Source organism: Phragmites australis, chromosome 16, assembly GCF_958298935.1.
Source record: "Phragmites australis chromosome 16, lpPhrAust1.1, whole genome shotgun sequence".
Classification (NCBI taxonomy): Eukaryota; Viridiplantae; Streptophyta; class Magnoliopsida; order Poales; family Poaceae; genus Phragmites; species Phragmites australis.
This window is the reverse complement of record NC_084936.1, coordinates 28,293,008-28,410,159: the sequence shown is the minus strand read 5'-3', so window position 1 is coordinate 28,410,159 and position 117,152 is coordinate 28,293,008. Positions and strand designations below refer to the sequence as shown.

Here is a 117,152-nt window from a genome sequence, read left to right as displayed (position 1 = left end):
GAGACTCCGGGTGGCACTCAGTCGCCACACAGAAAAAGACTCGGAAACTTGCCGGACTCTCCGGGTTCTCCAGATACCGGAGTATCCGGTGAACACCGGAGACTCCGGTCCTTTTTTATCAAAAGAATAAATATTAACCGAGACTCTCTGGCGGAGTCTCCCTCGGAGACTCCGGTAAAAATATTTTTTCCTATCGGAGTATCCGGTGAACACCGGAGACTCCGGTCTTTTTCAACAGAAATAAATGCTTAACCGAGACTCTCTGCCGGAGTCTACATCGGAGACTCCGGACTAAAAACACCAACTACCGGAGTATCCGGTGAACACCGGAGACTCCGGACAATGAAAATAATTGTTGATTTGATCCGAATGAGAAATGATTCAAATTAAAATCTTGAGATTGAAAAGGTCACTAGATAAATACCACGAATCTCAAGTTTCAATTTAAACCAAAAGTGGATCAATTAATGGATTCTTGCAAAAATGAGAGCTTTACATTAGCTTGACATACCACATAGATGCTAGATAAACAATAATATCAATTCTAAATGGTATTGCTCAAATGTTCACAACTTATGGGTATTTAAGATGCATAAAGCATAATACTCCCCCATAATGTGATAATCCATTAATATCTCCAAAAGAGAGCCAAATAGAATTCAATAAGATGAATAAGATCAAATAAGGCTCCAAAACCACAATCAACACATGAAAGTGCAATGCATCATACACATACTAGTTATATGACTAACACATACTAGTTGGCAGGAAAAGCTAGATGCACTAGAAACAAATTCATAGCACACTTAGCAAGCAATCAAGATATGTATAAATATGAAACGAGTAAGCATGGCAAGATTGCACTAAAGTCTACACATGCTAGCATAAGCATAAGCTCTAAACAAGCATAGATACATAACCTACACATGCAAAGAGCTAGAAACGTCCACAAAAAGTGTAGAACAATAAATCTAACACAATGAACAAGAATATGAATTTAAGACATTGTGATAGAGAATTACCTTCATAGAGTGACATTGGGTAATAACAAATATAATTCCATAAAACTTGACTCTTTAATCAATTAGATAAATCTTCAAATAATTAGCCAAGTCTCCAATACCCTCTATTTTACCAAGAGACTAAACACAAATTTTACTTAAAGAAATATTAGTCTCAAAGCACAAAACATAGGATGAGCTCCCCATATATATGTGCATCCAAGTACTTGAATTACTTGTAATATGCACTTAGTTCATTCAAGAATCTAGAGGAGTTTACCCTATATTTTGAGTTAAGGCACAGGAATTTACAATGGAAATACTTGTGCTAAGAATGAACTTACAACCATGAGATCATGTAAATTAAGTTCATCTTCCATAGCCATCACAAAGTATCCATTACCTACAATATTAACAAGATCTTGCTCTACTAAAGAGCCGTTAAAAGCATCATATTACACAAAGTATAAATTTTTGCTCAAAATTTACCTAGCCACGTTAAAAGCAACCTATCTAAGAAGGTAAATTACAAGAATATAAGTGCGGAAATGTAAATAAGGTAGAGAGAGCAAACTTGGTATAAGGATGTTTATCCTGTGATATCGATGGCACGAATATCACCCTTAATACACGTTGGAGCTCCATAAAGGATATTGTCGGAGGGTTAACTCCTGTCGCAGGGATCCTGAGGGACCTCTTTTTAGAGATTCGGCCGGGGGGATGATCCTGAATATGTTCGCCGGAGAAATAAATGGGTATGAATGCGATGGCCGGTGGGGTGGAATGATCTAATGCGGAGCGGAGTAAATGCGCTGGTGTTTAGACAGGTTCGGGCCGCACGGAGGCGTAACACCCTACTCCTGTATGGATACTATAAATGCCTTGAGAATATCCCTCAAGGATGTTGCTGGTTACAAGAATGTTTATCTATCTTAGAGCCTATGGCTCCTTGTTCTTCGGTCTGCGTGTATCTGCTGGCTTTGGGTGCTCTCGATCTTCTCTTCTCTTCGCTACTTCAAAAACTTTTTTGCTTGTGGGCGATTGATTTTACTTCAGAGCCTCTCTAAAACTCTAAGAAACCTCTCTTTTTGTCCGTGCTACAGGCGGCTTTAAATACCCGCCGGCAGTAGCGTGACCCGAACGGGAGGGGGGCATGAGTTCCAAGATACCATAAATGGAAAGGGCGTCATCATAGCCTCTGTGCGAAGTGACCGGGGGTGGAAAATACGCCCCACGCCCGGTCATCCGTCGCCATAAATGCACTGGCAACAGGCGCCGTGGAGAGGGCCCACCGGGCAGCCGCGGAGCGGCCCGGGGTGCCCGCCCTGTCTTGTTCTCTTGCCACAGCAGCGCGGCAGACGGAACGCATTGGCCCTTACGATGTTATCCCTAGACGGGCCGGATAGCACGGGATGGGACCCGTGCATTCAATGACCACACGCCATTCTGCCAGAATGTGGCAGGAACTGACACCAAGCGTGGCGGGAGTAGTTGGGGGTGACAGGCCACGCACGCTCTTTAAATGCGCCTTGGGCCTTTGACTGGCTGACACCTCATCAGTGGGCCCCTCGGGGGCCACTGTCAGGGGGCTCTCTGAGTCGTCGGGGAACCGAGTGCTCGGGGGTCACTGTTCACCTCCCCAAGCACTCTCTCCTGAGAATGCCCTTTCCTAATCCTCGGAGAACCGAGTGCTCGGGGGCACTGTTCACCTCCCCGAGCACTCTTTCCCAGGCACGCTTGTACGGATCCTGGGGGGCCCGAGTGCTCGGGGGCTGCTGCATGCAGCCCCGAGCACTCTCTCCCGGAACTTCCTTCAGTGGGTCCTCGGGATACTTAGGTGCCCAGGGGGCCACTGCTCGCGGCCTCGGACACATTTCTCCTGGTACTTAGCTTTCCTGATCGTCGGGGGACTCGGGTGCTCGGGGGCCACCGTATACCTCCTTGAGCACTTTCTTCCCGACACTTAGACTTCGCAGATCATCGGGAAACTTAGGTACTCAGGGATCACTGACTGTGGCCCCGAGCGCCCTCTCCTGGGACTTAATCTTTTTTACCTCGCGGAGGAGACTCCGCGGGATGGTGCCACGTGGCGGATTGCTGGCCTAGCCTCGGGATTCGGGGACCCCCGGTTCCTTATTTACCGACAGATATGCTCCTGGTTAGTACTCGGTCACGGCTCTTGAGCCATCAAGTCACAAAGATAAGGCCTCCACCCGAATGAGTCACCAAGCTACAAAGGCAAGGTCACACCACTAGCCTCTCTTCTGGCCCCTTGCCGCCGTGATCACTTCAGAGCTTGAGCCACCAAGGTAAATATCTCTGCATCCCCATACACGTGTCTTGTCGTCGCTTTACATCAAATCATAGGGTCAACAAGCTTGAGCCACAAAGACCTAAGATGCCGACGAGTCACCAAGACTCCAAGACACTAACGTACTACTCGGTATAAGTTATGATCACTCATTGATTCCTTCTTCAAGATGCAGCACCTAACTATAACTCACTCTAGGCCTATAAGCACTAAACACTTTTTAATCTTGTCCTTAATTGTATTAGATAATCACTTTAAGCACTTTAGTGGTTTGGATGTCTTCTCAAGTGTGTATGAGCTTCCTCTAGACTCTAGCAGCAAGCCACACCTTTAAATGACTAAGTGGAGTAGTATTTATAGCTTCAAATCCGCGCACTAGCTGTTAACCCAACAGCTTGGAAAAGTTGTTAACACCGGATGATCGGGTGATAATAATAGTACTAACACCAGATCATCCGGTTAGTACACTCTCACAAACTAATCGTTGGAACCTCACTCAAGCCTCTGTGAACACTAGACACTACGGTGTATACTTCATCTTCATCACCGGACTATCCGGTGTGTTATACTGAGTCATTCAAACCTTTCTTTCTTCTCTATATAAATTGCTCCTGTGAAAGCATCTGGTGCACATTACTTCATTACCGAACATTGGATGCCTTGAACTTCGTTCTGTCTCTTTGCATTGTTCATTGTCCGGTGTATTTTCTGGTGTAGCCTTGCTTCATCATTGGACCTTTCGGCGTGTTAATCTTCAATCTTCCGCAGCTGCAACCTTCTCTGGTGGAAATGCTCTGGTGTGTATCTTCCTCTGATCACCGAACTATCCGGTAGGTTATTCCATTCTGCCTTCTAGATAGAAATACTCTAGTGTTGTCATGCTTTGATCAATGATCTATCTGATGAGGCTTAGCCTTTATTCTTCAGCACGACACCTTTCTTGGGAAGAAATGCTCCGGTGAGCACACTTGCTAATCATCGGACCTTCCGATGAGGTCTTCGGGCCTCTCCCCCCCCCCCCTTTGTCAAATATGCTCCGGTGAGCTCAACATCAACAGCACTGGACAATTCGGTGAGACAAATCTTCTTGAGACTTCTCCAATTCAGTCCAAATTTATCCCAGCTGCGGTGGCTTCTTCATGTATTGTATCCATGAGACCTACTAATATATATTTTTTGACAAACATGTTAGTCTCATTGATTATATTTTCATTAATCACCAAAGTCACAATCATGATCTAATAGGGTAATTTTCGCTACAGTACATATAAATAACTTGACTCTAAGGATTATGCATTTGGATGAATTAGCAAGGATCGGTCATTAGGTTAAGTAAATTTCATATGCAAAAGCAATTTTGATACAAATATGTGAGCATTTATTTTTAACCACACGTACATTTCTACCACATAATCCTTAACACGAACCTATATGTAACTGGAACTATCATAAATATATCCGTGACAGAATCATCTAAACCAATCCCAACATACCATACCATATCATCCCACATTCGTGACTATGATTGCTGCAAATGGACAGAAGCATACTCATGACCGAGAGAGTGACAATTCAAATTGTTCTTACACCCTGCAGGGGTACATCTTTACCCACATGACTCCAGGATCATTTAGCTTGCATGACCACATAGGCCCACACAAGTGATACTTGTGTCAACCTTTCTCGTACCCGGAACTACCCACTTGTATACGCCCTTATGGCATCAGGGTTACCACGAACGTGTCCCGGACACCTCTGGCTCCCCGCCACATTGCTTCTCCTTTTTCTTTTCTCTTACACGTCATAGGACCACGAGGTAAGTGTCAGCACAGTATATGATAACCGGCTTATCTTACTATTAGATTGACATCTGGTTAGTACAGAAAGTACTTGAGGCAACTGCAACAACGATCGACTCTTAAATGATGCAAGCAGTCTATAACATCCGGATTCCTCTCCTAACCTACCCCTAGCACCGCCCACATCTCGCCTCATCTCACAACTTATCCACCCCAACATCATTATCATTGTGAACCAGAAGGAAACCCTAAGCTCGCGAGCAATGGTTGAACTACCATTCGACTTCTACCGAGGATCTATGCATTGCTAAGCATTTCGGTTAACCTTTAAAGTTAGACATCAACATTATCATACCCAGGTTATGAGGATAAGAATCAACAACAATATCAAGGTTAAGGTAATGCATCAACATAGGTTTTACCCATATCACTTGACTCTAGAACGCTAATCATGCAAACATACATAAAGCATAATTTATCATATTAGACACAATCGATCTAAAGTAGTGGGTTGAGTATGCTTAGATGCTTGCCTTGCTGCTCCGGTACTTGTCTGACGCTACCTACACAGCACTCACAGAACTCCGGTGGTCCGGTGTCGCCTTCAACCACTTGGATCGTCGATGTGACATTCTCTAAACGAATCAAGAATGTATCGCATAAACAAGTGAGCGATGGAAAAGTGTGCATCTGATGCATGCACGAATAATAATAAAGTGTCGTATTTTAAAAACATTTTCAAAGGAATGCTAAACAATCCGGGTTAAAAAAAAGGTTTGAACTTCGGATAAAACAACCTAAGTGCATAAAGCTTAGAGCTATTGGTGATCAGGCCAACAGTATAGTGGCGGTCAGATCGTTGGCGTGCAGAGTGATTAGGGCCTTAGCGATCAGACCGACGGTATGATGGTGGTCAGACCGACAACAGGCAGTCAAACCGGCTCTAGTAGTGGTTTGACTCCTAACTATTGAGTTTCGTTGTGGTTTTGAACTAACTTACCGGTGGTCAGACTGTGAGACTCTACTGACACCAGTTTGCGAGGCCACCGACGAAGGCTCCGGTGAAATCTTTGACTACAAAGGGTACCAAAATACTCCACAAGACCAGGAAAATATTTTCTATGATTTTTTGGACAGCATGCACGGTCCAAACACATGAAACTCCGTGGATGATATCTAGATCTAGGTTTAACTTGAGTTTCTCGATTCATATCAAAATGACGAGCGACTAGAGCTAGGAAACGATGGAAAAAGGCATGAGAATGTTTGCCTCAGCGTAGGGAGACTTCCTATCAGGTTGGTTCATCTCAGGGAAGCTCCGGTTTGTGGATCAAGCCTCGAGGTGGTTGCTAAGCTTGAGATGAAGAAGCCGAGGGAAAATCGTCTCCGACGATGGAGAAGAGTGGGAAGAACTCAGGGAAGCCTTCGGGAAGCTCGAGGAAGTCCCCACCATTGATCTTCAATTGCCGGGGGCGTCCTCTCCTTCTCTCTCTAAGGTTTGAGTGAGGGAGAGGGAATGAGGGAGAAAAGAGAAAAGAGAGAGCGAGAGAGAGTGATCGACTCACTTAAGTCGAGCCTCTGAGCTCTAGCGATCAGACCGCGGAAGCTACCAGTCAGACCATGGAAAACCCACGTGGCTGCCCCTAGCGGTCAGACTGCTGGGGATCCTGGTTAGACCGCAGAAACGAACTTTTTCTTTTTTCTTCTTTTTTCTGTTCTTCTTCTTCTCTAAAGTATTTAGGAGTTTTCTAAAGAGCTCTAAACCATCTCCTAAGTACTTTTGAAACATGTTTGAAACTTAATTTAATAAATAAACACATAGAAATAATTGCCATGATGATTATGCATGCTTAATTATGTGATTAACATTTTGGGATGTGACAGTGGGCCCCAAATCTTGCAGCGCAGACGACTTCCATGGTTCTGAGCAAGGTCCCTTCCGGATAAGGCGGCAATCCCTCCCCTCTCATTGGTTGTTTTAGGTTAGGTTTGGGAAGAATCAGCTATGAACAAAAAGGAACGATTAGACTAAGAACTAACTGTTGTGTGCCCTTCTTTTTTCGTATTCGATAGGATTAATCTCGATGTTGCGTTTAGCTCGTGTGTTCAGATTGGTTCGTTCACAACCAAGTTGGATGACGGCTCCTGTGTTGTTGTGCCGCGCAAATATGACGAATGGGTTTTGAACTATCGTTGTTGTGGCTTGGAGACTTTGAAAAATGACTTGGCAGCAAGGGTGAAGTGAGGAAGCTACCAACAGCTTGTGGTGTGGAGATATGACAAGAGCACTAGTGAGAAAAGTCAGTTGGTGGACAATACATCACTGTCACTTGCATTATCTGAGAGGTGGAGTGAGAGGAGGTTATTTTTGTTTGTTGATGTGGAGAACGAACCTGGTTAGCAAGTGTTACAGAACTTGTCATGAGTAATTTGGTGATAGAGAATGTAATTGTGCCAATAGATTCAAGTAATGAGCCATGCAGCACATGCAATGTCCCAAGTGATGTTACTCAGACTGTTGTTCCACGTATTATTGATTAGGATAGTTTGGAGATAGCTCCAATTGTAGAAGATCATATAGGTGTTGCAATGCTAGTGATGGATGAAGATGCAATGCATGTATTTGTTAGACTTAGAGCAGAGGATGAGAGAGTAGAGAAAGCTAGGCTTGCAGCTGAAAAGGAGAAGGAAACAACTCCTGCTCCTCCGCCTACTCCTGTTCCTGCTCCTACTCCTACTATGGTGGATATGGCCCTTAAAGATGTAAAGATACCAGCCAATGATATGATTCCTGACGAGGCTACTATATTTTATGATAGAGAAGACCCTCTAATGACAGTTGGAAGCACATATACAACTATGGATGAATTCAGATCAGTAGTGAGGCAACATACTATAAAGGGGCAATTTGAGTTGGGAACACATAAATCTAATATAGATAGGTTCAGGGGTTTTTGCATAGCTGAGGGTTGTCCATGTGCTATTGTGGCAAGTTTGATGCATGGTGGAAAGTATAGTAGGGTACTAACTGCTAACTGTGCATGTTTATGTAACTTGTGAACTTTGTATTACTAACCAATATCTCTCACCATGGCATGTTACTTTGAATAGACGGGGCCATGATTGTGCATCAGCTGGGTGAGTGAAGACCAAGATGGCAACCTATCACTGGATAACAGGGAAGGCAATCCCCTTACTAAAAAAGGATCCAAACATAGGTATAAAGAAACTGAAATAAGAGTTGGAGGATAAGTATAATGTCACACTAGGCTATTCAACATTGTGGAATGGTAGGGAGAAGGCTGTTGAGCAGATATTTGGGCCATGAGAAGAAAGTTTTGGCTACCTATACATGTTCAAGGCAGAGGTTAAGCTCAGAATGTTTGGAAGTGTTGTAGAGATAGATGTAATTAAGGAAGAAGATGGTGTTTATTTCCATAGAATTTTTTGTTGCTTCAAGTCAAGCATTAATGGTTTTCTAAATGGTTGTAGACCATACTTGAGCATAGATTCCACAACTCTTAATGGCAGATGGAATGGACATCTAGCTTCAGCTACGACACTAGATGAACATAACTGGATGTATCCAGTTGCATTTGGATTTTTTGGTGCCGAGACAACTGACAATTAAACTTGGTTTATGGAACAGCTACATAAGGCAATAAGCAATCCGTCATACTTAGCTATCAGCTTTGATGCTTGCAAAGGTTTAGAGAATGATGTGAAGAAGGTGTACCCATAGCAGAGCATATGACTGTTTTTGGCACTTAATGCAGAATTTCATAAAGAGGTGGAAAGGGACAACATTTTGAAACATGTATCTAGCAGCCATGACTTCCATTCAAGAAAGGTTTGACCACTATATGCAAAAAATTTTGTTGCAAATTTAGAAGTTAAACCTTGGTTGAAAAATCATCGTAATCTGCTTTGGATGAGATGCAAATTCTCAAAAGAAATAAAGTGTGACTACATTACTAACAATCTTGCAGGGTGTTGTAACAAATGGGTAAAGGATATTAAGGATCTTCCAATTACTGAGTTTGCAGACACGCTGAGGTCAAAGACAATGGAACTCTATGCAAAGAGGAGGAAGATAGGTGAGAGACTTGAAGGTGATATGCTCCCTATTGCAAATCATCAACTCAATGCAATGATTAGGTGCTTGGGATACTTGAAGGTTAGAGAAGATGGTAGGGATCAAGCAGAGGTCATTGAAATAACTGCTGACCTTGAGATTATTAGGCATGCAGTGCATCTTAAGAACCATACATGCACCTACATAGATTGACAAGTTTCTAGGAAATGATGCCCACATGCACTGGCACTAATAATAACATGTAGAAACCCTAAGATGGATAAATATCTACATCTTTACTATTCACTGTACAAATATAGGTTAGCATATGTAGGTGTTATTTAACCATTAACAGACAGGTCTCAATGGGCCAATGTAGAACTCAATTTTAAGTTGTTGCCACCTCTAGTAAAGAGATCAGTAGGGAAAAAAGGAAAAACAGGATACCTGAGTGTTTGGAGAAAGGAAAGGGCAAGCCCAGGACCAAAGGGAAGTGGCAAGTGCAGTGTAAGAGATGTTTAGCTTTGGGCCATAGACAGACATCCTCGAAGTGCCCTTTCAATAGAACAAAGAAAAGGTTCTCTCCATATCGTATTCTTGTATATTGTTCATTTCCACCTGAACTACAACTTGCTTGTTTTCCATTTGCAGAAATAATCCTGCCAAGTAAGGAAGACTACTTGGTTCAACCATGGATGCTGCTGGTACTAGCACACCCAAAAGGCAAAAAGGTGGCCAACCAAAATGATTCAAGCACTACTAGGCCTATCACAAGAAGGTAAGAAAACCCTTCTTCATTGTTTGCTTTTGTTGATCTCACCTGCAAATTAACATGTCATCTTTTTATTCAAGACAATTGGCATTGAGCATGGTCGGAGGAAAGGCACAAGTTAGGAGATGGCAACCCCTCTAAAGGCAACAAAATCCCCAACTAAGAGAGATGCTAGGAAGATGAGTCCACGAAAAGGGAAAAAAATGAATGCTCTTATGTAATCTCTAGTGAACAATGAAACTAGATGTTATTTTTAATCATAATGTATCAGGAAATTGTATCCACCTGGTTGGTGTTGTCATATTTTGTAAACATGTGTGTTCATTTAGCTTTGAGAACATGTAGTTAGTGATGAGCTGGATACTTACATTTGGTCATTTACAGGATGCTATTTTGAGAACATATATGGTTACCTTGATCATTCCTCAAACTAAGTCAAGGTACATGCTGTTGTTTTTTCATAGATTTCAGAAATAAGATATATCTCTTGGCACAAAACAACAATATAGACAAAAATTCTTAGTTTTCATTGCATAATTGCTGCAAATTGAGAGCCACATTACATTCCACCATAATACTATAATCATTCTAAAGTCTACTTCACAAGAAGCACAACAATACAAGAAAAATCAACAGAGCTTTCCCCCATCCATACATCTAACCAACCATAGCTTCGACACCTTTCACATGATGTGCTCTGTTCCTCATGGCAAGCAAATCCTTCTTCACTTCTTTCGATTCTATCTTCAAGCTATTGTTTGCTTCCAGGATCTCAGGAACGACATCTCCAATTGAGGTCAAGTCTATGACCAACTCTCCAATCAAGCCAAGATATTTCTCGTACTCTGGTTGAAACATGAAAAATTTGCAGCAATTTAATACCTACATATGCAATTGAAAGGAAATGTCAGAAATTGAACAAAAAGAAAAACACTTGATTCGCATGAATAACAAACACTCCTTGCTAGTTACGGGGGCATTTGAAATTTTCTTTCCGGAGTAGTAGTGGTCAACTGGATCATCTTCTCTATCTTGCAATCTGGGCATTGGATTAACGACAACATGGTTGACGCTAGCTGCGACATCGACAACGACCTACAGCTGGACCTCTTACTGCACGTTGCAGATGACTGGGACATCTCAGCTTCATGGATTCCTGCACGACTTGCCTCGTGACGTGAGCCCGACAGCGAAAGCAATTTGGTGGCCACAGGGAGCTATGGGTCAACACTCACCTTGGACCAACGACAAAGGCGATTTGGCGGCCACATGGAGCTGTGGGTTGGCACTCACCTTGAACTAGCGATATGGAACCTCAAACAGAGGTGAGCTTTGGGGGAGATCCTGGCGGTGCAAACCCTCCATGTGCGTTCGTCGCTTACTCGGCGCAGACCCGTCGTGGGTGCCCGTCGCCCCTCCCGTGACGAACCCTAACTTCTCGCTCAACTCGGTCTGGTCGGGTAAAAGAATACTCACACCATTCAATCAAGTCCATCCATCTAACCGAATATGAGAGGGGCAAAAGAGTCAATTTAGGTGACAAATAAAAATGAAATAACGTAAAAGAAAAAAAAATAGAGAGAAAAGCATGAATTGGAACAAGAGTGGCAAACTTTGTGAGGTGTGTGTGGATCGGGGGGCAAATGTTGTGAGGCGTGGTTATTGAGGGGCTAAAACTGAAATCTCTCCATCCAAAGGAAGACCCCCACGGCGTTTGGCTGCTGAGACGCGCACACAAGCCTACCCCTATTTGCCCTCCGCCCCGAGCCGCCTACCCCCCCCCCCCCCCCCCGCCCGCCCGCCTCGCCGGAACCCTAGCCCTCCGCCCGATCTCCCGATCGCCCGGTTCGGCGGCCATCCCGCGGCGCGATGGACTCCGACGTCGAGACGTCCGCCGCGAGCGACGAGGAGATGGTAGACGGAGAGAACTACTACGACTACTACAGCGACATGGGCGAGGGCGACGACGACGGGATCGGCGGAGATAGCGACGGGGAGCTGGCGGCCGGCGACTATGAGGGCCTCGAGGCCGAGGGGAGCGACGAGGTGGTGCCCAGGCGCGAGCAGGTGAGGCGATGTTTGGAGGCGGATGGGGGCAGCGCTTACTAGGGTGTTTCGGTTTCACCGGAATCCTTAGGGTCTGAGGTGGGATGGGTTCGAGTAGGCTAAAAAAACTGGCGTGTTCATGCGCTTGAGACAGCGGTGAGCTGAGGCTTTTGGTGATCTCTTCTGATACTGACGCGCCGGTACGGTAACTGGCTAGATCGGCTCATAAGAATGATGTGTTAGACGTTGTACGTCGAACTGTCAATGCTCTGCCGCCTTTTGTTAGAATTGGTGGTCTGCTGCAAATTGATATTGGTGCCTTAGCATGTGGGGATCACGCTTGGGAACATCCAACAGTCATAGCAAAGTTTTGATCCATGTAGTATTATAGTTACTTCAGGTGCTTGATTATAGGTTGCCAATTTGGTACCTTTCAGTTTCAAAGGGAAACGGCAGACAATTAGTCACTTATCATGGTTTCCAATATCATGGTAGCATGGCAGAAAAGTAGTTATTTTCTTTCTATGATTTGCATGCTAGCATTGTGTTATGCTGTTTTTATCTTGTGTTGCTTTGCTCTTCTGCCCGTAATCTTGTTTCACGGGATATCCTTGAGTTTCTCTGAAAGAGGGCTTGTGTTTGCTATGAACAGAGGTTCATTGTTTTAAACGAAAAAGATATATCTGAACGTCAAGAGGAAGATATAAGCAAGGTGACTGCAGTGTTATCAATTACAAGGGAAGAGGCATGTGTTCTCCTTCATCACTATAAATGGTGAGTTTGTTATCTGATCCTTTTTCTGAAGGCAGTAGACTTAGCATTTGTAATGGCATTTATCCACATTATTATGTCGTATTCTAATAGACAAGCAACTCAAATCAGATGCTACTCTATTTATATATCGTCTAACAGAGCATAACACAGCAGTAGGCCGTTTCTTACTTTTAACCACTCCTCAAGATGCTGGCTGCCCCTTCTATTTAGTGTTGAAAATACCTATATGAAGCTTTAGATAGAATCTGTAAATGTTCCCTCAAAATATTGTCACAAGAATGAGCATAAGATATATCATATGCTAATCATGGATTCATGGTAGTAACTTCCCTGTTTTGCATAGGCTTGCATCTTCTATACACAAGACATCAAAACTGAAAACTGCTTTCTTTGCAATGTGCATTCCATTATTTGAATCTACCAATTTCCCGTGTTTTTATTTGCTGGTATTCACAAAAGGCTATGCACACTTTTATGTACATGGACATTTTCAGAATGTTAATAATATAAAAAACTGGGCTAGATGCAATACACGAACAGTTTTCTTATTGCCTGATGGTTGAAATGTCTTGAGTTTGATGCTGCGGAACTAATGCCATACATTTGTGTTCTATTTCATGGTGCAGGGACATCAGCAAGTTGAATGATGAATGGTTTGTCGATGAAGAAAAAGTCCGCCATATTGTTGGCTTACTTTTGATTGGAAGTTATTTTCCTAAATCCAGGAAGGCAAGTATTATTTATTCATATTTTCCTATGTTGTTTCATCATATCAGTAGGTCAGATCTGATCGAACCTTTGGCTCTGGCACTTGTTCGTCATTTATTAATCTCTAACATTTGTTGTGGTTGCAGCTAACTTGTGGGATATGTTTTGAAGGGTATTCTTCTGATATGATGAGTTCCACTGGTTGTGCTCATTTTTATTGCAATGAATGTTGGGAAGGTCTCTCTCTCTCTCTCTCTCTCTCTCTCTCTCTCTCTCTCTCTCTCTCTCTCTCTCTCTCTATGCTTGCATGGTTCAGGTTCCACTGTCTGACTGTAATTGCTCATGAATGGCCCCCTATCACAGTCTATTCCCTTTTTACAAGTTCCAGTTTTTTCTACAGCTGGTGCAGGTAGTTAAGTATGCATTTGTTTGTGCATAACATACATATTGCAGCATAATTTCATGTTTTACCTTGGCTACCCGCAGACTTGTTTTGTTATCAATCGATTGTGAGGACCAATGATAATGGGTTTGGGGTATTGTACATTTTCCTATATTCTACATATGGTAGAATGATTGTGGCTGAAATTGTCTAGTTTTATTTATTATCTAAAAACCTGAAGGTATTTTAAATTATTTTCTGTTTATTTTTGTTATGTTCACCATAGAACTACATTAGGCACAGCTGGATAATTTTTGTAATTTCAATTTGAAATTCCATAAATAACACTCAAGTTCTTCAGCTGCATCGTTATATGTTAGTCTTGCTTCTGCTGGCATTGCTCCATTTCCCCCTCTTTGCAACCCCCTTACGTATAACACATGCACAAAAAAGTGGGAAATTTCTGATGGCTCATATTTTGCAGGCTATATTAGCGCTGCAATAAGTGGTGGTCCAGGATGTTTGTCATTGCGATGCCCTGATCCGTCATGTGGTGCTATGGTTCTTCAAGGAATGATTAATAAATTAGCTAAAGATGAGGAGAAAGAAAAATATGCACGATTTGTCTTACGTGCATATGTTGAAGATACCAATAAGGTAATTTGTTTGAACAAGCTGACTGATTTCCCCCATTCCACAATTGTTTGGGCCTGGTTTTTGCTTATACTTGTTCTTTTTTTGTGTGACTCGTCATTTCCTGCAGACTAAATGGTGTCCAGCTCCTGACTGTACATGTGCAGTGGAGTTTCTTGGTGACAAGAACTATGATGTCTCGTGCAATTGCAAGTTCAGCTTTTGTTGGAATGTATGATGGTTCCATCTCCTAACTAATGACTTGATGCTATTGTTTTATGAGTCCCAGTGATCATATATGTGAGGTCTCATCAGTATTCTGTCCCGATGTTTGCAGTGTACAGAGGAAGCTCATCGACCATTGAATTGTGAGACTGTTTCTAAGTGGGTATTAAAGAATAGTGCAGAATCTGAAAACATGAACTGGTATGTTGCAGGCACATCATTTAGTATTTGATGTGTCTTTCCCCTTTTAATTCAGAGTTCAGATAGGATGTGTAGATAAGGAGCTCTTCAATTTTGTTTCGAGCATGCAGCCTATTTCAGTTTTCTACTTTCTGATTATTTATTTTGTAACGTACCACGTTTCAGTTCCGACTGAGCATGAAGATCGGTAGTTCCTTGATTTTGTTTGGAGAAATATGACCTATTATATGTATACCAGGATCATGCTTTTTAGACACCATCTTTCTGTGTGATTTGAGGTGACCTAGAAGTGGGTGGAGACAAGGGGCAATATTACTATAGAACTATGAACATTAGGATTTCTTCGACGAGAAAGGGCCTGCTACTTTGTGTCCAATATTTCACAACAAACTGTGGTATCTTATGTGTGGTCAACAATGAATAATATCCAACCAGTTTTAGGATAGCTAATTTGCTTTGAAGTGGATTCTGAATACTTGGGATTGATTCAATTTTCATCAATTCGTCTCCCTTTTTTGAAAAATTTATTAGGCACAAGCACACTAGTCTCTGGTCAGCTGAACTTGGCAATGATGATATAGTTTATATTCACATATGTCGTAGAATAGTGTACCAATTATGTTTAGCCGATAATTGTGCTGTAGTTTTTTTATTATTTATGTGACATCAAGTTGCATGAGATCATTTATCGTGTTATATATGATCCTTTTCAGGATACTTGCTAATTCCAAGCCCTGTCCAAAATGCAAACGGCCAATAGAGAAAAACCAGGGATGCATGCATATGACTTGCACCCCTCCTTGCAAATTCGAGTTCTGCTGGTATAGTCCACTCCCGTTGCTTGAAAGGTTTACAGTACACATGGCATGTTTTAATTTCTTTTATTTGATGTTCTCTGAACATTTTAGGTTATGTCTGAGTGCATGGTCAGAACATGGAGAGAGAACCGGCGGCTTTTATGCTTGCAATCGATATGAATCAGCAAAGAAGGAGGGAGTTGTATGTTTTCTATTTATACTATGCATCTGTACTATATTGAATAGAGATCCTTTCGAAGATCTCTAGTGTACTAATAATATTATTGTTGTTGCTGCTGCTGCTGCTGCAGTTGGATTCAATACTCTAGTTTGCTTGCTGGAGTACAGCAGCATGCCTTATTTTTCATGCTATTATATTTTTTCTGTGGTGCTGATTACTTTGTATCATTCCAAGGATTTCTTTTTCTCAACTTAAATTACTTCTGTTGCAGTATGACGAGACTGAAGCAAGGAGGGACAGGGCTAAAAACTCACTTGAGAGATACATGCATTATTATGAGCGCTGGGCATCCAATCAGACAGTATGTTTGAGATAGCTAAGTTTGATGTACATTGGTTTATCTGTTTCTGTAACTGTCAAAAATACATTGTTTGTTTTTATGCGCATAAGTTACCCCGATGTTCTAACCTTATCCTTTACTCGGCCGTGCTATTACTCTATCGTGTCAGCCATACTTAGGAGAATATCATTCAGCAGTATTGTGTTGGCCATGCTTAGAAGAATAATGACTTAACCGAACACATTCTCTGTCAAATGTAGCCCATCCAGGTATAACTTTATTTGAGATCCATGAATATATTGAGGGCACAAAATTTATCACTATTGTCCGAGTCAAAACAAACGTGTTACCTTTTAATGTGTATGCATATTGTATGATCAGTTCACGACTATCAAAATGCTAAGGCAGCCAAAGATATACTTCTATACCTGATGCACATAGTTCTCCATATCTTGTGCATGCTTATACTGAATCTTCAGATGCTTTTATATTGCATAGTGTATATTTGAAAATTGAAACTCTCAACTGTTGTTTCTATTCTGATGTAGTGATGTTTGCCTTTGTTGACAGTCTAGGCAGAAGGCACAAGCGGATCTGCATAAAGCGGAAAAGGAACAAGTAAGATATTATGGCCTTGATGGCACCTAATTTAGTGTGTGAAGGGTTGAGATATCGCCTAGGAGGGGGGGGGGGTTTGAATAGGCGTTCCTATAAATTAATACTTCGCAGCGGATTAAATTCAACCGGAAGTTCCGAGCTCAACCCGGATTTTCCGGCTACAGAGCACGAATTCGAAATTCAAGTACGCCTAAGCAAATCTAATTGATTCTAAGTGTTACCACATGTTTAAAATGATGTATCGAGACCTTTCCACCATTCATCTGCAGCCACAAACTCTCAACCACGTATATTGGGACAAATCGCCCAAAAGTCAATACGCATAAGAACTAATACAAGTAAGCAAAGGAGACACAAATTTGTTTCTTGAAGTTCAGATCCCTCCTAAGAGTTTCTTACGTTTCTGTTGAGGAGCTCCAAAGAGTCGAGTCTTTTTCAACCCTTTTCTTCACTAAGCGACCACCAAGATCAAGCTTGGGCTTACTCAATGTCTACTTCCCTTGCTGAGGTGAGGAAGAGCCTTCACAAATGATCTTGCGGTACACCACAAGCTTGAGTGCTCACAAGCAACACCTGGCCGTCTAGGAGCTCAAAACTCTAAAAGTAACAAACGTGAGATCGATCGGCTTGATGAAGAACTCAAGTGCTCAATTCGTAAAACCTTTGCTCTTCTAGTGGCTTGGTGAGGATATCGGCTAGTTGTTTTTTAGTTCTAACATAGTGAATATCGCCACCCCCTTTGTTTGAGTGAATATCGTCACCCCCTTTGTTTGAGTGGTCTCTCAAGAAGTGATATCGGATATCAATATGTTTGGTTCTTAAGTATTGCACGAGATTGTTGGCTATTTTTATGGCACTCATTGTCACATATGAGTGGAACTTTGGTCATGTTGTGGCATAATCTCTTAAGGTTTGTCTCATCCAAAGTACTTGAGCACAATAAACACCCGCTGCAACATACTCAATCTCGGCGGTGGATATTGCTACAGAGTTTTGTTTCTTTGAGGACCAAGAGATCAAGGAACTACTCAAGAATTGGCAAATCCCTGATGTACTATTCTTATCCACTTTACAACCGGCTTAATCGGAATATGAATAGCCAATTTACTCAAATTTGGAACCTTTAGGATATTATAAGCCAAGGTAATAGGTGTGAATTAAATATCTAAAAATTCTTTTACCGGCCATTAGATGACACTCTTTAGGAGCGGTTTGAAATCTTGCGCACATGCACGCAATAAGCATAATATCAGGTCTAGATGCATAAAGGTAAATTAAAGATCTAATCATGGAGCGATATACCTTATGATCCACAGTTTTGCCTTTTTCGTTGAGATCGAGATATCCATAGGCTTGTCATTCATGTCAAACTTCCTGAGTATATCTTTGATGTACTTTGTTTGACATATGAATGCTTCTTCTTTAAGTTGTTTGATTTGAAATCCTAGTAAAAACTTTAACTCCTTCATCATTGATATCTCAAAACATCTTGATCATAATTCTATTGAGATCTTCACAAAAAGATTGATTAGTATAACCAAATATAATGTCATCGACATATATTTGACAAACAAATAAATCATTGTCAGTTCTTTTAGTGAATTGTAGTATCAGTTTTGCCTATCTTAAAATCCTTTTTATAAGAAAATCCCAAACATTCATACTATACTCTAGGTGTTTGCTTAAGATCATAGAACGTCTTATGAAATTTGCTCACGTGGTTAGGGAACTTGTGATCTTAAAATCTAGGTGTTTGCTACTAATTCAGAGATTGGGCAATTGAGAAATGCATTCTTCACATCCATTTGATACAATTTGAAATCACAGTGTGTAACATAGGCAAGTAATATACGAATTGACTCAAGCTTAGCTATAGTAGCATAAGTATCGCCAAATTCAAACCTTCTATTTGAGTGAAGCTTTGATCAACCAACAATGCCTTGTTTCTTGCCATAATCTTATTCTCATCATGCTTGTTACGAAATACCCATTTGGTGCCCATCGCATTTTGAGTGGATCTTTCCACCAAAGACTAGATTTCATTCTGTTTGAAGTTGTTGAATTCTTCTTGTATGGTTATCAGTCAATTCGGATCTCCTAGTGCGTCTTCTACATTGAAAGGTTCTAAAGAGGAAACAAAAGAGTAATATTCACAAAAAATTACAATTTTTGAACGAGCGGTTACTTCCTTTTGTATATCACCAAGAGTATTGCCTATATCATTAAGAATATTGTTAACCGGGTGATATCTTTAGACGTTTGATGTACTCTTAGATGTGACACTTGAGATTGTGTTTGAATGTCTTCCACTTTATCATCATTAAAGAAATTGTTCGAGTCACCATGGGCTCGATCTTGACCTTGATCTTGATCTTGAGTTGATGTAGGTGGCTTCACTTGAGTTGATGAACTTAGATGATCTTGATTGCTTTCAGTCATAACTCTTGGGACTCTTGAGGTTTGATTTCACCAATTATCATTTTCTTTATCGTCAAATTTGGAATTTCTTCATCACCTAAAATATTAGGATCAACTTGCTCTATTTGAGGGCCGTTAATTTCATTAAATATCACATCACGCGCTATTTCAACACAACTGATGGTTTGATTGAAAACATGGTATGTATAGCATTTGATCCATATCCAAGCATAAAACCTCATCAACCATAGGTGTAAATTTAGAACTTTTGACCTTATTTAGAATAAAGCACTTACTATTAAAAACTCTAAAGTATGACATATTTGACTTGTTATCGGTTAGAAGCTCGTATACGGTCTTCTTCAAAATCCTGTGGAGGTGCAACCGGTTGATGGTATGACATGCGATGTTGACAGCCGCCGTTCAAAATTGATGCGAAATCTTGTACTCATCAAGCATGGCTCTTGTCGACTTAATGGGAGATCTATTCTTTCTTTCGACCATTCTATTTTATTGAGGTGAGTAGGGGGCCGAATACTCATACTTGATCCTTTCTTCATCAAGAAAGTCTTTAACTTGAGTGTTATTGAATTCGGTTCCGTTGTCACTTCTCACTTTTTTGATCTTCACATCAAATTCATTTTAGGCTCTTCTTGCAAATTTCTTGATTGTAGTTTGAACTTCACTTTTATCATGTAAAAAGAATGCCCAAGTGAAATGAGAATAATCATCAAGAATAACTAAACTATTATTATTATTATCGCCGATGCTTATGTAGGTAATTGGTCCAAATAGATCTATGTGGAGAAGTTCCAATGGTTTTGTAGTTGTCATCACATTCTTGGCGGAGTGTGGAGGTCCAACTTGCATTTCCGCTTGACATGTATTATAAATCCTATATTTTTTAAAAGAAACATTCGTTAGTCCTAGGATGTGCCTCCCCTTTATAAGTTTGATAAATTTCTCATTCCAACGTAGGCTAGTTGGTGGTGCCATAGCCAACTCTTTTTAGACTTGGCAATCAAACAAGTCTCAAGCTTCATTTTATCTGTTGAAAAATCAATAAGATAAAGCTTGCCTTTCAAACAATCGATGAAAGTTATTGATGAGTTCCCCCTTTTAGAGACGGTTACACCATCTAGTAAAAAGATAATTGTACATGTCGCAAAGTTGTGACACGGATAACAAATTATTTTCTAAGACTTAACGAGAAGTACATTGAAAATTGAATGATCATTTGAGATAGCAATTTTACCTAGACCTATTACCTCTCTTTTAGCATTGTTGTTGAAAACAATATTATCATATTGTGATCCACACTCATCAAAAGATAAGAATATTTTCTCTCCGGTCATATAATTAGTGTATCCACTATCTAGCACCCAACTAGATCCACCGGAGGAATATGCCTACAAAATAAATTAAGTCTTTGTTTTAGGTACCTAAATTTGTGTAAGTCTTTTCACGTTAGTTACAAGAACCTTGGACACCCACACATTCTTTTTCACAGTATGATTATTTGTGCGGGCACCAACATATTGAATAACTATTTTACCACGGTGGTTTCTCTTAAGCACATAAGAAGTATAAAAAATAGCTCGAGGAGAATGACCTTGGGGTTGCTTGCCATTCTCCATCACCTTCTTGGCTTGTGTTGTGTTGTGTGAGTACGTGGTTTTCTACATTCCTTGATAAACTTTAGGCATTCTTTGCCATTCACTACAACACGCTCACTTGACTTACTTTCATAGGCATCAAATCTAAACTCTTGCCTTTTCTTATTTCTTTGACCACTAACGGTCTTGTAGAGAGCATCTTTGAATTGATATGTCTTGATGCATCCATATTTAACAAGTACATTAAACCTCTCAATTTCTTTCTCCAATGCTTGTATAGATTTATAGTTAGTAGCATTAGCATTTATATCAGCATTATAGCAACGAGAGCAACTTTGACTAATGGAAGTATTAGAGAGCAAAGTTGTATCATTAGAGGAGGAAGTGTTATTCCTAATGGCATCAAATTGCACTTCAAGAGTTTTATGAGTTTTATCCAAACATTTGAAGTGTAGTATTGCTACCATCTAGACTAGCAATAGATTCATTGGCCATGAGACAACTCCTCAACCTTCCTTTTCTCTTTAGTAAGGAGCTTCTCGAGTTTAATGTTTCTCTTTTTTTTAATGAGCAAGTCCTCTTGCTTCACGAGAATTTTCTATTGGCTCTCTATTGTCTCCGTTAGATCTTTCATTTTAATTATGACATTTATATTAAGCCTTTTAGCAAGTTTTCATAACCACAATCACTATCTAGGAGTCTGAGTTGTGATTTTTTCCTTCCACCCTTTTGCCATAAGACAAATGGGTGTGTCATCGTTGTTGCTCATGTCACCAAAAAGTGAACTTGTCAGAGTGGAGCGGATGGTGATCGTGGCGACCCTTTCATCATCGGAATCGGATTCGTTGGAGTCCCACTCCTCGTCGATGTGAGTTTGACCCGAATAGATCTTTTTGCGGGTCTTGCGTTTGTCCTTCTTGTAAGGCTTGCTCTTCTTTTCTTTCTTGTCCTTATTCGGCTATGAAATGGTCAGCTTTGCCACACTCGTAGCCGTCCATTTTCAAGAATTTTTGAACTTCTTCACAAAGATGTCGCAGTAATATCAATTGAAGGGTTGAGATGCCCCCTAGAGAGGGGGAGGGGGGTTGAATAGGTGTTCCTGCAAATTAATACTTCGCAGCAGATTAAATTCAATCTGGAACTTTCAGGTTTAATCCGGAACCAGAAGTCCGGACTTTATGACTACAGAGTACGAATTTGAAATTCAAGTATGCCTAAGCAAATCTAATTGATTTTAAGTGTTACTAAATGTTTCAAATGATGTCTCGAGACATTTCCACCGTTCACCTGCAACCAAAAACTCTCAACCACGTAGATCGGGCAAATTGCCCAAAAGTCAATACGCACAAGAACGAATACAAGTAAGCAAAGGAGACACAAATTTGTTCCTCGAAGTTCGGATCCCTCCTAAGAGATTCCTACGTCTCCATTGAGGAACTCCAAAGAGCGGGTCTCTTTTAACCCTTTTTCTCACCAAACGACCATCAAGATCACACTTGGACTTACTCAATGTCCTCTTCCGTTGTATACGCGAGGAGGAGCCTTCATAAACGATCTTGCGACACACCACAAGCTTAGCTGCTCACAAGCAACGTCTAGCCGTCTATGAGCTCAAAGCTTCGAAAGTAACAAACGCATGATCGATCGGCTTGATGAAGAACTTAAGTGGTCAAAGGTAGGAGTAAAGCTCATTAGCACTCAATCTCAATCTCTCAACCCAACTCTCAAATCCTTGCAAGAATTGAAGCTAAAGGGAGTGGGGAGAGCTATTAAATGGCTTAGAGTGTTTTTGTCTCGTGGTAGGTCAGCAGCCAATGAGTGAAGGGGGTGAGGGGGTATTTATACCCTAACCTCCAAAAACTAGCAGTTACATAGCTTTCTGGCTTAACTTGGAACTTTTGGGTATAACCCGGAACTTCCGGGTTGACACGAGAACTCAGCATAGAGGACCCCAACCCGAAACACTATTCGGAGAGTCTAGATTGAGATCACAAGAATACAGAAGTTTCGAACCCATCCAGAACTTTCGGGTCCAGATACTAAGAGCATTCGAGAACCCCAGTTCGGAATTAATCCGGAGGTTTCGGCTACCTGAAATTTTCGGGTCAGTCAGGAACTTTTGAGTTGGTTTGAAAAAACAGATCGAGCACCCCTGCCCGGAGCCTCATCCGGGGGTTCTGGCAACCTGGATATTCCGGATTGCACCCGGAACATCCGGATACAGAAAACAACTTAGAGATTCCTGGTGTTTGTGGGGTGATTTGTGTCTCTTATCTTTAGGTTAAATGGGTACTTTGGGCACTGAGACATTCTTAAGACAATCTATACGTATCCCTATACAGTATACCTATACTCAAATTCAAATTAAAAATAAATTTAAATCTATTTAGTATTCACATGTTGTTTCTCTTTTCCTTTCTAGGGTCCTTAGCGTCTTTTAACTTTTCTATGGGACTAATACATGTTCATAAACTCATTAAACTTCATTAACCCTTTAATTGCTTTTTATTAATTATCCAAAACCCACGTAAGGGGTCTCGATGCACTTTCAATGTGCTATATATAAGTCATATGTTTGCCATTCTTTTGTGTTTGAGGTAATCGATTATTTGCTGTCTCACTATTCCTCTGTGTGCCGCAGCTTGCAAAGTTAACTGATGTTTTTGGAATACCAGAGACCCAACTAAAGTTCATAACCGAAGCTTGGTCACAGGTTTGGGGTCTTAATTTTCTGTTATGATCTAAATGAACTTCATACTTTTACAAATCTCCATACATCTGATGCATGCACCACTCTACTATATGGCAGATTATAGAATGCAGGCGAGTGTTGAAATGGACGTATGCTTATGGCTATTATCTAGATGATAAGGTCAAGAGTGAATTTTTCGAGTACCTGCAAGGTTGTTACCTTTCCTTTTGCATTTCAAAATTAGTACTGGGGTTCATTATGTGCCTGCGGAAAATCTTGGAACATCAGTAAATCCTAAATCTTATACAGGTGAAGCTGAGTCTGGTTTGGAGCGTCTTCATCAATGTGCTGAGAAAGACTTGCAAGCTTTTTTACCTTTGAAACCTGAATACAATGAATCACCTTCATTGGCTGAATTTGGTGATTTTCGGGTGAAGCTTGCTGGGCTCACAAGGTAGTACAGACGTAACCTTTTTTTTTTAATCTTTCGGTTGCGTATCTAACTATCTAGTATTTACTCCATAATTTCAGTTATGTCCTTCTTTGCTTGACGTCAGAGGGTCTGCGAGCATTTGTTTGCTTTGCTAGTCTCATGATTCTGTGAATTTTTTCGTCTAGCATATTTCTGCATTTTCAGTATCATAGAAACGCTTCTTGTGCGCTAAAGTTTGCTTACAGCTACGATGACTATGCTAATTTTATTTTTTTTGTTGCAGTGTAACTCGGAATTACTTTGAGAACCTTGTTCAAGCTTTGGAAGCTGGGTTAGAGGATGTCCGCTCTAGTGGCCAGGCTGCTACATCAAGCAATGCCACCAGCTCCAAGAAAGCAGGAACTAAATCCAAATCGTCCAAGAGGCAGCACGTTAGGCCATCTTCAGATCACTCTGAAGATGGCTGGCCTTGCGAGCGCTGCACATATCGGAACCCTCCTTCGGTGGATGTGTGCAACGTTTGTGAAAACAGTAGGTGATGGATAGAGAACAGCTCGAAGGGAGTACCCCAAGAAGCTCAAAGCTCAGGAGAAGAGCGGGGTGCTTAAACTTTTGATCCTGCATTGGATGCCGAGAAAGCTGAGCTTCCAACAGCTGCAATGGTGTACAGAGAGTTATTGAAGGGCCTCGGTTGCAAATGGAGTTGGAGGCTGAAAGGAGGATAGATGTGTGGGGGTCCTGCTAGTTTGCATGCTAGCCCGTATGTTGTTACTACTTGTAAATATTAATTATGACGTGGTAATAGTTGTGTTACTGTGGTGGGTTTCCTCTTCTGACCGACCATTGAAATTGGGAGGTAGCTCATTTATTCCCCCAAAATGTAACAGGGCTTTTGTATTTAAGGACTTAAGTATGGTTGCTTAGAGTGATGATGTAAATTTCAACGACGAACAGTGCGTGAGCTTTGTGTGTCCCCTAAAAGATGTGCAAAAATTGTCATCTCGATGGTACGATCAATTTTCGGTCACCTGACCAGTTAGTGGTGGAATTAATCTAGCATGCTCATTTGAGCATGCTTGGTTAGGGTAAAAATGTTTGGAAGTAGGTGCTCGCCGCCAGACTGACACGGTCCCGAAGGAAGCAATATACGAGACATGATCACGCACAATTTCACAAGCTTTGTGATGGGTTCCAGTTTCTATTCCGTTCACAGCCCTGCTACAACTTCCGGAATTTGAATATCATCGTGTTGCTCTGCTCCCTTGGTGCATCCGTTCTTTTGCGAGTAGGTTTGAATCTGTAAATTGCAGTTCTAGTTTGTACCCAACGAGAAATGGTTTTCTGTCTGACGAACGTCGACCGTACATGCATGCATGCATTCCGAGTTTCACGCAGCCAAGTGGTGAAGATCTCTCGGCAAGCACCGACGCACACCCGTTCTCGTCTGCTGCTCTTCACGACGTCTCCTTGCAGAGCTTCCGGCTGAGGCTGCTGAAGTTGGCTCTCGAGTACTGCCGCGACCCGTTCCTCCAGTCCGTCCCGGACTTCATCATCAGCTCGAACTCCTGGTAGCTGATCCGGCCATCCTGCATCCCGGACACGTCAGTCCTCAAGCTGTCGAAAGTTTTATTGGTCGTGTGTGATCAACCTGATCGGTGTCGACGTCGCGGATGATGTCGAGGATGACCTGCTGGTCGTTGGGCCCGAGCTCCTCCCTGAGCTCCTCCAGCTCGATGAAGCCGCTGCCGTCCTTGTCGAAGTACTTGAACGCCGACGCCAGGTACTCGTCGTTGGTCATCTTCTTCAGGTGCAGCGACACCGTCACGAACTCATCGCAGTCCAGCGTCCCGTTCCCGTCCGTGTCCGCCTGCCAAAACCGACGGCAATCGCTTGCTTGACCCTTGTCGAGAACACAGGATCGCCAACACTAGACTCCAGTAACTGGTGAGCAGATTAAGAAACTCACGGCCTCGAGGAGCATCCTGATCTCGGACTCCGGCACGGGCTGGCCGTTGATGTGCAGGCCCTCCACGAGCTCCTCCAGCGACAGGTTGCCGTTGTGGTCCTTGTCCATCAGGTGGAACATCTGCACGTACTTGTCCAGCTCCTCCACCGGCAAATTCCGAGCCACCACCTGCGCCCATACATGAATCGCGTCAGCTCCACCATTTTCTCACCACACGCAAACAAGTAATCAATCGATCCATGGACAGACTCCGACTTACCCCGAGGGCCTTCTTCTTGAACTTGTTCATGGCGGAGAACTGCTGCAGCCTGGCCCGGACGGCGTCTCCCAGCGACACGTTCGGCGCCATGTCCGCGTTCTTCAGCCACGGGTGCTCTGCTCGCATTTGGACTTGTCACTTCCATCACACAAACATTGTGGCAATGCCATTCGTGTCTCTTGAAGAAGAAGAAACCTACCAAGAACCTGCCTCGCCGTGAGCCGGGTGGATGGGTCCGGGTCGAGCATCCTCCTGACGAGGTCCTTGGCGTTGCCGGACACCCTCGGCCACGGCTCCCTGCTGAAGTCGAGGCCGCCGCGGAGTATCGCCTGCGCGATCTTCTCGTCGTTGTCTCCCCAGAAGGGCGGGACGCCGCAGAGGAGGATGTAGAGGATGACGCCGGCGCTCCAGACGTCCACCTCCGGCCCGTAGTTCCGCTTCAGCACCTCGGGGGCCATGTAGTACGCGCTCCCCACCACCTCCGTGAAACGATCGCCTGAAGATCAGATTGATTGCAACGATGATAACTGATTGGGCACGATGAACGAAGCAAGACGCAATGTTGCTGCTGCTGCTGCTGTCGTGCGTACGTACCAGGGTTGAAGAACACGGAGAGGCCGAAGTCGATGACCTTGAGCGGGGAGTCCTCTGATTTGTTGGCGAACAAAAAGTTCTCCGGCTTCAGGTCCCTGTGGATCACCCCGTTCGAATGGCACAGCTGCATCAGATCAAGAAAATTTGTTTAGCAATTGGCGGTAAGGTAAAAATGTGTTCTTGGTTTTGGTTGTCATCTGCGTGCATTGTCCTAATTGATGTGTATGCAAGGTCCAAGGAGATGATGATGGTTACCTGGACAACGTCGACGATGGTGCGGAAGATGTTGGCTGCGGCGCGCTCCGAGTAGTGGCCGCGCGCGATGATGCGGTCGAAGAGCTCGCCGCCCTCGCAGAGCTCCATGACGAGGTGCACGGCGCCGTCCGCGTCCTCGCATGCCTCGCGGAGCCGCACCACCGCCGCGCCGCCGCGGGACGACATGCGCCGCATGATGGCCACCTCCCTCCGCACATCCGCCGCGTGCGCCGCCGCAGCCGCCTCGGCAGCGGCCTCCTTGTGCGCCGCGGCGTCCCCGGCTCCCGCGCCCAGCCGCCGCGCGGCCGTGCTGCCACGGCGCCGGTGCCTCCGTATCGTCTTGCACGCGAGCGCCTCCCCCGTGGCCACGTCCCGGCACCGCCGCGTCACCCCGAACTCCCCACGCCCCAGCTCCCGGCCCAGCGCGTACCGCCGCGCGAACTCCGCCGCGGTCGTCTTGGCCACGTCGTCGTCGTTCTTTCGCGGGGCCGGGGAGGAGTCGGAGCCGGAGCCGTCGTGCTCGGAGACGGGGAGGACGAGGGAGAGGCCGCTGAGGCGGCCGCGCAGCTTCCTCGAGCAGGCATACGCGGAGTAGCAGCCCCCCATTGGTTTGGGCCACCGGACGTCGCCGCAGCGGCCGCCGCGGGACGCACGCACGCGCCCTCGGCAGCTGCGACGAGATGCCCTGCCGGCCGCTCCTCCTGGTCCCCTCCTTCCTCGCGCTCGGCGCGTGCGCTGGCTCGATTGTGTGCTCGTCTGCGCGCGCGCTGGAACGGACCAGACACCGCGCCTCTCGTGGGGCTCGCCGCGAGCCTCGCGGGTTGCGTGCATGGGCCGTGTCGCTATCGGCTGCTGCTGCTATTGGTGGGCGAGACGGCCGCGCGCGCGTACGAGGAGGAGACGACTGGATCGGAAGGTTCCAGTGCGCGGATGCGTTTGGATCGACGGTGTGGATGCGTTTGGATACTGGAACAGGATTGCATTGCGTGCCGCTACGTTCGCTGAGGAGGTGATTGCTTATCCATACGAATTGATACTGACTTAGCGGATACATATAATTTTATAGAAAAATATATTTTGTTATCAATATACATGTCCACAGTCTAGCTCGAGCTTCCTTCTTCTCAGAACTATTGTATCTTCTCATACAGACAAGCACATTTATCAGTATCACGAAATCACATTTATATGAGCAACCAATCAAAATCTCAGCTCCTGCATTCGCTAATACGATCTCGGATTCAATCAACCGAATATAAACTCAGCTCAGCCTATTCAGACAAATACAATGAATAAACACTCTTATTTTCAATAAACATGACTTCACTCATCATATTTTCTCTTAGCCTACTTATGCGGTCCATACAGTCAACTAATCACACCCTAAAGGTTTGCACGCGTACGTGCTTCACTGCCAAGGAAACCAACTGCTGTAAAAACGTTAAGGCCACTCACAATGTTTTGTTTCTTAGATGATGTCTAACAGGAGAGAGAGTAAAAAATTAATGTTAAGAAACAAACTTTCAATACTTATATATGTATTATTTGTTTCTTGAGGTATCTCTGTTAGTGCACGATTTTACCTCAACTGTCATGACCGGTTCTCTAGCGTTCTCTCCCTGTAATCAGCTAAACTATCGCTGTTAGTTAGTTGGTTAGCCTTGGCTCAACGCCTCACATGCTTGTATAAATATTTACTCATCAGATGAATACAATATACGTCGCATCTCTTCTTCTTCTCTCAAATACACTCTCAAATTTAACGCGTGACAATTCTGTTTCAGTGGAATTTGATCCCTCTGGCTTTTCTGTCAAGGACCTGCTCACCAAGATGGAGGTTCTCCGATGTGATAGCAAGGGCAATCTCTACCCTTTCTCTGCTCCGGCTGCCACTGCCCTCGTCAACATCTCCGCTGAAATTTGGCACCGAAGGCTGGGACATGCAGGACAGTCTTCCTTTTCCCACATTTTACAATCATTTGATTTCCAATGTAATAAACAAGCTCCGAGTACTTGTCATGCTTGCCGTTTAGGCAAACACACTCGACTGCCCTTCCCCAATTCCACATCAAATGCTCAATTTCCATTTCAATTATTGCATTGCGACGTTTGCACATCGTCTGTCATGAGCATATCCGGTTTTCAGTATTATTTAGCTCTTCTTGATGATTATACACATTTCGTCTGGATATTTCCATTACAGCGCAAATCAGAAGTAGCTAACACTATCATTTCATTTTGCGCTTTTGTCAATACACAATTCTCTCGCAAGGGGCTTTGTTTTCAGTCCGACAATGGGAGAGAATTTGACAACAGTACGCTTCGCTCCTTTTTCGCTGCTCACGGCATTCTCTTACGGCTATCCTACCCGTATACTTCCCAGCAAAACGGGAAAGCCGAGAGAATTCTCTGAACCCTCAACGATTCCATGCGCACCCTTCTTCTCCAAGCCTCCATGCCCTATCACTTTTCGGCTGAAGCCCTGTCCACCGCCGCCTACCTTCTAAACAGACGACCCTGCACACCAAAAGCTCGCACTACCCCGTTCGAGCTACTCCACAGCCGTTCACCTGTCTACGCTCACCTCCGCCATGTTTGGCTGCCTCTGCTATCCCCAGAACACAAGGGATAAAAGTGTATGACCTGGCTACGAGGCTTGTCATCATTTCACGACATTTTTACTTTGACAAAACATGTTTTCCATTTTCGTAGGCAACAACTCCTCGATCCCAATCTTCGTTGTTCCCTGTGGATCCATCCAACGACGACACTGCTTCCCTGCCGCCGCGCGTGGTCACCTCCTCTCCAGCACCTGCGCCACGCGTGGTCACCTCCTCTCCAGCACCCGCGCGGCCCACGGACACCACCTCGCCAGCACCTGCGCAGCGCTCCATCACCACATCCCCACCTGCTGCCACGCCGCGTGCGATCACCACCTCCCCTCCTTTCACGCTACTACCTGATCGCCAGACCACCAGAAGCTCAACCGTCTCTCCGATCTCCCCTCACGATTCACAACAACCTCAACCATCACACCCCATGTTTCGCCAATCTTGCCACAGACTCCGCCATCTAACCACTACCCTCCTTCGTTCGCGCCGCTCTCCATGATCCAAATTGGAAAGTCGCTATGCAGGAAGAGTACGGCGCTCTAATGGTGAACCAAACATGGGAGCTTGTACCATGACTGCGTAACAAAAATTTTGTCATCGGAAAGTGGGTATTCCAGCATAAATTGCACGCTGATGGTTCCCTGGAGCGATATAAAGCGCATAGGGTAGTTTGCGGTTTTACCCAACGCCCCGGTCTCGACTACGATGAGACTTTTAGTCCTGTTGTTAAGCCCACGGCCATTCGCTCCATCCTAGCCTTGGGTGCGTCGCGTGATTGGCCCGTCCATCAACTGGATGTGAAAAACGCATTCTTGCACGGGCGTCTCGATGAACAGATCTTCTGCGCCCAACCCGCCAGCTTCATCGACAACATGCGACCGGACCATGTATGCCGCCTCTCAAAGTCCTTGTATGGACTGACGGCGTCGTCAACCTCGCTCCTCAGCGAAATCGTGTGGCGCCTACGCACCGACCTCGCCATCAAGGACCTCAGCGCATTGCACTATTTCCTCGGCAATCCAAGTCCCTCGATCACGTTCGACTTCTTCTTGTCACAGGAAAAGTATGCCGTAGAAATTCTCGCATGCACGGACATGTCTCAATGCAAACCGACGGCTACTCCCGTGGACACCAAGCCGAAACTCGCTGCAAACGCCGGAAAACCACTGCACAATCCTGCTGCATATCGAAGTCTTGCTGGCACCCTCATGTACTTCACAATGACTCGGCCTGATCTTGCGTATGCAGTGCAACAAGCATGATCCAAAGGATTGTCACTTGTCGATGGTCAAGAGGGTCCTCCGCTATGTTCATGGCACTATCTCCTTCGGGCTCAACATTGCTGCGTCGCCCTCCGTCGACATTTGCGCCTACTCCGACGTGGATTAGGCAAGCTGCCCAGATACAAGACGATCAACTCCTGGATTTTGTGTCTACCTTGGCGACACTCTTGTATCATGGTCATCGAAGCTTCAACCAATTGTCTCACGATCGAGCGCAGAAGCGGAGTACAAAGACAAGGCAAACACCGTTGCTGAATGTTGTTGACTCAGACAACTACTCTCCGAACTTGGCTGTGGCATCACCAAGGCAACTATCATCTACTGTGATAATGTCTCATCAGTCATCAGTTTACATGGCCTCCAATCCTGTCCATCACAAGCACACAAAGCATATCGAATTAGACATCCACTTTGTCAGAGAAAAGGTGGCTCTTGGTCAATTTCGTGTGCTCCATGTGCCAACAGATCAGCACGAATGTCATGACCAAGGGATTGCCCACAAAAACGTTTCAAGATTTCAGGTACAATCTGTGCATCACAACACGGAATGAAGCACAGACTGCGGGGGCGTGTTAGTGCACGTTTCTACCTCAACTGTCATGACCGGTTCTCTAGCGTTCTCTCCCTGTAATCAGCTAAACTATCGTTGTTAGTTAGTTGGTTAGTCTCAACGCCTCACATGCTTGTATAAATATGTACTCATCAGATGAATACAATATATGTTGCATCTCTTCTTCTTCTCTCTTTCTACACTCTCAAAGCAATTTATGATCTCACAATCATCTAGGATTACTCAAAGAATTAGTTTCTTCCATAAAAAATAAAATTATTCTCTATCCTCTTTAAATTGCCTATCACATTAGATGGACACCTAATTAATATGTAAGAAATTAGCGTTAATACTCCCTCCAATTTGAAATAAGTGTCGTTTTGAATATCGACAGTCTCTAAAATACAACTTTAACTACTATTTTTTTAATATATTAATAAATATAGCAAAAATATATTATTATGAAAGTACTTTTCAAGATAAATCTATCCATGTCATTTTCAAGTATCCAAACTCAATACATAAAAAATAATTTGTACTCAAAGTTTAAAACAGTTGACTGAACATAATCCAAAACGATACTTATTTTGAACTGGAAGGAGTAAGCAATTTCCAAGAGTCGTTATTAAGAAAGCGTGTCGAATAATTTTCCAAATGTTTTCCCGTGATTTCCTTTCTTTCAAATAGAAACCATACTACCAATTCACAATGTCAATGATACCCTTTTAGAGGTAACGATATCTAATAAAAACACCACACAACTATCATATACACAAATCAAACTTTGTTAACATTGGGCCCTAGCCTCATGCCCATTAACGACGAGCTCAGCTACTTGGCTATCTTGTTCTCGGGCAATGCCTCAGCTTTGAGGCTTTTGACATCTACTTAGTACGTTGCAACGGTATTTATATTTTGAATGGCTGGCCTGCTATTACAATAATATGAAACAAGAAAAAAAATATTATATGTAAATAATACCTTAGTCAAATATAACATACAGCATAATAATATTATCTATTGTTTCATCATAAACATGATTACGAACAAAATATTAGATTGTTTTTAATTAAATATAACATGAATAAAAACAACAAAGTGTCGTAGCATATTTCCAGAACACATCTATGAGGTGAGGACTTCTTTAGACTATATTTTTGGTTAATGTGCAGGAAGAATTAAAGCTCACATCATTTCCCGACGCAACAAATATTTTAAAATTGCTCATAGCAGTTGCTCGTGGTAGAGCGACGTAGAGTTGACCATAGGAGAAAATCGGATTAGGGAGGTAGACCCCGACACCCTGACTTTTTAGGGCCCTATGCGGCCGCTCAGCTCGCACTTTCCTAGGGACGGGCCTGCGGTAGTTCTATATCATCATCATCATCATCATCATCAAGCGTGTATCTTGGTTGAGAGCTTGACGCATTTCTATCAATCCTGTGGACCAAAAGATGAGAAATCACAGATTATTAAAAGCTAGAAGCATATGTGACAGTATCAACTATCGACAGAGGAAAATTGTTGAGCCAAACTTTTGTCAGTTCTCGTCTTTGCATACATGATATTCAATGCTTAAAAATCAACATAAATTATATTAACCATTTATGACAGACATACCCTCAGAGTTAGATGAGTCCAGCAGATATGAGAGTTCCACGAGCTGGAGAAAAGACTTAGTTTGTGGATTCCTGCAGGGAATTGTGTATAACACAGGAGAAATACTTTAAGCACAATTCAGAACTTTGATAAGAAAGGAGATAAATTCAAACTTGATGTCAAGCATGGTCTTTATAAAAATATTTTCATATGGAATTAGCGAATGCTTAGAATCACATGACTTGACACATAGTTAAGATGTGAATATTCAAACATACCTGTTATCAAGGGTTTAGACACTGGATTGGAAAGATTGAAAGATGGCAGAGTCTGGACAAAATCAAAAGGCTTAGCCCCTCTAATACTCAACTTGCTCCTAACCCATTGTCGGTCACCTTGAGTTATATATAGGGGAAATAATGATGCAATGGGCATGCAACTTTAACAGAAGGCAATCTCTTAAGCGAGTTAATATTACCTCTTTTTCAAAGAACTCTTTCTCTAAAATGAGCTTCTGCCAGTCTCCATACTCAGTAATGCCCAGAGGCCAATCATGGGACAAGAATATATCTAGAGGCTCCTTCACATGCATGAGCTTGAGAACATCATAATGCCTTACATGGTAAACATACTGTTTAGTATCTTCAGTGTATGGAGGCCTCTCGTGTCCTGCACATGTAGAAATAAGTTACTCAACATGTAAAGAGAGTTACTGTTGGGCCTTTTTTTTTATAGGCTCCTGTCCTTTCATGATAGCTTCCAGATGCAAAGGTTAAGAATAACAAATCTCCAAAGTATCCCATGTAAATAACAAATTTGCCTAAGTGATAATCCCGTTGCTTATGTATTTTTGATAGTCCAGCAATTCAAATGTTTCCAAACTTAACAACACCAGCAAACCTTAAAAAGTAAATATTAGGTGCTACCCACTTTTCATAGTACCTAATAGTAATAAGACCACATTGAAATTATCAGGCATTACATTTGTCAATGAGCAAAAAAAAACATCAACAATAGACACATAATTCAACAATGGTTCTCGATCTATCCAATGATGGGAGGCTATTAATAGGCTATTAATCTCCTTGTAATTGAATTTTAAAATTCACAGTTATAAGAAGAAAAAAAACCCTAGTTTCAAGACCACTTCATTCAACACCATAATCCGTGAACCAGGTTACCAAACGTGAATCCTAACCATCCACCGCCATACTCGCCCAGAAGCCACCATTGCCATTGCCATTCCCGCGCCCTTGTTGTCATTCCCACGGCGCAACCGCCGTTCCTAAACCCGCAAGGGTTTCCACCGCTCCCTCTCGGCCTCGCCGTCGCGCCCTTCCCCTCGTTTCAATTCGAAAAATTTCCTCGCATACGGAGCGCGGCGCGGCGGCGGCGGCGGCGAAACTCATCCCATCCCTTCTCGGAGCATGGCCACCGCGACGGCGCCAGAGGACGCGGCGAAGAGGGATAAAGGAGAGTCGAATAGGAAGCGGAGCGACGAACAGGGGGGAGGGGGAGGCGGCGGCGGCGGCGGCGGAGGTAATATAGGGCAGAAGCGGAAGAAGAAGGAGGCCTTCATCTACGGCAACTACAGGAACTACTACGGCTACCGGGTGAGTACAAACCGCCTACGTTTTAGCTTTTTCTCCGAAAAATTCATGGATCATTGCTGTTTACGCGCGATCGCTAGTTGTTAGACGATATGCCTCACTGGAGGTTGCGGTTTTCGTGGGGTTTGGGTATTTGGGTGGCATAGTAAAATTCGCATGCTGAATAGAGTTATCTTGCTTAGCATGCCCCGCACCTGTTCGACGAAATGTTTCTGAGGTCTAGTAGGCTGCAGCGTTCATTTGTTATCCTGCATTTTGCTTTAGGGCGGTGTACTTTCATGGGTGGGGCTTGTGCTTCTCAAGCTGCCCAGAGGACATTGCAGATAAATGTGAAGGTGGTCTGGTGTGTTTTTTTACTGATTTGTTTTGTTGTGATTCCTAGTAGAATGTCATTGGCACTACCTGTCGCCCTGTTGGGCGCATGCAGATACTGAAGTTGGCGTTTTTCACTCTGTTATTTTATTTCATCCTAGCTAAATCAGCATTTGGGATATTGTGTTTGAATCCATGTCAGGTTCAGTAAACAAAACCATCTCTCGTTTGACCCCAAATTTGATCGAAATAGACAACTGCTAATTGATAAGCACCTTTACTTCTCATCTAGTGTGTGTCTTGGATGGGAGCACTAGCAGTGGCCAGGTGTGTTGCTGGCAAGGCTAGTGACAGGGATGGAGTAGATGAGCAGTTACATGTAGCTGCTTCCATAAGATTTGCCAATGTGTATATAATTTTTTGTTCAGGGAGGGAAGGAGAGATTTTGCTTAGTATGCTGCACATGGTAATTTACTTAGTACTATAGATTGTCAACTCGATGGTCAGATCCACCAAGCCTCATTTCAGCTGATAAATTCTATCTCATGCGTTCAACAGATTGATCGTAATGTTGGTGAAGATCCTCGCCTTGAGGTATTCAAGAAGGAGTGGTTTGAAGGCAAGGACTGTCTCGATATTGGATGCAATCAGGGTTTGGTCACGATTGGCTTAGGTAATGTTCGGTTCTAGTTTAATGCAATAAGTTAGTTTTCAACCGGTATTGTAACTGCAATTATTGTTATATCTCGGGCTGGAATTCTGATATGGATTTGGTCATATACAAGTACTAAATACCACTCAACTGTTGCTGTTGCTGTTATTCTTTATTCTTTGTATTGAATATTAGTGATGAACTCTGATGATATATCATACTTATAGGTGTTGTGTAGTCGTTCTTGTAGATAGATGTCTCAGTTGCAAGATGACTGGCATAATGTAGAATAGTTTAAAGTTCGGTTAGAGCTCATGAAAGTTTCTCACCTTTTTTTCTTACTCTTGCACAGCAATGAAATTTGAATGTCGAAGCATTCTTGGAGTTGATATTGATTCAGGTTTGAATTGTTCTTCCAATAAACTCTTGTTATGTATTGATTTCTCCCTGCGTGTTGTGTGTTGGAAGTTTAGTTGAATTAAACTGATTCTGATCTTGCCCTGTTAGGTTTGATCGAGACCGCTAAGTGGAACCTACGTAGGATATCTCGGCTGGATAAGGTGGCTACGAAAAATGTTAAAGCTCAAGAATTATCAAATTCTCCATCTCAGAGCTCTCTGGAAGAAGTGGCATCTGATATGCCAAATGGGAATAGTTATAACCACAAACACCATGGTCTTTTTAAAATTGTCTCTTTTCGGCGTGAAAATTTTGTAGAGAGTCTGCATGGATGTTCAGAACAGTATGACACCATAATCTGGTAACTTACAAATTAACAATAGAGATCTCCCAGGAATTTATGGTTTTCTTTGTACTGATCATTCTCAAAGTGCCACTAGCTTATTTTGCTTTGTTGTGATGCAGTTTGAGTGTGACAAAATGGATCCACCTGAACTGGGGTGATGATGGCCTAATTACTTTATTTGTGAAGATCTGGAGGCTTCTAAGACCGGTATCTACACCTCTCTGTTTGCTGGGCTTTTCTAAATTGCACATCAATGGTAAGAGGAAAAATACATAATATTGCCTTTTGCTTCTCTTGTTTTGCAGGGAGGGGTTTTTATCATGGAGCCTCAACCTTGGACTTCATACAAGAGAAACAGATTAGTTTCAGAGGTTGTTTTTTTTATTTAGACTGATGACCAGCTAGCCCTTCTTGACATTTTTTTAATGCATTGAATTTGTGATGCTAGTTTTCTTCTACTAGTGTTTGTGAAGTGCCGTAGCTTGTATTTGCTTTGTGTTTTTCTTTTGGCCCCCATCCTTTTGTGAAAGTTGGATGTACCTCTTTACAAAACTATGTTCTTACCCGCTGCTCTCCTGATCCTAACCACGAGTGTACATGTGGTCAAAATCCGTAGCGCTAGATAAGAGAAGCACTTGTTTCTTCCACCCTTGTTGAACTTTGAATTCCCCTGGAGCATATATAGTAAACTTGCAATTCTTACTCCCTTTTCTGCACCTGTTTTCAGGTTGCCAAAGAAAACTTCAACATTATCTGTATATATCCTGAGAAATTCCGGGAGATACTTCTAGACAAGGTATCATATATTGCCTGCCAATTCTTAAGTTCTTTTCTTGGCCCCTGCAGCAGAATTTCGCTAAACCGTTTAGTGATCCTTTCAGGTGGGATTTAGGTCAGTAGAGGTGATTATGGACAGATTGGTGGGTACCGTCACTGGTTTTGATCGTCCAATAGAAGTTTACCATAAATGATGGAACTGGATCAAGGACTGTGACATCCCTGCCCAAATGCACTTGTCCTGCTGAAATGATCGTGTGGGGCTTTGAAATACTCTCTAACTGACCAGGTGCAACTATAAAGGCTTTGCGTGGTGCTGGATTTGCAATTTCAAAAAGGACTATTTGGAAGACAAAGGATCAAGATGGAAGAGTGGTGGTATGATGATGTGTTCTCTACATGGAAGTTTTGTAAAGCGGTTTTGTTATTGTATAAGATGGATAATGGATACGCATATCCCGAAGGAAAAAAAAAAGGCTTCCATGAATTATCATATTTTGCCTGCTACGAACATTGTGTATTTTCTTGCATATCGTTTTATATGCAATTATGCATAGTCGTGCTCTATTTTAGCTTAATTTGAACCAAGTCAGATCGCAGGGTTGGTTTTGATGCCAGGCATACCAGTGATAGCACTGGTACTGACAGATATGTCATTTGTGGAATTCAACAGATAAATCTTGGGCGATTCCAACCAACTTTAGGCTCTTTGCATTCTTTATCCATTCCTTTGTATGAAGGACCCTGTATAATAGGTGCTGGGTGCTGCTCTAAGTTTCATGCTCGAACTCGAGAATCCCCAGTTCATCGGTCACTTGTAGCTCAAGCCTAATCTGACCCCATTCGAAAAGCAATTCAGAGAAGCAAGTGGTCAGTCGTTGTCTGAAAATGCAACGACATTCTCAAAGCTACAAGGAAGGTACATGTCTATCCTCTTGCAGGCTCCAAGGCAAGCAACGAATCTACTCCTCTCTTCACCCCTTCTCCAGTGCCAGTGTGCGAGTGCTGCAGCCTGCAAGATATATAACAAAACCAGCTCGGGCTCTAACGTGTAAGCCAGCTGCTTGGCTAGTGGTTTGCAACACAGCAGCCCGTCACAATGGTCTGCCTGGGCTTTGTCGGATGCCCGGACTCCCACCGATCGGCCATGGACTACTTCCTCACGGTGCTCGTCGTCGTCACCGCCGTCGTCGCGGCGCGGCTACTGGTCTGCGCCGTGGTGCGGTGCCTCTGCGCTAACGGGGCGGCGCAGCAGCACCACCACAGCCCGGCCACCACCGACGCCGACGAAGACGTGGGGCCGTGGGGCGGCGCCGGGTTGGCAATCTACCGGCACGCTCAGCAGGAGGGACTGCGCGTCGGGTAGCGACTAGCAGGCGTTGCTACTGGTTAATTTATCAGGAGCATTATATACTTGTAAGTTACTCCTAGTGTACATGTAGTAGTGCAGTTTTTACTAGTAGCCTGCTACTGGTACTGCTATTTTTTTTTTTACTGCGAGTGATGAGAAAGAAAGCTGCCGGGACCGGGGATTAAATTTTCACGAATTTTGGTGGGAATAAAATATTTATTTTTGGAATTTTCTTTTACTGCATGTGGGATCCACAGAGCAAAAGACAAAATATGACCGAAATTTTAACGAAATTTCGTATGAACAAAAAAAAATTATAAAACGAAATTGAAATCCCTATCCATGACAAATTGCATTGACGGAGCATCAAGTTGGAATCACATACATTTCATTAGGTTCTATGACTTTTAGAGTGGATGATGTACTCCCACGATGATGAAAACTTAAGGGGTAGACACATGTTCTGTGACGAGCATGCACAAGTTGATTGTTTGGCCTCAGCACGAGTGGAAGAGACCTTGCTCTCCCCCGCGAAGAGGACGCACGCGTTCTGGCCTAGGGCAAGCGTTGTGTTTCTGGCTCGTGCCGATGGCGCCTAGGCACCCAAATTCCTGAGCTACACCTACATGAGAAGAGAAGGGACAAGCAAGAAGCCGACGACAGCCGAGGAGGATGGCAAAGAGATGCGGTTATGCCCACCGCCGCTCGTAGACGACGAGATCGACACGGAGGAGGGGAAAGAGGCGGTCCGTCGAGCGCACCGAGGCGATGCTGGAGCAGCGCGTGCGTCGTCTAAACCGTGCGTGGCCGGCGACCGGCCGGGCGGATGCTGCGGGAACCGCCGTGCCGGTCGTCACGATTCTAGTCTCTAACTACTTCCCGTAATATGTTGTTGTTTTTTTGCACTCTGTCACGATGAATTCAATCAGATGACGCGGGAACATGAATTCTCAAAATCTGCTAATCGATCACATATGAACACGTCGGATTACCCGATCTTGCTGCGTCACGTACGCGTGCGGAACACTCCTAATAAAAACTCCGGATGCCGACGATCCGGCGCTCGTCCTCGCGCACGGACACGAGCAGCAGCATGGCCTCGGTCTCCCCCTGCACGTCCACGAAGTGGTGCCGCGTCGCGCCGCCGGTGCGCGCGTCGACGTCAGCGTAGCTCTCGCTGCCCAGCACTCGCAGCGCGCCGCCCTCGAGGACCTCGGCCACCTCGTTGCCGTCCGTCACCGCGAACACCATGCCGTCGAACTCGGCGACCTCGTTGCTGCCCACCTTGCTCCCGTGCACCGCCGGAGAGAGCGTGATGCTGCCGCCGGTGCGCGCGTTGACGTGGGCGTAGCTCTCGCTGCCCAGCACGCACCGCGCGCCGCCCTCGAGGACCTTGGCCACCTCGTTGCCGTCCGTCACCGCGAACACCATGCCGTCGAACTCGGCGACCTCGTTGTTGCCCACCTTGCTCCCGTGCACCACCGGAGAGAGCGCGCCGCCGCCGGTGGAGGAGTCCATGTCCGTCCCTTGGAGAGATCGATCGACCGGTGGAGCCGCACGTTGGTACGTGCTTATAGAGAACAAGAAAGGATTGGTCCCGAATCCGGCACGATTAACGTGTTAGTCCTTGCACCGGTCGAGTCGGATTGAAGTACTGATGAGTTAGGGAAGAGCATTTCAAAAAGGGAAAGAAAACTAATTGCCGATCGTTTCTTCTCTGTAGCGACTAGCATATGTTGTATTTGTGTAGAATATATGTATACGGTGGGTTGCATATAGACCTTTTTAATAGGGTAGGACTAGAAATAGACTTGTGATCGGGCTTTTAAATAGAAGGCATTGTCGTGTAACCGAAGATTAATGGAAACAAAATATAGTGAGTAGAGTCTGTCTGCACTGACAATGAAGGCAAGTTAACCAGATCACATTAAAAGAATACTGTATCTCGTATGTTGATCTTGTGATTGGCTTGTTAATTCTGATAATGCTTCAGTTAAAACCCTAACAACATATACTGCCGATATTTTGTAATTAGCGCAGCCAAATTTCTGAACAAATATAAAAAATCAATTCAATTGTTCTTCGAATTTGATATAGACGGGCCTTTGTCTCATACTTGTTCGCAGAGATTCACTTTATTCGTAAATCGCGACAAAAAAAAAGTAAAATGGAAATAAAATGCCACGGGGCCTTTGTCTACAATACTTGTTCGCAGAGATTCACTTTATTTGTAACGAGTAACTATGCAGGTACGACACACGCGTAATTTTTGCACATGCATATAGATATATTTTACATCCAATACATTGCATGAAAGTCACGTATCTAAAAATAAAATAATGTGTACAAAAATTTATTTAGCTTCATAACACGCGTATTGTATTCACGAAGAAAGAATTACATAATATAAGGCGCTATCTTAACAAAGAAAGAATTAGAACATTGTATTTATGAGCAAAAACTTTGGTAAAGAAAAAAATAAACGATACAATAGTCTTGAGCAAAAAATAATAGCACAACTAATTTCATTCTGAACGATGCACTATCTGATACGTTTAACAAATTCTCGTATAACTTCAGGAATGTTGCCTTTTGATTCATTCCCCAAACAAACTTAACAAAAATATAAAGTTAGAGACAATATACTTAAACCCTTAAATTTTCATTAAAACTTAATTCAATGTCACTCATCTCTTGTCTGGTTGTTGAACCTCGGCAATACATCACATACACGGCCCCAATCCTAGTTTCACCCAAATCCCGTCACCAGACACGTCGTGCTCCACCACCACCTTTATCTGGTCTCCATCAGTGCTTTGGGCCTCCTACCGCCATTTTCTGGCCACCATGCACACTCCGCCATGTTTCTTGGGCAGTCTATGTGTCTGTAGGTCAAGAAAAAAACCAAAAGATCATCATAAATAAAAATCCTCTTTTCTTGATAGAGCATGATATCATTACTGGGAAGAGAAATATCAAAAGTATAAAAAATACTTAGTATCTTGACTAAGAATGAATGGACCACCATCCAAAACAAATGCTAAAAGTTTGAAGCACATGATCTTGATGCTTCTCCGGTGCTTTCATATCATCTTATTTGTGCACTTATTATGTTGACTCATCTTCATCGTAGATTCAAATCCTGCTCCAACAGCTCTACTGCTTGTACTCTTAGGTCACAGAAGAACATGTTATAGTAGAGGGACAAAAACACTCTTGAGGCTCCGCACATACTCAATTTTCTCGTGCTCATGTTCTTGGTCAGTTTACCTAGGGCAGAAGTAGCATGTCTCTTAATAAGATGAATTTGTACCTTCTGCCCCAGTATCTAGCCCATGTAGAGTTAAACTCCGATAGCAATTACGGACCATTGCAAAACAACCTCAATAGCTACATGCATCAACTGTTAATATACTCCAAGCAAAAGATGAATCTGTACCTTCTGCTCTAGCAATCATAGCAGGGCTTGCTGCTTGTGCACAATGCACTCCAGGATGTCCGCACAAACTCCAGAAGGTCATGCGTCATGAAACCAACATAAGAAGGTCATAAGCATTGCATCGGAGTGGTTTGTCCCTGCGTGACAATAGCAGTTTTTGCCGCTTCTCATTTTAGCCTGCTTACCCAACAGGTAGCTGGAAAAACATTCTACAACTTTGATGGGAATTTACACAAATAGCTCTAAATATAAAGGTGAAATATTTAAAGTTCAAGCATTGCCTTTAAATTAATCATGTGACAAAATTGTGCGCATAGAAATATATTTATTTAAAGTTACATGAATAAAAGGGAAAGATGGATAGCAAGCAGCAAAGCTATCTAAGCAGTAAAACCATTCTAAATCTATCTTTACATTAGTAAATTAACCTTGTCACTTGAGATCCCATCCCAATATGCAAGGTCATATAAATGGGCAATGGCTAAAATGATTACAAGAAATAAACCATTGTTAAATTAAAAACAAACGGTAACACACATGTTTGGATGAGCAGGAGCATACACAAATAAGACGGCATCAGCAGAACAGCAAGCAACTGGCCAACACCTCAGCTCCCTAGATGGTATCCACCACATGCTGACCAAGATGCCCACTGTCAGTATTAGCCCTGAAAAAATTGCATAATCCAAAACTTGAATTAATGATTGGAAGCACCTAGCAGACTTTAGTCTATCCATAACATTAAAATATGGATACGATATGTATATACGAACCAACCGATCGTCACAATCAGCCAAATAAATAAGCAACTAGGCAAAATAACCATGAACTCAGTACAATACCAGCCATGGGCCTTAGCAACATTGCTGATCAACCAGAACAATTTTACCCACTCCTGCATCGAAAAAAGACCATTTTTTCCACCTCTTTGGTAGGGCATAAGAAGATTCCACAACCTGTAATAAAAAGAACAATCATCATACAATCATCATTCAGGACATAGAAGCAGATACGCTGTGTTGTTACCACAGAAAATTCGAAGACTCCTGAACTCAAAAGCTCTAGGATGCACACTGAAAAATTCTACCTTAATTTCAGTAATAAGAATTTGATGTTCAATGGCTTTCTCAACAAAAGCAGGGGCTTCACAATGAATAGGGAGGAAAATGAGTTGTCTCTACAATAAAGAAAAATACAACACGATTACAAAAGCTCTTCCACGCAAATGTAGAACACAAATTTATCATAAGTCCAACCTTTACTCTTTGCATAATTTTCCAAGATATCTGGAGTTCAGTTAATTTTCAATATGATGAACATATAAGACAGGGATAGGCTTCTATATGACATCACATTAACAAGTGCACTGACCGCTCAATGCCTCATAAAAAAAATCTTTGAACTCCTCTAGTTACTTCAGCTAATATTTAACATTTCACCATTTTGAAAAGACAAAGTTACTTCCAAGTCAATATAGATGAACACAAAATATTCAAATACCATGTTAGCAAAAAATAAATATATTTCTACAAAAATAATGTTAATAGAGTATTTACCCATACAAGAGCAAATCTCCATTTCTAAGCAAAATACCCTTGAGAGACATACTGAACTTAAGCAAACTACTCTTGGCACAAGTCATTTTCCGATTCATGACATTAAAATCAGTTGAAGACAATATATTCTTCAATCAAACGTGTTCCTCTCAACAGTAATCAGTACAGACTAAAGGGCATGAAGCATTGAAATTGTTATGAACACATCCTGATATTTGACAAATCAAACAAAACTTGCTCAATTAGCAAGCAGTTGTTTCTAGGCCAATAAATATGTATCAGTTCATAGTGTTAAACTTTCTCTAATCAACAAAAATAGTTCAAGATCAATTATGCTTCTAGAAGTGTACAAATTTGACCCACAAATTATTCAGCCAGCACATAACAAACCTCTTCTATGTGGGTGAGCTTATAACTGATGGTCGTATGATCTGATAATCGGCAATAGTAGAAACACTGCAAATTATGATACTAGTAGCAATAGAGAATGATGCACCACTGTTGATATTGCACTACTTGTTAGAGACAACATTCTCGACGTACCATTTGTAGGTTTTGAAGAGGCCCTCCTTGAGTGTGATCTTGGGCTCCCCCCCCCCCCATACCCTGTATCTTGGAGAGGTATTATCTAGCCATGTGTCTTCTCAAAATCTTATTTGGGAACTATCTTGTTTTTGGAATGATCCCCATTTGAAGAATTCATTTTAACTTTCATAAGGCCTGACACACAAGTGTGGATCTCCTAGTTTTCCTTCTACTTATGTGAGTGATTTGATACCCAAATATGTATTCCTAAGTAGCGTTTGTCAAACCCCATCCTCATTTAATAGTTTAAATAACCATTTTCTAAGGAGACATATATTCTTGACTGAGAGATCGGTAATGCCCAATCCTCCTTGATCTTTTGGTTGTCATATGATATTTCATCTTACAAGCCTATATTTCTTCTTGTGATTGTAGTCTTGACAAAAGAATCTTGATCACAAATAGTCTAGTCTTTTGAACACTCCTCGTGGTATTTCAAAGAACGACATCATAAATATGGGAATACTACTTAATACAGAGTTAATGAATACTAATTGGCCCCCAATAGCCATATGCTTACCTTTCCAGCTACTTAACTTCTTTTCAAAGCGTCCTTCTACCCTCTTCTGATCACTATTTCTCATCTTCCTATGATACATTAGAATGCCAAGGTATCTGAATGGATATGCACTAATTTCACAACCAAATAGTTATGTATACATCATGCTCCTTGGCATCCCCATAGCAAAATAACTCGTTATTGTGAATATTAATCTTAAGGCCAGAGAGCTATTCAAAGGCACTCAAGGGGAGCTTCATATTTTTTGTTTCCTCCAAATCACGTCCCATGAAAATGATGATATCATCTGAGTATTGCAAAATTGACAAACCACTAGCAACCAAATGTGATACAACTTCCAAAATTTGCCCCTTATTTTTGGCCCGGGAGGTTAAGATAGCCAGCATATCCGCCACAATATTAAATAATATTGAGAAGTGGGGATCTAGTTGCCTTAAGCTTTTTGGGTTTGGAAATAAGGTTCAATATCATCATTTACTTTAATTTCTACACTCCCTTCCAAAACAAACCTTGGATCCAAACACACCATTCATCCTTAAAGTTTGTTGTAGGAATGACTATTTGATCTTGTTAGCCTTTCTCGAAATCAATCTTCAAGATTGCGTGGTTCTGTTTGTGGCTAGAGGAAAACAAAAGGGATCATATCCTCAGCTTAATTTGCAGTAACCACAGAAGTCTAATGTTTGCAGTTGTTGCGCTTTAGATATACAGGCTTTTGACAGGTGCACAGTGCACAGAATCTGTCGAACCTGCGCTCAGTTTCTGTCGATATATATTATGATGTTCAACAGACAGGTGAGGAAAAGAGTGTTCATGTTTGTATTTGCCAGCCCTTTGAGTAACAGAAAGTATACATCAATTCTTTATATACCTCACACGAGCATGCTTAGTGCAATATCATACAGTTAGAAAAAAAAATCAATCCTTTCTGAGAAAAGAAGCAACAAAAAAATATGTAAGCACCGGAAGAGCCTATGACAATTCACAAGAACTCTATCGCTCGTCTAATGGCCGGGTCCCTTGGGGCTTGGTCCGGCCGGCAACCTCGCCATCAGCAGCCCCACTTTCTCCTTGGTGATCTTCTCCACCGCCGTCGTGTGGCACCCCGAGCCATGGCGGACTGCCTCGCCGCCGCCGCCGTCGAGCCGCGCCTCCGGTGCCGGTCTCGCGGCGCCGGCAGGGTGCGCGCTGCAGGCAAGGAGGAGGACGGACACGGCGAGGGCCGCGAGAAGAAGGCGTCTCCTCGTCGATGAACCCATCAGAGGAGGTGTCTGATCACTTGTATGTTTTGTCTGTGCTTTGATATGCTCCCTCTAACAGTTCGCCTGGTGCTCTTTATATAGGGGCCGGCCGGGGTGCATGAGAGGTTTGGTTGGACTTGGTTTATGACCTTATTAATTTGTTTAGCCTATTGTCTAAATTAAAGTGCATGCTTATTAGGGGTATATATTACGCGAAGTTGCACTTTTATTTAGTGGCGAATTCAGAGCTAAGAAGTAGAACGCGCTCACTCTTCATCTTCCTCTCTCCCCTCCTCTTCTTTCTCTTCTCTTCTTCTTCATGCTCTTCCATGCTCAAAAATTATAAGGGTGGGAGGGCTTAGGGAGCACACAAAGTGTTCCTAAAAAAATGTTTCGCTACGTGTGAAGTAGGAACGAGTTGGTGGAGAGGTTAACTGAAGTGTGCGCTCACAGATTTGGAAAAAGGAGGAGAGGAGACGACTCAGACGAGCATGGTGCTGACCAAGGGAGCATGAGCACGTAGGAATCTCAATCTTGTGGGGAGGAAACATTGACCAGCTTGGCCGTGTGCGATATGCATGTCTGTTTGTTATGTGTGCAAGTCAAGTACGTGGACCTGGGAGATATGTATGTGTGGAATTATTCTCTCCATGTGGCTGTGTCATCACTTGGACATTATATATCGAAAGTCTTTTGTCATGCGTGTGGAAGCAAATAGCAATCAAATAGAGTATTCAAACTGAGAGGCCTAGCTAGTGTTCGGAATTGGAGAGACTTTGAGCTGGGTTGCTTGTGCTAGCTTGCACGACAATGCTGCCGATTGAGCTTCATTGATTCAGTCAGCAAGGCGCATCAAAGTAGCTAGTAGTTTAGTTAAGTTCATGTTGGATCACCGAGAAGAGGGTCCTGAAAAGCATTAGATCACTGGTTTCGTCAGAAAATAGCAGTGGTTTTAGAAGTGATTACGAGTATATTATATGTAGTCAGTGCGTTAGGAATGAGCTGACGAAGCATTAGACCGTACGGTTGGATGTACTACTCATGTACCATCACGGTAGCCTTTTAACTTGTCCAAAGTAATACTAGGCGCTGCTGTATCACATCGATCAGGCGCGGTTCGTCTCCGAGAAAAGTCGTCGTTGGTGCCTAGAGAAAAGTCATTGATATTCCCCTCGGGACTCAGTCTTTTGAACATGGAGAATTCACATACTGATATATATTTTTGCCGATTGCACTTGCATGGCACGGATACTGATACATAAACAAGTCAAGAGGTTGTGCTTTTTTATATATAACTGTTTCAGTTGTGCTGTTGTATGTGTCTTCCCGAAAGCAACACGAGATATATAAAACTGCACCTCCTAAATTCTAGGTATATGAAATTTAGGTGGTCTATTGAGGCGGTCGTGAGCACGATGGTGTTGGTGGTGGTGGGTTTCTGACGGTTTGATTTGTCTACAGACTTAGAGGTAGTTTTTGGGGAAAGAGGCTGGCTCGACAGAGAAGATGGGCGCGGATCAGAGATACAGTAGGGACGCTATCGATCGTGTGCAGCGGAGGACAACTAATGGGTGGTGCTGGAGCGTAGGCGAGCAGAGATGACCCGATAAAGCCAGGCTAACACAGCAACGGGCGGCGGTGGTGAATCTGATGATAGGAGCGCTGCTAGAGACAAATGAAGGAGGACGGGAAGCAAAGAACGAGCGCGATTGTGAGTCAACGAGTAGTTGAAGACAGAGGCAACCACAGGAGACAGACCAAAGGTTGAAGACAACTGCATCCAACAAAAAAAAAAATAGACGTTTGAGAAATAACATCGCCCATATAAAACTCTTCTAACCCGGTTGTTTTTCGTCCTCTTTTTTCTTCTTAATGAGTTGACAAGTAAGCATTCCTGGATGGCCCACGCACAGGCAGAGAACAGAGCAGCATCCTTCTCCCCTGAACTTTAGGTTGACAAGTGAACGTCCCTGAGCTGAAGCTCCCTCTTTTTCGATTCTCTTGCTCATGGCACGCGTTATGGTCAAGTTATTTGGATCTTTTTCGTTTTTACTGTGATCTATCATGGCGTTGTCTTCTCTTATCGTTTTGTTATTTTGGTCGTGTGGCTTTGTTTATGTAATAGGCATTTTTCTCTCAAACAAAGATGTGCCCTGCAGGTTCTCGGGAAAAAAAATCAAGCTTATTGGGTTTTTCGTATTGAGACGTCATGGAGCTGGAGTGCGTCGTGGCCACGCATGGGCATGGGAAATAAAATACAACTTCGCAATGTGTTATACAATAAATATCTACCTCGACCGTCTATCTTTTTCACCTTATCCATTCGTTGATAGAACATTTACGTTATGATTTTTTTTACATATCCTTTTAACACGAATATTAACGTAAATGAATAACCCTAATAAATATTATGTCCACGTGCACTTGTAAAAATTTCCCTTCCCATGGACCTGCACAGGTTTTTTATATTTTTTAATACTTTCAATAATACATGCCGATTTTGAAAAATAATAGATATAGACTATTGTCATTCGTTAAACGGGTAAGATCTTGTGGGCTCCGACAATCAGTACGTTAAATAACCAGTTGTAACAATATCTCGCTTATTCATTAGACGAAAATTTAATCTTGCTCGCTGAACGAATGAGAACTTCATCTCGAACAAGTGAGATCTTTATTTCGTCCCGTCAACAGATAACATATTCAAATTAATATGTAGAATTATTTTTTTAATATAACTTTTATATACAAAGACACGTTCGAATTCGTAGTTGCAACTAGACTTATCGTATACAAAAGTCACATTAGAGAAAATAATTCTCCATATTAATTCAAACGTGTCGCTTGTTGAGTAGACGAAATAAAGATTTTAGCCGTTCGGCGGGTGATATTAAATTCTCGCACGTTTAACAAGCAAAATAAAGTTTTCAGACATTACTACAACTATTTATTTAATATACTGACCGCCAAAAACCCACTTAATCTCACCCCTTCTTCTCGCTGATGAACAGATAACAGTAACCTATAACTACTATTTTTTAAAACGAACATGTATTCTTAAAAATATTAAAGAATACACACATATATATATATGTATATAATTCCATTTGAGACGACGACCAGAACACCTCTACAAGCCCAATCCAGCCCATTTTTCCCTTTGAATCTAGCCCGGCCCATTTTTTGGTCCACGAGGCCATGTCACCCCTTCTTCCCGTTCGCCGCCGGCGCCACCTCGCCGCCGCCCAGCATGGCGGCGGCCGAGTCGACGTTGGTGAGGAGATACTCGTATATCTTCTTCCTTAGCCGCTCTATAGTCTCCTCCGGCACGCCGCCGGCGCCACTGCCGTTCGCCGCGGGGGCTGCGGCCTCGCCGTCCGCGTCCGAGGGCGGAGTCGGCGGCGTCTCCGCCGGCTTCCCTATCTCGCTGAGCCAGTCGTTGACGCGCTTCAGCTGCGGCAGCATCCTGGCCGCGCGGTCGCGGTCCCACGGCGCGGCCGCCGCCACGTCGGCGTCCAGGAACCGCTCCACGAACGCCAGGAACCACCCCCTCGCCTCCTCCCCGAGCCGCCGCGCCAGCTCGCCCCTCTCCTCCGTGCCACCTCCCCTCTCCCACTCCGGTACAGGAGGAGCCGCTGACGCAGCGGCGGGACCCGCCCTCCCCTTCCCCTTCGCTGGGGACAGCCGCGACTTCGCTGGCAGCGACGCCTTCGCCGCCGCCGCCGCCGGCTTCGCCGACTCGTCGACGAGCACGACGGCCAGTAGGGAGGCAGAATTGGCGGGTGCCGGCTTGAGGTTGTAGAGGGAGAAGGCGGAGAGGTCGGTGGCGAGACCGGCGCCCACCCAAGAGGCTGCCCGGCGGCGGCGCTCCGCCGCGATGGCCAGTGTCTCGTCGGCGGTGGACGCGTCGCCGCCGACTGCTGATCGATCTGGTGAGATCGCGGTGGAGGCCGCTGCTGCCGTGGCGGTGGCCTTCGTTAGCGACTCAGTAACGACGATGGCGCGGGAGAGAGCTCCATGAAGAGCGAGGAACTGCTCGACGGCTGGCTGCGGGTTCTGCTCCTCCGCCGATGAGCTCACCTCCGCGTATGAGCTGCGCAGAGCAAACAACGGTGAGGTCAAGCTCACTGCATCAGTGCTACTGATAAGCGAGCAAGCAAAGTAAAATTACAGAAACATGGATTTTGCATTACATTTCTGTATCAACTGACACACATCAGCAAAATTCAAAATTTGATTGTAAATGGAATCATATAAAAATTTCACATTTACCATTGAATCCGAACTGGAAGTACAGTAAAACAACTGTTGGTTTCATACAGTTCTTAATAGGAGAATATAGCAGTGGCAAGTACAAATAGGATGCAGTTCTTGTTTGGCGATATTGCAACAAGAACAGCTGGCCAATGGTCATCCATGCACAGCATGGACTCCAGGTTCAGCCATTCAATTCAGTGAAGTGTTTACACTGTCGGTAGAGCAAACAAACACGAAGGCAATGTGAAGTCTGAACTCTAAACATGTGCAGAAATAATGACAATTCCATGTCTGGGTCAAACGGAGAAGACAACAAGGAGCAGCTACTAGCATCACTGAACCATGCATGTCACATAGAGCTCAGACATTTAGAATGTGATACCAGCGGTCTATTGATTATTGTAGGATCATACTTTAGGACCCATGTGAGATAGACATCAAGAGAACCAACCCCTATCAGAAGTTGGCTATTAGAAGCCTTATAAAACTTGGTACATTAAATGTCATTTGAAAATAAGCATTAAGATACTGTTAGACAAAGGAGAAAAGGAACAGCTAAATACGGAAACAATTCCACGCCATTCGAAGTATTAAGAACCTTAAATCATTGCGTTTACAGACATATTATGTTCTAAGCAGCAATTGTGTTGTCAGTCCTTGAAATGGCTCCAGTGGATTTGTAAACTACACACAAATTCTGTAATCGGAGGATCATAGAGGTAAATTTCGTGCAAAAAAATACCTTAAACAACGAAGAAGGCTCTCTGCAGCAGAAGCTTCTTGCATGGCTTCAACAGCAGCCATTTGTGCGGCGTCCCTGTACTTCAAGAGCTCCTGTCACAACAAATAACTCATTGAGGATAAGGACCAAACACAAAGCACTCAACTACTGCAGGCAAATGATATCCTATCCCCCCTTCCTCTTTGGCTAAAATTATGTATTCAGTATTCCTAGAGCTTAATTGTGTTGATCCTTCTCGATGAAATTCATAAGATTGTCAACATCTATGGAACACCAACATAGGCTCACAGCTGGTAAACAACTACGGAATCCATTCTTACCTTTCCTAATTTAGCAAGTGATGGAGGAAGTGCCGTCCACGAAGTGCTAGCATCTGTCAACTTTTTGCTATTTGCAGCAATCTTCACTAGATTTGTAATATTTGGGTTGCTTAAAACCCCAGACGTCCTCCTTATAGGAGAAGAATGCTTAACCACTCCTTTGTCAGAATCATCTGGAGGAGCACTTGCTGAGCTCTTCCTGGGAGGAGTCTGAATCTTGCTGTCATCCTTATGCAATGGCTTCTCTTCTGCTGCTGGTTTCCGCCTAGGAGTCTGAGCACAGCAGAACCAACAATGGTTATCGACTGAAGAAACTGTATGGAGATGGACACTGAAAGAATCAATTATGATCTGCACATTCCTAAAAAAACAATACATATGTTCGTAGATCCTATATTGACGAAAACTTAACACACATTAACACAACACATTTATTTACCCATATACGACAAGCATTGTCAACATACCGAAGAGCTCCTATTCTCGGACTTCCTGTCAGCTTTGTCTGCCTTTGAATCTGAATTGCCTTTGCCTTTTGCATCTGCATTCGCTTCCCAGCTTCTTCGCAGGGCCTTTGGTTCTGATTCAATGCTCAAGACGGTGTTACTAAGTGAGTTACCTGCAGAGGACTTCCTCCCTGCTGTAGTAACCTTCAAAACAGAAGCAGCCTTTTCTAACAAGGATAGCCTCGATCGTGATGGCTTCTCTGTTCCTTTCGTTTTTGTCCTATGTTTCATGTCATTTGAAAATCTCTCAAATGATGCAGGTAGAGAATGGACACTGGTCGGAGATGAAGGTGTCGACCTAGCACTGGTAGACTTTGCCTTTGAGCCAACTATTTCCTTCTTACTGGTAAGACTATTGAGTGCTTCATTTGAGAGCGAAGAGTTTGACTTGGTGAGTTGGGGTTTCTTACTTTCTGTCCCGTTGTTCTTGACAGAAGCATTTAGTTTTTGTAACTTGCTCTGCTCTTTCTCTAGTGACAAAGCAGCAGCATCCTTTGAACCATTGATGGATGGTTGCACCTTCTTGCTTCCAAGAAAATTGGAGGAGCTAGTCACCACAAGATCCTCTGGATTGCCGACACAAGCATGCCGGCCTGGAACTGGCCTGACTCCCCTCAAGATCGGCACTGGAGTGGCTGCCTCAAAACGGTCTACATGGATGAACTGCCCCAACTGAATTGTGTCACTCAGTATGAGATCATGCTGCTCGTCCGGTAGGGAAACATAAGTTGCATGAGACGAATCAGACACCTTGAGGTAGAACCCCTGGTTGGTGAACAGATCACTCCCTGCAAGCGCCGGAACTATGCTGACAACCTGAAGAAGGGATGACCGGTGCTCGCCTGCGACTTTGACATCGCTGTTCATGTGCTGAAGGAGCTTGAGAAGGACCCCAGGTACCAGCGAAGCCATTGCTGTTGCTCCTAAAGCACATTTACCTGCGCACGTTGAGCACAGTTCAGGAATCATGATCACCACACAGAGGACATAAAGAATTGCAGCTAGTGAGCTAATGGTAGACAAGCTGGGCAAATCCTAGCAAAAGTGTATCTCCAACTACCAAATGAAATAAAGGTTGCAGCTTTCCACCAAACATAATCCAGATGAACATGTCGGTAGTCCAAACCTTTTTTTATGAGTCTCAATGAACAGCGAAATAGTGCATTTGTCACCAATTGCTGCCGAGTGCCGAGTGATATGGCTGGAAATTGAACTACAAATTCATGCCAAACAAATAGCTGAAAACAGAGTTCATTTTTTTAAATGCTGAACCAGAAAAGGCAAAAGAAATTCAAAGAACACAAAAGGGGATCATTCTGATGTCAAGAAAAGAGAAGATATAGTACGTACCAGGCATTGCTACCTGAAAGGAAGTGTATTAAAACAACACATAAAGAGGTGTACTAGAAACGGAGGCTACAAGAGGTAAGGACGGCGTTGTTACTTGCAAAGCATTTAATTCAGTCCGGAAAGAGATCGGAGTACAAGCAGATCCAACAAGGACCAATGAAATCAGATGCCAAATCTTATGTATTCTGGAATCAACGAACTGGCACTATCCCAGAACTGAAAACGAACATTGCCACATGGAGTGAGCTGAGAACTGAATCAAATCTTGAGTAAAAACTCATGTGAATCAGCTCTAGAGTTTCCACTGATCAAGGAGAGTAAGAAACAATCTTGACAACTTCGAAAGCAGTCACCAATCTTCAGAAACCAAATACTCAGAAAACCAATATTTTTCGCAGGAGGAATCAGGGAGAGAGAAGAAAAAAAGAGGCTTTTCTCACAGCCTCAACTAACGGCATAAATTCATTCCGAGTCCTTTAATGAGCGAAGAACAAAAGGAGACGAATCTTGAGAACCGGCGATGAAGAAAGAAGCAGTGAGGAGCACGCACCTCTGGACAGAAGCTTTGCCAAATCCTGTGAGCCCGCGAGCCCGATCCCCTCCTCGTCCTCCTTCCTTGCTCTCCCCGCGAGAGCACGCGACGAAGGCTTGGGGAAGAAGGCGGTTCTTTTGCGATTGTTGTCTCTTCTTCTTCCTCTGAACACTCGCCCTAAGGCGGCTGCAGCCTGCCTACGATCCTACAAAGAGAGGCCCTTCCGCGGCTCGCTCTGCTCAAGGACTGAAACTGAAGGACAGGCCTCGCCTTGTCGCATCCAAGAATCCCGCCGGTTGGCTCTCGGAGGCGGTGACAAGAGGAACCGGGAAATGGTGTCCTGGTGCTTCTCTCTCCTCTGCCCTCTCTCTCTCTCTCTCTCTCTCTCTCTAAAAGGAGAGCCGAGGAGAGGGAGCAGGGGGAGGGACGGGGAGGTGACTGTGGGAGCAGAGCGCACGCGGGGCAGCGAGCTGCGAGCACAGGCAGCACTGTGCTGTGGAAAAGTTGCGCGGAAAGGCTTTCTCTCTCTCTCGAATGTGGCGTGGGCCCGGAAGGTCAGTTACTGGGAGTGGAGTCCGTTGAGGTGGGGCGTCGCTTTCGATGGGGGCAAGGCGGAGTTCCAAGGAGAAGTTGGAGAAGGGGCAAAATCTTTTTCTATGCACAGCGGCTCATGAGAGAGATTGAAGGCGGAAGCTTTTTCTATGGAAGTTTTTTTACTAGTAATTTCTACTCCCAACAACAGGATTACATCTTTTTATCATATCTGTGTTTGGGAGATAAACTTTGCTAATTTCACTTGAATTATTGTTTCGAGTAATAATTTCGCTGGATTACTATTGAACAAGATGCATGAGTCGAGCAGGTAAGTATGTTTGGTTGTCTGGATGGGATTTTGTAGAGTCACATCGTATAAGTAGGCTGAGTAGAATCATATTTGTTAAAGAGAAAAGTATTTGGTTTGAACAAACCGAGTTTAGTTTTTGCTTGATTGATTAAGAAAGAGGTAAGATTATAATTAATTACTGGTACTAAAATTTTGTAACACAGATAAAAGTGCCTGCTTATATGAACGAATATATAGTCTACATCTGTCATGCTAGAATGATTTTATATATTCGAATATATATCGATCTATATTAGAACAGCGAATAAAAATAATCAAACAAGCTTTTTTATAAGATTATATGCATTTAACGGGACAGATTGTGAAAGATTTGGATAAACAAACACAAAAAAAAAGTGAGCCCCAGTCGAAGCTTGCTAGCCTGCAGCAACCAAAAATAGAGTCAAACTTAGTTTGGTCAACGACTGCACGGGAAATCACAAACTGGATTAGCTACTGAAGCTCTTCAGTATTTTGATTTCAGAGATTAAACAAATATTGCACTGATAGTTATGTAATTACTCCTGCTCTTTATTTAATTTTACTTTAAAAAGGGGATAGTTTTATATCCACAGATTCTAGATGGCTACATAATCCAAAATATGATTGGTTGTACAGTCCTGTCCCCATTTGGTCAGCGTTGGAAAAATAATGCAGTGGCTGCCAATGATAATTGATAGGGATCTCGTAACTACTGTATAATGTATTGCCAGTTGGTAAACCGATTGCCAGAGTATTTTTTAAAAAGTTTTTATGCTTGCTATCATCGTGTATCAGAGCTGTCGGTACCATTGCATCGCCTAAGAACACCGGTTGGTATGTATAATCCATATGGATAACAAAATAAGGACTCAAAAGTATTTTGGTTCAGTTGGTCAGGTTTACACACAATGCATGTGGTTAGTAGTTATTTTAAGAAATCCCAGTACAACACTTAGATGCATGCATATACTCATATCATTACACGCACGTACTCACACAACATCTATTAAAGATCGAAGATACAAAACTTAAAGATTGATAAAGTCACTGTATACATTTTGCTATCAAACGATACGTTGCTTACCACTGCAAAAAGTCTTATCTTAATAAGACATACAAGAAACAAATATGTGATTTAATCCCTGGTGAGGTCACCGTCATAATAATACTCTTTCAGTTTTAAGTATGTTTAGTAGTTGCTGATGAGATTGATCATGCTGTTATATCTCCAAACATGCATAGTAAAAACTCTTTCAGTTTTAAGTATGTTTAGTTCATCATCATCTTTTCTTTTCTTTTTTTAATAATTGTATAGTTCTTTTGAAAGCAGAAGATGAAGCAACATGAACAATAAGAGTGGATTTTGCTTGGGCAGTAGCTCAAACTTTTTATATAAAAAATATACAGAGGTTAACTTGAAAATCAAGCAAGAAACCTCCACTTTATTCTCGAAATGGAAAACAAAAACATATGGTAGTAAACCCAAGTTTTCGAAGAAGTAAAAGGCGGTATAAAAAATGGTCTCGACTCTCGAATTGGTACTGTCACATTCCATTTGAAGGGAAATTATATTAGGGTACTTCGCCTGCCTTTGCTCAATTTGCAAGGAACTGTATACAAGAACAAATCCACCCACTACTGCTTTATTGCATTAATTCGTTTAAAAAGATAGTCTATTTAATCCCATGCATAATGGTGATAATGCTTTATTTGTTTCTCCAAGTACATTTCCACGATAACCTACTGAATTCTTTTTTTTAATGCAGAGTTTTTACATGAGCTACATAGTTAGTTTCGATCGGAACTCTACAAAATTCACATGTTCGAAGTAGACCAATGGTTAGAGAAACATCAAGAAATAATACCTATTACTCCTGATCCCTTAACAACATTGACACAACCTCTTATTTCACCTTTGACTATTATTTTTTCAAAATATATCTTCAACAAAATTAATGAAATTATATAGAAGCTGTATTTTTATAGCGAATCTACTAATATCATTGCCGTGCAACAAATCCCAATACTTCAACTTGCAACAGTAATGGTCAAGTTCACGAAATATAATTTGATCTAAAAAAAGTTATTGAGTTATTGCTCATTCTATGACAAAATCCGTTTTGGAAAAGAGGTAGTAATTTCATCATGCTGGTATCCATCATGGTTATCGATTGAGACCTAAAGCTTTCTGATTAATAACTAATTGATTCAGATCTGGTGATCTGCATATATATAATGTGAAGGTTGCATCGGTTCTTGCATCGTCCATACATACAGATCACAGAACAGTGAGGCAACTGAAAATCAGTTGGTGAGCATGTGCTTTGACTCCGTCGGACTGTCCCGATCGGTCACTTACAAACGGAATTATTTTTGGCGTTTTTCTTTATACAAACGCCCTTTTAACTGCTTCAATTTTCATGCGCATGTGGCAGCTGAACAGGATCTCGGCGCCAACATGGGCAGAGCAGATGATCTTCATTCTTGACAAAGAAGAAAAAATTAGAGATGACGATAGCCAGATAATACGAGTAAGTTTGTTCTTACGCAAAGATCGATCTTTCAGGTGTCTCATAACTAGTTTGTGAGCCATGATCTTTCAAAAAATATAATTTTGAGCCATTTGCCTCCTGGAACACAAGAATTTCAAGGGAAAACGGTTACAATTGCTACAAGCTTAAAAAAAATCCGGCAATTCTTGAGGAATCATGTAGGAACCGTACGCGTATAGTTTCCCATAAAATCCTACAATTTCCGCATGAGTTCGTGACGAAGAGTTGATGAGTAACAACAGTTCAGTCAGTGTACACAGGAAATGGATCATTGCTAGTGCTACATCTCACATGCTTATGTGGGGCAGGGCTTCTGGCTTTTTGAGCAACTGCATTATCCATTTTGTTTGTGTATCGAGGCCACCAGGGCACAGCATGATAAGAGTAGGGCAATCTTTGCCTTCCCATGTTGTGATGCCAGCCATCGATCCCATCCTAGTTGTGTGATTGGCCAGGGATGCATGATGCATGATGCATGCATGGCTGCATGAGCTGATGACACAGCATGTCTAAGATATATCGATCATCCTCTGCCACTCCAGAACATGCTATCCGCTCAGAGTCCAGATCAATTCTGTGCCCAAGACAAGCCTACTGGAGATGGTACTGCACAGGCCATGATTTGCTCCAGAGAGGTTTCTGATGGCTCGATCCATGGATGCCCCAAAGCCTGTAAGACTGTAACCGAGCAAGACATGCATCATGATGAACTGCTACTTCAACTCTATTGATACTTGTACTGCTACAGTTTCTTTCTCGAATGCTACTACAGTTTCTGCTTCATATTCTTTTCATTCGATGTGGAATTGCTTATATGGCAACAAGCTTTCTTTATTCTTGGCTCCGGGAGCCAAGCAAAGCTCCAGTTCTAAATAAATTTCCTTACCTCTCCAGCGTATAGGCAAGGTGCTAAAGGATGAAAGATGCCCTTGGCACCCTGGTTTTTACCACATTGGACCTGCCGATAGTTTTTCTAGAGTGTTTTTTTTATCTCTCTATCTTTATCTTTTAGTTTTCTCTCGATAATTATATAACAAGCTTGTATATGTTGATGCCATTTTTCTAATGGCAGAATGACCCTCATTTATACAGCACCAAGGGATGCACGAGTGGGCATTGTGTCGAAGTAATCATCACACTAGACCTCCGGGTATCATAATTATTTTAATATGAGCCATATATGATAAATAAACATTCTTGCGACTGATGTTCCAATATCTTTTCTTCTGCTGTGGAATTGTTGTTTCCAATATCTGGATGAGCATTATGTCAATAAGATTCTATCACACAATGCATAATTATTGCCATAATTTGGAGTATCAATAATTTCTATAATATTTAGTTTGGTAACATAAAATTAGTCACATGTGTAGATTTATCTTGAAACATATTTTCGTAATCTCATAAATTTATTAGATTTTATAATATTGTATAATAAAAATAGTGATGGAATATCCACATTAAAGATTGTGCCATGTCCACAACGTTGGCTACATCCGATCCTTATCCAGCCAAACGATTTTCTCTTTTTTTCTATTTATCATTATCCTATTTATTATGATTTTCATACTCTGATCGAGATATTGGACAAATATTTTTTTATTAAAGGAGTACCATTTTTTAGCAATCTTGTTAGTTCCTATATATATACACTAGCACAAGCTTGGCAAATTTCATAAGAAGTCCAGAAGCTTAACATTTTCTACAGTAAATTCATCACAAGCAAATTGAGTAGCTAGCCTTTTTTAAGAATGGCGAAAGCTATCGCCATTGCCGCCATGGCTACCACACTCCTCGCCGTCGCAGCTGCCTGTCTCCCTACCACCCTCGCCGACGCCAACTTCGTCGCGGGCACGTGTAAGAGCTCCGACAACGACCAGTGCGTGGCGGTGCTGGGCACCGACCCGCGGAGCGCCAAGGCGACCACGGTGCGCGAGCTCGCAAGCATCGGGCTCGACATCGCCACCGCCAACGCCAAGGACAGCTCCAGCTTCCTCGCGAGGGAGGCCGGCAAGCAGGGCGGCGTGGAGACCGGGAACGCGCTGCGACAGTGCGTCTCGTGCTACGGCGACGCCGTCCTCGCGCTCAAGGCGGCGCGCGAGGGCTTCGACGCCGGCGCGTACGGCGAGGCGGAGGCGCGGACGGGCGCGGCGGAGGACGCCGGGGACCGGTGCGAGCAGGCGTTCACCGACCGCGGGCTCAAGTCCATCGTGCCGGACGTCGACAGGAGGATGAAGGACTGGACAAGCGTCGCCAGCGACCTCATCGACCTCCTCTGGATCGTCAAACGATCCCGCCGCCTCTTGCGTGCCTAGGATATCCCGCCGGCGGCGAGCGGCGTCGTCGCCATGCGCGTGCCAAAGTAGCGCGTGTAACTGAGGACCTTGTCTAAATTAAAACTAGCAAGTGTTCTGAATTCGATTTGTCTAAATTAAAAGTAGCATGATAACCATGATAAGACAAGACGTTAGACCATCTAAACACAAAAATCTTGGAACATACAAAATGCATGGCAGATTGGAGCTGTGATGGCGCACAAATTATACTAGCTCATGGCAGATTGGAGCTGTGATGGCGCACAAATTATACCAGCTCAGAGGTTAGACGCAACATGAAATCCATAGCTGCGCATTCGATTTCACATGCAAACAGATCAGTTCGGAACTAGGTCAGAGGATTCAACTCGGAATGATGTCAACAGAAACACCTGAGACCCATCTAATTGTTGGTAAATTTGCAGAGGCTGTTATGATGGAACGGACATAAATATTAGGCAACACGCAGTTCAAACAACAAAAAACTGAAAAGCTGCATCCCGGAATAGGCAAAAAGGTATTTCTCCCAAAATTTGTGATCAACAAATCGATGGCTGACAAGTCTAATTGCTTAGGGTCCAGAGGTACATAGAAGAGCATGCTCTACAAATGACAAGGATGCTTTCGTAGTTCATCAAGATGTTGTCTTGTCTCTTCAGACCTCTTGGACGCTCAAACCTGCATCAATGGATGTTAAGTTGTCAAATGGGGAATTTAGTCTCCCATTGGCCTACTTGTATTGAGCAAATGAATACGAGAATTCAGTTGACAGCTGAAACTGGACAACGATTTCAACAATAAAAAGAGAAAATGCCAAACAGTAGAGACGACATGTTGAAAACAATTCTGACTGAAATAATCATGTCCATCAGATCTCATAGCTATTGCCCATCACTGATGAACAAAGTACAGACTAGTTTTAACCACAAGCCTACATGTCAAAAGGAGACAAGGCTTGAAGCTAAAACCACTGGAGAATTCATCTACGGTCCAATAATTTTATCTTCAATGGGATACCACTAACTGAGCTTGAAAATCACAACCATGACCACTCAATAGAAATGAAACAATGTACTCAGTTCACCCAAAAAACAAGGTAGAATGAAAAGAGATATTACATATGTGTCCCTCAGATCTCATAGCTATTTATGGCCATCACTGACGAATCCAAAATGGTTTTAGCCACAAGCCATCCATTCATCAAAAGGATATGATCGATGGCTTGAAGCTAAAACCAGCCTTCAATCATCTTTGGACCAAAAGGTTATCTTCACTGGGACAGCAACTTGACAGACACTAAACAACTAAGGAATGGTATCAACCCAATGAAAAAGATGTAACAGTAATACCATGTTGCAGATAGCTCATCAGCAGCAAGAACGATAGTTCCAAGCAATATAGCAGAGTATTCAGATACCAGAATATAAACAAGATTATGTCAATTAAAATTGTGCTGACCTGGCGGGAGAGACTGCTTCAACTTGTTTGCCTTCTCTGCATCGAAGACACAGAGGGTGTACAAGTACTTGGAGCAGCGCACCTTGAACTTGACAACATCCTTGCTCCTCTTGATCTTCACAGAACGGGCATCCTTCCTCCTGGCGGTGAGAAGGAAGTCCTTGATCTCATGGATCTGCTTCGGCTACAGATACGTAAAAGAATTGTTTGAAGGGGCTGTTGGACAAAGCACGGTCATTGGACAATAATTTACTACAAAATACAAACAGCATGGCAATAAGCATATCGCAACTAATCACAACGTAAAATTCCACACACACGCAATAGAACAGAAAACATAGCAAATCTATCAGGGTTTAATTTCCAATTACAAAATGTCATTCTATCAGTACATTTCGGATTCCAATAAATACAGATCACACTGTACAAAATGCATGTTTGCACAATATGCAATCAAACAGCCGCATGGAACCCTATCCTGGGGATGTGTTGGGCACAAAATGTAGTCAAAGTAGCACACAAGTGATAAACCAGGATGCTAACCACGGTAAAACCAAAGTACAGCATCTAAAACTATCAAGCATTCTTCTTCGCAGCAGCGCAGCCTAGGATGAGCGCAACAACAATCTATGCTAATAGCAAGCCACAACAGCAAATTGTGGCAAAGCTCGCAGGAAAAAGTATCACGAAGTACGTCGGCTTGGGATAGCATATCACAGGGAGGTCACAAAACATCATAAGCAGCGAGCAAACCTTCATGTTATCAACCTCTTCCCCACTACTCAACAGTAAGTGATGCAGGATGTAAAAAACGTCACAGCAAGAACATTGTGTACAAAAATTTACATCACCTTTACATCCCCACACAACACGCCAGCTACCAACTAGCTAGTACCATTACGCAGCCATGGAACTACACTTTGGTGAGACGAACTGACGCGCTAGTGCAGGATCTGGGACCGAGAAGGGAGAGAAAGGGACTAGAGGACAGTTACCATCTTCCTCTTGGGACCTGGGAGTCGCCGAGTTCGTCTTCTCGCGACGGCGGCGGCGGCGGCGGCTGGAATCGCACTGGAAGAAGGAGATGCAGAGCCGGCGGCGGGTGGGAGGGGAGAGCATTATATAGCGCCCGTAGATTAAAAACCCTAGAAGAGTGGTTCCGGAAATGCCCTCGCTCTCACTCGCTGCAGGTGGGACCGGGAGGCTGGGTGGTTTCTCGCAACGTGGTGGGCCGTACGGATGGGCTTAGTTGGGCCGAGATTGTATTGGCTTAATTGGGCCGTATAGGCTTTGAACTTGTACCAACAAGTATTGGTCGTAGAGTTCCGTGATACGGTGTACTCCCACCAGTCTTAAATAAATTTTGTTTTAATTTATCTGTAGTTAATTATTTTAAACTTTGTTTACAAATTAATTTTTATGTAGTGAGTTTAAATACTTAAAAATAGCACACGTAGATTTGTCTCAAAAAATACTTTTATAATAATATATTTTTATTATGTTTATCAATATATTATAACAAAAAGTAATAATCAAAATTATATTTTAAGATCCAGTCGATATCTAAAGTGATATTTATTTTGGACTAGAAGGAGTTTTTTTTCCTTTTTGAGCTGCAATGGCAGTTTCTTTTTCTTCACATTTTAGTTGTTAGATTTCCATGTTTCGATTTGGTAATAAAATTATAGTGGTTAAATTGGCCACTTGAAGGTAATAGTAACACATCCAAAACCAGAAAAAACTGTCTACACAGCGCCAACAGAGAACAATCTCGAATTTTATCCAGCACACATGAATGCAGTAAAATCCATGTTTCCACGACAACGTATTAGTTATATATATAGACGTTATCCAACATAATACACCGAGACAGAAAAATCAGCTCATCGAAAAACACGTTTTCACACAATCCGGACTAAAAATGTGACGGAAAGTGTGTCACGTTATTTATCTGACATGTGACATATCATATGATCCGTAAACAGATAGTACACAGGTTGCGCAAAAATGGTGTGCACTCATCGCATAAACAATCGGTATAAGAGGAGATGCAGCTGCATTCAGTAGTCGTTGCCTCTTGATATGACCTCTTTGCAGGTTGGGCGGAGTAAGATGGTGTGCTCAAACTGCGAGACATAGCTTCCCCTCACGTCGCACAATGGAGGGTACGGCTGTGAGCAGAGCAGGAAACTGTGAATAACCATGCTGATGACGAGATTCGGAAATTGGAGTGGAGATGGAGCTTTTCACATACCTGAACAATACCGACATCACAAAGATTTTTCAGAGCCATGAGATACTTGGTCTCACCAAGGCGGTCCAAGTACCGGCGACAAAAAGCAAGTGTTCCAAAGTTGTTGTTGATAGTCCCAAGTAGTTGCTTAGCTTTTGCTACCCTCAAAGGCACATGACCAACATCAAAGTTCTTCATATAATGACTGCATTCTAAGTCCTCCCTTACAAATCCCCTTCCTGCAAACATCATGAAGCTTATGGAATGTAAAACTCTTCAAGGACTTGAACATATGTCTATGATACTAAATTTATGTTGAGCAGCCAAGAAGGGCCACACTAGTTATATAAGTATATTTATTTTTGCAAAACTACTATGAAGTAATAAAAAAGAAACATTTTGGTATACTTCGATCTATGAGTTCAAGCTACAAAGAGTAACATACCAGTAGATCCAAAAGTTTCAATGGCATAAAATTCCCCCTCCTCCATTTTTGTCTGTTCTCCACCTTTCACAATTGGAACTGATTTTCCAGCATGGATTTGATACGGCCCAATGCTATGTCCATTGAGGTTCCGAACACTTTTTACTGCCACACAATCAATAAAGTTATTTGAATTATCATTTTTTCAATTTACATTATTTTCGTGAAAAGAAAACCAGAAGCTGCATGCACCTTGGAAAACATTCCCATTGATTTCAACCTCATACGACTCCATGACTTCTTGGATTGCAGCACCAACATCACAAAGTCGTGCATCTATTCCAGCTTCCTGAAATGAAGTAACCAAACCATAATTGAAGTTCAATGAGTGCACGATATAGCAGAAGAAATAATTTCAGATAGCCACATATATCGGACAATTAACAGGAGAAAAGCAAAACTCAAATCAAGTCAAGAACATATAACCATGCAGAAGCAGATAGAGAGATGCCAACACACACTATAATTGACTAACGGAAATCAGTATTTCAATGAATGCATATGAATCGCATTTGAGCAAAGGATCTCACTTTTCTGCAAACACGCAGAGTTCTATAGGATTATTTAAATCATGCATCGTTATACCCCACTCTAATTACTTAGAAGCATGGCCTTCAGAGGGTGCAGATAAATATGTCACAAATACCTTGATCCCTGTATTTGTGGCATCTCTCGTTGCTTGAAGCAATGGATCAAACATGGGGTTGAATGCAACAGTAAATGCACAATCAACTATGTACCCTGGATTGGAACAAATATCATGTTAGTTTTTGCAATTCGAAATAGCCTAGATATCATAACAAAAAAACATAGAAGATACAACAAAGCGAAATAGTTGACAGACCATCTATATGTGTTCCAAAATCCAGTTTCATCACATCATCATATTGCAGCACAGTTTTGTCACCAGAATTTGGGGTCCAATGAGCTGCAACCCTATAATTTGCATTTTCTTCATCAATTTGAGAAGGGAATGCAGAACTTGGAACTACTGTAGAAGAATATCATACCAATTCAAGGAGCATCCTGTTGGAAAGGCAATACCAGCTTGCAGTCCATTCTCCTTGATAAGTTTTCGGACCATGTTTTCCAATGTTTCGCATAGATCCATCATCAGCATTCCAGGCTTTATAATGCTCCTCATATATTTCCGCACCTAGCAAATCAAAACAAACATTGTAGAATTGTAACCAACAGATACTACAAAATTAAGTTGTAAACAAATTAAAGAGGAGTATATTTTAAACCTGTCTATGAACTTCTGCTGCTCGGCGAACAGCATTGTACATTGGCTTTTGCAATCGTTCCAGTTCCCTTTTTTCCTCACTAGCTGTTCTCCATAAATTACTGAAGAGCAATACATGTAATTTATAATTCATAATAATCCATTGGTAAAAAAATGAAGAAAAAATTACGATTCATTTTAGAGGTGATGTCCTTCATACAATTAAAAAAACAACATATTCTCACATAGGATAGTTCATTTCAATAAAACTTCAACCAGTGGTGATAGACTTGTACTTACTCGTCCTTATATTGCTGGATTTCACCCTCTGGAAATTCTCCTGAAGGGAAAAGCTCGTCAACAGGTATTGATGGAGGATCTGTCTGCTGAAGAGGGTCTTTCTTCTTTCTACAGAAGACACGAGACATCCCCGTGAAACAAAACAGACCAAACAAGAATAGTAATGGTTCAACTGAACAACAGAACCCACTTGGCTTTGCTTTTCTTCCTTTTCTTCTTTGCAGCTTCTGAAGAATATCCATTTCAAAGACAGCTGTTAGATTAACATCACCCAAATGCTAGATAGAACAGAAGAAGCTTCAGCTTTAGACGAGAAATTAGGCGATTAGAACTTGCAAGGTAGAGTTGTCACCTGGTGCTCCATCTTGAGATGGACCATCAGCTTGTGCTTCTTCATCATCCTCTGGTGGTGAGGACTGAGCTGCAGGAACCACACCATTGCTGTTTGCAACTTTGCCTTCTTTACTCAGATTCTCCTGCAACAAAATGGGAACTTTACTTGACATGAAAGCAAAGACACAGCAATGCAAGGGTCAAGCAAGAGAAAGATGTCATATAAGGCTCATCAATCTATGTAACAATAATATCTGACTATCTGTTATAACTTTTGGAGTCTTCCAATCATATCTTACTTTCAAACTGAGGTTTGGAAAAGCTACCCATCACCTCTAATCAAAAGTTTAGTTACCACTATTAGGGCAAATCTGGCAATTCGTTAAAAGGGCAAAATCAGATAAAGAATGACACAACGTGACCAAGGGAACCATGAATAGGCATTATTGCATCAAACATGATGATGCAAGAAACAATGGGCAGTATCATGATGCTACAGGACCAACTCTGCAAACAAAATAGCTGCCAACAGCATTGTATGGTTGTTCTCGTTCGTCCTCACTCGTCAGATTTTTTTCCATCTCCACATGTAAGCATGAAAAATGAAATATGACATTGACACCGCAAGCTTGCCCTTTGTTGTCTAGAAACAGCACTAGTGATTCACTCCATAGGCCATGGAAAACAAAGGAACTGCTGCAGCATAATACTTACTTCCGTTTCTTGATTTTGTCCAACATTCATTGTCTCCATCTTCTTGGTCGCTGCATCAACCGCAGCCATATTGTATATTTCTAGAGCAGCTTCAAACCTGAATGAGCAGAATAAACAAAACTGTGAGCACGGCGAAGCGGCGGCGGGCACGGTCGAGGCCGCGGGCACGGAGGCGATCAGATTCACGGTCCCAGACGCCGGCGGCGCAGGCGAAGCGAAGCGACGCGGCGGGCGACGGCGATGCCTGGAGGCTCTGCCGCTTTGCGTGCGAGGAGGCGACTTGACGGCTAGGGCTAGATTGGACCTGCCAGTCTCGGATTGAATCCCCACGACCCGAACGTAGTGTTGGTAGAGCCTCCAAAAAATTTTAGAGCAGTTTATTCATAATTTTGAAAAATTTAGAGTTGAAGTTATCAACTGCAAAAACCCCCCAAAAGTCACTTGGATTTTGACTTCCCCAAAAACCCCTAAAAATTCAAAAAATAAAAAAATTATTAAAACATTCTAAAAAAACTAGAGATAATTCTAAGACCTTCTGTAAAATTTGTTTTCAAAAATAATATCCTTTGCATCATATTTCATGGAGGGGAAGTTTGGAAAAAAAAAATGTGCAGTTCATTTATTAACTCATGTTATTTTAACTTTGTCATGTCTACCATTATTTTTCCTACACAAATAATTATATAAGTCAACTAATAAAAGTGGTTTCACTAATTTTGGGGGTGTTATGGATTAGTTATGAATTAATCTATCTGCAACACATTTACTCAATCATGCACGTTACAATAACTATTTCAAGATTTCATGTATTTTTACAAGATAGAGGATCATGTAAGAAGACTAAAAAATTTTGTTTCATGATTTTTGGATTAGTAAATAATTAACTATGCATTTAACTCGAATTAATAAATGAGTTGCACGTTTTTCTTTTTTTTTCAAACTTACTCTCCATGAAATATGATGCAAAGGATATTATTTTTGAAAACAAATTTCACAAAAGGTCTTATAATTGTCTCTAATTTTTTTTAGAATTTTTTGTGATTTTTTTTAAATTGTTTTGAATTTTTGGCGGTGTTTTTGCAACAAAATCAAACCTTTGGGTTTTTTTTTAACAAAACAACTTTTAGGAGGGAAAGTCAAAATTCAAGTGACTTTTGGAGGGTTTTTGCATTTATCCCTTTAAATTGAGACGCTTCTTATTTTAGATTAAGATACTGTTTAGCATGTTTAGCAGGACAATAATTTCTAATTCTACTTTAGATTTTAAGATTATATGCTAAAATAAAATAATATAAATCTCTACTTTTAGTTTTTTAAAATAAAAATAAGATGACTCGCTCAAATATTTTCAAAGTATTCGGAGCTACAGCTCACAAATTTTTAAAACTAGTGTACTAAATCCAAATATACTTAAAATAGACATTTAAACTATTTTTTATCGTACAAACTCTAAATTATATATGAATTTTAGAGTTAAAGCCCGCCGATCAAAATCAAAATCTAAACTCCAGGTTCAGCCCGAGCCCTCTACGCGAGCCGGCTCGGCCCGGCCCTCTCAGAAATCTAACCAGACTGAGCCGGATGGTCTTATTGGGCCCATATCGAATAGGCCCAGCCCACCAAGTGACCTTAACACCCCAGCAGCAACAAAAAAAACCCTCCCCGGCCGCCGCCTCTTTCGCCCCTTCTCTCACCTCGGCGCCTGCGACCTAAGCGGGTTGCACGCCACCGGCCGAGCTCTCCCCTGCAGAGGAGAACGCGTAGCGGCTGCGGCGGGGAAGCGACGCGGTTCCACCGATGGCGCTGGAGGGGACCCCGCGTCAGCTGCCGTTCGTGGAGGAGACGGTGCTGAAGAAGCGCAAGGATAACGAGGACTGGGCCGTCAGGAACCGCGAGCGCAAGGCGGCCAAGAGGCAGCGCCGCCGCGACGACGGCAAGGGCGCCATCAAGCGGCCCGAGGAGTTCGTCAGGGAGTTCCGAAACAAGGAGCTCGACTTCCTGCGGATGAGGACCCGCCTCAAGGTCCGCAAGCAGCCGCCCGCCGAGGGGCTCAGCTCCAAGCTCATTTTTGCGATTCGCATCCCTGGGTCGGTATTCGTAGCGGAAGAAAAATCTCTCCTTGTCTAAAAAACAATTTCGTATAAGTTTATTGTTTGGTTCGTGACGGTTGTTAACAGCTAGCATTGTTTGTTTGATGTGTGTGATTGCAGCACTGTGGAGTTGCATCCGCACATTAAGAAGGTCTTGAGGAAGCTGCGGCTGACGAAGGTCCTCACCGGCGTGTTCCTGAAGGCCACTGAATTAACTCTGAAGAGGCTTCTTGTTGTTGAACCGTTTGTCACCTACGGGTAACTGAATGAAAACGATCTTTTAGATGGAGTGATGCTTCGATTTGTTGTTTCTGCAGTGCTGAGATTTATTTACTGTCGTGTGACAATAGGTTCCCAAATTTGAAGAATGTGAAAGAACTTATTTACAAGAAGGGCCGTGGGTTCTTCGACAAGGAGCCTTTCCCTCTTACCAGCAATGATCTAATTGAGAAGGTAGTCTTCTGCCTCATCTTATAAAGATTGAGGGGACATGGGCAAATTTCTGTTCAGGAAGCAATTCATTGTGCAATAAGTATGGGAAGCATTAGTAAGGCATAGCCCGTTATATATCTGTCTGTTTTATCTCTCTGACTTCAGCGCTTAGAATATTTTCCAGAGAAATTAAAGTATGTTGTCTGAAACTTTTTTATTTGACGTTATCTGAAACTTGAATTAGTTAAGTTGAGGTTTTTGAATCACTGGTATGCATTAGGTTCAGAAGATCCTGATATTACAAACTAAAATACTTCAGTGATCAACTCCATTATTATGTGCACCATATGCGGAAGTACTATTTTCTTGAATCCAGCCACCAGTGAAAGATTTTCATTCTGTCTGATGATGCTTACGCTTTTTCAAAGATGATGTGCTTCTACTTTGTTTGTGTGTGCGCTATATCTCATGGATTTAGTAATGTACACTGAAAGACCATAATTTGTTCCTTTGTTGAAAACAGGCTCTTGGGGATCATGGCATCATATGCCTGGAAGACGTTGTGCATGAAATCGCCACGGTTGGGCCACACTTTCGAGAAGCATCGAGCTTCCTCATGCCCTTAAAGCTCAAGTGTCCAGAGAGGAGGCTGCAAATGAAGAAGAAACCCTACAAGGATGGTGGTGACTCTGGCAACCGTGGGGATAAAATCAACGAACTAATTGAAAAGTTGAACTAGGGCAGACCCTGTCCGCAGAGGTCCCTGGCTTCACAAGTGATGGATCCATTACCTTGTCAGTTTTGTAATAGGGCTGAATGTACCTTTACTTTTGAAACCCTACCTGAATCCTTGGTATCAGATTATGAAATAGCTGAATCTGTTTTCATACCCCAGCCTTGTGCTCAGTCTGAACTTTGGTTGATCTATGGTGTTCAACTGAACCTCGCTGTTAACGATGTTCTTTGCACTGACCAACCGGTTTGAGATGCCAACGTTCAGCATATTGCGCCGAAGAAAATTTGTCTAGGTTTTCTATTGGTTTATGTCGCATTTTCGTTGACGGAAATTCTTCATGCTGTGCAAGGCCTTTCATTTTCTGGGAAATGCATTTTCGTTGATGGAAATTCTTCCGGTTGGCATTACCTACCGTGGAGCGGGAGAAAATTGCACTTTTGACATCCGAAACATGTGGTTTTGACACCGTTAATATTGGCTTAGCCAAAATGATACTAAAAAATGGAGCACTTTGATTTCTTGATATTATACCCATTTTAATCGATTCTATTTTCTTTTCCCTATTTTAGTGTGTGAAAGGACAAGTATGCCCTTGGCTCAACAAGAAGAAGATCAACTGGTCCATTTGGTGACCTCACCTGATCCTTTAATGCTAAGACTGTTACATTTTGGGGCTGACTCGCTTGGAGAGCTGAGCACTCCATGTGGTCCCGTACGAAGAAACAAAATGCCGTATGATTCTGTTACTCTAGTTCATAAGGAATTCTTGTTCCTTATAAATCCAGCTCAGGCAGTCAAATACGGCAATAACCTCTTGCAGCGAAAATGTTGAGCCAAGAGCATACTTATCCTTTCGTGCACTAAAAATAGAAAAAATAAAATAAAATGGATAGAATGTCAGGGAATCAAAGTGTTATTTTGACGAAGCCAATGTTGGCAGTGTCAAAACTTTGAAGCTACACGTTTTGGATGTAAAATGTAAAATGCAATTTTCTCGTGGAGCAGGTGTTATGCCTACCTGCATCGCGTCCCAGTGCGTGTCAAAATATGTGCATCGCTACTTCGATGCGTTCGTGTTAGGGTTGACGATTGGACATGTGGGTTCGGATATTCTTGGGTCCTGCATCCGATAGGTCCGAGTTCAGGTTTAAATGTTTGTTCACGGGTTTAGCAAATCGGGTACTGAAAAGGGTCAGGTTTGGGTTTTACATTCCGCCGTGTCCATGGATCCCTCGGTATAGCATTATCCCAGATCACTTAATTGCATTTGGCCCAGCTCGTGAACTAAAAAGTGAAAAACCTAGTGTTGATTAGCTCCTCCTGTGCGTTGCAGCTGCAGTGCTTGTGCCGCCGCTACTGCGTCACAAACTCACAACCACAAAGCAACCCAATCTCCGGTTCATCGCTCGCCGGTCACAGTCACATACTCACATCGCCTCGTCTCCTCCCGTGCCCGCCCACGCCCGACAGCCTCACATCGCTTGGCGGCTCCGAGCAAAGTCGCAGCCTACATTGGTCCACCCTTCGACCCCGTACTGACGCCTAACATCCCATCTATGGCCCGCCAACGCCTGGCTGTCGATGCCCCGTCGACGCAGCGATCGGCCCAGATCTGCCCCACCGACGTCGCACCAGTGCGACGCCCAAGAGGGCAGTGACGACACGAGCTCTGGTAGTGGCTGGACGAGCGGGGTGATCTGCGGCCAGTGGGCAGGGTGACGGGTGCAAGCTGCGACAGTGCGGCTGGACGGCGGCCACGTGGGGATGAGGGTCATTTGACGGTGGAGGCACCGGTGCACACGAAGCTCGATCGCGAGGTAGTCAGACAGAGAACAAGAGATGGAGGCAGAGAAGAGGAAGATGGATGTGATGAGTTGCTGACCTGTAATGTGGTGCTCTTGTTCAAACGAACCCACCGAGCGCTCGACAGGTTTATGTTTCATTTTTAACCTATTTGGTAATATAGACTCAGATCAGATTATGGTTGGTAGATTTTAGATCGGACATGGTTTTGCTCACCAACTCGACCCGAGTGCCCGTTGGTGCCCCATTGCCAGTCCTAGTTCGTGCGCATGGTTTGGCCGCCGTTGGTGTCCGCGCCGGTGGCCGTGCGCCCCTGCCGAGTGCCCGACTGACCAGCCGCACGGCGTATCAGCCGTTCGATGACCGCTGCTCGGCCCAGCCACTGCCGCTGCCTGGACGATGGTTGGTCCGTCTCATCCCTGCATTCGGCTTCCTCCTCGCCTTCGCTCCCCTCCCTGCCTCTGCCCCCTGTGCCCCGGCCCGTGCAAGTTCTGGATGGCTTCTGCGGCATCGGCACCGGTGTTCGAGAGGCTGGCCGGGATCCGAGCCATCGCCGACTCCGGCCGCTTCAAGGCAAGCTCCCCACTCCCCCCAGGCACTAAGTTACCAGCTTTGGCTCACAATTACACCCACCCCTCTTGCTGCTCGTGGACTCGTGGTCTCGTCACTGTAGAAGCGGTGGCGCTTGGGACCCCCCCCCCCCCCCGGGTGATCATGCGGGGGAGGCGGGACGCCGATTCGGATCACCGGACCCCGAGTACGGTTGAGAAATTCCTATTGCAACCGGGGGGAGGAATCGGCTCCGCTGTGCATTGCATCCTGTTGCCGTGTGTAGAAATTAAACTGATTGAACATGCGCACTGGTGCCATTTGATACTGCTAGATATTCATTTGTTTACTGCAAAATCTGTCCGGCAGGCGTGGTTCCTGGACCAGTTCGGCGTTCTGCACGACGGGAAGAAGCCGTACCCCGGCGCCATTTTGGCATGTAAGTTGGCACAGAGAATGTGCAGTGTAACTTTTAGTTTTCAGTTTGCATTTTCCCCTTTGTGTTTCAGTGTGCTAGTTAAGTGGATTGTGTTTGTCGCAGTGGAGAAGCTTGCCGGGAACGGGGCGAAGATGGTCATAATCAGCAATTCCTCTAGGAGGTCGTCTGTAACCATGGAGAAGTTAAAGAGCCTTGGATTTGACACATCTTGCTTCCTCGCGAGTCGCGACCATCACCAGCGGGGAGCTCACACATCAACACCTTCAGAAGTAAGCTTCCTGTGGAGTGTGGGCGGTATCATCTGCCGACAGAAATTTTAGTTGTTCATCACTGTCTCCTTTAGAAATGTACTATATATATTACACTGCAGAGAGCAAGCAATGCTTATGATCACATACTACCAAGTAGAGGGGTTTCTTTTTCTTGTGATTAATTCGAGACTAGATCTTGTAACATTATGTGGTTGCTTGATGTGACTTACTCAGAAATCTAAGACAAACTGCTCTGCTTGATGTGACTTCCTCAGAAATCTAAGAGAAACTTTCTATTTTTTACCGGAAGATAGACTGTTTATTGATCCCCTTTTTTATTTAATTTCATGAATATAGGAGAAATGACCCATGGTTTGCAGCTCTTGGAAGAAAGTGTATCCATCTCACATGGGGCAATCGAGGAGCAATTTCTCTGGAGGTTTGTTGTCCTGCCACTTCTCCTTTAGCATTGCAATGGATTTGATCTAATCAATATTTCCTTTTCTCCTCCTAGGGTCTTGGTTCGCAAGTTGTGAACAATGTAGATGATGCAGAGTTTATATTAACCCATGGTACTGAAGCCCCTTGGTTTACCTTCTGGTGATCTTCTTCCCAAAAGTCTTGAGGAGCTCGAGCAGGTTCTAATGCTTGGCCTAGAAAAGCGACTTCCAATGGTGGTAGCTAATCCGGATTATGTCACTGTTGAAGCTCGAGATCTGCGTGTCATGCCTGGTATGATCATGGCATTTTCCAAATTTTAGTGTTGCTTAACTCAAAATGGATCTCCTTGTCTAAGCTACAGATTTAGATATTGTTTAATTTAATGGGAGCATGATGGAAAGCATTTGCTCAGTATGTAAAGCTATTAAGTCTTTCACTGGTAAATTTTCTGTTATTAACAGAAAAAATGTCATTTTTTTTTTCTGTTTCAGGCACTCTTGCAGCTAAATACGAGAGTCTTGGTGGTGAAGTGAAATGGATGGGAAAGCCCGATAAGGTAATCAACTAATCGGGCCATATCTACTTAATTTGGATTAAAGAACAATTCAACTATCTCAACATGATACATAGTTGAAATGGCAGTCGAAGAATATGATGAACCACTAGTTTATGCACTTGTGATTGTAACCTTTTATAGTATTTTCCCTGCTGAATTTTAGTTTTTGTTTAGGTGGTGAGAGCCTCTTGATACTTACTAATATGCCATGCTTTCTCAGGTGATCTATACGTCAGCGATGTCCCTAACAGGTGTTGATGCTCATGAATGTATCATGGTGGGTGATTCACTACACCACGACATCAAAGGGGCAAATGCATCAGGAGTCGCATCTGTGTTCATCGCTGGAGGGATTCATGCGGCTGAACTTCAACTCAGTGAATTTGGAGAAACTGCTGGGGATGATGCTGTCAATACACTCTGTAGCAAGCATGGATCGTATCCCTCTTATGTTTTGCCTTCATTTACATGGTAGAAACATGGCCTAGTTTCTATTATTACTTTTTGAGGGGAAAGTGTACACCCTTAACACCGGAAAATGATTTAGGGAAATACTGCTTTGTAAATGTGCCACAGGAGGATGATCAAGCCCATAGAGGCATTACTGATTTACTGTGTTGTGCTTAGTTACTACGATTGTTCAATAATCGTTGTTAATTTGTTCAATAGAAACTAGATGCAGCTATGAAGTTAAAATTTTGATAAAGAGAAGGTAATTGCTTGCTTTGCCATTCTAGTTTCGTTTCTCTAGTTTATGTATTTCTTCTAAATTATGACCTAGAAGCTCGCCAGCTGTTGGATCAACCCGAAAAGTTATAATAGGTGCCAAAAACAGTGTCAATTGCAATTGATGTTGATTCATTTAAATTAAATTGAAATGGGTAAAATATTAAAAGAGCAAACTGATATTTAAGTTATACTGAAACAAAGTTTTAGAATATCAAAATACTCTGTCTATCGTTAGGAAAGTTCTTCATCCTCTATGAACTGTTACGGTCATGATGCACGCCCTGAAAACTCATCTAAAGTTAAAGACAAAAAAAGGCCCTCTAGAACATAGGATAGATGAACTTTTTGAATGTATTGTCATAATTATGTTCTTGCTTTGGAGAGTCAATTGATCAAGCTTGATCAACCATAATGTAGGAGGGTTTGTTCAGGGGATGCAGAAATAGTGCGTAGAGTAAGTTCAAACATTCTCCAACCTCCGTATCCTAGTTAACTATATTTAGGGCCACCACCACACACCAAAAAGTCATATTTACCCACCGTAATTTTCTTTACCTAACCATTTTCTTTGACCACCTGATGCATCGATAATAGCTATAGCTATTTTTTTAATTTGTGTTCTTGAAAAATATTTTAGCATCTAGGTAGACTAAAAACATTATTAAAAACACATCATTTGTGGAAAACATATCAATTTTAGGTGCACATCTTTTTGAATTTTCAATGCTAAATGAAAATGATTGCAAATATATTGGATATTGTTACATAACCATTATGCATGTTATCTTTAATGTTTCATTGTTTTGATATTAGAACCATCTCTTCTTCACCCACGCATTCATTTCCCTAACCCTTGCCGTCGCATGGACCATGGTTGCCTTACAAATTTTCCTGCACATCGAAATCATGGTCCTACTAGTATTTTCATTCTCTATGAGTTAATCTATGTTATCTTGTCTCCTAATCGAAATCGCACATGCAACATGATTGTTTCTTTTGTTACTTATTAGTGGGCGCCCGTGCGTTGCAATGGAAACCCAAAATATTATACTAATATAATATTGTCTCATTGTTTCAACTATACATTAAGCAATGTTTCTACATCCCCATATTACTTCACAACTTTATCACATGTTAACTGAAATAGTTTTGCTCGGACAACAATTTAACATATAATTAGACTCTACCTTTGTAGAGCTCTGCAATAAAATAAAATAAGAGAAGAATTTTATGTATAGGAGACAACTCGTTCTAAGGTCTAATATGGTGTAGAGCAGAACTAGATCTGGCTTCAAAATGAAGAATGAATCACCATCCTATACAATTTTCTAAAGCAACCTTAGCAATGGACTAAACTGCTCTAACGAAATTGTCTATGCATTTCTACACAGTTAAACAGCTAAAATTTCAATTTGCTCAACAAACAAAACACTTAATGAATCAATCAGAAGTCGAAAGAGAAAGGAGAGACTTCTTGAATCAAGCGAAAGTGTAAAGAGAAAGGAGGGACTAACCTGCATGCAAAGAAAATGATTGATGTAACAACATAGTACCTCTCAATAGTGTGCCCACCGTATTCGGGTTCATCAGAAATAGATGTTTCAATGTGGGGTTGGCAAAAAAACAAAAAAAAAGCGTTGCAAGACTTATGCTAACTTTTAGCATAAATGTGATGCCCAGATGAACTTGGCGAGTATTCAACATCAGCTATTTGTTGTTTAAGAATAGATTATTAGATCATACAAATGGAATGCTGACCAATTTCAAGTTAAGAATATTGCAACAGCTGAAAAATTAGTATGTCCAGTGGAATAAAGTGAATGAATTTAACATAAACGTGTACAGCTCCATGGTAAAAATGCAAATTACATTATAATATTTAAATCATTAAACCTGATATTGACATCCTTCCTCTATTTTTTTTCCTCCGACCTCATTGCCATATGTCAAGCGAAGAATGGAATCAGAATATAATTTTGAGTTCATACCATCTGGCATTCTTCAGCTGTTTTCTTGATCTCAATAATGATCTTTTTCTCTTGGGCTTGCAATCATTGCCTCTCTGGCTCAATTTTCCTGTGGACCGATCCAATATTCTCTTGTTCTCTCTCCAGAGTTATGAAAGAGACAACCATTAAAGAGAAAAAAACCATAATCCATAAAGTCACTGATACGTAAAACTTTCCAACAAGTTCGTTTCACAATGAGAAATGTAATATAAAGGCATGTGCAAGTTGTACTGGAAGCATATTTCTATCTTGATGAATAATCTGCAAATGACATATTCTCACTCGACTATATTCTATGAGTAAATGCCACGCTGATTCTATTCACGAGCTGAAAGAAGCGGATGGCTTGACACGTCCAAAGCTAATATCCAGTTGCTGCTAGTGCAACTGCAACATACTAAGAGTGTGGCGTAAGTCCAGATGATTGGATTACATGCTAAGGTATCCTCATTGGAATTTCAACCAACACAAAAAATCAAGACAAATCCCAACTTTCTCAGTGTGGTATCTTGACATCTCAAGCAAATCCTTCAGGGAACAAGCTATTGCATCTTGAGACCGAGAAATTGAACCGAATCTGGAGCAACTGAGCTAGAAATTCCGGATTGGATCGATGAATCTTACCGGCGGGCATCTTTCGCTTCCCGAATAGAAAACTCATATTCGATCCTTGGTTCTAAGGCTAGGGTTTCAATAAGAGTGGATCGAGAAGAGGTCAACAAGAACTCGATCGGATCGACCACCTTCTATTCGCTTAGGGAGTGCAATGGATTGATTCTCTTGATTTGATTCTCCAAACTCCTTTACCTTCCCTTTCCTATTGACAATACAAGTTGTGATCTCAACAAGTTGGCTGCAGTGAGAAGTCGCCGATCTTGGCGATTCATGCTCGGCGAGGGCAGGAGGGGCGGCGAGACAAGAATGAGATTGGGGATAGTTGAGTGGGGATTGGAGGCACATGAGAACTATTGAGGGGAGAGCGGATGCGGTTCACTTGATCTCGTGATCGTCTACTTTGATTCGCTCGATTCGGATCTGAGGAGGGCTTCGCGTGGTAGTACCTCTTTGGCGCCTTCATTGGGCAAGAGAGAGGAGAACGTCTTCACGAGCGTGGAGGCCACGCCTAGACAGTGAGGTGGAGGAGGAACGCGGCAGTGCGCAGATCGTTGCGACTGGACGTTGACGTTCTTGACTGGTGGAGAGTGGAAGAGGGTGGAGGGGTGGTTAGCGGATGGGAGGAAGACCAGTGGGATGGAACGGAATTAGGGAGAGCAATAGAAGAGTTGGATGGAAGGCGGCCAGGTGGGGGTACGGAATGGGACAAGAGAGCGGGCACTAGGCGTGCAAGCCCCACCGGTCGAGCGTGTGGGAGAGGAGCGAGACAGGGCAAGGGCAGGACGTCCTGTCATGGCGTGAGAATCAATACATATTTTTTTAAGTAGTAGGGATTATACAATTGGCGTCATGGTTGGCAATACAAATTGCTATAAAAAAAGACTTAGACAATACGAGTCGGATTAAAAAAATAAATCTTGTCGAGATTAAAAACATAATTCTCGTCGAAAAAAATACAACGCATGTAAGATACAACAAAATACAAAGAAAAATAAGATGAAAAAGAGAAACTTTATCCTTAACCGAATCGGATCAAGCAACTCAGGCCATGCTCCGTAGTTGACTCATCATCCTTCCCTTCCTAAGGAAAATTTGATTATCTGTTTAAAGTTAATCAATTTTTAATTATATATTCAAAATTAATTATCTTTGGACACATAATTAATTTCAGATATACAAACTACTATTATAAAAAATTAATCGACTTTAAAAACATATAATCAATTTTCGCCAACCAAAAACCCAAATCAGCCGTCGGGGTGGAAGTTTCCAGAACCGCCCACACACGCTCCTCCCCCTCTAAGACCTTCCTTCTCGCTGACTCCTCTCCCTCCCAAGTCGCAACCCAATCTCTGCGCCCAAGTCTTCTCTCGTGCAGCGGAGATCCGTCTCCCGTCCGCGCTCGGATCGATTTCTTTTCTCGCCGGTGAGTAGCCTAGCTTGCTCGGACGGGTTGTTGTAGGCAGGGGCGGACGCAGACAGAAATTCTTGGTCGATGTGAGCATTTTTATACCTCCTAAGCGGATGCGCTGCTGCCTGCCGCGAGCACCCGCGCCGCCCACTCGCCCGAATGTCAGCTCTGTTCCTCATCTGTTCTTCCTGCTCTGTTCCTACGCAGGCCAGTTGGCCCAATTGCCCCAGGCGAACTCTTCCCTCCTTGTAGATCCGCCGCTGGTTGTATCATGTAGGAGACTAGGAATCCTTGTTGTTTTCGGGGACCGTTTCTTCGCTGTGCCTGTGAACTGTCGAATCAAATCTCGCTTCATCCCCATTGAGTTAGGTTTGGGTTTGTGTACCGCGTGGTACCCTGATAATCTAGTCTAATCCATCCATTCATGATTCGATCAGGTTGTTCTTTGTCAGCGCCTTAGATCGATTTAGCTGGGGCTCGAGGAGGTCACGTAGCAGGGAGCAGGTGGTTCCATAAGTCTGAGCAGGAAGGAACTAGAAGCCTACGGAAAAGTATGTGCTTTTCCATAGAATACCAAAGCATTTGAGTATTTTGTGTTTCTTGTGGCGTCTGATCTATTTATCCATCATTTCCTGTTGTGTAGGATGGCTGATGACGCTTCTCATGGGGCCAGCAGTTCAACCGTGAAACCTGCTGAGGATCCAGAGTCTACCATCGAGATCAACATCAAGACCCTGGATTCGCAAGTCCACAAACTTCGAGTGAAGAAGAATGTAAGAATTCTCTTACTTTGACATTTCGTTTTGTATCTGTCTGCCTGTTAACTGTCGAGCTATTGTGAAGTGATATGAACTCTATAAAATGCTCCACTTGATGTTGATTTGTAATTCATGTAGTTAGAATCTGGAGACCAAATGTTTCTATGTGCCATGTTTCGGGAAGAACTAATTGTCGCATCTTTAGGTGTCTGTTTCGGTTCTAAAAGAGAAAATAGTCGATGCAACTGGGGTTCCTCTGGATCAGCAGCGGTTGATTTTTAGAGGAAGAGTCTTAAAGGATGATCACCTCCTATCAGAATACCGTATCCTTTGTGTCTGTGCATCTTGTTCTGATGAGTTGCACTAACTGCCTGTTTCCTTTTTTTTTTTCTCTAATTGCTTAGTTATGTATCATGGTGGTTTGGTAACATAATTTATTTTTGTGAGCTGTAAGGGTGATTTGCTGACTGACAGAAGCAGGATATTTGCTTGTGGGGTGGTTAAGAGATTGTTTAATGCCAGTTTAAGTGCATTCTCAGTTGATTTTATATGCAACCCAACACAAATTGCATGGGCTGTGTGGAGGTTGTGCAGACTATTGGTTTTCATCGTGTGGTGGTTGGATTTGTCATTTGTAAAGGCATGTACCATCTTATTAATTTTGACTGAAATTTATCATATATATAAACATCTTTCTTTCCCTGGTTGTATGTTTCTATTAGACTATTACTTCGTTACGTCTTCATTTTTGGATGTGTTTGTTGCTCTCAATCAATATTCTATCATCTGTATCCTTGACAACCTCAAGATTTGGAAGATGGATATACATTGCATCTGGTCGCTCGGCGTGCAGCTGAAGCCCAGCATTCTTCTGGGACTTCTGAAGGAAACACCCATGCTAATGGTAAGTCGGTCCTGTGGTTGCTTTGAAAACTAGGTCATCAATCCTGAAGCACCAAGTATTTGGATGTGCTGCCATGATGTGTCGCCTAATTGATGCCTTACTCTGCATAGCTAACGTTGGGAAATCAAACAATCTTTTTAAGCTTGGGTATGATATTTCTAGCCCTGAAATGGCTGCAAAAATATTGCTAGTTATGATGGGTAGCAAATTCTGCAGGCTAATTAAAGTTCTTTTACATATACATCCTGGAGATGCCATCAAGATGGGCATGCACAATCCTCTGGTTTATGTTTTTTTTCTTCAGCACGCAAACTATGAGTGCCACTATTGAACTTGTTTTCTGTGTTGGCGTTGGTTCTTTTGTGAGTACATATGGATGCTCTACCGATCAACTTGAGTAACAGTGCCACCGGGCGCACAATCACCTCAAAATAATAAGAAAAAGGAACAACATTATTGATATAGTGACATCTTTACTGGTCCTGGAGCATTTTCTGTGCCTTTATTAGTTTTAGATGGTAATTGGTTGTCACTGAATTCAACAGCTACCTTTGGATCCTTACCTTATTGGTTGGTGCTGAATCCAACAGATCCCTGTCAGTGCTTAGGGCCTGATAAAAACTTACATTTTTGTTCTTTGTGCAGTAAATGTTGCTGGAAATGGAGGGTTATTGGACGATATTTCCAGGGTATGCTTCCTTCATTGTTGTATGTGTCCGTATTTAAGTCGACTGATTTGCTATCTCTTGGTTATGGCTACATTTTGATTGTATTTTTAATTCCCTTTTTATTATTATTTCTCTTCTAAGAAATTATAGAGGCTTTATATTCTGATGGTATGATAGATGACATGGCTAGGGTATATGCTTTGTTACAGCGTTCTGTCTGTTTGTCCAAATAGACGCCAATTGATCGATTTGTCAAATACTTAAATGGTATTATCTAATCCTTCTACTATTTGCAGAGTGTTCGGGATATTCTTGGTACCTTAGGTGTTGCTATGTCTGGTGGTGTCACCAACACTGCATTTTCGGTAACGAGGCAGCTCTTAATATTTAGTGAGGGTACCCGAGACATCATAGATGTTAATTATTTTATGGCTGCTTAATCAGGTTCCTTTGGCTACTGCACCAGAAGGGGCCAATAATGTCCATGGAGGAACTCAGCCAGTGAACCCAGCACAACCAGGATTTTCGGTTCTGAACCATCAAATCCATGTAACTCAACTTCAACCAACAGGAGCTATTCCTCGCAACATGGTAGATGTGCTATCTTTTCTTGTTTGTCCTATTTTTCAGTTTGTGTAACGTTGTTACGATTTTATAACCAATGGTGACAGGTTATTCCGGATTCTCTGATGACTCTTTCGGAGTATATGGAGCGCATGGATCAAGTATTACAGAATAATGGTATCATAATTTTCTTACAGTTGGTTAATTTATTGCTTGCCATCAAAGATTGTGACATTCATTTTATGCTATAAACGAAGGTACTCCACCATCCAGGGATTCAGAAAGCCAGCAACGACCAGTGGCAGATGATGCTTATCTAAACCCAAGATTTCCAAGTCCTGAGGTTTTGGCTCAAGTTATTGAAAGAGCCCAACAACTTCTTGGTGGCAGTGCAGCTTCTGCCCTTTCTGTATGTCACTTTTCTTCTGTAGTTGTGTTCTGTACCTTTGCTTTACAATGTTAATCTATCCACAAATGATTTACCTCTAAGTCTTCGACGGTGATATCTTGTTCATCTAATATGGCCTCCTTGGTTAATGTTATGTTCTGATTGTTGTTTAGAGTTAAACACATTTTTATGGGTTGTCTTCTTTCCGGACAATGCTATGGGAATCTAAATAAACTGGAAGTAGGCAGAGCATAGGAGGCATTGGAGCTTTGGAGGAGGGATGCCACTTAAATGTTGGGCTTGAGTTGGTAGAGGCCCAACAAACTACTGCCTGCGCTAGGGGAAGCGCGAAAGAAAAACCAGTTTCAAGATCTTTCTCTTCTCGTTTCTTTCTCTCTGCTCTATGTGCTGATTAGGCTAATCTAAATTACGCAATAGCCGCCTAGATGTATTGGCTTCCAAGAGATGCTACGCCTGGCTGGAGCTCCATGACAACTATGTTTAATGGATTGATCCTTTGACTGTTGACAATTTTTTGGTGTCTCATACTTAATGGTTTGGTTTGTTTGGAAACTGATCATACTGTGACATGTGGCGGGATGCAACTTGGTTTATGTTGTTACATATTGTGAAAGATACCTGATGAACTTCTGAACTGATAGATGCAAACTTTTCTTTGGACATCTTCAAGAAAATATTTGATGAATTCCTGAATTGATAGATGCAATCTTTTTCTTGGAAATATTTGTGACCACATATCTAATGTTCTGTTTCAGCACATTGCACAACGCATTCGCAGCGATGGTGGCATTGGGGATGCATCTGTTCGTCGTGGGATCCAGAGTGAATCGGTTCAGTTGGGAATTGCAATGCAGCATTTGGGTGCTATGCTTTTCGAGCTTGGTCGGACAATGATGATGCTTCGCACGGGGACGTCTCCTGTATGCATATGTGTTCTGTCATGTTATGTAACTAACTTTTTGCATGTTCTGACGATTTTGAAAGGTTGCCATTTTTGCAGTCTGAGGCTTTTGTAAATGCTGGACCTGCTGTTTATATAAATTCCACTGGACCAAATCCAATTATGGTTCAGGTGATAAATTATTACACTTTTTTCATGTTGGTTTTGATGGTTAGAGCACTCTAATCACAGCAACACATTTTCTCTCTTTGTGTAGCCATCTTTTCAAAATACTCCTCCTTTTGGAGTTTCCAACATACCAGCTTTGGGTGGAGTTTCTGGTGCTTTTGGTATTGTTAATCCTTCTCGGTCATCTGGTTTTGGAGATCCTTCTCGAAATATCAATGTCCCTACTAGTGGTAAGGTCACATTTCAACTATTGCTCCGCTCTTGTTAGGGTCTTGAGCTGAGGAGGAAGCTGCCACAAACTTGAGCTCCTCTGGTCAAATTGTCTCTGTATTGAATTGTTAGACAGGCTTAAGTTCTGTTTATAGTGAGAAAATCAAGTTGCCCGTTTATGGCCTATTATAAATTATAATACCCTTTAAACTGAACTTTTGTATTTTCTTGAGGATGCTTGATTTTCTCAAACTTCTAGTGCTCATTTAAAAAATATCTCATAATTGATATACTACACAATTTGTTTGAGGATGACAGGTGGGCTCACGGTTAATCCTCCTATTACATGCCATAGAGGATGACAGGTGGGCCCACGGTAAGAAATTTGTAGTTTTTTGCAATATGTGTTAAAATAGTTATAGGTTTTTGAAATGGGCACCAAAAGTTGTAGTTTTCTGCAACATATCTCAAAATAGCTGCAGATTTTTGAAATTTAATCTATTTTCTTTATTATAGTATACAATTTGTTTGAGGATGCTTGATATTAAATATCTCATAATTGGTATCCTAATATCATGAAATGGATCTACCTTGTACATCTTTGATGACCGATATGATGGACAACAGTATGTATTACTATGTATACTTAATAATATGGAAGTTCACATTAGTGTTAGTTGTGGTACCTTTCAGATGTAATTCATGAGTGTCTTCAATGTACTTGCTAGATCAATACTGTGTTCTCAAATATCTTCTAGAATATCCCGCAGAGTTTATTCACACCTGGCAAATATTTCGGTGTTATCTACATCTGACTTCGTAATGAATGCTTTTCACATTTGGGTCTAGCGGGCTCCCCGCCTCCCCCTAACTATTATCTCTTTTCTCATTCCCTCACTTAGGTGTCTCTGCAGCAACTGGTTCATCTGTTGGTATGGCCACTACTTCTGAGGGGCCTGTCAACGGGGACCATGCAGTAAGAACTCAAGGAGGTAACCCATCAGGTAACTCGGCTGCAACACCTGGATTGCCAACCAGAACAGTTGTTGCAGCTATTCCAGCACGGTCCTCGGTCGAGGCTCCAAACCATGTCCTAAGTGTTTTCCTGCCTGTTCAAGTGAGGAGTCAAGTTGCAGTGCTTAATCAATCAACCTCTTCTCAAGGTTCTCAGACTGCAGTGGGCAATGAATCTCAACCAAATTCAACATCTGCTGTTCCAGAAGCTTCTGTAGGTGGTGTTGCTGGTATTCCTTCTATAGTGGCACATGTGACTGCACATGTAGCCAATGCATTGGCCGCAAATGCACCAGTCCAGGTTTCGTCTTCTGCACAAAACACATCAGACCAGGGGTCTCATCCAACCACAGACAGCAGAGCTGGCGTGCTAAGTTCTTCAACATCAGCAGCTACACAGCTGCAAAATGAGCCCTCAGGTTCAAATCATGGACAAACTTCATTAAATGTGCAATCTCATGTGACTGAACCAGGTCTTTTTACTAACTTACTACAATGAGTTTTCTTCTCTATAACTTCATTGATATTCACCGTTCCTGTTGTTTTAATTGCTGTTATCAGGTACTCGTGGTTCCAATTTGACATCTCAAGACAGCAATACTGTAAATGTTCCCAGTGTCAACAGTATTCAAAAGCATCTACAAACGGAAGATACCCATGGAGATAATGTTAGATTGTCTTGTGAGGAATTAGCAACAACCAACATATCTGGAGACCCCACAGCCACCTGTACCCGTGATATTCCTTCGAGCATATCAGCAGAAAATTCTGTACTGCAGAACAAATCCTCGGATGGAGTGGGTTCACAGTCTTCTGCAAGTGGCAGGTCTGAACCGTTAGGTCTTGGTGGAGGTCTGATTCCGAAGGTATTAACTAATTGAGTTTAAATGCTTTAGCCTGTTGGGATTCTAGTATTAGTCTGTCTGCATTTTGATGTCAATTATATATTCAAGTCATAGGTTTGGAGTTTGTTGTGGTTGGCTGTAATGTAATTGCTTCTTGTAACAACACTTTCAGAGACCGAGCAGAACATCAAAGCCATCTGGGAGCACAACTGATCCTGGCAGGGATTCCTCTTCTGTTAGCCAAAATCAAGATGCTGTTTTGGTGGCCCAGCAGTTTCTGCAAGGTTTTGCTTCACAAAATACTAATGCAAGCAGAAGGAACACTACCGACTCTGCCCCTCCATCCTCTATGCCACAGCCTACTGGAGTGCCTCCGAGAAGACAGGGTGGTGAAGGACAACCTGATATGGGCAGCATGATATCTGGTATGCTCAACAACCCAGTTTTTGGCAACCTATTGTCAAATGTAGCAACACAAACAGGGGGTTCAAGAGCTGATTTGAGGAGCGTGATGGAAGGATTACAGAACCCTGCTATTATAGATACTATAAGCAATATCGTGCAGAATGTGGATGAGCAAGACCTTGGGTCCATGTTTGGTTCAGGGAGGGGGCAAGGTGGCATGGATTTGTCTAGAATGATGCAGCAAATGATGCCCATTGTATCCCAAGTTCTTGGTGGAGCAGGTCCTCGTCCTGTTGGTGCAAATAGTGGAGAATCTAGATCACAGGCACAGTGCGACGACAGTGGAGAAGGAAATGATTTAGATGGCAGAAGCTCTCAGGTAAGCCATTCTGTTGAGTAAAGAATTGTTTGTATTTGCATTTGTTCTGCTCAGTTATGCATGTCACCTGTGCTTTATGGTTGGTTTGCGGAGCAATCTTGTATCAATGAACTGTTTGGTCAGTATTGTTTTTCATATATGACACCGATGTAAAGAGCTGAGAAGGGTTAATGTAATATTAGGCGGATTGGCGCGCCTACGCCGTGCCTGTTTTTTGTTGCACAGAGCATAAGAAGATTAAAAATATTGGGTTCATCAATTTTGGGCATCTCAATATTTATTTATGAATTTATCAATATTTAACACATTTATTTAATTATGGGGAAAACAGTGATACTTTCATGCATGCACATAATATTAACACGTAGACGACAGTAATACGAACATACTAAATTTATTTCATTTTTTTTTGAGTTTTAGATATTTTCCTATGCATTTTAGATTATTTCAGCCGATTTATCAATATAACTATTATTACTTTCGCTAATTTCTGGAATTTCGCAAAAAAATTTATGTGTACATAGACATACTTATATGTATACATAAGTATATGTATACGTATACATATACATTTATATACATAACATATATACATATACATGTACATATACATATACATATTTGTATATATGTATGTACACGTGGGACCCACATGAACAGAAGCTACAATAACTTACCCATAGAATCGCTCCAAATCTTGGCCCTTTAATATATGTAATAGATTAGGGCAGACTTATTTAATTATTTGTTCATTTTGGCACTGTCAATTCAAATTATTTGTAAATTTAGTCAGCCCCATTGAATATGTTCTACTGTTGTTGATGTGGAAACCTTGATATTCTGTGTCCAGTATCTCATGGTTTTTATTCCATGATCAGATTGATCTTCAACAAGCTTGTCAACGCATTGAACAACATGAATCCCCAGAGAATATCTTCAGCGCTGTCCTTGGAACTGCTGCTCAGGCTTACGGTGAAGATGACAGCATTCAGGGCATGCTCGAAGAGCTTGTCAGTGATCCAGAGCTTACCAATGTATGTTCTCTACGAATCTTATGTTGAAGCCCAGTACAACATATCAAGTTTATTAAATTTATTAGTTTTACACCTTTTTTTTCTGACGCTAGGTGGTTAGACCTAATATTTTGCAATAAATGTTTCTTAGGATTACTTGAAACTACTGGTCCAACAAGTTCGGCAGAGGATACAATCAGAGTCGCAGTCAAGGAGCTGAGTCCTGAAGCATAATAGGAGAGGTGATCCAAGGGGGGTATGCAGGAGATTTGGGCCGCAAGGTTTCAACCTGTAAACCGTGCAGTTCCACTTGCTGAAATATTTATTGCAAACTTTATGAAAGACAGAAGTCAGTTTTGTGTGGGCGTTTTCATGATTAGGTGCCCGGTGGGTGTACATGTGCCATTGTAATTTTCCCTGTGATTGCTGCAGCTTATTCCGCGCTGTTTAAAAATGTTGTAACAATTTTGCCAGTGGTACATACAGCGAGTTTTAAAGGTGAAATTGTCTTAATTCTGTGGTGTCGATGCTGCGGGTAATTGGAAATTGTTAGTCTGCATGGAGCCGAAGTGAAGCTGTCGTCCAGAGCGTCAAAGCCGTTCTTCTAGGCCAGCTGCTGGCCGTTGCCATGTCAGCTGTGTTTTGGCGGGCAAAAATAGTTGGATCTTGATAGAGCTTAGCTTTTAGTTTCATGTCAGATTTTGTATTTGTAGGTTAAAATAAAGTGATTTAAGTCTCTATTTCTAAATTAAAATAGAAGCAAAATGATTTATTTAAACATCATGGATGGACCTCAGCCAAACATGGTCCGATGAACCAAATCAAAGCGGAGATAAATTAAAAGTCGTGAAGCTGAGCAGCAGGCACCGAACGGAAGGTCTCGAGTGCCGCCATCAAGGCGTGGATGAAGGCAGTTGCTGGACAGGCGGCAGACGCACTCAAAACTGTACGAGGCCACGGAGATTTATCGATTCGTTGTGCTCGAACAGCATAGCATGATCAACAGAATGCTGCCCATCGCTAGGAGTAGCCTTGGTGGTGATAAAACGCTGGAACATGGGCCCATACAGTACACCACCTCTTCTAATCCCACGTGCTTTTAATTTCATGCTAGTAAGATTTCCTTGTTAATTATCCTTCTAATCCTTGGTAATTGGCAGCATACTACTAATGATGTGACCTTTCCGTTTCAAAAGTAGAATTTAAAAATTATGTGACCAACCATGGAGATCGAGGAAGCAAATCGTATGTAGAATGTAGAACTCCTCTCTGATTTCCTGGATCTCTAGTGAAGTGAACAAATACGCGATTAGATCCATCCATATTTTTTTACACCGGATTCTCTTGTCTTGGGGTTTTCTTTGGAGAACTTTTAACGGAGGTGCAAATCCGGAGTTTAAACCCTGTACCGATAAAGACACGCTCTTGCATTTTATCGGTGAGCCACGAGCTCGTTTGCAGGATCGATCCATGTGACTGAACAAATTATTTACCAGTTCATCTTCACGGTCGCAGTCATCTTGTTGCTTCGTTAAAGGGCGTTCAACAAAGACTAACTATTCCTCAGCCATTAGCTAGTTAGCTTTATTTATAGAGTAGCAGCCGAAAGAAGGATCTGGATAGAACGAGGTGCGTCAGCACTCAGCACTGCCTTTTTAGGCCGCTTGGTTGGTTGCCCATCACGAGTCGAGTCCAGTTTGACTCCGTTGACTTGTTAGGCCGCTTGATAACTCTTCACGCATCATCTGGAGACAACATGGTAGCTAAAACAGGGATGGATTCAAGACCGTTAGGTAGGGGTGATTCCTCTCTTCTTTCTGCTTTTCTCCTTCTTCTTCTTTTATACTAAAATTTAAAAGGGATCCCAAGTACGCTGGAGAGTAAAGCGCTTGTTCTTACCCTTCTTCCTGTTTTTGTTCTTCTTCCTTTTCTATACCAAAATTAAAGGGGACTTTCAAGTGTGCTGGAGAGTAGGGGGTTTGTTCTTCTTTTTTTTCTGTTTTTTTTTCTCTTTTTCTTCCTCTTCTATACTTAAAAATTGAAGAAGACTTTCAAGTAGTGGGGCTTGAGCCCGGTGCTCCGATGGTGGATTCGCCCCTGAGCTAAACAATTTATTTTTTTCTCGAACGTACAGAAGTACTTACATGTCATTATATTAAGAAAAGAAAAAGTTCAATTGACAGTTCCAGCTAACCCACCCGTGGGTTCGGCTTTATTGTTGGCCTAAACAATTCATTGACAGTTCCAGCTTCACTGACCAACCAGTTCAATGTCTGTTTGAAGGTAGAAAGCTTTAGACCTGACCAACCAGAACATTCCACTGCAACTTTTAAATTAAATTACTAGCCCACCCACATCCAAGCGAGATCCGACGAACACAAAAAGATAAAGAGAAAGGAATATGGGGTGTGAGTTCCTCGTGCTGAATTGACCACAGCCGCGGAGGTCAAGGTTGGTCGGCTAGCTAGCTGAACAGATGAGTGGAGTGCAGACGTGGAGGTTGTTACTGACGACAGCGACCGATGCATGCACGAGTGAGACCAAGTGGAATGATCCTCGATGCTCCTCCAAGCTACATCGATCTCTCCCGTTGGATCATGCAGTATGGCCAATTCTTTCTTGGTTCATCTTTTGCCACGCATGCAATCAAGCAGATAATAGCAACTAAAACTAGCTAGTGTCCATTTGGTACTATTAGTTCTCTGCTGTTTGCCTGAATTTACGACCAATTCTCTGCTATCTTAACTTTAGATACTACGATCACGCAAGTTGGTAGAATAAATATTGGTCATCAAACTGCTTTTGGCCTCCTTCCAATCTCTGAATATTGTACTGTTTGAGAGTGATATTAGATGCTAATCTCGTGCATCATGACCTCTATTACCTGCATAAAATGGTCGGGACCGGGGGACATCACCATATGCTGCAACTGATTAACATGATCCCGAGAGGCACTAATAACCACTAGTTTGGGACAGAAACATATTTATGCTCGTCCTCCTTATCATTTGGATTGAAGATTGCTCATGCGTCCTTACATATCTAATCTCCGATTTGGGTAGATTTGTCATCAGAACTGCAAAAATGAAATCTTCCCATGCGAACAGCAGTACGTACATACATATAAAATTCAGGTATACATTGCGTGTCAGTGCTCCATGTTGATCAGTTTCGACTCAAAACTGCATGCTTAGAAGTGAAGGAAGAAGCAGCTCCTATTATATTACCCTCAAAATTTGTACTTATACTATTTATAATTACGAGCACTTGATTTTGTCATAGCTTTGTAGGAAAAACCTTTTGAAAGTCTATAGAAAATCCATTTAAAGAATACAGAAAATTTTGATGATGCCAAAGGGAGACAGGAGGCACGTGCATTCTTATATTCTTCTAGCATGATCCATGGACATAAAACCACAACCATGTTCATCATGCGTGCCTTTGGAGGCTTTCGGATGCAGGAGCCCACAAATGGCAATATGCACGCACACGTGGGGCCCGAAAATCCAGGCCACAAAATAGTAATATCACACGGTGACAGGTGGGCCCTCGATATATAATGCTGCAACCAAAGCTCGGCATCATGTGTAACATATGGCGATTTTAGTTTTTTTAATGCGGATTTGTTTATCTGCTTTTACACTGAACCAGTGAATGTGATGGCCGGAAGGCAACGTCTTTGTTGGATTAGCAAAAAATAATTAGAAAGTAAAGGGTAAAGGGGAGATTAAAGGAAGAAAAGGACCAGCGTCCACTAAGTTTGTTTATGATTCTGTTAGTGATGATAATTGGATAGTGTGTGAAAAACACTTGTTACAGCTCACTGTTTAAAACCATTTCTTGCTCTGTGAGGTGTGAGCGGGTTGTGAACTTGATTAGTGTTTTTAGTTACTGCCAAGCTGCTAGAATTGCCAGAAAACAGCTAAGCTAATAGAGAAAAAAAAGTTAGTGAGCTAAACCATATTTCTGCAACATTGTACTAGTGTCTCTGGGACACTGATAGTTGAGCTTCCATTGTTTGCAGCATAATATAGGAATGTTTCAATTATTTATGAGATAACATAAACTTTTGTATGAAAAAGGATGTTGGCATATCATTTTCCTTTTGGTAGCTGTTTTCTCTTTCTTTAATGGTCTTTTCTTTGATTGAATTAATGATAGAACCATCACAAACCAAACTTTCTCTTATAAAACAGCCACAAACCAAAATGAACAAGAATGAAAAATAGCAGCCAATAGAAGGCTGTCAAGTTGCATAATAATTTATTCCAGAAAAAAACTAGGGACCAAACTGTACCAATTGGCATATTTGTTGACACATCTTTCTCTAATCAGAGGCCAATCAGAGGCCAAGCAGTTAGCTCTTAGAGAGGGAGAGGGGCCAGAGAAACAAAAGCATATCCCAACAAGAACCTTGGCTTGGCTCCCTCCTTGGCTCGTTGGGTGGTTGATATTGCGGTGGCTGGTGGAAGAAAGGTGAGGGTTTTGAGACTCTCGGATCAATCATTTGGTTTCTTGCATTCCGGGAGCGGGAGATGGATTCTCCAATTTTTTTTTTTTCATTTTCCCAAAAAAATCTGGATTGAAATTTATCGCTTCCTGTCATTTCAGTTCTTGTTCTTAGTTAGGATCACTGTGCAATAGCGGGCGTGAATGCTGATTGTTTTTCCTTTGCAGTATCAGGTACAAGTTGCAATTTTGGAGAGTTTTTCTTTCCCAACCCTGGACAGAAGCAAGAGGAATCACAGAAAGTTTGGTGAGGCGAAGTTTTCTTGGATTCTGCAAGAACAAGGCATCGCAGTCTGAGGACTTCTCCCGGCTCCATCTAGTTGCTTCTTGGATTCGGCCATGGAGAGGCAATCCAGCTTCCGTCTAGGCGCGCTGGAGAAGCTGAAGAGCTTCCGTGGGATGGAGAAGCAGAAGAGCTTCCGGGGGATGATGTCCATGGAGCGGCGGAGCAGGGACAGCCCCGGCAAACGCGGCGACACGCCGCTCCACCTCGCGGCGAGGTCTGGGAGCGTGCCCCACGCCCAGAAGATCCTCGCCGAGCTCGACCGGGAGCTGGTCGCGGAGATGGCGGCCAGGCAGAACCAGGACGGCGAGACGCCGCTGTACGTCGCCGCCGAGAAGGGCCACTCCGAGGTCGTGCGCGAGATCCTGAAGGTCTCCGACGTGCAGACGGCGGGGATCAAGGCGAACAACAGCTTCGATGCGTTCCACATCGCCGCGAAGCAGGGTCATCTTGGTAAATTCTTCATCTGCTTTTGGTCATCAGCAATAGATTATGATAATTTGTCATTTACATTCTTCTGAAATCTCAACCGGCTTCGTTTGCCAAATAGTCAATGAGTTGATGATTAGGGGTTTATGGAATTAGAATTTGGGTGTTCTTGACTGTTACTTATTTATACATGTACTTGTCTAGTCTTAGAAAAGTGTGTATGCTGATCTGATTGACTTAGTAAAATACACGTGCTCAACTGACGAATGATTGATCCAAACAAATTCTTTTGATCCACAACATGCAGTGCTAATATCAACTCTACTTGGCTACTTTTTCTCACATTATCTAAAAAAAAAAACATCTAATCTTTCACCTGTTCCTGGGTCTGTTGATCTGTTCTCCAAAAGGACATCTATAATGTGATGTATATTAAGTAGAGTAGTATTCCTTTTGTGCACGTTGGATGATGTAACTATTGGATAGTTGATCTTATCTCACTCTGTTCTCTACCATGAAACCCATGTCACTTTGAGTTCTCTATCATGAAGCCCATGTCACTTTGATCTTTGAGTTTCTATCTACTGGACAGCTAATTTTAGTCATGCCAAGGCTTTTAGGCCTTATTGTCTTCTCCCATTTCTTGGTTTTGCAGAAGTTTTGAAGGAGCTATTGCAGGCTTTTCCGGCTCTTTCTATGACAACAAATTCTGTAAATGCTACAGCTCTGGATACTGCTGCAATTCAGGGTCACGTTGATATTGTTAATCTTCTACTGGAAACGGATGGTAGCCTCGCCAGAATTGCGAGAAATAATGGGAAGACGGTTTTGCATTCAGCAGCAAGAATGGGCCATGTGGAAGTTGTAAGATCATTGCTGAATAAGGATCCCGGGATTGGTTTAAGAACGGATAAGAAGGGGCAAACAGCACTACATATGGCTTCGAAAGGACAAAATGCTGAAATCGTGGTTGAGTTGTTGAAGCCTGATGTCTCAGTTATCCATATAGAAGACAACAAGGGTAACAGGCCACTGCATGTTGCTACTCGGAAGGCGAATATCATTGTAGGTGATCACATATTGGAATGTCTTTTATGTTTTTACCTTCTTTCAGTTATATTGTTTTCTCCATCATTTGCATCCTATCTTTCACTCACCAGACCTATTTTCTTAGGATAGTTTTGAGCATAAAGCTCATCAGTTTTGCTTCTGTACGATACATTGCTTTGCTTAAGATGTTTTCGGGCAATAAACAAAACAAAACAATTTCAGGTACCAAAACATAGATAAAAAAAAAAGAAAAAAGCCATATTTCCTTGGAACTTAATTAAAAGCATGGGTCTGTTAGCAGTTTTTACAGGAGTCTTGCCGGCTCTTACCTAACACTTTTAATAACTTCACTTTCTGCATCATATTTTTGACTTTCTGAATTTTGGCTCATACTGACTGTAATTCCTTACAGATAGTGCAGACTCTATTATCAGTTGAAGGGATCGATGTCAATGCAGTCAATAGATCTGGAGAGACTGCTTTTGCCATTGCTGAGAAAATGAACAACGAAGAACTTATTAACATCCTAAAAGACGCCGGCGGAGTAACTGTAAAAGAGCAAGTACCTCCTCCAAATTCGGCAAAGCATCTTAAGCAAACTGTCAGTGATATTAGACATGATGTCCAGTCCCAGATCAAGCAAACACGTCAGACCAAGATGCAAGTCCAGAAAATCAAGAAGAGACTCGAAAAGCTCCACATTGGTGGGCTGAACAATGCCATCAACTCCAACACCGTTGTTGCAGTGCTTATCGCCACCGTCGCCTTTGCTGCCATATTCACTGTCCCTGGAAACTTTGTGGAGGATCTGAGCCAAGCACCTCCCGGCATGTCCTTGGGGCAGGCATACGTCGCAAGCAATCTGGCCTTCATAGTGTTCCTGGTCTTCGATGCCTTGGCTCTCTTCATCTCGCTCGCTGTCGTCGTTGTCCAGACCTCGCTGATTGTTGTGGAGCAGAAAGCCAAGAAGAGGATGGTCTTCGTGATGAACAAGCTGATGTGGCTCGCATGCCTATTTATCTCGGTGGCCTTCATAGCGCTGACGTATGTTGTTGTCGGCCGCGATGACTGGTGGCTGGCTTGGTGCACCATGGGGATCGGCACCGTGACCATGCTGACCACCATTGGTTCCATGTGCTACTGCATCATCGCTCACAGATTGGACGAGAAGAACACGAGGAAGATCAGGAAGGCCTCTGCAAGCCAGTCCCGCTCATGGTCCCGGTCAGTTGACTCAGATGAAGAGCTGCTTAACAGTGAATACAAGAAGATGTATGTGCTCTAGGATAACAACCACACCATGATGGGTGCTTTGTACATAAGAGCTATGTTTTGCCTGAGGCTACCAGATCGATAGCATCCACTGGGATCGATTGGAAACTCGGGAGCACGGTATCTATATTTAGCTGATGGTACCTTGCTGCCAAAACAAGGAAATTTCCTTACAGGGTTGGTAGGCTTGTACTGACTGAAGTTTCCTTACAGTGTTGGTAGGCATTGCGTGATTTTACCCCCCTCCAAGGTGAAAGTCAATGGTGAAGGCATTTGTCAAAGTCCAGTGGTCATGCACTCTCATCCTGTACACGATGAGCTAAGGAAGTGATATAAATGGTAGAATTTTTTTAATATTATATTTTTTACGGATATTTCTGAAATAGTACCGAAAATGAGGAAATTTTAAAAATAATACCTATTTGCCGTACCGTACGGTGATAATACAATTTTTGCCATACGGTATGGCGAAAATTGCTGACGTGGCGCCGGCGGCAGCACAGGGGTGCATGACTGCAGTTATGAGGCAGTTTTCGCCGTACGGTTCGGCGAAAATTAGTTGTCACCAAACCGTACGGTGAAAAATTCGGATGTAACCGCGGTGGCCGCGTCGTCTCATTTCAATCCGCGTCGTCTCTGTTGCGACCGCGCAGAGAGGAGCACGCGAGCAGAGAGGAGAAGAGAGAAGAGAAAAGAGGAAGAAGGGAGGAGGTAGGAGAGGAAGGAGAAGGGAGGAGGAAGAAGAAGGGTTGAGGTAATTTTTTTCTTTTTTTTTATTGTGTTTTTAGATGTATGTCTATCGATCTATTTGTATTTAGATTGACTTAGAGGCTAGCAAAATAATGTGGCGTTTGTAAATGTTTATTTTAGGTAGAAATATTTGTATTAATTATTGTAGTATTAGGTTAAGAAAATAAAATGTATGTAAGATTATATTGTAGGATCGTATTGTTATACGTTACATAAAGTATGGCATTTATTGTATTATTTGTAACTTAGAACTAGTGGTTTGCAACAGAAAACAATAAAATAAATTGAGGATCCAAAAAGCAATACAACACCGAAGTATTTGTTTTAAAATCTTAAAATTCAATGAACATTATATTTTTGAAAATTCGTAAGACTCCTAATGTCAAATGGTATTAATTATTAAGCTATTGTGAATTAATTATATTAATTTTTTTGGTGCTAGTAATATATTTATTTAATAATGATATCATTGATGTAGATTTAGGACAGTAATATGGATTATATTTTAGGCAACGAAGACTATAATACCTTTTATTGTAGGACAAGCAACACTGGGTCGGCATGGCTATTGCGTTTGTCAATTTTAAGGTAGTCGTAATGTATGAATGTAATTGATTTTTATTTATAATTGATATATTTTTTAGTGACAGTTATGTCAAACTCTATAAAGCTTATATTCTATAAAAATGGTCAAATCCGTAATGGTCCAGCAGGTGTTGATTTGAGTAATTTTTCATTTAACATCTTTTAGCACCCAAACCCTGAGGGTACAAGGATGAATGAGATGAAAATATGGTTCACCCAATACTTTCAGCTTGACCCTCATATTTATTCTTTATGGTGCAATGCATGTGGACTCGTACGTAAAATTCAGTTTGTTGGGAGTTAAAGCCGGTGTATCGGACGGACAAGTGGTTGGAATGGTTGGAGTGGTGTAGGTGGCGTTGGGCTAAGTTTAATATCCTGGTGCAACCATATCCAAGAGAAGCGGATGATAGTAGTAGTGCAGCACCTCCACCAGAAGAAGAGGATACACGTGGGCATGCAGTGTTGATGGAGGAAGTTGAACAAATGGAGACGACTGAGGCAGAGGTTGTTGTGCATAGGCGAGCGGTAGAGGTTGAGGAGGGTTAGGCTGATATAGAGGAGGAAATTGAAGAAATCATTGTGGAGCTCGAGAATATGGACCGTAACACAATGCATGAGGAAGAAACTTTAATGGAATCTGTAAATGTAGATGAAGATGATGGTGATGATGAGGATTATAAAGATGATAACTGCTCTAATACTGTCATCCCAGATGAATGGAACTTGCCTGACAAAGCGAGGATGCAAGTTATAGAGAACCATAACTCCCCTTGGGAGTATGGTTCACCTAAATCAAGTGTTCTCCTATCGGTCTAAAATGAAGGATTGGTGGGTAGTGACATCATATAGAGAGGTATTTGTAGCTGTCTCAAGTCCAAGAAAATACAGTGTCAAGTGCAGAACACCTGGATGCAGTTATTATGTTCATGCATATAAGCCAAAGCATTCGACCCACTGGGTAGCCTCAAGAGTGATTTAGCACAATTGTATACTGGAAAATGTTGGTCGAAAACACCGCAACCTCACTGTTGCACTAGTTGCAAATGAATTGTTCATTGAGATTATTTAGAAGCGGGATATGGAATGCTTGTTCATCCAACGATCAATATTACGACAGTTCAAATATAAGATTACTTATCAAAAGGCTTGGCATGCAAAACAAAAAGCCTTGGACCTAGCCCGCGTGCTTGAAATTCTGAAGGTCAGGAACCATGGCACATATATTGCTTTTAAGGAGACTGAACTTGATGAAAACTAGCCTAAGATTTTTCGACGTGCTTTTTTATTTATTTAAGTCAATGCATTCAGTCATTTCAGCATTGCCGTTCTTTGCTTTGCATGGATGGTATATTCTTGACTGGGAAGTACAAATACCAGATTCTCACCGCAATTGGTGTTGATGCAAATAACCAGATACTTCCTTTGATATTTGCATTTGTGGAGGGTGAGAGTAGGTTGAACTGTTTTTGGTTTTTTAGGCATCTTAAGGTTGGGGTTGTTCATGATCGACCTAACGTTTGCATAATACATGATCGACATGCTGGGATCTTATCTGCTATAAAGACACTGCAAGAAGATTCAAGTGAGCCATTCCCTTGGCATGACCTGCAGAATAGGTGATGCATGCGTCACATTGGAGCAAATTTCCACAAGTAATTCAAGAGCAAAGCATTGATGGACATGATCAAGCGGCTGTGCAGCCAGAACCAAAGTCGCAATTTTGATGCTTTGTGGAAGGAGTTGGATAAGGAAACAATGACGCAAGTGCAGGAGAGAAATAAGGAGCTGATTATTGGTGATGACACTGTACCGGAGGCGCTGCCGCCTCTTGGAGAAGGCATTGATCCTTCTAATATGAGAAGAAGGTCGACAAGAAACATCAAATGTTTCTCGCACTGGATTGAGGCGGAGCCAAAAGAGAAGTGGTCCTTACTCTCTGACACCAGAGGTGCTAGGTTCGTGTACTGGGCCACGTCTTTATCGAATATGTGTAGTATGAGCTACTATATTTGTAACTTGATACCTATTTGTTTTGATGTTATTTGATAGGTATGGCGTCATGACTACCAATATAGCAGAGGTTTACAATTGGGTCATCAGAGGGCTGCGTGGACTCCTTATTGTTACAATTGTTGAGGGATTGTTGTACGGTATTATTGGTTACTACCAGAAGCAGCATGCGGCTACTGTGAGTCACTGTACAACAATGCATATACCGTACGTCCAACAGATGATGGAGTACCTCCAAAAGAAGAATACGAAGGCAGTATAACATATGGTCCTTCACATTAGATTAATGTGTTAATTACGACATTAGATTAGGGCGTGTTTGGTCCTTCACATTAGGAAAGAAAATAAGCTTCATCCATATCGTTACGAATACGCCTAGTCTGCAGCCGACCACCTTTTCCATGGGGATTTCTAAGCAGCATCATAGGGGGCAGACATATCGGCATATCTCTATCGTAAACTGTGAAGTCACCATGCGCATTGAATCCACGGAACTCTCCAGTCCAAGTCAGCACCATATTTTCTTTCAAGTAAAATGGTGACACATATACTGAGCTTCCCACACCCACTTGTGATAATATAGCCAGCAAATAAGAACATGGGACATGTAAAAGCTTCGGTTTGTTGCAGGAGCATTCGCACCATCCATTGAAAACTTGCCCTATGAGGAGGTGCAGTGAGTGTGATGAGTATGGTCACAAGGAAAATGATTATCCACACTCTAACCACAACGATGTTGGAGAAGGACCATCCACCGGTAGTAGACGTGGGAGAGTTGCACGTGGAGGACAAGCAGTGCATGGGACTAGGGTAGACATTGCCGGATATCCTATCTAGGAACAATATGTTTATTTATTTATTTGGGTAACTGTTATGTTTTTATGTAAAAACTAAGTGTTATTATTTGTATAATTTTTATGTTCTTGATGTATGTCTATTCGAATAGTCGTGTCCATAGTCATGGATATGCGAAGTATAACCCCATTTGATTAGACTCCGGGTGCGTGTGTCTTGATGAGTGAGTGTGTGGACTAGATGTCCATGTGATGAAGTTCCTAGCTCAATCCATCAGAAGCTGTGTGGTACTAGAGATACACCAGATATGATTATAGCGACTGCGGAGTGAGGTGTAGCCCCTTCCAGAATCGAAAACCCCCCAGATACAGCATGTTACCTTGTTTCGAACTATTTGAACTGTTTTAAAGTCAATAGTAGATGGTACAATTGAATACCTGTATAAAACTGTTTTGCACTAAAACTAAAACCGTAAAACCTTATCCTTGAATCACCCATTATGCATCTATCAACACTTTGAAGTAGTATATGGCTTGTTGAGTATCTTTCATACTCACTCTTGCTATCATCTAGATGAAGAAGCCGATGTCGACTTCGCCGGAGGTGAAGCCGGGGATGAAGAGTAGTCTCAAGAGTCATGTTCGCACCCTCGCTGCTTGTGGCTTGGGCTTTTGCTTTCCGCTATGTTTTATTGGCCGCTAGGTCATGCTTGTAATATACTGTATGGTTTGTAACCTTTTGTATTCTGAACCATAATATTTATGTACGAAGTTTGACTGTGATACTACAACTGTTATACTGTGCGTATCAACTACTTAATCCAGGGACTGATACAGGAGGCACAGTAGATCCCGGGAATGGGGGTCTCACAACAAGCCTCGACATGGACCACACGAGTACCCACCGGTATAACGACATACATCACTCATGTGGCACTTTTCATATGATTTCATACACAGTCTTACTAATCTTTCATCTTCTTTCATTTGTCTAGTCTCTTTCACCTCTCTGTGACTTCATGGAATAGCTGGATATGGAGGAAAGTGAGGAACCGAAACAGTGGATCCAAATGAGCATGCAGTGGAGGAGGGAAGCGTATGAACGTCGGGAGTACTAGTAACAGTAGGAGGAACTACGACTGAAGCACCAGGAGTAGGAGCGCATGAGGAGGGCAGCGGAGGAGTGCGTTGCAGCTGAAGCACGCGAGGCAGAGAGGAAAAGGAAGTGGGAGAGGGCCCGTCGCGCTAGGGAGAGGGAACCCAATGTCCTGAGAAAGGGTAAATATCCTAGGTACACTCAGTAGAGAGCATCTATTGTAACTCGATATATTTTCTTTCACTAAGGCATGTTAAATTTAGCAGCGGCAAGCTATTAGGTTAGTCTTTAGGTGTACCGTACATGCCAACGTTTGTCAGCGTATGTAACCTCCGTGTCCCATGTAATGTTTATCAGCATATGTAACCTCCGTACCGGTTTCTATGCTAATACCGCTTCACAAATATTAGATTTTGTAAAACTTAGATTTTGTATCCTCCCAACATTATTTCATGAAAAAAATTACTCATACAATTTTACATCAAATAAATAAATATATATATATATATAGAATTTTTTATATGGCCGTATAAATAAAAGTAATTTAAAAAAATTCTATATATGCACGTATCGCCCGTTCACTGGCAAGTACAAGATGTCGCCTGATGAACGGGCGAGATTTTTCCTCTCTCTGGTTATTTTATTCGCTCACCGCCGAGGCCCACAAGAACTCGCTCATTCAATGGGTGAGACCTTGTTCTCGTCCGTTGAATGGGCGATGATAGGTTACACATGCGATTTTTTAATCGATCATTGTCGGTGTATCGGGAACCGGGGGTCCCCGAATCCCGAGGTCAGGCCAGCCATCCGCCACATGGCGTCATCCCGTGAGGTCCCTACTGTAGGATGAGAAAAGGTCAAGTCTCGGGAGAAGGTGCTCGGGGCCACAGTCGGTGGCCCCTGAGTACCCCAGTTCCCCGATGATCCACGGAATCCAAGTACCGGGAAGAAAGTGCTCGGGGAGGTGTACGGTCACCCCGAGCACCCTAGTCCCCCGACGATCAGGAGAGCTAAGTTCCGGGAGAGAGTGCTCAGGGCTGCGTGCGGTAGCCCTCGAGCACTCGGTTCCCCGAGGATCCGTACAAGAGTGCTCGAGAGAGAGTGCTCGGGGCTGCATGCGGCAGCCCCCGAGCACTCGGTTCCCCGAGGGTCCATACAAGAGTGCTCGGGGAGGTGAACAGTACCCCCGGGCACTCGGCACCCCGAGGACAAGGAAAGGCATTCTCGGGAGAGAGTGCTTGGGGATGTGAACAATACCCCCGAGCACTCGGTACCTCGACGACCCAGAAAGACCTCCGAGGGGCCTACCGATGAGGTGTCAACCAGTCAAAAGCCCGATGCCGCATTTAATGAGCGTGCGTGGCCTGTTGCCTCCAACTGCTCCCGCCGCGCTCAGCGTCAGTTCCTGCCATATTTTGGCAGAGAGGCGTGGGATTATTAATTGCACGGGTCCCGTCCCGTGCCATCCGGCTTGTCTCGGGATAACGTCATAAGGACCAAGGCGTTCCGTCTGCCGCGCTGCTGTGGCAGGAGAACAAGACAGGACGGGCATGCAGGGTTGCTCTGCGGCTGCCCGGTGGGCCTTCCCCACGGCACCCGTTGCCAGGGCATTTATGGTGACAGATGACCGGGCGTGCGGCGTATTTTTCACCCCCGATCGCTTCGCCCAGAGGAAATGATGACACCTTTTCCATTTATGGTGTCTCGGAACTCGAGCCCCCTCCTTCCGTTCGGGGCATGTCGCGGCCGGCGAGTACTTAGAGCAGCCAGCGGCACAGAAGCAACAGAGAGAGAAAAAAGGTGGGAGGGACGAAGAATAGAAAAACAGAGACCAAGCGAAGAACACAGCGCAAGAGAACAATGTGAGAAAGGCTGAGCCCAGTTCCAGCCGAAGAACAAGGAGCCCCAAGCTCTTAGATAGACCAACATTCTTGTAACCAGCAACATCTTTGAGGGACTTCCTCAGGACAGTTATAGCATCCATACAGGAGTAGGGTTACACCCCCGTGCGGCCCGAACCCGTCTAAATTCCAGTGTATTTACTTCTTCTTGCACTAGGTCATCCCACCACCACCGGCCGCTGCATTCATTCCCATTTATTTCTCCGACGAACTTATTCAGGATCATCCCCGGCCGAATCTCTAAAAAGGGGTCTCTTGGGATCCTGCGACTGGAATTGATCCTCCGACAATCATGTATTCTTAAAAATATTATATATATATATTATATATATATATATATATTCCTGTATGGAAGAGAGGAGAGTATCTCGCCTTGGCCCGGCAGGGTGGGTTGGCAGGCCAGATTCATGCACCCATCTTTCTTGCACACCCGCACCGGCGCCAACCGTTGGTCAGCCCAGTACTGCTCCACCAAAGCAGGACGACCGTGCTACCTAGCCGCATGGGCTAACTAGCTACCTCCTCGCTCGCGCAGATCGGCACGATTTTTTATGGTGATTGGCTCTTTAAAATATAGATTCATAAAATATGATACATGTGTTATTTTTATATTGTTCATTGTGATAATTAATTTTCACGCACGTACCAGTATATAATTGTATACTTGACTAATACATCTAGACTTACATCTTTTATTCATGTGTACACATTTATCCGTGATTATTCGTGGTTTAGATCTAGAAGGCGGACATGTATCCGCATCGTTCTCTCCTCCCATGTCGAATAATCCCCTCTCCTCCCATGTTCAACTTGCCATTAAAGACGCCTGCCTGCTGCCGGTGTAGCACTTTAATTCCAAGAGGAGGAGGTCTTACTAGTTGGCGACTTGCCGACTTGCCACTGCTACCACTCACCCGCCCAGTTGAGTTCCAGGCAAAGAAAGAACTAGGCCACACAGTAGAGCGATGGAGGCGACTGTGGTGAGCGTGGGCAAGTCCATGCTGGATGGAGTGCTTGGCTACGCCAAATTAATTAGCCATTGCGGAGGAGGTGGCCTTGCATTCAGCGCGATCATGCTTTCGTCAGGGACGAGCTTGAGATGATGCAGGCTTTCCTGCTGATGGAAGCGCATGGGGAGCGAGAGGCCCTGTTGCTCGCTTGTTAATTGCCCCAGGTACTGCGCGAGTATCTCACTAATTAATACGTGGAGGATTGATAACGAGTAAAAGTAATATTTGTTTAACATGGGCTCCGTTGAGTGTGCTAGCAACAAAAAGAAATGCTCCTCTTTAGCATCTATCCTTTGAGTGTGCTAGCAACAAAAGAAATGCTCCTCTTTAGCATCTGTCCTTTGAGTGTGCTAACAAGCTAGGATGACGATACATCTTTTTTCTTGTTGTCATCTCTAAGCAGAAGATAAGAACTGATTCGGCTCTCGCATGCAAACCAAGGTATCCTCTCTTGCCTGCCTTGATATACACGAAAACAGCAAGTCGGGTATCTTTGAAAGACCATTTGCCTTCTACATAGTCATTCAAATGATCAATCTGTTCCTTACACCTTGTGTTGCTACGTACGTCTTCCTCAACCAGTTTATCCACAGTTCACAAAGCACAGTGTGCGTGAGAGACAAAGGCGTGGCGATGGAAGCGACGGCACTGAGCGTTGGCAAGTCCGTGCTGGATGGAGCGCTTGGCTACGCCCAATCCGCCCTTGCGGAGGAGGTGGCCTTGCAGCTCGGCATTCAGCGCGATCATGAGTTCATCAGGGACGAGCTTGAGATGATGCAGGCTTTCCTGATGGCTGCACACGAGGAGCGAGAAGAGCACAAGGTGGTCAAGACCTGGGTGAAGCAAGTCCGCGACGTGTCCTACGACGTCGAGGACTCCCTTCAGGACTTCTCTGTTCGCCTAGGGAAGCCATCTTGGTGGCGCGTCCCTCGCACGCTGCTTGACCGGCGCCATGTGGCCAAGCAGATGAAGGAGCTGAGAGCCAAGGTCGAGGATGTCAGCCAAAGGAACGTGCGCTACCGCCTCATCAAGGTCTCTGACACCAAGCCTGCTACCAACACCGGGCAATCCAGTATGGCTAGTGCATCATTGTCAGGCATCGAGGAAGCAAGAAGGCAGCAGGACAACGCAAAAGTGGATCTCATTCGACTGATCAGCAAGAAGGATGAGGACCTTAGAGTCATCGCTGTGTGGGGAACAAGTGGTGCTCTCGCGACGACATGCCACCATGCAAGTCCTGGGCAAGCTACCAAACTTGGCCATCCTGGGCCTGCGGCGGAATCCGTTCAAGGGTGAAGAGCTCTGTCTCACTTTCCGTCGGGAGGCATTCCCGAGTCTGATGGTGCTGGCGCTGTCTCTCCTAGATAACCTCAAATCGGTTGAGTTTGAAGAGGGAGGCACACCTAAGCTTGAGCTGCTGAAGTTTCGTGGTAGGTTCATCGAAACCAACGCTGGGTTTTTTTCTGGGCTAGCATCTCTCAAAAGCCTCAAGGAATTCATGCTGCCCAGCAACTACCCGTACAAGGAGGACATTGTGGAAAACGTGCTGGCCCAGCTTGCCGCGAATCGAAACGGACCCGTTTTGAAGAGGTACTAAGGCCCTGTTTGTTTCAGCTTCGGATTCTGGCTTTCAACTTTTATAATCCGAAGCTGAAACAAACAGGCAGCTTTTGGTTATAGCTTTTTAAAATCTGCTGGTTGGATTGTGAGAATCTGAGAAGCTGGTTTTCCTCAGCTTTTGATAGATTGTGAAAGTCTATTTTACTAAACTGTCCATTAAATTTTTTTAGAATCTACAGTCTAAAAGCTTTTCACAATCCAGCTTTTCACAATCCAGCTTTTAACAATCCAGCTTTTAACAATCCAGCTTTTATAAGCTGCTTTTCAGAATCTCTAGCTGAAACAAACAGGCCCTAACGCACTGCACAGTCAATCCAAAAGGTCATTTCTTTGCTGCTTCCCTGTTTCCCATTTTCTTTTTATGTATCTCAACAATTGAGGCGTGTGTTAATCTGAAAATTTGACGTCTGTATTAATTTCCATTCGTAGTGCTCTTGTATGTCTTTGAATCCTTACAGTTAAGCAGTCAATTCCATTCCCATCCGACAGTTTCTGAAACGAGCAGCACCTCGTCGCTTAATGGTAGAATACAGGATTGAACAACCAAGAAGAGACGGCAGCATGACAGCTGCATAAGAGACATAGAATAGAACATAAGTTTTTTAGTCCCATGAAGCTTGGATCCATCCGGTATTTCAAAAAAGAAATCTTGGATCCATCCGGTATTTCAAAAAAGAAATCTTGGATCCATCCGGGATCCTGTTTTATTTAGTCCCCAATGAACAAATTAGCATGGAAAGAAGTAACTAATATGTGCATGGAATTTATGTACTGTACCTCGCGTGCATCCATTACATTCGTAAACCATGCCATATATATACTGCAAAAATGGAAAGGGAGAAATTAAAAACTTTAGTTATCAGTGTGAAGATAATGGAACAAAGTTCCAGCCTCTACCATCCGGGGATGGTACACAGCCTCTACCATTCGTAAACCATGCCATATATGCTGCAAAAATGGAAAGGGGGAAATTAAAAACTTTAATTATCAGTGTGAAGATCCATTGATCAGTCGCAAGGCCCAAAAAGCAACGAAAGAAAAATGGATGATTCATCACAGGATGGTGCAGGTCTGCAGGACAAGTACCCGAGGCTGTTCATACACATCCTCACGAACATAAAAAATATAGCAAACCCTGAAGGTGTCTCGAGCAGTGTCCTCCTAAATTCCAAATGCACAAATTCACATGTTCTTTGTCAGCGCAAATTAACACAAAAGCAAAAGGCCAGGAGAGCTTGTGAGGAGAAGAAACAAAAGAAGAGAGGGGTTGTCTAGCAATCACTCAACTGTATTGTGCACTTGATTTTTTTTCCCAAACTAATCGACACTCGGAACCATCGTCCTAGCTGGATCTTCTCTTTGTTCATGACACAACCAGACTCAACTAGATTTTTTTTTTTAAATAGATAACATTCCGGCTTTTTACATCTGAGATGTATATAGCCACAGTCATTATTACAATATTTTGGCTAAAAGTCAACAACAATAATAAGATAAAGCATAGTAAAAAGCATCATAAAACATCTATTCTATAACTACATCGTCACCCATACTTTGCGAAGATGTTCATTACCACCACCTCTAAAGTGTAGCACACTTTCAATACATCTTCCTTTTGATCATACTTTTGTAGTAATCTCTAGAACCTTAGCTAATAGTTCTCCTGAAAATTACCTGCATAAATGGCATATTTGTTTTTTTATTAAACATAATATCATTACGACAAAGCTAGATAGCCCAAAAAATAACAGTTACCCCAACAAAGATTCTTTTCTCTCTTTGTTCCTACCTCCTGTAGCCAATTGTCCATCATATGATCTATATTCCTAGATTTCTTAATACTTAAAGCTATCATAACAATATACCATATGGTCTTAGCTAAGTAACATTCAAAAAAGAGATGATGTATGTTTTCATTGTGATTGCAAAAGCAGCACTTTAGATTACATCCTAATTTTTTTATCAAATTATCTTTGATCAAAATAACTCGACGACCTATATACCATAGGAAAATCTTTATCTTTAAAGGAAGTTTTAGTTATCATAGCTACTTGTGGAAATTCGTAATGGGTTCATTTATCATTTGCTTATACATGGATGGACTGAAAATAATATATTTTCCTTTAGAGCCCACTTGAGCATATCTCTCTCATTAGAGAGATTTGTGTGAACTAATTGCAAAGTTAAATTTTACTATTCAATTAATTTATCGTCTACAATTGGTCACCCGGAAAGATAAATTAAGAGGCCATACTCAACTAGATGAAGTCATAAAGGCCCTGTTTGTGGTAACTCATTGAACGAAAGGTTTTGGTACGTATTTCAAATTTGAACTAGATCCTAAAACATTGCAATGAAATACCCCTAATCCAAACACCTCTAAGGATTCCAATCCAAATCACTCCTGCCCAAACAAAGTTCATTGACTGTTGTTTGAAAGATAAGAGAAGAAAATGGGACGGGAATCAATCAAACAAAAGCCGTAAATCCGTCTTTTTCTTTGGGTGTAAACTACACGTTCGATGTGATTAGGGTTCCACATGCTAGGGCTTGTAAGATGCGCGATCAGCTACTTGCGACACAGAAACTAATAATCATGCAACAATTTTACACAGTACCAGTAGGGTATGTAAGACATCATCAAGATGATGTGTTGATGCATCATTCAGAAATACACGGTTTGGGATAATCATCTGCACAAATGAGTATCACTGCCTTGTTCATAGCTGCACTCGATGTTGTTGAGTCCTGGCTACCAGAGATGCAGTTTAGTTCATGTTTCTAAATAGTTCTACTCAATACAGCATACCAAGGACCTGTTTGGCAGAGCTCCCAGAGCAGCTTTTCGGCTAAAATCAGGAGAAGCTCTGTCAAACAGCAGCTTTCAGTTTTTAGCTCTTGAGTGTAATCCGTGAAAGTGATTATCTGAAATAAACTAGAAACTGAGAAGCTGAAAAAAACAGCTTCCCTTAATTTACTTCCCGTACAAAATCACTTCCTTCAAATAGTTTATTCCAAAAAATTACTAGAAAATCAATTTCAGCCATAGAATCACTTCCCTCTAAAATCACTCTCCGCGGAGAATTTGAATCAGAGAGCTCTAACAAATAGACCATAAGTAAAATAAACTACAGCCCTCAATGAATCTTAAGGGCTGCTGGACCAAAAGCCCTAAAATACCAGCGGCATAAACATCATCCGAGTTCCTTAAACACCAAACCTTGACACTGCAGCGTCTTCTTCCCTCCTTTGTTTCTCAAGTCTAGAATCAAATAATTTCAACTAATTTAGAGATATTACACAGCAATAGGAGAAGCCTTCATAGATCACAAGAACGGCGGCATCCTCTGGGGAGGCACAGGCTGGTAGCCATTCTCTGGGGCATCCGCTCGCCAGCAGGCCTTCGAGTGAAACTTCCATGTGCATAGTTCTGGATAAGTCACCCTCAGCAGGGATCCAAGAACAGGGCAAAGCCCTCCTGCCCCTAGCATCAGGAACGCTCCTGTTGACAGCTCCAGGGGCCAAAATCCATGGGAGCCTCCAATCTCAGCAGAGGATGATGTTGCAATGAAAGATGTAATTGTCAAGGCCCTCGGCCTAACCCTTCTAGTGGTAGGAGGGAATGGGCTGCTCTGCATATAGGAGTGCATCGACTGTTGGTGCATATGACCTCTTGCACCATGACCATGGCCTCTAGTCTCTGCCACGACAGCTAGAAATTACCCTAATGGTGCCACCAAATTTCTTCCATTGCGAGGTGTCGACCTGGAAACTCCAAATCTACAAAGGGACTTGTAATACGGCTAGCTTAATGCATTAAACATCATCATGTACCATTAATGACAGCATCAAAGAAATTAATCTATAGTTCCTAGGTTGTCTTTCGGATAGTATTTCTTTGGAAGACCAGTCGAATTCGTTATAACACCGGAGAAGTTAAAACACTGTTTTTGTTGTTGTTGTTCTATCATTTTTGGTTTTCAAGTTGTGGAAAGAGTACAAGGAGAAAAGGCATTTTCAACTTAAGAATACATAAAAGAAGACAGGTTGACCGAGAAGATAGAGGGAGCGAAAAAGTTGATTTTTTGATCCGTTGTTCATATGGATAATCGGGACCGCATATGCGTAGATCTCATCAAAACTATTCTGTTTGACTACTCACTTGCGGGTTTTAGAACTCGGATCAAGGAGATGCATGTAATCAAAATTTGAATGTGTAAGATTATTCAAAAAAAGGAAAAAAAATGCTTAACATAGCAGGGGGCCGAACTCCTCCCCCTCCCTAGCGCCACCCCCTTCTCCCTGTTCAACCCCCTCCCCCAGCACGCCTCCCTCCCTTCCCACAGCACGCCTCCCCTCCATAGCCCTCCTCCATTGCAGCAAGGATCAAGGGGTAAAGGAAAAAAAACTGATCTAGGAGGAAGAGGGGATCAAGAAGAGATGCTACATCGGTGTTTCCCCATCATAACCTCGTTGTTCTTCAAGGAAGCCCTAGGTAAGCCCTATGGTCGTCTTCCCCCTATTTTGATGTGTTCCATGCCTGCAATTAGCTAGATTCAATGGTTTAGCGGAGGGGTTAGTCATTTGATCTCATTTTAGGCGCTGCAGTTTTCATTAGATTATGCAGTTCATCTAGGGCTTAGATTTTCATCCTGTTAGAGGCCAAATTAATTTTTTCTTTAGTTGAGAAAATTGTAGAGGTCTTCAAAACCTTTCCACTAAGTCCTAATTCATAATTTTTGGTAAAGTAGTTTAGGAGATATGTATTTGTGCAATTGGCTGTCAGATTCTGATGAAGTTCTGGATAGTAATATATCTATTTAGTTTTTGACCACCTTAGAAGCAGAATCTGCCAAACCCATATGAATAAAAGTTGTAGAGTTTTTTTTAAGCTTTCTGTATTGGTAAATAACGCAATTTTTGGTGAAGTATAACTTCAGTTATGATCAGTCAATGTTGACTATCTTGTTTTGGCCGTCGGAAAGTTCAGTTAAGTTTGGGCATAAATCAGGCTATCTTAGAGGCCTTTTTCTGCAAAATGTTAGGACTAGAATGTTGTAGAGGGTATTAATATCTACACACCCATAAAATTTCAGAATTTTTGGAAGTATGTTTTAGTAGATATAAAAAAGTGAAGCCTGCTACCTGAATTTTCAGACAGTTTCAGAAACCTATTTTTGGTTGCAATTTAGGCCAACTTAGTTGCAGAATAAAATTATGTTTTCTCTTCAAAAGTTATAACCCTCATTCTGTAGTTTCCAAAAATGTATTTATTTGTTATCATATCTGTTGTAGAAATAAATACGAAAAAGTGAAGTAGCACTACTGCAGTCAAACGAATGTGAAGATATCGGTTTGTATGTTTGATAGGTTGCGGGGCGTAAGACCGCGTTCCTTGTTTGTGTGTCGTATGTTGTGTTTTGGTGCTGATATATGAGTGCTTGAGCAGATGATGTTGCACCAAGACGTGTATGTCTTATCTTCATTGTTGGTAAACACAAGTGAATGTAGCTGTTGCGTTGCTACAACTTTAGTTTGTTATTTTTACTACCTCCACTCTTAATAATGCAGCACACCTAGTTATATTTAATAATTTAGAGAATTAAACCTGTTACCCTAATTCTGTTAGAATATTCCATTACGTTTATAGTAACGTGGCTCTGATGTTGGTATTTTGCTTTATGCTTAAATATGGATGAATGGGTAAATGCAAATACTTGATGATAGTTCTAGAAATTTAGTGTATGCCTGATCATATATTGAACATATGAGGTATACTTGTATAGGTTATCTATGCTTTGAACTAACTCAATTATAATCATGAAATTCTTGCTATCATATACATGCTTCAAATGAAATAGGTTAACTATAGGTTAACATAGGTGGATTGATTGTTTTATTGGTGCTCTGCATAGGACACGATATTCATAGCGGAAGTCTATCGTTAAGTTCATATTTAGTATGTCAGGGTTTGATCATAAAATCTTTATTTATGTCTTGATGGATACTTGCGAAGAATGCGTTATTTATAACTCTGTTCCGAATGTGCATGTTGAAGATCATGTTATATGTATTATACTTTTTGGTATTTTAAGCATTATTGGTGGTATACTTTTAATATGAATGTAGCATGACATATGCACTTGAATTTGTATATGTATTGAAAGTTATGTTGCTATCTTAAGATCACGATCGTACCGGTACGCGTCGTACATTGCCCGAAGAGGGGTGCGATGTAAAAGAAGACATGTCATTGCATCATATGTATTGCTGTATGAAATTGATTATTGGATATGTTGAAGTTGCATTGGATGTCATTATGAGAAACGACACTTCTCCGTAGATATGTTCATTGTGGTATGACTTGTGGATTTATGAAGGGTATTGAAGTCCTACGTGGATTTGCATTGTATAGTATCCATATGCATCATATTGTGTTGCCGTAATCTTCCGTACACAAGTTGGTTGTGATGAATGGTATACAGATGTTTGAGTAGTCTTACTAATTGTAGAAGGTATGTGATTACGAGTGAATTATTCTTACAGCTGTTATTTATTATTAATATGACTTGAACTCTATTCATGATGTCTTAGATGATGATATATTCTTACACGTCATATTTAACTCTTAGAAGTTGAAGTCAATTATTGATGTTGATACCATGTTATATAGGATAGATAGTTTTTTATCCTACTTATGTTGTAGTTATATTTGCTATGAACATGTATTTATTGATCTTCTTTTAGAAGTAACTATTTAACTTGCTTAAAAATAAACAATGATGAATTATATAATGTCTTTTATACCTGTTAAGGTTTTAAATTGATTATTTAAATAATGCGGTTTAAATAACTTGTTAAAATAGTCCTCTTGCTGAGATTAATCAATCTCACCCTTACATTTTCCCTCCCCAGATTGTCTTCTTGAAGTTAGCATGGAGGGAAGAGATTAGAAGCACGTTTTGCACTCCATGTCTTCACTTAATATCACTGAGCTGTAATAATAGATTATCTTTAATCGTGTGTTCGAAATTTATAGTGTTGTTATGATGTTGAACATAATAGATTACTCTTAGTCCTTGTTAAGGTGATTTAAATACTAGTGTGTTATGTCTTACATCTTTTTTATTTATGTTATTGTTTTCGTATTACTTAAAATACAGAGGAGATGTTACTGAATTTTCTATAAGTTCAGCTGTAAGTCGTGTAGTTAAGTGGCATTCTAGGTCTTGTGGCCCCTAGGGTGTTACATTCGTCTGGCAGTTTTCAGCTTTTAATTGCTGATTTCTGATAATTAAAAGTATTTAGCACGGAGGCAGTACCATTATCAGTTCAATATACCACCACCAGCATATCTATTGACATGCCGTAAGACAAAATAGGTACTCTCTTTTGAAAGTAAGGAAGAGCACATCCCCATTATTTATTCTCAATCAATAAAAACATGTTCCAAAAGACAAGTACTTACTCAAACACAGATGCTAGCTGTGTGAATCCACTGAAGGGTCTCCACTGAAATTCCATGGCTGTAAATACATCAAACAGGATAATGACAAATAGGAGAAAAGTCAAATGATGTCAGAAGATTTTGATGTACCAAAACTGAAAACTGCATTTTCTAATGGCATATTCAATACAAGTCACAAAAGTATAGTAAGACAGCAACACATATAACACCTGGTATAGTGCACATATTATACAAACTAACAAAATATGATTGTTCATGAAGCAAATTCAACAGAAAACATGTTAATACTTTATGTCCTAAATCCGTATTTAGTCTCAACTTACAAGCTCAGAGGTGATATCATAGGTGTCACTAGTCACCCAGCCACCCATATCAATATCAGGAGAGGGGCGATGTCTGCTTGCATAAAGCCAGCGACCTTTCTCAATCTAGCAGGAAAAACTTGTTTAGTTCAGCAATCTGCATAAGATGTCATAATGTATTTTCATGTATGCATTCATAATTTCACATGCACACAGAGGGATGAAGAGACATAGAGACATTCTTTGAGGTAGGAGAGAAACTAATGATGCAACAACAAAATTGTGCAGGTGATCTTCAACTAAACTTAGGTGCTCGACGGAATGCTAAGGTATGATTAAATGGTTTCTTTTGGAAGCCAGTTTAAAATATTCACTTGCACAACTACATTATGTGGAGTTGTGGTTGATGTTTGAAGATGAACAGGTTAATTCAATTACAAATGTGTAGCAATATGCTCTGCATGTATACTTCATCTGGGTAAAACTACAAGATTAATCAACTAGTCACAGAAATTTGAGAAAATCTTGAATTTGGTGCCTAAATTCTAGTTGCGAATTAATATTTACGGCTTCTAATCCCTGAACTCAATATGTTATTTCGTTGTTTGATCAATCTTTCTAATAATTTCACAACCTATGGTACTATAAATTGTCAAATCACATGACTTGCATAGGACACACACCCATCATCTGTAAAAGGTTGAAGTATCACAATGCAACGGTTCAGTTTTGAAACAGCCTAAATTGATTAAAAAAACATAAAACTAAAGAATAAAGAGTGAAAGAAGTAATTAACAGATCAGACAGCGGTAAAATGCTCAAGGATCAGTTGTTGAACCACCGCTAGTAGTTTTTAATTCACATAAAACAAGGTGAAACGCCTTAATGATGATCAAAGGACCACCTCAAACATGCAAAAAGCGATGACCAATTAATGAGGCTCCCATTTTTTTCAGGATACACAAGGCATATAACACAACGAAGACATGGATCGAATTGGAACAACAAACACCCAAGCTAGTATATTTGCTGAAAAAGCTGTCCAATTAATGTCTCAAGCTATCACCACATATCCTTCTTATTTTTTCATTTTAAAGGAAAAGCTGCTGTAGACTTAACTACGATGCCAAATTGCCTCAATCCTCAAGGCAACAGCAAGTTAACCAACCCAATTCACCACTGAATCCAAGCTTAAAATCACCAATTCACCAGTTCATACCTCAGGCTCCAATTGCGCAAGCAAAGCACTATTACTTCCACACATGCAGTTCCACCCCATCATCACCATCATCATATATAATCTTCATCAATTCATCATCCAGGCATGCATGTACATATGCATCTCTCATAATTCAAGTCTTCACCGCACCGATCACCATATCAAATCCTTAAATCTACCCACAAAAATTCCTCCTTTACGTCAAATTACGCCCGTAGTGTACCGTATATGGATGAACGCGACCATCCCACACAGATCCGGTTGATCAAAAATCGCAGCGTAGCAGAGACGCGAGGGAATCTGACCTAGGTGGAACTCGTGGCACCATTGCAGCTTGGCGACGAACCTACCCCCGCGACGGCCGAGCACCGGATCTAGGCAGATGGAGCACGCCACGCCCCCGGCCCCGGCCGCCTCCGCCAGTGACGCCGGCGGCAACCTCTCTAGATTCATCGCCTCCCCCAGCGCGCCCCCTGCTCCGCCTCTCTCTCGTGACAGAGGTGCTCGTGGGGGCGTGAGCTCGCAGGGAAGGGAGAGAGAGATGAGGAGGGTGTCCGAACGGATAGGTAAGGAAGGGGAGGAGAAAACGGAGAAATGATAATTTAAAAAATTGGTTAATAATAATTGCATTTTAAATTTAGTTTCACTTGTTTTTTGGCATGTTTTTGTTGCGCTAAAAATACTAAGTATAACTTGTTTATACTTAGTTTAAACTTGCGTGTGGTGTTAATGGTGTGATAGCATTTTACTGCGACGGTAATGGTGGCAGGTTTGGGCTAAAAATAAATTCGCACTTACCAATGCAATGGAGCATGTATGGAGTATATACTTTAAGGTGCCAATTTATCGGGGGAAAATGCAAAAACCCTATTTTGATTTTTCCCTCAAAAGTTATTTTTGTTAAAAAAAAAACTCCTAAAGGTTTGGTTTTTAAAAAAAAACACCTCCAAAAATTCAAAAAAATAAAAAAATCATAAAAATTCTAAAAAAATCAGAGATAATTATAAGGCCTTTTGTGAATTTTTTTAAAAAATAATATTCTTTACATCATATTTCATGGAGAGTAAATTTGAAAAAAAAAGAAAAATGTGCAGCTCATTTATTAATTCGAGTTAAATGTGTAGTTAATTATTTACTAATCCAAAAATCATGAAACAAATTTTTTTTAGTCTTCTTACGTGACCTCTATCTTGTAAAAATACATGAAATCTTGAAATGGTTATTATAACGTGCAGGATTGAGTAAATGTGTTGCAGATAGATTAATTCATAACTAATCTATAACACCCCTAAAATTAGTGAACTACTTTTATTAGTTTACTTAAACAATTATTTGTATAGAAAAAATAATGGTAGACATGACAAAGTTAAAATAACATGAGTTAATAAATGAGCTGCACATTTTTTTTTTCAAACTTCCTCTCCATGAAATATGATGCAAAGGATATTATTTTTGAAAACAAATTTCACATAAGGTCTTAGAATTGTCTCTAGTTTTTTTAGAAATTTTTTATGATTTTTTTATTTTTTTGAATTTGTGGGGGGGGGGGGTGCAACCAAACAACTTTTGGGCGTCAAAATCCAAGTGACTTTTGGGGTTTACATTTTTCTCAATTTATCAAGAGATTTTTTTATGCCAGGCGAACCTATGTTTTAATACTCATCACATGGACATCTAGATCACACATGTACGATTTTAAACTCGGGTCCTCCTGTGCCTTCAGTATCAGTCACTGGATTAAGTAGCTGATATGGATAGTATTATAGTTATAGTATCACAGTTAAACTTCCTACATAATTATTAATGTTATAGAGTACAAAAGGTTTACAAAGTATACTGTATATCAAAGAGCAAAGGCGCACGTCGGCGGCGGAGACAAACACACGCAGCGGTGCATGGCTATACGCTAATCAGCGGCTCGGGGTGACTACATGCTAGCTAGGAGGGTGCTAGGGGGACCAGGAGGCTCACCGAGGAGGAGAATAGTGGTAGGTTGGTCACGGCGGTCGGCGGTTTCTCGAAGAGGCGACGATGGTCAGCTCGGCTCCATGCGTGGTCGGCTCACGTCGGGTTTCCAGTGGACGGAGAGCGGCACTGGGACAGTGAGGGCTCCCTGGTGCTCCTCGGCAGCACGCTGACGGCGGATTGGCAACGGCGAGGTCGCAACGGTGGGAATGGTGGCAAAGGTGGCGCTATGGTGGTGACGAAATGGGTAAACAGAGAGAGAGGGGGCCGGGCGGCTTTATTTATAAAGGGAGGCAGAGCAGTGAGGTGGTACGGCGCATGACATCGTGCGACTGTCGGCGGCAGCGCGGCGGTGAGGTGGCAGAGCAACGCCCACCATTTTTCCCGCGGCATGGGCGCCTATGCCGTCCACGCTCATGCGTGGGGGCAAAAATCGCGCGACGTAGAGGCATGGGCAAGACGAGCATGGGCGAAGAGAGAACAGACAGTGCGAGGGAGCGGAAGGGTGTCGTGGACGACTCGGTGGCGAGCGGTGCAGCATCACGCTGGAGGAAGGAGGAGAAGGAGGCTGGGCGGGCGGCTCATGTGCGACGCGTGGACGGCCATGGTCACATACCAAGTACCAGAGGCCTCGCACCTGAAGCCAGATTCATAAGCTTTTGTAATGTGCTCGATCTGCAACACCCAAGTAACGGGACAGATAGCCACTTGGGTCCTCGTTTCTCACCCATCTCTCCTAGTAGGATGATCACCTTGGTCAAGAGAAAAAAAAGTCAAGTCCTGTCCATATAGGATATATAGTTGTACTGAGGTGGCTTAACATGATGGCCCATGATTTCATACTTATATGGTTGGGGCTGACATCTTTAATTAAAAATGAATACTACAAAGATAACTCAGGCCTCCAAAAGCATCCTCTACCGGAGAAATACTCTACTTTCCCCCGTAAAAATATTTTTCACCCATTTTACACACTACCCGCCATATCCCATACCACATCAAGGATTCCACGATCACTAAGGTTATCTAGTAAAATTCCTAATTATCTAGTGTTACTTAATTGCCACTCTAATTAAGCTATATTTTATTGCGATCATGTTCTAGTGAGTGGTATTTATTTATCTAGCAGCTACACTGGTTAACTTATTATATTAATTATACTAAGATGACCGGTGGGGCTTGTGAGGGTGAATGTACATTATGTCGCCTAGAAGGGGTGTATAGACGATTCTTGAAAATTAAAACTTTGCAGCGGATTAAAACAGTCTGGATACTCCGGGGTCCGGAGGTTCCGGACTCACCCGGATAGTCCGGGTAAAACAGGAAATCAAAAGCTACGAACTTCTAAGCACTTCTAATAGATTCCAAGTGTTACCACAGGTCCCTAAGGTTGTATGGAAGCCTTTTGACACTTCACGTGCAGCTAGAAATACATAATCATGTAGATCGGGGCAAATCACCCAAAATCAACTAAAACAACAATGAAAGCAAAGGAGACACGAATTTGTTTTCCGAAGTTTGGATCCATTGATCCTACGTCTCCGTTGAGGTGCTCACAAAGATCCGAATCTCTCCCAATCCTTATCCTCACCGAGCAGCCACGAAGATCGAGCTCGGGGCTTACTCAACTCTTCTCTTTCCTTGCGGAGACGAGGATGACCTTCACAAACTTTTCGAGGCACTCCACAAGCTTTGGTGCTCTCCGAATGATGCCTAGCCGTCTAGGAGCTCAGAACTCCAAGAGTAAAGAATGCAAATTGACGGCTTGATGACAAATTCAAGTGCTCAAAAGATGGATTTATGCTCACAAACAGTCAATCTCACTTTCCCAACTCAACTCTCAAAACCATACAAGATTTAATGCATTAGAGGAATGGGAGGACTCTAAAGAGGCTATTAACGCTCAGCCGAGAGCCCTGTCCGGAACCCAACCCGGAGGGTCCGGATGGTCAACAGATCCCGAAGTATTCAAGTCAACCCATGGGCGGACCCACCATGATGCATGGGTATTCAGGTGAATACCTAATTTTTTTTGCAAAAAAATTGATTATACAGCAGCTATACTACGTATATATATCTCTAGTTAGGTCAACTTACTTGTTTGCTGTTTCAATCTATCAGACCACCCAGCAAATCGTGAGTCCAAGCTACTATCCATCCTCCACTCGACCTATTAACTAGAAAGAGCTCACATTCTCATACCACAGCAACAAGCATCAAGAGTTCATGATCTCTATGTTGTGACTATCCAGTTCGGTAGTCAGCAGTTGAGTGTGAATTTTTTGTGCAAGTTAAGGATAATGACATCATTTAACGCTTTCAAGCCATAAAGGAACACAAAGTTAAATTATAATTTTCTTTTAAGTATTTTGTAATTTCTCTTAATTAATTAAAACTTCTCTACTGTAAACAATTTATACTTTAAAATTTACGCTACTATAGATTTCTCGTATTTTAGATTAAATATTTTTTT

The 117,152-nt window shown here is 42.4% G+C and overlaps 11 protein-coding genes, 3 long non-coding RNA genes and 1 pseudogene across 20 annotated transcripts; 9 read left to right on the top strand and 6 right to left on the bottom strand.

The window, feature by feature from the left end:
* The first annotated feature begins 11,671 nt into the window (after nucleotides 1–11,671).
* Nucleotides 11,672–25,039, top strand: LOC133895838 (probable E3 ubiquitin-protein ligase ARI8). 2 transcript variants are annotated; one of them, XR_009905661.1, is made up of 15 exons: nucleotides 11,672–12,025; nucleotides 12,657–12,778; nucleotides 13,405–13,507; nucleotides 13,633–13,723; nucleotides 14,353–14,525; nucleotides 14,632–14,733; nucleotides 14,839–14,927; nucleotides 15,641–15,748; nucleotides 15,836–15,926; nucleotides 16,177–16,266; nucleotides 16,816–16,863; nucleotides 19,624–19,799; nucleotides 21,691–21,765; nucleotides 23,539–23,610; nucleotides 23,707–23,800. XR_009905661.1 is itself a non-coding variant. In XM_062336358.1 (15 exons), the coding sequence occupies exons 1-15, from the start codon at nucleotides 11,828–11,830 to the stop codon at nucleotides 24,559–24,561; spliced, it is 1,782 nt and encodes a 593-aa protein (XP_062192342.1). In that variant the 5' UTR covers nucleotides 11,676–11,827; the 3' UTR covers nucleotides 24,562–25,039. The 2 variants fall into 2 exon arrangements, 1 of the variants encoding a protein (XP_062192342.1); XM_062336358.1 differs by lacking the exons at nucleotides 19,624–19,799; nucleotides 21,691–21,765 and adding exons at nucleotides 23,899–24,043; nucleotides 24,306–25,039 and having other exon boundaries at nucleotides 11,676–12,025.
* Nucleotides 25,040–25,476: 437 nt separating this feature from the next.
* Nucleotides 25,477–27,800, bottom strand: LOC133895694 (calcium-dependent protein kinase 21-like). Its single transcript, XM_062336173.1, is given in 9 exon segments — nucleotides 25,477–25,608; nucleotides 25,671–25,889; nucleotides 25,989–26,156; nucleotides 26,248–26,363; nucleotides 26,447–26,743; nucleotides 26,842–26,965; nucleotides 27,097–27,336; nucleotides 27,338–27,351; nucleotides 27,414–27,800. Coding segments are annotated over 9 exon segments (1,599 nt in total). The 5' UTR covers nucleotides 27,703–27,800.
* Nucleotides 27,801–34,314: 6,514 nt separating this feature from the next.
* On the top strand, nucleotides 34,315–37,801 carry LOC133894733 (probable RNA methyltransferase At5g51130). Its single transcript, XM_062334895.1, has 8 exons — nucleotides 34,315–34,753; nucleotides 35,621–35,735; nucleotides 36,067–36,114; nucleotides 36,222–36,474; nucleotides 36,579–36,666; nucleotides 36,765–36,830; nucleotides 37,187–37,255; nucleotides 37,341–37,801. The coding sequence occupies exons 1-8, from the start codon at nucleotides 34,568–34,570 to the stop codon at nucleotides 37,428–37,430; spliced, it is 915 nt and encodes a 304-aa protein (XP_062190879.1). The 5' UTR covers nucleotides 34,315–34,567; the 3' UTR covers nucleotides 37,431–37,801.
* An 11,072-nt stretch (nucleotides 37,802–48,873) lies between these two features.
* Nucleotides 48,874–52,665, bottom strand: LOC133895634 (uncharacterized). Its single transcript, XM_062336095.1, has 4 exons — nucleotides 51,715–52,665; nucleotides 51,248–51,520; nucleotides 50,928–51,019; nucleotides 48,874–50,021 (listed from the first exon to the last, which is right to left on the bottom strand). Exons 1-4 carry the CDS (start codon nucleotides 52,663–52,665, stop codon nucleotides 49,130–49,132), a joined length of 2,208 nt encoding a protein of 735 aa, XP_062192079.1. The 3' UTR covers nucleotides 48,874–49,129.
* On the top strand, nucleotides 52,014–52,851 carry LOC133895635 (uncharacterized). The gene is made up of 2 exons (XR_009905631.1): nucleotides 52,014–52,144; nucleotides 52,228–52,851. It is a non-coding gene; the product is annotated as an uncharacterized LOC133895635 (long non-coding RNA).
* Nucleotides 52,852–58,830: 5,979 nt separating this feature from the next.
* On the top strand, nucleotides 58,831–59,367 carry LOC133895210 (uncharacterized). Its single transcript, XM_062335370.1, has one exon. The coding sequence runs from the start codon at nucleotides 58,831–58,833 to the stop codon at nucleotides 59,365–59,367; it is 537 nt and encodes a 178-aa protein (XP_062191354.1).
* Nucleotides 59,368–59,873: 506 nt separating this feature from the next.
* LOC133896172 (large ribosomal subunit protein eL38z/eL38y) lies at nucleotides 59,874–61,975 on the bottom strand. The gene is made up of 3 exons (XM_062336721.1): nucleotides 61,821–61,975; nucleotides 60,826–61,009; nucleotides 59,874–60,045 (listed from the first exon to the last, which is right to left on the bottom strand). Exons 1-3 carry the CDS (start codon nucleotides 61,821–61,823, stop codon nucleotides 60,023–60,025), a joined length of 210 nt encoding a protein of 69 aa, XP_062192705.1. The 5' UTR covers nucleotides 61,824–61,975; the 3' UTR covers nucleotides 59,874–60,022.
* Nucleotides 61,976–62,601: 626 nt separating this feature from the next.
* On the bottom strand, nucleotides 62,602–66,451 carry LOC133896303 (methionine aminopeptidase 2B-like). Its single transcript, XM_062336881.1, has 12 exons — nucleotides 66,115–66,451; nucleotides 65,420–65,543; nucleotides 65,258–65,294; nucleotides 65,068–65,175; nucleotides 64,790–64,889; nucleotides 64,553–64,698; nucleotides 64,387–64,478; nucleotides 64,189–64,283; nucleotides 63,735–63,831; nucleotides 63,504–63,647; nucleotides 63,080–63,297; nucleotides 62,602–62,996 (listed from the first exon to the last, which is right to left on the bottom strand). The coding sequence occupies exons 1-12, from the start codon at nucleotides 66,181–66,183 to the stop codon at nucleotides 62,886–62,888; spliced, it is 1,341 nt and encodes a 446-aa protein (XP_062192865.1). The 5' UTR covers nucleotides 66,184–66,451; the 3' UTR covers nucleotides 62,602–62,885.
* A 1,319-nt stretch (nucleotides 66,452–67,770) lies between these two features.
* On the top strand, nucleotides 67,771–69,525 carry LOC133896364 (large ribosomal subunit protein uL30y-like). Its single transcript, XM_062336953.1, has 4 exons — nucleotides 67,771–68,201; nucleotides 68,325–68,462; nucleotides 68,555–68,657; nucleotides 69,160–69,525. The coding sequence occupies exons 1-4, from the start codon at nucleotides 67,912–67,914 to the stop codon at nucleotides 69,373–69,375; spliced, it is 747 nt and encodes a 248-aa protein (XP_062192937.1). The 5' UTR covers nucleotides 67,771–67,911; the 3' UTR covers nucleotides 69,376–69,525.
* A 1,800-nt stretch (nucleotides 69,526–71,325) lies between these two features.
* Nucleotides 71,326–74,059, top strand: LOC133895677 (uncharacterized; annotated as a pseudogene).
* Nucleotides 74,060–78,009: 3,950 nt separating this feature from the next.
* On the top strand, nucleotides 78,010–86,926 carry LOC133894791 (ubiquitin-like domain-containing protein CIP73). 4 transcript variants are annotated; one of them, XM_062334959.1, is made up of 18 exons: nucleotides 78,010–78,190; nucleotides 78,613–78,726; nucleotides 78,819–78,948; nucleotides 79,139–79,256; nucleotides 79,742–79,837; nucleotides 80,483–80,526; nucleotides 80,802–80,870; nucleotides 80,950–81,096; nucleotides 81,177–81,246; nucleotides 81,327–81,478; nucleotides 82,234–82,398; nucleotides 82,479–82,550; nucleotides 82,636–82,777; nucleotides 83,660–84,190; nucleotides 84,333–84,637; nucleotides 84,789–85,400; nucleotides 86,279–86,434; nucleotides 86,565–86,926. In XM_062334959.1, exons 3-18 carry the CDS (start codon nucleotides 78,820–78,822, stop codon nucleotides 86,631–86,633), a joined length of 2,877 nt encoding a protein of 958 aa, XP_062190943.1. In that variant the 5' UTR covers nucleotides 78,010–78,190; nucleotides 78,613–78,726; nucleotide 78,819; the 3' UTR covers nucleotides 86,634–86,926. The 4 variants fall into 4 exon arrangements, with proteins under 4 accessions (XP_062190943.1, XP_062190941.1, XP_062190942.1 ...); XM_062334957.1 differs by having other exon boundaries at nucleotides 78,011–78,190; nucleotides 83,660–84,244; XM_062334958.1 differs by lacking the exon at nucleotides 78,613–78,726 and having other exon boundaries at nucleotides 78,011–78,190; nucleotides 83,660–84,244.
* Nucleotides 86,927–90,619: 3,693 nt separating this feature from the next.
* On the top strand, nucleotides 90,620–94,315 carry LOC133895375 (ankyrin repeat-containing protein At5g02620-like). Of its 2 annotated transcripts, none has more exons than XM_062335635.1 (4): nucleotides 90,620–90,889; nucleotides 91,097–91,658; nucleotides 92,290–92,699; nucleotides 93,097–94,315. In XM_062335635.1, exons 2-4 carry the CDS (start codon nucleotides 91,262–91,264, stop codon nucleotides 93,967–93,969), a joined length of 1,680 nt encoding a protein of 559 aa, XP_062191619.1. In that variant the 5' UTR covers nucleotides 90,620–90,889; nucleotides 91,097–91,261; the 3' UTR covers nucleotides 93,970–94,315. The 2 variants fall into 2 exon arrangements, with proteins under 2 accessions (XP_062191619.1, XP_062191618.1); XM_062335634.1 differs by having other exon boundaries at nucleotides 91,091–91,658.
* An 8,408-nt stretch (nucleotides 94,316–102,723) lies between these two features.
* Nucleotides 102,724–103,699, top strand: LOC133895372 (disease resistance protein PIK6-NP-like). The gene has a single exon (XM_062335633.1). The coding sequence runs from the start codon at nucleotides 102,739–102,741 to the stop codon at nucleotides 103,399–103,401; it is 663 nt and encodes a 220-aa protein (XP_062191617.1). The 5' UTR covers nucleotides 102,724–102,738; the 3' UTR covers nucleotides 103,402–103,699.
* Nucleotides 103,700–104,013: 314 nt separating this feature from the next.
* LOC133895374 (uncharacterized) lies at nucleotides 104,014–104,543 on the bottom strand. Its single transcript, XR_009905601.1, has 2 exons — nucleotides 104,503–104,543; nucleotides 104,014–104,293 (listed from the first exon to the last, which is right to left on the bottom strand). It is a non-coding gene; the product is annotated as an uncharacterized LOC133895374 (long non-coding RNA).
* A 1,802-nt stretch (nucleotides 104,544–106,345) lies between these two features.
* On the bottom strand, nucleotides 106,346–113,300 carry LOC133895373 (uncharacterized). 2 transcript variants are annotated; one of them, XR_009905600.1, is made up of 3 exons: nucleotides 113,020–113,300; nucleotides 111,517–111,652; nucleotides 106,346–111,251 (listed from the first exon to the last, which is right to left on the bottom strand). It is a non-coding gene; the product is annotated as an uncharacterized LOC133895373 (long non-coding RNA). The 2 variants fall into 2 exon arrangements; XR_009905599.1 differs by having other exon boundaries at nucleotides 111,517–111,621.
* Between the last annotated feature and the right edge of the window lie 3,852 nt (nucleotides 113,301–117,152).

Bases quoted from the DNA above. Each gene is read 5' to 3' on its own strand.
- LOC133895838 (XM_062336358.1), top strand. From the start codon at position 11,828: ATGGACTCCGACGTCGAGACGTCCGCCGCGAGCGACGAGGAGATGGTA. The intron at 12,779-13,404 runs GTGAGTTTGTTA...TTCATGGTGCAG, and splicing joins CTCCTTCATCACTATAAATG to GGACATCAGCAAGTTGAATG. The intron at 16,864-23,538 runs GTAAGATATTAT...TGTGTGCCGCAG, and splicing joins ATAAAGCGGAAAAGGAACAA to CTTGCAAAGTTAACTGATGT.
- LOC133894733 (XM_062334895.1), top strand. From the start codon at position 34,568: ATGGCCACCGCGACGGCGCCAGAGGACGCGGCGAAGAGGGATAAAGGA. The intron at 35,736-36,066 runs GTAATGTTCGGT...ACTCTTGCACAG, and splicing joins TTTGGTCACGATTGGCTTAG to CAATGAAATTTGAATGTCGA. The intron at 36,475-36,578 runs GTAACTTACAAA...GTTGTGATGCAG, and splicing joins CAGTATGACACCATAATCTG to TTTGAGTGTGACAAAATGGA.
- LOC133895634 (XM_062336095.1), bottom strand. From the start codon at position 52,665: ATGGCTTCGCTGGTACCTGGGGTCCTTCTCAAGCTCCTTCAGCACATG. The intron at 51,020-51,247 runs GTAAGAATGGAT...TTGTTGTGACAG, and splicing joins CACTTGCTAAATTAGGAAAG to GAGCTCTTGAAGTACAGGGA. The intron at 50,022-50,927 runs GTATTTTTTTGC...TGCTCTGCGCAG, and splicing joins AGCCTTCTTCGTTGTTTAAG to CTCATACGCGGAGGTGAGCT.
- LOC133895210 (XM_062335370.1), top strand. From the start codon at position 58,831: ATGGCTACCACACTCCTCGCCGTCGCAGCTGCCTGTCTCCCTACCACC.
- LOC133896172 (XM_062336721.1), bottom strand. The intron at 60,046-60,825 runs GTCAGCACAATT...CCATTGATGCAG, and splicing joins GAAGCAGTCTCTCCCGCCAG to GTTTGAGCGTCCAAGAGGTC.
- LOC133896303 (XM_062336881.1), bottom strand. From the start codon at position 66,183: ATGGCTGCGGTTGATGCAGCGACCAAGAAGATGGAGACAATGAATGTT. The intron at 64,699-64,789 runs GTTTAAAATATA...TTGATTTGCTAG, and splicing joins CAGCAGAAGTTCATAGACAG to GTGCGGAAATATATGAGGAG. The intron at 63,832-64,188 runs GTATTTGTGACA...ACTTCATTTCAG, and splicing joins CCACAAATACAGGGATCAAG to GAAGCTGGAATAGATGCACG.
- LOC133896364 (XM_062336953.1), top strand. From the start codon at position 67,912: ATGGCGCTGGAGGGGACCCCGCGTCAGCTGCCGTTCGTGGAGGAGACG. The intron at 68,202-68,324 runs GTCGGTATTCGT...GTGTGATTGCAG, and splicing joins TTTGCGATTCGCATCCCTGG to CACTGTGGAGTTGCATCCGC. The intron at 68,658-69,159 runs GTAGTCTTCTGC...TGTTGAAAACAG, and splicing joins GCAATGATCTAATTGAGAAG to GCTCTTGGGGATCATGGCAT.
- LOC133894791 (XM_062334958.1), top strand. From the start codon at position 78,820: ATGGCTGATGACGCTTCTCATGGGGCCAGCAGTTCAACCGTGAAACCT. The intron at 79,838-80,482 runs GTAAGTCGGTCC...TTCTTTGTGCAG, and splicing joins AGGAAACACCCATGCTAATG to TAAATGTTGCTGGAAATGGA. The intron at 80,871-80,949 runs GTAACGAGGCAG...CTGCTTAATCAG, and splicing joins TCACCAACACTGCATTTTCG to GTTCCTTTGGCTACTGCACC.
- LOC133895375 (XM_062335635.1), top strand. From the start codon at position 91,262: ATGGAGAGGCAATCCAGCTTCCGTCTAGGCGCGCTGGAGAAGCTGAAG. The intron at 91,659-92,289 runs GTAAATTCTTCA...TTGGTTTTGCAG, and splicing joins CGCGAAGCAGGGTCATCTTG to AAGTTTTGAAGGAGCTATTG. The intron at 92,700-93,096 runs GTAGGTGATCAC...AATTCCTTACAG, and splicing joins CTCGGAAGGCGAATATCATT to ATAGTGCAGACTCTATTATC.
- LOC133895372 (XM_062335633.1), top strand. From the start codon at position 102,739: ATGGAAGCGACGGCACTGAGCGTTGGCAAGTCCGTGCTGGATGGAGCG.